The sequence below is a fragment of the Panthera tigris genome, chromosome X (assembly GCF_018350195.1).
Source record: "Panthera tigris isolate Pti1 chromosome X, P.tigris_Pti1_mat1.1, whole genome shotgun sequence".
Lineage (NCBI taxonomy): Eukaryota > Metazoa > Chordata > Mammalia > Carnivora > Felidae > Panthera > Panthera tigris.
In genome coordinates, this window is record NC_056677.1 from 116113505 (window position 1) to 116257683 (window position 144179).

Sequence of the window (144179 nt, forward strand, 5' to 3'; positions counted from 1 at the left end):
TTCTTTTCCCTTCATTCTTTAGACACTGTAGTTCCCGAGTCCCTTTTCCCTCTCCACTTTTATTACTGCCACCATTTTACCAACTTCAACATGTAACATCTATGTGGATATTCATCCAACATTTTTGGCCTTGCAAATCTTTCATGCCCTCATGTCCAGTGACATTTTGCTTCCATCATACTTAAGCCACTCACTTTAATGCTTATGCTCTAGACATTGCCATTCTCAAAAGTTGTGTCAATTCTGAAACCTTGATTTTGTTTTATTTATTTTATTTTTATTTCATTGAGAGAGAAAAAGAGAGACAGTGCATGCAAATGTGTGAGGGGGGAGGGACAGAAGGAGAGACAGAACCTCAAACAGGCTCCATGCTCAGCGTGGACCCTGATGTGGGGCTCCATCTCAGGACCATGAGATCATGACCTGAGCCAAAATCAAGAGTCAGTCACTTAACCAACCGAGCCACTCAGGCACCCCCTGAAATCTTGATTGTAAAATGTACATCTCTTGAGCTACAACTGGTTGTTCTTTCTGCCAAAATTACCTCCTTCATGTGCCTGTATGTACACACACACACACAAACATACATGCACACACACACGCAACTCCAGAAGTTCTTCAACTTTGAACTTCAATCTGTGAACTCTACTGCTTTTCACCATCAACCACCCTTCTCATTCCTCGTTTCCTCGTCCTTTACCAATACAGAGTTCACATTCCATCGTTATTATCACTTATGTCCATCAACTTTCATGTTCATGCCTCCTGTACTACTCTATACATTCCTGGAAAAACCACAACCCTTATTAAATCTAGCTATCTACCTACTCTCTTCCCGTACACAAGTGATGCATGTTCCTGTACAAATTTGCAAGACTGAACTGACTCATATCACCTTAAATTCTTGTCCACCTATCTCAAATCAGCAACCCTTCCATATTATGTGCCCATTTCCGTTATTCAAGATGAATATCCAATACCTTGTCCTCTCCTCAATTCCTGAAACCCCCACACTAACTCCTGTCATTTTATGTCCTTACCTCACCCTTCACTGAGGAAACTGAAGAGTCAAGAGGGAATTCCCTTAAATCTTTCCCACCAACTCTACCATCTCACCTGCATTGGTAACCATACCATCATCATTTCCATCTTTTCTAGCTAGTGTGTAAACATCACCTGTTCTCATGTAAAGCCAACCCTTCTACCATGGATTCCGTGTAGTAGTGCTCTGAATACTCCACTTGCTTTCTCAACATTTTTTTCTGCAGTTATCCCTTTGATGTTTTATATTATCGATTTTATTGAGTCATTCACACCAGGATACAGATGCACTCCAAAATTTATCCTTTTAAAATTATATTCTCACGGTACCAAATCCCCCTCTAACTAGAGTGCCATTTTCTCTCCTTGGCACAAAACCTTGCAAAAGAAACTGCCCATCTGCCACCCACTTCCTCACCTCACATTATCTCCTCAATACACCCTATTGGGGTTAATATTAAATATTTTCCACTCCTTTAATCTCCTTTTTAAAAGGTTACCGATTACCTCCATAATACTAAGTTCAATAGTGATTTGTCTGTCCCTATCTTACCAATGAAAAATATTTAATAGAGTTGACCATTTTTCCTTCTTGAAACATGATCTTCCCTTTGCTTTCATAATGCTCAATTTACCTGTTCCCCCCTCACGTTGTTAATTCTTTAGGTTATGTATCCAAGAGTGGAATTCCTGGGTGATGTGGTAAATCTATGTTTAACTTGTTGAGGAATTGCCAAACTATTTTCCAGAGGCTACACCATTTTATTTTCCCACCATAAATGTATGATTTCTTCACCTCCTTGTCAATACTTGTTATTTTCTGTTTATTTATTTTTTTATTGAGGTATAATTGACATACATCATTATATTAGTTTTAGATATACAATACACTGATTCAACATTTGTACACATTGCAGAATGGTCAATATAATAAGTCTAGTTACCATCTGTCACCTTAAAAAGTCAACACAGTATTATTAACTATATTCTCCACACCATTCATTACATCCCCATGACTTATTTATAACTGAAAGTTTGCACTTCTTAACCCATTTTTCCTCCCCCCGCAACTCCCCTCCCTTCTCTTGCAACAAACCAATCTGTTCTCTGTATCTATGAGTCTAGGTTTTGTTTTGGTTTGTTTGTTTTGTTTTTCGATTCCACATATAAGTGAAAATATTTGGTGTTTGTCATTCTCTATATGACTTATTTCACTTAGCATAATACCCTCAATGTTGATCCATGTTGTTGCAACTAGTAAGACTTTTTTATGGCCAAGTAGTATTCCATTGTGCGTGTGTGTGTGTGTGTGTGTGTGTGTGTGTGTGTGGTGTATATACACCATGTCTTTCCTTATCCATTCATCTCTCAGTGGATATTTATGTTGTTTCCATATCTTGGCTATTGTAAATAATGCTGCACTGGACATAAGGATGCATATATCTTTTCAAATTCATGTTTTTGTATTCCTTGGGTAGATAAATAGTAGGGGAATTACTGGATCATATAATACTTCTATTTTTAATTTTTTGAGGAAACTCCATTCTGTTTTCATTTGTGGCTGCACCAGTTTACATTTGCACCAACAACACACAAAAGTTCTTTTTTTCTCCACATCCTCACCAACACTTATTGTTTCTTGTCTTTTTCATAATGGCCATTCTAACAGACATAAGGTGATATCTCATTGTGATTTTGATTTGCATTTCCCTCATGATTGGTGATGTTGAGCATCTTTTCATGTGCCTGTTGGCCATCTGGATGTCTTCTTTAGAAAAATGTCTATTCAGATCCTCTGCCATTTTTTAATGTGATTGTTTGTTTTTATGTTATTGAGTTGTTTGAGTTAATTATATATTTTTGGATATTAACCCCTTGTTGGATGTATGATTTGCAAATATCTTCTGCAATTCAGTAAGTTGCCTTTTTGTTTAGTTGATGGTTTCCTTTGCTGTGCCTTAGAAGCAGTAGTAGTCCCACTTGTTTATTTTTGCTTTTCTTTCCCTTGCCTTTGGAGTCAGATCCAAGAAAACATGGCTAAGACTGATGCCAAGTAGCTTACCTTCTATGTTTTCTTCTAGGGGTTTTATGGTTTGGGGTCTTACATTCAAGTCTTTATTCCGTTTTGTATTAATTTTTATAAATGCTGTAAGATAGTGGTCCAGTCTTATTCTTTTGCATATAGCTGTCCAGTTTTTCCAACATCATTTATTGAAGTGACTTTTTCCATTGTATATTCTTGCCTCCTTGTTATAAATTAGTTGACCATACATGCATAGGTTTATTTTTAAGCTCTTTATTCTGTTCCATTGATCAATATGTATGTTTTTGTCAATATTGTATGGTTTCAATTACTATAGCTTTGTAGTGTATTTGAAATCAGGGAGCATACCTCTGACTTTGTTCTTTCTCAAGATTGTCTTGGCTATTTGGGGTCTTCTGTGTTCCATACAGATTTTAGAGTTATTTGCCCTAGTTCTATAAAAATAATACCACTGGAATTTTGATTGGGATTGCATGGAGTCTGTAGATTGCTTTTATTTTTCCTTTGATTTTTTCTACGACCCAGTAGTTGTTCAGTAACATGGTGTTTAATATCTATATATTTGTACTTTTTCAGTTTCCTTCTTGTAATTTATTTCTAGCTTTTTACCATTGTGGTAGGAAAAGATTTCAATCTTTTTGACATGATTTCAATCTTCTTGAATTCACTGAGATTGTTTTGTTGCCTAGCATGCGGTCTATCCTGGAGAATGTTCCATGTGCACTTGAGAAGAATGGGTATCCTATTGCTTTTGGACAGAATGTTTTGTATATATATCTATTAAATCTTTCTGGTCTAATGTGTTGTTTAAGGCTGATGTTTTCTTGATTTTCTGTCTGGATGATCTATCCACTGATGTAAGTGGGATGTAAAATCGACTACCATTATTGTATTGCTATCCATTTCTCCTTTAAGTCTGTTAATATTTACTTTATATATTTTGGTTGAGTACATATATATTTACAAATGTTACGTCTTCTGGTTGGATTGACCCCTTTATTGTTATGTTAGTGCCCCTTTGTCTTCTTTAGACAATTTTTGTTTTAAAGTCTCTTCTGCCTGGTATAAGTATAGCTGCACCATCTTTCTTTTCATTCCCATTCCCATTGAACATATTTTTCCATCCCTTCACTGTCAGTCAGCATGTGTCCTTACTTCTGAAATGAGATTTTTTGTAGGTAGTATATAGATGTGTCTTATTTTTCTTTTAATCCATTCAGTCACTCTTTGTCTTTTGACTGGAGAATTCAGCTCCAGGCTAAGTAAATAGGCCTTTTTCATAGGAGACTGCGATTATTTTTCAGTCTGCTGTCTGTGCAGTGCCCTGGGTGTGGCGGCCTGCCAAGAGCTATCTCTCCAATTATTACAGTCTCATCTAGCTCTGGATCACCAGTTCTCTTGGCCACAGGGCCAAACAATCAAGGGGTTTCCTCTGTGTGGATCGTGTGCACATGCTAGCTTGAGCATGGCAGCTGTAGAATGTTTGGGGTAGGGAATGCTCACCGGCTGCAGGTAGTGGGAAAATGTCTTGATTCTACTTGCCCACAGGCTTCAGCAGTGCACTGGGAGAGTGCCTTGTCTATGCACATGCACTGGGAGAGTGCCTTGTCTATGCACATGTACCAGCTTTAGGCTGGGAGCAGGAGAATGCCATGACCACTCATGCTTGCTAGTCCCAGCTAGGGAGTGGGGGAGTGTCACAACAACCTATTCTCAGACTTTAGCTAGGGAGTGGGAGAACTCCATGACTGTTTGTGCTACCCTGTCCCAGTGAAAGAGTAGGGAAACATTGCAATCACCCACACTTTCCAGCCTCCACAAGTGCTGTGACTTGTCGCCCCTCCCAGTCTCAACAAAATGACGGGAGGGTACCATGTTCAAGCTTACCTGCCTTTGCTAGCAGGCTGTGTGGAGGGTGTGACAATGGCATCTACCATCACCCTGCCTCCAGGGAGCATCTTACCTGTCCTCTGTCCCTCCAGCAGATGCCCCCAGATCAGCAAATGAATCTCCCTCACATATAGTCTTAGAAATTTTCAAACTGCTGTTTTTTGGTTTTTGTTTTTTTGCTGGGTCTCAGAGTAAGTGAAACTGCATGTGAGCCTTCCAAGAGGAGAATCAATTTCCTATAGCACTTTGGCCCCCTGGTGTCAACCCCATTGGTTTTTCAAGCCAGATATTCTGGAAACTCATGTCTCTGGTGAAGATCCCAGGAACCAGGGTTCCCTATGTGGGACATTAGCCCTTCATTCCTTCAGGAGAAGCACCTGTCTGATGGGATCTTTCCCTATTCTGTGTCACCATACAGGGGCAGGTGGGATGTGTGTGTGTGTGTGTGTGTGTGTGTGTGTGACTGTGTCTCTGCCTCTCCTACCTGTCTCAATGTGGTCCTTTTATCCTTCATTGTGGAGAGCAGTTCATCTAGTTTTCATATCTTTTTAGAGGGAAATTATCCATATGTAGCTATAAATTCGGTGTGTCCATGGATGGAGGTAAGTTCATGATTGTCTTATACTGCCATCTTGGACCTCCCTCCCAATTTTTAAATATTATAACCTTCCTAATGTGTGTGAAATGGTATCTCATCGTGGTTTTGATTTGCATTTCCCTAATTACTAATGATGTGTTTATTAGCTATTTGTATGTCTTTATTGGCAAAATGTCTATTCAAGTTCTTTATCTAATTTTTAATTGGGTTATTTGTATTTTTGTTGTAAGAGTTCTTTCTATGTTCTGATACCAGACCTTTATCAAATATATGATTTTCAAATATTTTTCTCTTTTCCTCTGGTGTGCCTTTTCACCTTCTTAATAGTATTTTTTTTTTGCAGTAGAAAACATTTCTAAAATTTTTATATAGTCCAATTTACTCTTTCTTTGTTGCTTGTGCTTTTGGTGTCATATCTAAGAAACCACTGCTTAACCGACTTCTATATGGTTCTAATCTCCATAACTGACCAAAAGAGCTCAAACACATTCATTCAACAGACATATACGTGACCACTTACTATGTGCTAGGCCCTAGTCTAAATACTGGAGATTGTGAGGAACAGGATAGTGGAGACAGATTGCTAGCTGATCTCCAGCATTCAAGTTCTCCTCTTCTTTTTGCTGTTAGGTGTGGCTATGTGAATTGTTGCCAATGAAATGTGAATAGGAGTAATGCATGCTCCTTTCTGAGCCTGGCCCATGTGCCTTCCTCCATGTTCTTTTCTGCCTCTGCAGTTGGAATGGAGATGGCCTCAGGAGTCCCAGCAGAGCTGGCAATAAGTGCTATTTTGCCACTTACCTCAATGGGGTTGTGACAAGTTTTAAATATGGATATGAATATTTAGCGTAATTCCTACATAGAGCTAATGGTCAATAAATGTTAGTTTCTATAATTATTACAGGCTTTGGATGCTACAGTAATCAGCTGGGCTGGGGAAAATATAAGAAACCCTACATAATTCAGCAGATAGTGCAATTAGGTCTGCTCTCCTATCGACTGTCAGGCTTGCTGACGCTAGCGGTCTTTTCTCTTACACAGTTGTTCTGTTGATGAACCGGGATAATTCTAAGCTACCTTAAACAATATTTAAAGAACCATAATTTGGGAAATACTAATCTAGTGAAAAGCAGCTTAAACTAAAAACAACACGAGAAGCTTGGTTATAATGGTTATGAGAATTCTAAATTGTGCTTAGAACATCTTGCATATACACAGGATGATTTTCTAAGATAGCCCCACCACTTCTCTTCCCTTACGTACCTGTATCTGATAAGAAAGCCCTGGTACTCTCTTCTATGGGACCAGTAGCAAGTTCAGACCACGTAAGCCCTGACCTCTGTGCGAGAACACTCACTCCAGCTTCATTCCCTTGCCACCACAAAAACCAAGTCAGCCTCCTTTCTCATGCTGTCTCAAACCATTCTTGAACCTGTTTGAGAGGCTGCCCTGCTCTCGCCAAAAGGCCTCATTATGTGAGTAACAAGCTTTCTCATACTCTCATACTCTCTTGGTCAATGTGTCATTAGTCTTGACATCCAAATCAAATTTTGGGTGAAGGATTCATTCTGTCCCTGTGGAGTGATCACAGTAATTGGCCCTTGGAGCAAGACATCAAGGTACTTTCCATTGCTACCAAGGGTCTTTTCTTCTCTTGTTTTGACTTCTTAACTGGCTCCACTGCATGCTGGTGATCATGCACTTTGAGCTACTGCCCACTGGCTAGCTTGTACTTTGAACAGTGATCCTTTGTGCTACATTTGTGAATTCTATGGAGAGTCTGCTAAAGATTTGACCGACATAAGTCAGTTTAGCAAATTGGCATAAGGGACAAGACTATTGGATTGGAGCCCTCCTTAAAGCAGTCATGGATCATGTGTCTAATCCTGGACCTATCTGTGAGTCTCAGATTAAATCACGTGTCTCAATTGCAAAGTACTACGTGACTGACACTAAGCTCAAGAGAATAACTCTTGCCTTGTAAATATTGGTTGTATTTCAACCAGGTGTTGGCTCCCTTTCTGTATAGAGCTAAGAGGAAAGGCTGATAGTCTGTTTAATGTATAGGCTCATTGGGCGGTCACTCATGTGGAGAAAGAACAGTTACTATGCGGAATGCTGAAGTCACACTTCTAAAAACAGAGGACTCACTGGGACCTTACACAATGTTTCTGCTGCTGTTTATATCTCTCTCTCTCTTTCTCTCTGTCTGTCTGTCTCTCTCTCTCTCTCTCTCTCTCACACACACACACACACACACACACACATACACATACACACACATACACACACAGATACACTCAAGACATACTAATCCTCAGGGTTTTAGAGAGAAATATCGATGGCACTCCTGTGACAAAAGCCAAAGGATTAATTCAACCATTGCCATGGGAAGTCCATAGCCCTGGTGGTACTGACTTGATTAGGGGTCCTCAGGAAGAAGAAACTTCTAAGTACGAGCAGGGCAGAGAAGAACCTCACTGAAGTATATCCAGTAACCACACACACACACACACACACACACACACACACACACACACACACGGGAAAGTTGCCTGGTAGAACCAAGTGTTGGAGAGAAGTGTGATAATTCACGTTTCTAATGATACTTAAATTTGAGCACAGTAGCTCAGAGGGATTTTAGGTAAGACATCCGAAATATTAGGCAATGTGTTACATTATCCACAGAAGCCAGCTGTATACATATGTATACAATGGAGTATTATTCAGCCACGAGAAAGAAGGAAATCCTGCTTTTTGCGACAACATGGATGGGCCTTGAGGCAGTATTATGTTAAGTGAAATAAACCAGACAAAGGACAAATACTTCATGGCATCACTTATTTGTGGAATCTAAAAAGAAAAGAAATAAAATCAAACTCATAGAAACAGAGAATGGAAAAAGATTGCCAGGGGCTGAAGAGTGAAGGAAATAGGGAAAGGTTGGGAAAAAAAGGTACAAACTTTCAGCTATAAGATTAATAATATCTGGGGATCTAATGTAAAAAACAAAACCCAAAAACCAAATAAAATACCCCCAAATTGTCAAGGTCCTCAAAAACAAATCATCTAAAAACTGTCACAGCCAAGAGGAGCCTAAAGAGGCATGACATGTTGACTAAATTTAATGTGGTATCCTAGATGGTAGAATAAGGACATTAGGTAAAAACTAAGGAAATCTGAATAAGGTACAGACTTTAGTTGATAATAGTTTCGTTGTTGGGGCACGTGGCTGGCTCAGTCGATTAAGTGTCTGACTGGCTCCAGCATGATCTCATGGTTGGTGAGTCTGAGCCCTGCATTGGGCTCTCTGCTGTCAGAGAAGAGCCCACCTGGGTTCCTCTGTCCCCCTTTCTCTGCCCCTCTCCCACTCACACCCACACGCCTGCGCTCGCTCTCTCTCTCTCTCTCTCTCTCTCTCTCAAAAATAAACAAACATGAAAAATTTTTTTTAAAAATAATAGTTTCACTGTTGGTTCACTAAGTGTAACAAATGTATCATACTAATGTAAGACATTAATAATAAGGAAAATTGGGCATGGGGTATGTGGCTTTTCTGTTATTTTCACACTTACTCTGTATATTTTAAACTGTTCTAAAATTAAGTTTATTAAGAAGACACAAAATACCAGGTAGTGAGTTCTGGGAGACGACAGAGTGGAACACTGAATGGGAGTGGCCATGAGGAATGACTTGGAGGGATCACCTTCTCCCTGCCACGTGTTCCATAAGAATTAAACCAGAGGATATGAGAAAGAATAACAGATCAGTTTGAGAGGGCTCTTTAGGGGTTGTTGAGAAAGCTCCCCCTTTCTCTAACCAGAGCATCTAGACTCTGCTTTCTTCCCCTCCTCCCATGGATTTGTCAGCGCTCTGTGGTGCTTTGTGATGGCATGTCACTCCAGCGCTACCATTGGCTGGAGTAATTTCCTGCTGACCAATCAAAGCCAAAGGGTGTGGCTCCTTATTGTCCTCAAAGGCTATATAGAGAGAGGTCAGGAGCCCTGGAGTGGGCCACTGTTGCTACAACATGGCAGAGATTACTGAGGCTCTGGAGGAGTCTAACTCATATCCCGAAGCAGAAACTTCAGACCCAAAAGAACAAACTCTGAGCATCAAAGGGAGGGAGAAGACCCCATGTCAACTCAAGGACAAAGAGATGGAGAAGGTCAGATTACCCTACTCTTGTACCTCCTCTTCTTCCCCATCGATTCCCCACCCAAGACCCCTATCCTGCCCTTGTCTGGCACAAACCCTCCCCTCAGTATGCACCCATTCTTTTAAAGCCTCCCTTCCCATGTATTTTCCATTCTCTTCCCCCAAACCAATGTCTTTATGTGCTCACTTTGTTTTCCTACCAGATAAGGAAGATACTCAGGAAGGTTAAATTAGCCCGGCAACTGAGTATGGAAAGACGAAATAAAGGGAGAAAGTTGATAATACTAGTCTGTTACCACAGACATGGTAAAAAGAATGAAAATCAGCCAAAGAAGGATTAAGAAAGCCTGTCTCGGGGCGCCTGGGTGGCGCAGTCGGTTAAGCGTCCGACTTCAGCCAGGTCACGATCTCGCAGTCCGTGAGTTCGAGCCCCGCGTCAGGCTCTGGGCTGATGGCTCGGAGCCTGGAGCCTGTTTCCGATTCTGTGTCTCCCTCTCTCTCTGCCCCTCCCCTGTTCATGCTCTGTCTCTCTCTGTCCCAAAAATAAAAATAAAAAAAAAAACGTTGGGAAAAAAAAAAAAAAAAAAGAAAGCCTGTCTCCCACTTCCCTGTGCGTACCAGGAGTCAGAGATCTTGAAGCATCTGTTCTCTCTCCATAAAAATCTCTGGGATCAAAATTTTGTGTTAACGGTTGTCTGTGAGAGGACCAAATAAAGTATGCTGATGTTGCTGATTAAAACACCAAGTTGCACAACGGACATGTGTGTGTATTTCCGTGTGTTCTCTGATGATGAGCGGGGAGGAAAGAAATGCAGCAGCAAGTGATTGATAAGGGAGGAGGCAAATGTATGAGAAGGGAGGGAGGTGGAATCCTGCAAGTTTGGGGCCCAGAAGAGCCAGTCCATAGTTAGCTGGACATTGGGAATAAGAACTAGATGAGGACTGGGGACTGAAGACAAATTTCCTCTATAACACTTTATCCCACTGGAGAATAAGAAAGGACTTGCTACAACATCGGTGGGCCCAGATGGGGAGAGGGGTGATGTATGGGGGGTGGCAGTGTGTAATAATGAATCTGATCCCATTTGTGATGTTTTACTCTTGACAGCTTTTAAGCCTTATTCCTTCCTCTTTACCTTCTGGTCCACAACTGGGCAAGCTGATAAAAGCAGCCAGGAAGTTAACTGAGCATAAAATAAAAACAAATAGATATGAGTGGACTTAACCATCAGAACTGTTGTGTTGCCCAAATTGTCCATCACAAAAGCATTCATTGCCCTAAAACATCCTCTAGTGCACATGGACAGTCTGACCCAATGAGTAATAAGACGAAGACCCTGACACTTACCAATTTGAAAAATATACGACCCTATGGACCTTCCTCCCTAGTTAAAAATAACACCTTTACCCCATGTTTTTCTTTAAAAAGGTCCAATCTAATTGAAAACAGGGACTTCAAGGATTGAAACCCATTATATAAGACCTATTTAGACAAGGTGTGATTATTCCTACTGCTTTTACATTTAACAGTCAAATTTGACTGTGTTATTGAACTTGGAGTACATGAATGGAATCTCAGTGTGAATTTTTATGCCTTTAATGTCATGGTCCCACCCATTAGCATTCCATATGCAATATTATTGAAATTATTGATTCCATCAGTCATAAATACTTTGCCATCATAGCAAGGTATTTGGCTAATACATTTTATTCAATGCCTATTTCAGCAGTCTCTCAGCTGTAGTTAACCTTCACCTTTAAAATTTTTTTAATGTTTATTTATTTTTGAGAGACAGAGCATGAGCAGGGGAGGGGCAGGGAAAGAGGGAGACACAGAATCCCAAGCAGGCTCCAGGCTCTGAGCTGTCAGCCCAGAGCCTGATGCACGGCTCGAATTCACGTGCCGTGTGATCATAACCTGAGCTGAAGTCAGATGCTTAACTGACTGAGCCACCCAGGCATCCCTAACCTTCACTTTTAAGGGGACACAATACACCTTTCCCTGGGTACTCAGTGGGGTACCTCTTCCACTCCTGTCATCTCACATAATCTTTGCAGGCAATATCTTAACCACATCTAGCTTTTCCCAGATGTACAGATATGACGATGACACAACGATGACATCCTTCGAAGAGATTTGACATCACACTGGTGACATCCTTTGGGGAGATTCATATGGCACACTTGTTCAGGACACAAAATATCCACAAAGGAACTCACGAGCAAGGACGCCCCATTACCTCCACATATAGTACAAGGCTCTACCACCTCAGTTAAATTCTTGACAATTGTTTGGTAAGCCAAGGGCTGTTCCAGTCCTGACAGTGTCGAGAAACAATTGGTAGCCTTCTTAGTACCCTCATTGTTAAAAGGAGTCTAAAATCTTTTAGACAATTTTTTTGGATTGTGGAGGCAACATTCCTCATAATAAAAATTGTATCGAAGTCCCTTTGTTCTGTTACTTGAAAATAGGCTCACCTTTTTTAAAATATGAAATGTATTGTCAAATTGGTTTCCATACAACACCCAGTGCTCATCCCAACAGGTGCCCTCCTCCATGCCCATCACCCACCCTCCCCTCCCTCCCACCCCCCATCAACCCTCAGTTTATTCTCAGTTTTTCAGAGTCTTTTATGGTTTGGCTCCCTCCCTCTCTAATTTTTTTTCCTTCCCCTCCCCCATGGGTTTCTGGTAAGTTTCTCAGGATCCACACAAGAGTGAAAACATATGGTATCTGTCTTTCTCTGTATGACTTATTTCACTTAGCATAACACTCTCCGGTTCCATCCACGTTGCTACAAAAGCCATATTTCATTCTTTCTCATTGCCAAGTAGTATTCCATTGTGTATATAAACCACAATTTCTTTATCCATTCGTCAGTTGATGGACATTTAGGCTCTTTCCATAATTTGGCTATTGTTGAAAGTGCTGCTATAAACATTGGGGTACAAGTGCCTCTAGGCATCAGTACTCCTGTATCCCTTGGGTAAATTCCTAGCAGTGCTATTGCTGGGTCATAGGGTAGATCTATTTTTAATTTATTGAGGAACTTCCACACTGTTTTCCGGAATGGCTGCACCAGTTTGCATTCCCACCAACAGTGCAAGAGGGTTCCCGTTTCTCCACATCTTCGCCAGCATCTATACTCTCCTGATTTGTTCATTTTAGCCATTCTGACTGGCGTGAGGTGGTATCTGAGTGTGGTTTTGATTTGTATTTCCCTGATGAGGAGCGACGTTGAGCATCTTTTCATGTGCCTGTTGGCCATCCGGATGTCTTCTTTAGAGAAGTGGCTATTCATGTTTTCTGCCCATCTCTTCACTGGATTATTTGTTTTTCGGGTGTGGAGTTTGGTGAGTTCTTTATAGATTTTGGATACTAGCCCTTTATCTGATATGTCATTTGCAAATATCTTCTCCCATTCCGTCGGTTGCCTTTTAGTTTTGTTGATTTTTTCCTTTGCAGTGCAGAAGCCTTTGATCTTGATGAGATCCCAATAGTTCATTTTTGCTTTTAATTCCCTTGCCTTTGGAGATGTGTCAAGTAAGAAATTGCTGCGGCTGAGGTCAGAGAGGTTTTTTCCTACTTTCTCCTCTAGGGTTTTGATGGTTTCCTGTCTCATATTCAGGTCCTTTATCCATTTTGGGTTTATTTTTGTGAATTGTGTAAGAAAATAGGCTCACCTTGAATGAGATGCCCTGCAACAAAAGGCTCTAGAATCTGTCTAAATTCATATAGAACACGTACTCCTATTAGGCCCCCTAGAGATTCTTTTACTACAGAAGCTTTAACAACCTTCTCTCACACTTCTTGGAGTCCCTTTATGGAACATCCATAATGACCATTAGTTGCCCATGCACTTCTGATACAAGGAATTGCCCTCCTTGGCCCAATGCTGTATGCCATTAGTATGGCATATAATTTCCTGGAAAAATAGACATTCTCAGGTCCTGAACCTATGACTCTCCATTTCTAGCTGTCCATGATGCCTTTGATCATGAGATCAGCACTCTGCAAGCTCGACATGGCTAGTAACATCCCCTTGTGACAGGATGGAGCCAAAACTGGGCTTTCTGCATAACCCACCTATAGGAGAGGGTTAACTTCCCCTGTCCTCAATCCTTTGCCAGATGCCATAGTGCTAGAAGAGATTATCTCTCTCTTAAAAACTTTGAATACCCGGGAGCCCCTTAAGATCAACAGAGTGAATACCAAAGGGAGTTCATTCACTTAACCAATGATATTATCACTGTCACACCTAATGGAGCTTGCTTGAGAGCTGCTGCTTTTCATCCCTCAATCAGGATGTTCCTGACAAAGGACAGGACCCAAGGGTTAGTTAAATTGGCCTAACTTTAGGCAGTCCTCTTAGCACTGGATGTCTTGGCCAACAATTGGTGTCATCTGCACAGATCTTTGGATCAGTGCCAATGGTCTGACCATCTGGTCTGGCCAACGCAAACAATTTCTTATCTAAAGTTGTCTCATTTGGGGTAAAGAACCCTTAGAATCTCTTGCTTCACAAATAGCTAAAATACAAATTAAGGTCACACATTTCTATGCACATATTAAAGACACAATACAAAGTCTCACCATGGCACTGCTTATCATCTTTGGAGTTCCACACATTGATAATGACCAAGGCATTCATTTCAGTCTTCAGAATATACAATGCTGGGCTCATGAACAAAATATTCAGTGGAATATAACCTCTCTTACTGATCTCAGGCTGCAGGTTCCACAATGGCTTACATAAACAAGTCCAAATTACGTTAAATATACCATGAGATATTTTAGTTATCAGGCAAACATCAGGGATGAATTGTAGTAGAGTCTGACTCCATTTTTTTCAGGTTTACTGAAGTAAAACAGACAAATACTGTATGCATTTAAGGTGTTCAATTTAAAGTTTTGATATACATACATATAGTGAATTAACGACAACCACCTAATTATTCATCACTTCACATAGTTACTATTATTTGTTTGACTCTATTTTTGATGCATAACCCATTGTGTGAATCATAATCCTTTTTGTACCCTCTTGGTCTATGTGTGGCATCATTAGTCTTGAAATTCAAACCAAATTTTGATTGGGGGAGTATACATCCCACTTCTGCAAGCTCACATACTCCACATAAAATCAATGTTATAGATAGATAGATGATAGATAGATATAGGTAGATACAAAGATGATGAGATAGATGATATGTAGATGATATATAGATTTGATATAGATAGAGAGAGAGAGGTAGATAGATAGATAGAGAAATAGAGAAATTAGATAGATAGATAGATAGATAGATAGATAGATAGATAGATAGATATTAGGCATGTGGGTATGGCACTTTAAGAAGGATACCGGTATTTCAGAAAACAAATATGTCTTGAGTGCCTACTCTGTATCAGACATTGTTCTAGGTCCTGAGCTTACAGTGAAGAACATAAAGTCTGATTCCCTGCCATCAAGTAATTACATTTTTATGGGAGAAGAGGTAGTTAAGAGTGTTGGTGTGGGGCAGAGGACAGCTGCTTTAGGTAGGGGGTGTGGGGAAACCTTTCCTGAGGAGTTAATATTTGAACTGAGAACTGAATAATGAGATAGTTGAGATAATTGAATAATGCGATAATTGAGAACTGAATAATGAGAACAATGCAATGGTGAAGACTTTAAAGGAGAACATTTTCGGTAGAAAAAAAAAGCAAGTAGCAATGCTATGAGGTAAGAACAAAAACAATGTGCTGAGGAATAGAAAAGGGCGAGTATAACTGGAGTACGGAGACAGGGGCAGAGTAGAGATAATGACTGAAACCAGAGAGGCTATAGCAGAGACGAGGCTGCACAGGCAACAGGAGCTTAACAGGGTGAGAACTTGCATTTTATTTTGTGTGCAGTGGAGAGCCCCTGGATGGTTTGATACGGGAAAGTGATGTAGTCTGAATTACGTTTTGAAAGTTCACGGATGTTACGGGCTGTGTAGTACTAGAGAGGTGACAGCCTGTTACAACAATACAAGGTTGAGATGATGGTGGCCGGGACTGGGACTGTGGCAGAGGGAATACAACTGAGTGTCGAACAGAGCAGTTTGGAGCATATGATTTGAAGTCCGATCTGCATTTACAGCTTCACCGCCTAAACCTCTTCACTTCTCGAAGATTTAGTGTCCTCATCTGTGAAATGGAAATGATATGTGTCTGTGCCTTAGAGTCACTTTGGGATTGAGTGAGGTAATTTATATGAAACACCTGACCCTATATGAGACCCATAAGAAGCATTTGATTAAACGGTGTCTGTTACTATCATCAATACTATAAATAAATAAATAAATAAATAAATAAATAAATAAATAAGAGTGCTTCTTCTTCCTTCTTTCTCCTCCACTCCCCAAGACCTAATGTGGCTTGTGTGAGCTGCTGTTAACCCATGAATACTGAGCCCTTGTTTGGTTTTCTTGAAGACACAAGTATTTGGGGGCACTTTCCCTCAAAGGTGAGGCATTCCATTACCTTCAGATACTTCACAGTAGATGTCTGTGCCTGGCTTATGATTAATTTATATAATGAAGTGGCAGTGATGGCTGATCTCTAACATTCTCTCTTTCTACCTGATGACTCATTGCTTGAATATCTTTTTTTCTCCGACCTCCTTCCACAAGGCCCTAAATGAACAGCAACCTATACTCTTTCCTAACTGCAAACATAACCTGCTGAGCATAGTCAGATTGCTTTGATAATTGCTTCTTTCCATGAAATGCGTCTCTGAGTTTTTCTTCCTTCAGAAAAATTGGCTTGCATTTTTCAAAGAAAGTTCTCATTTTATTACTTCCTGATGAGAAGAACTCTTCCAAAGTCCCTTATTCCCATGATGGTTTTATTTTCTCTCTTTGGTCTCTGATATTTGTCCATCTTTGTGCATTATCCTCATTTAAGACTAAAATTCATAAGCTGTTTACTGCTTCCTCGACATCCTTGATGGCAAATGAAATGGAATGAGATGTTGTTTCCTTCTTTGAAGGGATTGTTTTCCCCTCTCCACCTTTGTCTCGTAAGTGATTAGAGCTTACTCATTCTTCAAGGCTAAACTCAAAAGGTGATTCCTCTGAAGCCTCTTTACCACCAATTCCAGCAGAGTCAGTTGCTCTTATTGTCCTACAAAGACTTTAAAGCAATTGTCACACTGCGTGAGAATTATTCATTTACATATTTATCCCCCCTCCCAAAATACAGTATTCAACAGCAAGGAGCATGTTTCATCCATCTTTGCAACCCCAACCACCCTGACACACCTAACACAATATCATGGTGGCTGTCCAGTGCGTTGATGAACGACTGGAAGGAGCGGACAATCAAGTCATTGTATTACATACTGGATCATTTCCTTAATCTTCTCTATAATATTTGCTTTAGAAAATGTTAAAACCATTTATAAGTCTTCTTGTTAAAAATTCAAAATATCAGGAAGAAAGATAAAACACCCATAAACCCTAAAACCTAAAACACCCTGCAATATGCACAATTTTGGCAACTATCTTTCTGTACATGGCTCTACGCTGACATAAACACTTAAATGTACATTTACACAATTAAAGTGATTTTATATGTATTTTTAATGTTGAGAAAACCTTTAACTCTACAGAGTTTTTGCATTTCGTTTCCCCCTAGAAACTGGTTAAAAGCTTGGTGTGAACCTTTCTGTCTCTTTCTCTATATTCATACAATAATGTAACATATATACATATGCATACAAACATATAGGAGCACTATTTTACTCTATACCACATCTGGTTTTTCTCACTTAGAAACACTTCACAGAAATTTTTCCACATCATCTGGTATGGACCTGACACACTTTTTAAAGTAGATATGTAAAATGTGATGGTTTGAATGAAAGACAACTTGTTAAACCATTCTTTTACTGAGGACATTCAAGTTGATTCCAGTTTTTTGGCCACTACAAACAATGTTACAATTAATCTGAATGTGTGTGTGTGTGTGTGTGTGTGTGTGTGTGTGTGTGTAATTTATTTTGTTTATATTCATCATTATATATTTGCGCTTCTATTTCTATGGAATAGGGCATGAGAAGTGGAATTGATTAATTAAATTTTGTGTGAACTCTTAATTTTAGCAGATGCTACCAGACTGAATTCCAAATGCCTTTACTATTTCACATATCCCTCAGCAAATGTATGAGATAACATATTACCCTCTACCACCCCCCACCAATATGTGATAACATTTAGTGGTCCTAAAGTGACATTCCTTTGTTATTTTAATTTCAGTATCCCTGTTGGTGAGGTTAGTGAGTGACTGCACTTGTTCATTGGCAAAGTGAATTTCTTCCTCTGTGAACCTTTCTTATACTTTTGAACCATTTTCAAGTCAGGTGTTTGGGTTTTTTTATTAATGTATAGGAAATTTTTGTTTTACATTAATAACATACATATGTTAGAGATGAACCTTTTATCTGTAATAGGTACTACAAAGACATTTTTCTCTATTATTTATCTTCTGATTTTTACCTTTACTTAGGCCATATGATTTTATTTTAAGTACTCAATTATGCCAATCCTTCCTCTATAGTGTCTAGGTTTCCAGTTTGAATAGAAAGTTTTCTTGACTCTTAGATGATACATAAGTTTTCAAAATATCTATATTAATTTTATTTTAACATCTTCATCTTTAAACCATGCAGAATATTATTTATTTGTGTGTGATAGAGGAGTACGAACTTATTTTATCCTTTCTTTTTCTTATTTTTTATTAAAATTCCAGTTAATTGACATACAGTATAATATTAATTTCAGGTGTACAATATAGTGATCCATCACTTCCGTAAATCACCTGGTGCTCATCACAAGTGCCCTCCTTAATCCCCATCACCTATTTCAAGCATCCTCAACCCGCCTCCCTTCTGATAACCATCACTTTGCTCTCTATAGTTAGTGTTTGTGTCTTGGTTTGCCTCTTTTTTTTTTCTCTTTGATCATTTGTTACGTTTGATAAATAAATTCCACATATGAGTAAAGTTATATGGTATTTGTCTTTCTTTTACTGACTTATTTCGCTTAGCAAAATACTTTTACTGACTTATTTTGCTTGGCAAAATACATTTACTGACTTATTTTGCTTAGCAAAATACATTCTGGCTCCATCTATGTCATTGCAAATGGCAAGATTTTATTCTTTTTGATGGCTGAGTATATTCCATCATATATGAATCTATATACATATATATATGTAATCTTCTTTATCCATTCATCAGCTGATTGACACTTGGGCTGTTTCCATAATTTGACTATTGTAGACAATGATGCTATAAACATTGAGGCACATGTATCCCTTTTTTAATTTTTTAATTGTTAATTTTTATTTTTTTTAAGTCTATTTATTTTGAGAGAGAGAAAAAGGCCATGAATGGAGGAGGGGCAGGGAGAGAGAGAAGAGAGAATCCAAGCTCCAACCTGTCAGAGTAGAGTCTGACGTGGGGTTCAATCTCACCACCCTGGGATCATGAACTAAGCTGAAATTAAGAGTTGGACGCTTAATGAGCTGAGCCACCCAGGTGCCCCAATTTTTAAAATTATTTATTTATTTTGATTTTTGAGAGAAAGAGCATGAGCAGGGGAGGGGGAAGAGGGAGAGAGAAAATCTCAAGCAGGCTCCATGCACAACACGGAGCCCAATGTAGGGCTCAATTCCACTAGGATCATGACCCGAGCCAAAATCAAGAGTTGGATGCTCAACTGACTGGCGCCCCTGCATGTATCCCTTTAGGAATTAGTCTTTTTGTATTCTGTGGGTAAGTACCTAGTAGTACGATTGCTGGATCGTAGGGTATTTCTACTTTTAACTATTTGAGGAAACTCCATACTGTTTTCCACAGTGGCGGCACCAGTTTGCACTCCCACCAATAGTGCAAGGGGGTTCCCCTTTCTCTGCATCCTCACCAACACCTGTTGTTCCTTATGTTATTGATTTTAGCCATTCTGACAGGTGCGAGGTGGTATCTCATGGTTTTGATTTGTATTTCCCTGATGATGAGCGATGTTGAGCATCTTTTCGTGTGTCTGTTGGCCATCCAGATGTCTTTGTTGAAAAAGTGTCTATTCATGTGTTCTGCCCATTTTTTATTTGGATGGTTTGTGTTTTGGGTGTTGAGTTGTATAAATTCATTATATATTTTGGATACTAACCTTTTATAAGATACGTCAGATATCTTTTCCCATTCCATGGGTTGCCTTTTAGTTTTGTTGATTGCTTCCTTTGCTGTGCAGAAGACTTTTATTTTGAGGTAGTCCCAATAGTTTATTTTTGCTTTTGTGTCCCTTTCCTCAGGAGAAATATCTACAAAGAAGTTCCTATGGCTGATGTCAAAGAAGTTACTGTCTGTGTTCTTTTCTAGAATTTTTATGGTTTCAGGTCTCATATTTAGGTTTTTGATCCATTTTTATAACTTTAAATTTTTTTAACGTTTATTCACTTTTGAGATACAGAGAGAGACAGCACGAACTGTCTCCAGCGGCAGAGAGAAAGAGAGACACTGAATCCGAAGCAGTCTCTGGGCTTCGATCTGTCAGCACAGAGCCTGTATGATCATGACCTAAGCCGAAGTCAGACACTTAACTGACTGAGCCACCCAGGCACCCCAGTTTTAATCCGTTTTGAATTTATTTTTGTGTATGGTGTAACAAAGTGGTCCGTTTTCATTCTTTTTCATGTTGCTGTCCAGTTTTCCCAACATCATTTGTTGAGAAGAAGTTCTTTTTCCTATTTAATATTCTTTCCCGATTTGTCAAAGATAAATTGACCATATAATTATGGGTTCATTTCTGGCTTTTTATTCTGTTCCATTGATCTATGTGTCTATTTTTCTGCCACTACCATACAGTTTTGATTAGTACAGCTTTGTAATATAACTTGAAGTCCAGAATTGTGATGCCTCCAGCTTTGTTTTTAATTTCCAAGGTTTCTTTGGCTATTTGGGGTCTTTTGTGGTTCCATCCGTATTTTAGGATTATTTGTTCTAGCTCGGTGAAAACTGTTGTCTATATTTTGATAGGGATTGCATTAAATGTGTAGATTACTTTAGGTAGAGTAGACATTTTAATAATATTTCTCCTTCCAGTCCATGAGCATGGGATGCCTTTCCATTTCTTTGTCTCATCTTCAATCTCTTTCATCAGTGTATTATAGTTTTCATAGTACAGGTCTTTCACCTCTTTTATCTTTGGTTAGGTTTATTCCTAGGTATCTTATGGGTTTTGGTGTAATTATAAATTTAATTGTTTCCTTAATTTCTCTTTCTGCTGCTTCATTATTGATATACAAAAATACAACAGATTTCTGTACATTGATTTTTTTATCTTATGATTTTACTGAATTTGTTTATTCTTTCTAGCAGTTTTTTGATGAATTCTTTTGGATTTTCTACATAAAGTATCATGCCACCTGCAAATAGTGTAAGTTTGACTTCTTCCTTGACAATTTGGATGCCCTTTATTTCTTTTTCTTTTCTGAATGCTGTGGCTATGCTTTCCAGTACTATGTTGAGTAACAGTGATGAGAGTGGACATCCCTGTCTTGGTTCTGACCAAAGAGGAAAAGCTCTCACTTTCTCCCCATTTAGGATGATATGAGCTGTGGTTTTTTCATATATGACTTTTATTATGTTGAGGTATGTTCCCCCTCGAATCTGCTTTGTTGAGGGATTTATCATGAAATGGATGTTGTGATTTGTCAATGGTCAGATGGCTCCTATCCTTTCTCTTATTGATGTGATGTATCATGTTGATTGATTTGCAAATATTGAACCATTCCTGCAACCCAGGAGTAAGTTGCACTTGATAGTGATGAATGATTTTTTTAATGTATTGTTGGATTTGGTTTGCTAGTATTTTATTGAGAATGTTTGCATCCATGTTCATCAGAGATATTGGCCTGTCATCCTCTTTTTTAGTGGTGTCTTTACCTGGTTTTGCTATCAGGGTAATTCTGGGCTCATAGAAGAATTTGGAAGTTTTCCTTCCTTTTCTATTTTTTGGAATAGTTTGAGAAGAATAGGTATTAACTCTTCTTTAAATGTTTGGTAGAGTTTGCCTGTGAACCCATCTGGCCCTGGACTTTTATTTGGTGGATGTTGATTCAATCTCCTTGCTGGTTATCAGTCTATTGAAACTTTCTGTTTGTTCCTATTTCTGTTTTGGTACTTTATATGTTTCTAGGAATTTATCCATGTCTTCAAGGTTGTTCAATTTGTTGGCATATTGCTTTTCACAATATTCTCTTATAATCCTTTGTATTTCTGTGGTGTTGGTTGTTATTTCTCCTCTCTCTTTTGTGATTTTATTTATTTGAGTCCTTTCTCTTTTCTTTTTATTATGTCTGGCTAGAGGTTTAACAATTTTACTAATTTTTTTGAAATAACAAGCTGCTGGTATGTTGATCTATTCTATTGGTTTTTTCATTTCTATATCATTTATTTCTGCTCTAATATTATTTTCCTTCTGCTGGCTTTAGGCTTCAATTGTTGTTCTTTTTCTAGCTCCTTTAGCTCTAAGGCTAAGATGTTTATTTGACATTTTTCTTGCTTCTTCAGGTCGTCCTGTGTTGCTACCTATTCCCTCTTAGGACTGCTTTTTCTGTATCCCAAAGTTGTTGGACTATCGTGTTTTCATTTTCATTTGTCTCCATGTATTTTTTTTAGTTCTTTTTTGATTTTCTGGTTGACCCAGTCATTGTTTAGTAGCATGTCATTTAACCTACATATATTTATGGTCTTCCAGATTTTTTTCTTGTGGTTGAATTCTAGTTTCATAGTGTTGTGGTCAGAAAAGGTGCATGCTATGACTTAAATCTTTTTATATTCATTTTGTGACACAATATGTGATCTATTCTGGAGAATGTTTCATGTTCACTTGAAAAGAATGTGTATTCTGCTGTTTTAGGATGGAATATTATGAATATATCTGTTAAGTCCACCTGGTCCAGTGTATCATTCAAAGCCATTGTTTCCTGGAGCACCTGGGTGGCTCAGTTGGTTAAGTGTCTGACTCTTGATCTTGGCTCAGGTCATGATCTCATGTTCATAAGATCGAGACCCAAGTTGGGCTCAGCACTGGGTATGGAGCCTGCTTAAGATTCTCTCTCTCCTTCTCCCTTTTCCCCTCCCCAGCAAGTGCTCTCTCTCTCTCTCTTTCTCTCTCTCTCTCTCAAAAAAGGAAATAAACAATCCAAACTCAACAAGCCCATTGTTTCCTTATTTATTTTCTTTTTAGATGATTTGTTTATTGTTGTAAGTGGAGTGTTAAAGTCTCCCACTATTATTGTATTATTGTCATTGAGCTCCTTTATGTTTATTAATTATTTAAAATTTTAAAAAATATTTATTTATTTTTGAGAGACAGAGACAGAACATGAGTGGGGAGGGGCAGAGAGAAGGAAACACTGAATCTGAAGTAGGCTCCAGGCTCTGAGCTGTCAGCACAGAGACTGACACAGGGCTCAAACCCAGGAACCATGAGATTATGACCTGAGCCAAAGCTGGACACTTAACTGACTGAGCCACCCAGGTGCCCTTATTATTAATTATTTATATATTCGGGGTGCTATCTTATTGGGTACATACATATTTACAGTTGTTGTATCTTTCTGTTGGATTGTCCCCTTTATTATTATATAGTGCCCTTCTTTGCCTCTTGTTACAGTGTTTGTTTTAACGTCTAGTTTGTCCAATAGAAGTATTGCTACTCAGGCTTTCTTTTGATATCCATTTGCATGATAAATGTTTCTCCGTTCTCCTCACTTTCAATTTGCAGGTGTCTTTAGGTCTAAAATGAGTCTCTGATAGGCAGTATATAGATGGGTCCTGTTTTTTTATACATTCTGACACCCTATGTCTTTTGATGAGAGCATTAAGTCTTTTTACATTGAAAGTAATTATTGATAGATAGGTATTTATTGCCAACTTATTACTTGTTTTGTGGTTGTTTCTGGAGATTTTCTCTGATCCTTTCTTGTCTTTCTTTTATGCTTTCCTATTTTCTTTAGTGCTATATTTGGAATTCCTTCTCTTTATTTGCATATTTATCAGTGGTTTTCTATATATGGTTACCTTTTGGTTTATATGTAACCTCTTCTGCAAATAGCAGTCTATATTAAGTTGATGATTGTTCAAGTTTGAACTCATTCTTTTCTCCTCTCTTCCTCACTTTTTAGATATATGTTATTACATTTTATATCCTGTTTTGTGAGTTCCTTGACTGATTTTTACAGAAATATTTATTTTTTTACTGCTTTTTTGTTTCCTGCCTTTACACTATCAGTTTTGGTTTCTCCTTCTCACTCAAAGAGCCCCTTTAATATTTCTTGCAGGGCTGGTTTAGTGGTCATGAATTCCTTGAGGTTTTCTTGGTCTGGACAACTCTTTATTTCTTCTTCTATTCTGATTTATAGCTCTACTGGATAGAGTATTCTTGGCTTCAGATTTTTCTCATTCAGCACTTTGAATATATCATGCTACTCCCTTCTGGCTTGCCAAGTTTCTGTGGAGAGATCTGTAGCTAGCCTTATGGGTTTTCCTTTGTAAATTAATGACTTAGTTTATCTTTCTGCTTTTAAAATTTTGTTCTTTATCATTATATTTTACACATTTAATTACAGTATGTCTTGCTGTTGGTCTGCTTTTGTTGATTTTGACAGGAGTTCTCTGTGCCTCCTGGATCTGGATGTCTGTTTCCTTCCCCAGATTATGGAAGTTTTCAGCTGTTATTTCTTCAAATAAATTTTCTGCCCTCTTTTCTCTCTCTCCTTCTTCTATGACTCCTATAATACAACTGTTATTATATTAGATGGAGTCACTGAGTTCCCTAAGTCTAATCTGGTTTTGCATAATTCTTCTATCTCTATTTTGTTCAGCTTCATCACTTTCCATTACTTTGTCTTCTAGGCATTAATTCATTCCTCTGCTTCTTCCAACCTACCATTTATTGTATCAAGTGTGTTTCTAGTCCCATTTATTGCACTCTTCGTTTCTGATAGTTTCTTTTTTTTAACTCTTTTATCTCTCTGGTAAGGGTCTCACTGATAGCGTCTATGGTTTTCTCAAGCCTTGTGATCATTGGTTTAAATTCTCCATCAGGCATGTTACTTCTATCTGTTTCACTTAGATCTCTGCCATGGCCTTACCCTGTTCTTTCACTTGGGATAAATTCTTCTGTTTTAGCATTTTGTCTAAGTCTCTGCCTTCTTCTTTGTGTTAGGAAAGCCACTTATGTCTCCTGCTCTTGAAAGTAAGGGCCTTATGAAGAAAAGGTCATGTAGTGCCCAGGGCCTGGAGCTTCAGGAAGTGTCTCAGGTGTGTGCTGCATGCCCTTTGCTATTGTGTCCTGGCCAGTCATATGCAGAGGCTCTCCTTGCTTGCTGTAGGCAGTGTTTGGTCACTGACCTGAATGTAGCAAGTTTTAATTAGGTGTGCTCTGGTCTGCTTGTGAAATGAAACTTGTCCCCACCTCCACTAGAACTGAGGCACTGCAAAATTCTGGCTGGGAGAGGTGTTGTGGGCAGGAGTTTGCACTGGTCTTCTGGGAGAGGGGCCTGCTGTGCTGGGACTGAGGCAAGTGTGACTGAGAAGGGCAGTTCTTCCAGAGCACAGGGAGTGGTGCTTTGGTGTTAGTAAGTTAGGATGCCAGTGTCAATGCCGTGCTGCTTCCGACAGGTGGCTCTGTGTTTATGCTGAGAGGTGGGGGAGGGAAATGATGCTGGCCAGCTCCTCTGTTCTCAAAGAGGTGCTCCATGAATGTTTCAGAGGCACACTCTGAAAATAGTGAGTAATCTCCCCATTGAGTGCCCCAGGCACTCTACAGATGGTGTCTCCACACTGTATGCACCTTGCTTCTTTGACTGCCTTCTCTCCAGGAGCAGATCAGTCCTCTCTGGGCTCTATCTAAGCCATGCCCACTGATGTATAAAACTCCAAGCTTTAAGCCCTGCTGGTTGCAAGAACTCATAAAATTCAGCCCCCTTGTTTTCCAAGCCAGTGGCTTTAGGGAAATGTCTTCCTAGTGCATTCTCCTGTGTGCTCCTCTCTCTTTTCCTTCTCCATGACCATGGCTCCCTCACTCCATAGCAACTGGGATCCGTTTCTCCCCTAAACCATGTCTCCAGACTTCCTACCTTCTTTATAGTGGTTCCTGCTCTTCCTTTAGTTGTGGAGTTTGTTCTGTTGGTCTTCAGATCTATTTCTGGGGTATTTAGGATGATTTGATAGTCATCTGTTGTGTTTGTGGGACAAGGTGAGCCTAGGGTCCTCCTACTCCATTGCAATCTTCCTCTATTTTATCCTTTCTAATAAATGTAATTAGTAAATGTATACTATATTACTAAGAAAATAAAAAAGAGAGTAAACCGCCCCTTTATTTTGGGTTCAAATCCAGCTCTGAAACTTACTAGCTGTTGCCTTGAGAAAGCCACTTAATTTATATGAACTTCTCTTTCCACCTTTATAAAAAAGAGATAATAATGTCAGCATCACAAGAGTTTTGTTAGAATTAAGTAAGATAATGTGTATCGAACACATGGACCAGCATATAGTCAGAGGTCAACAAATGATAGCGATGATGGCTATTATTTATGTTTCTCTGAAATGCTTTTGCCTTGAGCACATTTAGGAATGCTGATAAGCCCAACCATGTTGTGCATCATGGCTCACTTTGATCTTGTATCTTTAGCAGTCTTTTTACTCTACAATGCTCCTAAAGTTAAAGAAAAATACTATTTTAGGAATTTGACCTCAAAGATATTATCAAGTAGATAGAATGATACTGAGGTGAACATCAGAGGACAGACTAAAGTGGCCTAGATCCACTTCTTACAGAAATACTGCCTTTTGTAGAGCAAGATCTGCTAGAAGTTCCTGCTTGTGGAAAATATGACAAAGATATTAATAAATGTGAAGACTTGGGGAGCAAACGTGTTCGAGACTCTGAATCTCCAGAGTATTTGAGGGAAATGCTTTGCTGTATATGGCCTAGAGGAATTAACCCAAAGGATGCCAACTTGGGTTCCACTCATGCTCCAAATTCCATCACTGACAGAATTGGGATTTGTAGTCAATGCCAAGTGCCCTGAGAGATCATTTCTTATTTCTCAGGAAGGAGAAATAACTTTCCAAAGCAGTTACTTTAGATGACCAACATTTACCACTGATCACAATCTATGCCAGTAACTTTGCCTAAGGGATTTCCATATATCAATTTGTTTAATCTACACTATAGCTTGAGACAAAAGTATTATTAATACTATTTGATAGATGAGGAAATTAAGGTGCCAAGAAGTTAAATAACTTTTCCACAGTTGTACAGCTGATAAATGGCAGATCTGGAATTTGAACCTAGGCAATATGGCTCCAGAGTCCATGTTCTTAATTACTACTCTATGGTGGTTATTGTATAATACTCTCTTGGAAACTAAGCAGCCACCATAATTACCTTCTGTAGGCTAAATAGATGAAGGCAGTATTTTAACTGTTTCCTTACTTGTTAATTTAGACCAGGAGTTTTAATAGTTTTTAAATTCTTTGAATATTTAAAAATAACCACTGAAAAATTGATAAAATAAAATAAATATAAAATAATAAAATAAAGTGAATGAAATATATATCAGACTAGGATATGCTAAGACATTTGAATGGGATTGTGTTCTACCCACTTGTAGCAGTAAAAGATGATTTACTACTAGAGAAGATAGATCTATCTGATATACCTAAGAATTCAGATAGACTTTAGTATGTTTATTTTATATTAAAGTCAAATTTTCAAATCCGGGGTTGAAACAATGATCTGTTTAGTAAACTGTGGTGGTATAATTGGTTTTCTATATGATGGTAAACATCTGATAATAATCTCACAACATGTAGAAAACATTCCAGGTGGATTAAATATCAAAACGTGAAAATTCAAAACCATGAAAGTACTGGAAGAAGATCTAGGATATGAGCATTATAACTTTTGACATCCCTGAGAATGACAAACAACTCAGGAGTCATAAAGAAAAGGTCTGATAGGTTTATCTTCATAAAGCACGCACGTGCACACACACACACACACGCACACCTGTAGATTGCCAACTACCATAAATAAAGTTTGATAAACAAAGATAGGTTATACATTTAGTACAAATAAAAATTATTTTCAATAATATTCAATGGAATATATTCAATGAATATATTCATCTGCTTGGGCTGCCATAACACAATACCACAGACCAGATGCCTTAAGCAACATAATTCATTTTCTCACAATTCTGGAGCCTGGAAGTCTGAGATCAGGGTTCCAGCATGGTTGAACTCTGGTGAGAGCTTTCTTCCTAACTTGTAGATGGCCACTTTCTCACTGTGGCCTCATATGGCAGAGAGAGGGTAAGCTCTCCGGTGTCTCTTCTTATAACAACACCAATCCTAATGGATCGTGGTCCTACCCTTATAACCACATTTAACCTTAATTACTTCTTTAAAGACCCTATCTCCAAACACAGCCACACTTGGAGTTAGGGCTACAACATATGAATTTGGGAGGGAAACAAACATTCAGTGAATATCAAAACACATATGTATATTTCTACAAATCACTATGAAACCAGAAACAAGCTAATGAATAATCAGGCAGAGGTTGTAAAGGGATAATTCATGGAAAAAAACATGCAAATGCCTAGTAAACACATAAAAAAGTCACTTAATCTCATTTATATTCTAGAAAATGCAAATTCTTCTCATTCATATTGACAAATATATAAGTTATTCTTACACACACTCACAAAATGATATTAATGGTAAGTGATTCCCTTGGTTTGCTTGGTGCCAGATGCTATGCTAAGCACTTTACCAGAATTTTTTTTATGTCATCCTCAAACATGAAGATATGCATCCAACCTGTGGATGGGGAACCTAAGACCCAGTGAGGTGAGGTCAGATACTTTGTTCAAGGTCACAATTTTACTAACGGTAAAACTGGGCCAGAACCTAGATCTAGATCCCTCATTTCTGTGTCACCTCATCAATGACAGTAACAGCAAACACTCTTACTAGGTAGCATGTATTTAATTTTATAGTATCTTAATGTAGCTATTATATGATTATTATCTCCACTTTTCAGATGAGAAAATAGAGGCAGAGAGAGTAAATGACTAACAATCAGTGGAGTCAGAATTCAAACCCTGAAGGCTGACTCTGACACCCTCGCCCTAGACTCTAGGCTCTAATGCTAAAAAGCTAACACACTGCTTAGGAAGGTTTAGAGTCTGAAATAGAAATTTGCCTTTGACCTTGTAATGGTTTTATGTTTATTTATTTTTGAGAGAGAGAAAGGGCACGAGTGGGGGAGGGGCAGAGGGCAGAGAGAGGGCCACACAGAATCGGAGGCAGGCTCCAGGCTCTGAGCTGTCAGCACAGAGCGTGACGTGGGACTCGAACCTAAGAACTGCAAGATCATGATGTGAGTCAAAGTCGGATGCTTAACCGACTGAGCCACCCAGGCGCCCCTGCCTTTGACCCTTTTAACAAACTATATTTCTTTCAGACGTATCCACAGTCAGCCATGTTAGTTTGCACTGTCACACCTTAGGATGCGTTATCATTGGAGGAAAAACAATGGTTCTCATTGACAGGATTAAAACTATAGGGAAATGTCAAAAGTTGTTAATAACGGGAAACTGATTTTCTTTTCCAATGGGTAAAGGAGGGGAAAGTGAAATTTCATAATTTTCATTTAGACTGCAGTGCATTCTCAATGACCTCCCTGCAACTTTCTGCATTAGCTCAGTGTTAGTAAATACTATGCCAGCGATTGAACAGCATACGTAGATGGTTTTTATATGGAGAGCGACAAATATTTCTCACCTACATATGACACAGAGGTGGCAAAAATACCCCTGTAGTCTTTGTGCTCTCTAATCAGTTCCGAACAAAGTTAATTTGAGACATTTTGGAATGAGAGGCTGGGGTTTTGCCAAATAGCAATCATAACAAGCATTACCCTTTTGCTGCTGACAGGAAGGTTTAAAAATCCCATCATGTCCCAGTTTCTCAGCAGTTGATAAAGGTTAATAAAACAGGATTTGGGGAAAGCAGTGTTTCTACATTTGTTACGTTCTTAAAGGACAATTCTTGTTAGTGCCCCATGGCTCAGTCCCTGAACTTTTCTCACATTCCAACTGGAGCCTGTCCCTTTTCTCTGCTTTACATGGGCCATTAAACCATGGACAGAGCTCTCTGATAGCCAAGGAGAAGGAACTGCCCTATAAAAAACAAAACAAAACAAAACAAAACAACCCCTGATCTGGTGACAGTAAATAGGAGGAGGAGAAAAGATTTGAACCAAAGTCTCATAGGAAGTCTCATCTGGTTTCACAAATGCCAAGGAATTTCCTCTAGGATGGGACGGCACCGTGTCTCCTTTAACAGGGTCAATATGGGGGTGCCAGGGTGGCTCAGTTGGTTAAGCCTCCAACTTTGGCTCAGGTTATGATCTCACAGCTTGTGAGTTCAAGCCCTGCGTCGAGCTCTGCGCGGACAGCTCGGAGCCTGGAACCTGCTTCGGATTCTGTGTCTCCCTCTCTCTCTGCCCCTCCCCCACTTGCACTCTATCTCTCTCTCAAAAAATAAAAGTGTTAAAAAATTAAAAAAAAAACAGGGTCAATATGTTTCATGCTCCTATTCCTTAGCAATTGATACTTAAATGTAAATAACACTGTTATCTTAAAAAGTATTATTTCAATTTTCAAATTAGCTTGAGAATATGCTTTCAGATAATTTCAGAGTAATTATCATTTCTTCTGACTTACTTTCTCTGAAATTCAGTTTTTCCGTCTTCAAAATATATAAAAAATGCTTATCTTTCAGATTTGGTGGACAATTAAAAGAAATATTGCATATAAAATTCTTAGCATACTGCATCGCATATAATAAGTAATAAATGTAAGCTGTTATTATTACTTTTATTATATTTGCTATTATTATAAGATAGTTTAATAGCCTCTTCTATGAGATTCATGCAGCAAACAAAATACATATGAATCTCAACAACTCATTTGGAGAAGATTCCTCATTCTATCTTTGTAGACAATATGAGGAAATATAAACATGACCAGGTTTCTCGCTGGCTGAATATACTTGATTAGATTGTAGTTCTGCTGGAGAGAGGTTTCTAATGGTATGTCACAGGACTCTAGCCTGAGCCCTGTCCTGATTATCATTATCATCAGTGATTTAGATAAAGAAGTTGAGTATGTAGTCATCAAATCAACAGATAATACAAAGTTGTAAGGGGCAACAAGCAGTTTAGATCAGTGAATCAGAATCGAAAAACAGATTGAAAGACTGGGATGGTCGACTCGATATATCAAAATTAAGTTTAATAAAAACTGATGTAAATCTATGCCCTTGGGATCAAAACCCAGCGCACACATCCATGTTGGGAGGCACAATTTTATAGAGGCACTTGTAGAAGACATCTGGTTTTAATGTCAGTGGGAAACTCAGTATGAGTCACAGTGTAATTCATGTCATTTTCCCAAAGAGCAAATGCCATCTTAGGCTGCATAACGAAGCGTATTTTGTCTAAAATGAGAGCGATAGTAACTTCACTCTGCTCAACAGTAATTAGCAATCTACTCATTTTGGAGGGGGGGGGCGCAAATGTTTAAGAAGAATAATGAAAAATGAAGATTAGTCAGCGTGGAATTATTTTCAGAAATGGTCAAGGGAAAGTGGCGCCTGTCCTTCTGAAGCTTTGTAATGTGCAAGATTGCTAGAAGTTTACAATTAAGAGTATAGTCCTGCCTTTCTGTTACTTTCCACTTACGAGAAACACATAAAAAGGAAGACATAATTTTTAAAATTCCTAAGTGTGAGTGCTATGAAGAGCAAATCCAAAAAGGCTAGATAACGATAATAGTATGTAAGTTGGATCCTACTTTATTTTATGTTGCCAGGGAAGGCCTTCTGATGAGGTGGGTTTTGAGCTAAAAACTGAAGGATGAGTGAGTGGGGTAAAGCTATTCTAGGAAGGAAGAACCACAAGACTAACGAAAACAGTGGTACTGCTTTGTTCAAGGAATAAAATGTAGACCCATGTGGATATGCACGCGTGCGTGCGCACACACACACAACACACACGCATACACACACACAAAATGTAGAAAATACATAGTGTTTTCTGTGGGTTTTTTATTTAAAAATATAATTTAAAATATATATTATATATTTTGAATAACAAACCATGCTAGTATATATAACTTCATTTTTTAACAACTTCTGAATATTTTTCCATATTATGGATATACCTCACTTTATTTGTTTATCCCTCTATTCAAATTTCTATTCCTCTGTTCAAATTTTCTGTCCATTTGAGTCCTCCCACCCAAGCTTTAATGAGGTATAACTGAAAACTAAAATTGTAAGATATTTAAAGAGAACAACATGGGGGTGCCTGGGTGGCTCAGTCGGTTAAGTGTCTGACTTTGGATCAGGTCATGATCTCACGGTGTGTGGGTTCAAGCCCCAAATGGAATTCTGTGCTGACAGCTCAGAGCCTGGAGCCTGCTTCGGATTCTGTGTCTCCCTGTCTCTCTGCCCCTCCCCCACTTGCACTCTGTCTCTCTCGCTCTCAAAAATAAACATTAAAAATATTTTAAAAAGTAAAAAATGATGAGGACAACATGACAACTTGATATATGTATACATTATGAATAGATAGCCCCCATCCAGTTAATTCACACATTCATTACCTCACATATTTACCTTGTGTGTGTGTGTGTGTGTGTGTGTGTGTGTGTGCGCATGTGTGTGAAAACGTTTAGTTCTGTTCTCTTGGGAAGTTTCAGTTACACAATGTGATGTTATCAAATACAGTCACCATGCTAGACATTAGATCTTTAGAACTTCATCTTATAACTGAAAGTTTGTACCCTTTTACCAACCTCTCCTGATTTCCTCCACCCCTTCTTCATGAGAATAGTCACTTAATCTAGATGAGTCAATGTTCCATTACCACTGTCTGTAATAGTGCTAGAAACATAGTAGGTGCCCAGTTAACATTTACTGAATGAATGAATTGGTCGATAGAAGAAATACATTAGAGAGACAGTATATTTAAATGGTTAGGTGAATATAAGTGAAATTTTAACTTCTTCCAAGTGAACTTGAACAAGTTACTTTATCTTTCTGCGCCTCGGTCTTCTCATTTGTAAAATAGAAATGGTAACAATAGCTATCCTCCAAGAGTCACTGTGCAGATTAGAGAATGTTTGCAAAAGTTCAAACACATTAATTAGCATGGTAAGTGATTAAAGAAGGCAATTGTTATCATTATGGATACCACATAAAGTGGCAGGACCAGAACGTAGTAATCTTGCTAGCTATGGCAAAAATGCATTTTCCTATCAATCAAATTATGTGGATCCGCCAATGCAGTGATCGTGCAAATTATTATTGCCACAGATTGAGCCCTTTGACGTAGAAATATTAGGATATTGTATTTAACAAATATTCATCGAGGGCCTACTCTGTGTCAGACACTGTTGAGCAAATTTATGTCAATGATTTTCTGTAAACATTTTTTTGCAACCTCTTTGGATGTTTCCAAACAAAGGTGAACCAGCCTGGCGGGGGAGGAATCCTGAAGTGTTGGGCATTTGAGGACAGAATGAGGATGAACACATGTGCAGTTTGGTGAAGTTTCTATAGTACTCTTTGTTCAGCTTATACTTTAAAAGCATGATGGATGGAACTGGAGAGTGTTATGCTAAGTGAAATAAGCCATACACAGAAAGATAGATACCATATGTTTTCCCTCTTAGGTGGATCCTGAGAAACTTAACAGAAACCCATGGGGGAGAGGGAGGAAAAAGAAAAAGAGGTTAGAGTGGGAGAGAGCCAAAGCATAAGAGACTCTTAAAAACTGAGAACAAACTGAGGGTTGATGGGGGGTGGGAGGGAGGGGGGGGTGGGTGATGGGTATTGAGGAGGGCACCTGTTGGGATGAGCACTGGGTGTTGTATGGAAACCAATTTGACAATAAACTTCATATATTGAAAAAAAATAAAAAATAAAAGCATGATGGACTTTCAGCTTAGTGTCATATTCCATGGGTAGAGTGACTAACTGTCCCAATTTTCCCAGGAATAAAGAAGTTTCTGGGACATGGAACCTCCAATTTTAAAACCAGGGCAGTCCCAGAAAATTGGGTAAAATTGGTCATGCTATCCATGAGGGTGTGTATGTGTACATGTATTTACATATATATGCATATTTCAATCTAGGTGCCTTATTTAGATTGAGATTCAGGTGTGTTAGATCCTATGATAGGCATAAATGTTTATATCCCCAAGTCTCCGTAAATAACATTTCAGAAAACTTTCTAGAAAACAAAAGTAATCATGGGGTGCTATTTTAATTTCTTTTGAACCATATCGTGTCATCATATTTTTAGGAGCTCGTTTCTCAAGGCCAACTACCAAAAAATCTTAAGCAGCCAAAATTTTAATGACATTCATGGGGCTCATAGAAAGTGTTCATTTTCCTTACCCTCTATCCCTGTCCCTGAATAACTGAGCCGGAATTTGCTGAAGAATAGAAACGATTCTTTATTTATGCCATCTGACAGATAATGGGAAAGCTTGCATATACATGGTCACTTTGGAGGCTGGGCACTTTTCCTCATTTTCATTATTCGCATATCTGTAACAGGCTGGTGCAAAAACGTGAGACCACTTCATCATTTTCATTAATCAATGCCGTTACCTTTACTTAAAGACTTGGTCCATTAACTTAAGCTCATTGTGATGAAATCTGGAGTCTCCCCAGAAGAATGAATCTGTGTTCTGTTATGTGAAAAACAGCCCTATCTCCAGGTCTACCAAGACATATTTGTGTATTTTCTTCCATTACATCTAGATGACAAGGTGTGGGAATTAGATCGAGGGATTTTATAGATGGAGTGATTTTATATTTGGTAATTAAAAAGGTACGTATCACAGTGCATGGAGATAAGCAGAGGTGTAATAATTTTAGTAAGAAATATTACTGTTTGTTGTCGTTACCTCTTTGTATATTTTGGTTACACTCTGCTGCCGCCCTGACCTTGATGTCAGCAATGTCACTTGAGTACTGCAGACTTCTTGCAGATAGACAGATAACTTGTTTGTGATTATATCCTCAGCACTTACCATGGTGCTTGGCGAAACGTGGTATTCATGACATGTTTTTTTTTAAGTATTTTTTTCGTTTTTGTTTTAATTACAGTTAGTTAATATACAATGTAATATTAGTTTCAGGCATACACTCTAGGAATTCAGCACTCCCATACAACACCCAGTGCTCATCACAAGTGCATCCCTTAACTCTCATCACCTATTTAAGCCAACCCCCCATCTGCCTCCCCTCTGGTAACCATCAGTTTGTTCTCTATAGTTAAGAGTCTGTTTCTTGGTTTGCCTCTCTCTCGCTCTCTTTTTTTCCCCTTTCCTCACTTGCTTTGTTTCTTAAATTTCACATGAGTGAAACATAACATGTTAAATAAATAAATAAATAAATATTGGAATGATTTGCCAAGAATGACAAGCAATAATGCAGAAACATGCAAATTCAACATAGCTATCTATACACAGTTACATACACAAAGCATTGAATGCCCCCAGTGATCTCATTAAATCTCAGGATTTCACCAGGGCCAATTCTAGGGGTTCTGTTTCTGGTTTTCTTATCAGGTGACTATAGAGAAATACTACTGATAAGAATAAGAATAAGAATGATAATAATAATATCTTTGTCTTCTGACATTAATTCATTCAACACATGTTGACAAAATACCTACTATGTGCCCATCTTTTTTTGGTGCCGTGATACAATAGTCAGTATGATAAAGATCTTGCTCTTAAGAAGATTCAAGTCTTTATCTTCCTTTTGAGCTCCACCTCCATCATTTTAAGTGGAAAATAAGTATCTGAGCCTAAATGTGCTACTGTAAGCCCAAACTCAAAATGTTTAAAACTGAGTTCACCTCAGGGCCCCTGGGTGGCTCAGTTGGTTAAGTGTCCAACTCTTGATTTCAGCTCAGGTCATGATCTCATGGACCTGAGATCGAGCCCAGCATGGAGCCTGCTTAGGATTCCTTCTCCCTCTCTCTATCTCTCTGTCTCTGTCTCTGTCTCTCTGTCTCTCAAAATAAATAAACATTTAAAAAACTGAGTTCATCTCTTCCCACCAAACCAAACCCTCTTGCGGTATTTCTTTTAATAGAAATTCTATGATGGCGTTGATCACGCCTATCTTGTTTTCTGTGTATAAACTAGTGCTTAGTACAGAATCTAGCCCTTAAAAGGTTTTCAATAAATGTGTCATTCAAGGTCATGCCTTATAGGTCATCAGAGTCAAGATGTGTGGCTTCTAAGTTCCCATAATCTCCTCTCCATATCTTCTATAACAGCCTTCACAGACACGTTGTATCACGTTGTTTACGCATGTGTTAGATTGTAAGTTCTTTGGGAATAGAGATCATCTACGATCTACGTCATTTGTGTTTACCATAGATCCCAGCATTTGTAAACCCACAGTAAATGCTTATTAAATTCAGTAGCGTTCAAAATATCTTAGTTTATTATGGCTCAACAATTTCTTAAGTAATTCTAGTGGCCCTGTTTTTGGTAATTCTGTAGAGTCACTCTAGATAAGTAATAACAGTAATAGTGATTATGACACATGCTAAGTGCCAGGCATAGTGCTAAGTGCTTTTCTTGGTTACCTTATAAAATCCTCCCCAAACCTTTCATCGCATCCATCTTAAAGATGAGAAAACTGAGACACAGATAGGTTAAGTGACTTACTTAAAAGTGCATACAGTTAGGAATCAAATCATTATTAATTCCCTGGTTACATAGCTCCATGATATGTATTCATATGTAATTCTTCACTGAAGAGACACGTTTGTTCCCACATAGATTGGCTTAACATAAGAGGAGTCCATTTGGATTCCGAGACACTCTTACTAACCATTCAGAGCCCAGAAGTTTTGCCAGATTCGGTACTGATAGACACTTGCTATGGTCTTGCAGGTGAACCAGAAATTCTCCTGATGCTGGTTTGAATTTCACTTTACATGTAAACCACTAGAAATGAGCCATCCTCTTGCTTGTGAAGTCAGAGTGTGAGCCACTGATGCCCTAAGGCTATGCAGCAGGCAGTAAGCACCACCTTATCAACTGTAACGCCTTTTGTAGGAAGAATTGGGGCTAGAGGATTATTCGCAAATGCACTAAAAAAGGAGAAATTTGCTATGCTTCTGTGATTTCCTTGGACATGGACATTTGAGGGACTGAAAGATCATGTTGATTTAAAAGAAAAATAAACATCTGAGCAGCACACAACTAAGCAAGCTTTTTCACTACGGCATCTATGCTCAGCTCTGTGTAGTGAGAGGAAACTTGTACTTTGACTGAAAGGCGTTAGAGCATAAATACTTCTAACTATGCTCGGAGCTCTTTAAAATGCCCTCATTTAGGGTCAATAAAGCACAACTTTTATCTCTTTTACTGTGAGAATATATTTCGGTTGGAAATCTCTAAGCTCTTGCCGGAAATCTGGGTGTTTCGTGCCTAAACAGCACAAGGACCTGGCATTTTAAATAATTACTTTGATAAAGAATGTACTTGCTCAGTGCACAATGCCAGGTGGACACGGAAGGCCACTGGAATGTACCTAATGACGACTGAAGATAAATGGCTCTAAGTCCATTGTCTGGAAAGTGTGTTGTGCTTTACTTTGATTAATGAACTTCCTCTGTGTTTTCTCCCTCCAAGCACTCACCAGACCCTAGCCCGAAGACTAGCACACTTCAGTGCCCTGCCCCTGTTTACCGCCTTGCACAATTCTTCATTCCCTGGACAGTTTCCTGCCTCTTTGCTTTTGTTTTCCGAGGGTTGCAAACCTTGCCCCTCCTGATAAACACTTACACATTCATCAAGGCTTCATTCAAATGTCACCTCTTTGGGGAAGCCTCTAACGGACAACCTCCGATTGCAAAATGAGCTAATCCCCTTCTCTGAGCTTCATGGTACACACCTTGGTTACAATGGCGTAAATCACGTTGGGTTGATTGTTTATGGTGTGGCTTCCCTGCAACAGAAAGGGCTAGTTTGTATGTGTGTGCACGTACATACAAGCTAAATAATCCCCTTATTTATTTATATTACAACTTATTTAGGCAAGGATTTAAGACAACTAAAAGGTTGTACAAAAGGAAAACCAAAGAAGAAATAGGTGAGAGAAAAGTAGGAAATAATTGAATCAGGACACAAAACAGAGCTATGAGTGAGCCAGATGAGGTCTGGGATTATATTTTATCCATAATTATATTTCAATAACCCTACAAAGTGACTAGCATTTAGAAAACAACTCGCATGCAAAATTTAAATGCATTGAAAAATTATTTATTGATTACTATTGCCCTTGAATGCGCTAAACAATAATTTAGTACAGCATTAAAGCTTTTCCTATTTATGAACTGACCATTCAGTCACCAACACCATGACATGACCTGTCAAGCACTGGAATTTATCACATTCATTTCTCCCAACAGTTCTCTTCATTTATGGACGTAGAACCAAAGGTCTGGAGAGACTAAGTCATTTGATCACACGGCTTACACGTTGGTGAAATCACCTCAGGACCTTACCCACAGAATGAAAAAAGGGAACGAGAACTCGGCATTCACTCAGCCCAATCTTTCACATCATATTATTCTAAAGTAACTGTGAATGCAATATAGTCAAAGTCATATCTCATTTTAACTCATTCTAATTCTCTGGCGTTCTTTTCTTTTCAGGCTGTTCATAAACGGTCCAATTTCTATGGAATATTTATGAATTATTGAATGATTTGATTTATCTTGCTTCTCATATTTGTGAAAGACTCTGTGTCTTCTGTGTCCCTTACTTGCAGATCACTCAATTTGTCTCTCGCCTGCACAGTTGTAGCAAGAGGTGAGCCACCTAAGTGGAGCATGTGGGTGTGGCCTTCATTGTGTGGCCTGTTACCAGAGCATGTGGTAGGACCGCGTGTCCTCCTGTCCCTCATTTCACTTCAGAGCGTGATCACTTCATCTACACCTGGAACACTGCTAATTTCCTTCCAATATCCACGGGATTTTGATCCACCTGAGAAAAGAGGCAGTAGCTGGAGGAGAGGGCAGGGAGAAGAGGAAAAGACAAATGGATCGCAGTAGTACCAGGGAAAAGACCACCGAAAAACTGCAAAGGCAAAACAGAGGCATTTGTTTAGGCATCATTTTCAAATTAGTTACCAAAAACAAAAACCCGAAGTTGCCTGGAGATGAGCTTCCACGTGCCGCACAGTTCATCACGTAGGGTGTGAAAAGGTAAGAGAAGACATGAAAATAAATTCTCATGAGGCGATGACCGATTTCCTTGTTAATAGTTTCTTTGGGGGAACTAATCAGGACTGTTTAGGAATGTGGTCTCAGGATATTCTGACCCAGTCATCATTGTCATCAGCGAACTATCTTCAGGGGAATCTTCTTTCTACCAAAGAGCTGTTCCTTGAGCTTTTGAGAGAGTTTGATTTGCAAAGCTTCTATATAGAGAAGTGATTTTTAACCAGCCTCGGCATGAATCTTACAAGAAGATATCTTTCCTAGTCTACAATGATAATTCTCAGCCAGCTTATTGTTCGGTCAGTGGACTCTGAAAAGTAATGCTATATGTAGTACAACTTGTATTTTAAATAATGGAGCAAAATCATTTTGCTAAGTGAAATTACCCAGTTGCAGAGGGCACGTACTGCATGATTCCACTTATATGGGGTATTTAAAATAATCAGAGTGATGGGACAGCGACGTGGTTCGGTTGATTGAGTGTTCGACTCTTGATTTCAGCTCAGGCCATGATCCCAGGGTCATGGGATGGAGCCCCTCATTGGGCTCCGTGCTGAGCATGAAGCCTGCTTGAGATTCTCTGTCTTTCCCCGTGCCCCTCTCTTGTGCACATGCTCTCTCTCTCTCTCACACACACAAAAAATAAAATAAAATAAAAAATAAAATATTCAAACTCAGAAGCAGAGAATATACTTCTCTGGTGGTTGCCAGGTGCTGGGGGGATGGAGGGAAAAATGAGAAGGTTGCCATTCAACAGGTATAAAGTTTCAGTTATACAGATGAATGAGTTCTAGAAATCTGTACGACACCGTGCCTAGAGTTGACAATTGTGTATTATACACTTAAAATTTTGTTAAGATGCAAGGCCTCACGTTAAGTGTTCTTACCACAATAAAAAACATCCTTCTGTGAATTAAGAGCAGACTTCTCTGAATTGATCTAGTAGAATGTTTTCAAGTGAATGACATGTGTTAAAGCTCTTGGATATTTAATATTTCTAAACAGGATGCTTGTAGGTAGAGTGATTGGAAGAGTGGTTTAAAATTAGTAATCAGGGATCGTGTAATTAAAACAGAAAGAAGTTTCAACTCATTACCCTGGTTAATTGATGGTAAATTCTAGTCAAAAAAGGTACATGAATTTTGAATAATAACCCATAAGACAGAAAATAAAAGATGAAGCATGCTGTCTTTTCTACACAGCTGGATTTTTTTGTGGTTATAATTTTTTTGAACATTTTTATTTGTTTTTGAGAGACAGAGAGAGACAGAGCACAAGCGGGGGAGAGGTAGAGAGAGAGGGACACACAGAATCCGAAGCAGGCTCCAGGCTCCAAGCTGTCAGCACAGAGCCCGACGTGGGGCTCTAACCCACGAACTGTGAGATCATGACCTGAGCTGAAGTCGGACGCTTAAGTGACTGAGCCACCCAGGCACCCCTGTGGTTATAATTTTTTTTTTTTAAAGAAAACTAATAGCTCTTGTGGGAGAAAAGTCTGAAGACTACACTTTACAGCTGTGATAAAGCATTCAAGATAATGAAAATAAGCAAGATTATTAGGAGAATAATAGATAGCCTAAATAAAAACCAGCTTTCTCTATATAATACATTGAATCTCTGCATACCTAATTATGTGGTCACCTTAATTAAGGCAAAATTGTTTCTGAAAAAAGGCAAATATACATAATTTTTTAATGGTAAAGGGAAAAAACACATTTGTTTCCTTTTATAACATATTGTTTCTGTGATTGGTTGGAAATCGTTCATCTGATTTAGCAATACCGGGAGCACTCCATAGTTTTAGAATACTTTGAGAATCATCTTTTATTTTATAAGAAATTAATATTTTAAAAAATTATAGCAGCGAGTGAACAACTAAGATGTACTTATTAAAAAGTGCACAGTTTGTCCCAATCACCATGTCAGTAATTAAAATTCCTGCCTGGCCTTTTACTGAACATGTAATGAGAGACTTTTAAAATTGCTGATAGTTTACCTACAGGATTTTGATTTTTCCCACATGATCCATTTAAATTTTATAATGTAAATCTAAATTTTAGGTCATTTTAAGTATTAAATGTGTGTTTGAAGGCCTCTAGCAGTATCTTAGGAGCTATTAGCACTATCATACAAATATGTATTAGAAACCTTTAAAAACTGTTTTTTCTTGCCATGTTAATATGCTACAACATAGTCTAATTAGGTCCAGCCCATTTCCTTGGCTAAGAGAGAGCTATTTAGAAGAACAGTAACCATTTTGCTGTGCTAGGGTAACAGTTTTATAAGGCTTCATAAAGGTTCTCTTGGCAAAATCCCCAGCTGTAGTGTCAACGTGACCATCCCGTATTCATTAAACCTGCTTCTAGATTCGTTTTGCTGAAAGGCGAATGTGAGGCTGGGTGCTCACCAGTAGTGGCTTTCCATGTTTTTCCCGTGATTTTTAGAGTTTGAGTACAGAGCCAGTGCTGCCAAAACCGGATCAATGGGAGGTTTCTTAGAGGGACTCCTTTGATTCAATCTGTTCTCCTTTAGCAGTCCCTTTCTGCGTGTCAAATACGGAGGAGCTCTCTCAGACAGAGATGCGGGGAAGAATCAGCCGCAGGCTCTGCTCTGAGGGAGAAGGGCCACAAAGGCAGGCTGTCTACGTCAACTCTCAGGGGTGCCGGGCACTGGATCTAGTCAGGTCACCTGGACACAGTAGACCCACTAAGTCAATTCATTGACTAAGCAAGGCACATTTCCCGAATGGAGGAACAAATGTATTCCATAATGTAGGAGCGTGCAAATAAATGCTCTGAGAGGTCACAGACATGAGAGCTTTCTTCCAGCTAAGAGAGACTGTGGCTTGAATTTTGAGGAAGGCTTATCTGTTTTAGTGTAATACTGAAACGACATTTTTAAGATTTTCATATGACTCGAGTCATTAAAAACAACAGTGTGAAGTAGAAGTCTTTTATATCTTAGACTTTGACAGTTATATTGAAAAAACACTTGTTCTTTGTTGTGGATATTTGATGGTATGTCAGCAGTTATTGAAAAGTTAAAGGAAATGTAGGAAATATAATAAGAGCGTAAGATCATAAAAAGACTGTCTTCCTGCCTGGGTCAGACCCATGGGGAACTAAGAGAATGATATCTAAGAGTATCGCAGTTTTCCTAATACCGATGTCAAAGGTAGAATGTCATCCCAAACATGGCAGTTTCTATTAATAACTCATTGTAGTTACTATTCATGGAGTTAGCCAAGCCCTTTTTCAGGCCCCATCACCTCTTAAGTTAATGAAATTTCATAAGATGGTCAATTTCCTCTTTCTTCCATATTCCCATCTTTAAGGTTAATTTATGTGAAACACTGTTCAAAACGTATGAATACATAAAGGATATACCATGAATTATGCTCTTTTCTAAGTAGCTGAAACGCCTTTCATCATTTTTATAGAAGTTATCATATTCATTTATTCATTTCTTTCTATTCCAATTTATAACGTACTTACTATGTGCCAGGTACTAGAGCTACATATTGGGACCCAAAAGACAAACAAGACAGATATAATATCTTTCCCAATGGAACTTACGGTCCAGTTAGAAATAGATGGACTTGGGGCGCCTGGGTGGCTCAGTCGGTTACACTTACTTATGACTTCGGCTCAGGTCATGATCTCGCAGTTTGTGAGTTTGAGCCCCGCGTCGGGCTCTGTGCTGACAGCTCGGAGCCTGGAGTTGCTTCCGATTCTGTGTCTCCCTCTCTCTCTGCCCCTTCCCTGCTTGCTCTCTGTCTCTGTCTCTGTCTCTCTCTCTCTCTAAAATAATAAACAATAAAACATTTAAAAAAAACAACAAATAGATGGACTTTATTAAGAGTGATGAAAGAAGGAAACATAGTACTGTGACAGAGGCCGACAGGGGCGGACTAGTTTAGATTAGTGGACAGAGAAGTGCTCTTTGAAGAGATGACATTTAAGCTGAGCTCAGAAAGATGAGGGGCTAGCCTCTCAAAAAGCAAAAGGAAGAATAGTCCCATCAGAGGAAACAATGTATGCAAATATCCCAAGGTGGTAAAGAGATTGATATAAGAACAGAGAGAAAAGGCCAATGTTCAAAAAAATGGGAAAGTAACAGAGATGAGACGGGACAGAAGGGCAAGAGCCCAGATCATGCAGGTCCCTATAGGCCAGCATGTAGAGGTGGGATGATATTGAAGTCTTTTATGCAGAAGTGTATCCTGATATGATTTAATTCTTAAAATTGTTCTGGATGTTATAAGGAGAATAGATTAGAGGGAGGAAAGAGTTGAAGCAAAGAATGGGACGTGGCTTAGACCAGAATACTCGCTATGGAAGTAGAAATGAATGGATTAAGGGTGGTATCATTATATGTTTACTTGTCTTTTCTCCTCTTACAGCCTCAGGCCCTTTAAAGGGAGGGACTATGTCTTGTTCCTGTCTGTATTTCCCCTCCCAGCTGGTAATATCTAATGAAAAGAATTTTTTTTTTCATAACCTGGGGTATCTGGGGCATGACAGACACTCAGCAAATCTTCAAGTAGATGAATAGTTTTGCCATCTGCTATCTATAGTAGAATTCCTCCTTCGTTGCCCTAAAATTAATTTTTTTCATGCTTCAAGAGAACCCAACTGATTTTGATATACTACCATGTGATGAACATGACCACATCCCCCTTCTCTGCCCCTCTTCAAGATCTTATAGACTTCAATGATATGCTTGCAGTATTTTTATCTTTCAGATTGAAGCGAGAGACTCTTTTGATTCTTTTCTCATATGGCACTTCCTCCTTTTCACTGATCATTTCTGTTGCCTCCCTCTGGATTTTCTTCAGTTCTTTTATGTCTTATTTGAGATGTGATAACACAATGCTCCTGGTGTGAAGCACCACAGTCCTGTATGTCAGTTGAATGCTGGATTTTGTTTTATTCCAATATATTTTTTAATAAAGCCTAATACTTCCTAGACATAGTTTGGTTCTAGGGAACAGGGCTCAAAGACCCACAAGTCTTCTTATAGTGATAATATAACTCCATAGCTTGAAATAAAGTAGTGTATTTTTCCCCTGCCCTTATCTCTACTTTTCTCCCCTTTTATACAGCCTCACGTAATTTTCTTGCATTTTGTCCCTTCCAGTTCGGCTTCTCACTATTTCCAGAAGAGTTAGTGTCCATTGCATTTTTTTCCTTCAAATCACTTATAAAAATTGTTGGATTAGGCTGACCTCTGGGGGGGTATCTCCATTTGTAGTTTTTGTCCAGAGCAATTTTCCCGTTCTCTTCGTTTCGTTATCTATATTCATGACAAAAATAGTCTTCCACCAACTTTATGGTAACTCTGGTTGGAGATCATGTAATGCACTCTCAAAATGAATATACCATATGTGCTTGTTCTATTTTGTTCATATTAGTTACCGACAAATAATTCAAACCGATTAGCCGAACGTGATTCCCTTTATAGAAACCACATTTGCTTTAATGAATGTATCTTCTAGAGTAACTCAGTTATTTTATGTATTATCTATCTATCTATCTATCATCTATCTATCTTCCATTAATTTGTCTGATATGCAGGTGAAATTTGTCAGTCTTTAGCTGTAAGAATCCCCACTAAAACTCTTTTTACGGGTACCAAATGTCATCCTTTCAAAATTGTTACTGACTCTTTACAGTTTTGGCTAATAGCTCCACAGTTTTACCCTTGGATTCTTTTAAAACTTTTGATGCGTTTAAACCAATTTATCAATTAAATCTATAATATCCTGTAATTTTATTATTTGCTCAAATTCTTTTGCGACACTGTATTTTTTCAACTGCAAGATATCTTCTTTGATCTTGTAAGAATTATCCATGCATTCATTTAGTGAATATTTATTGAATGCCTATGTGTCAAACACTGGGGACATACCAGTAAACAGGTAGGCAAAAATTGCTCTTCATGGAGATTATATTCTTTCAGGATTGAAAGACAATTGGGGCGCCTGGGTGGCTCAGTTGGATATGTGTCCGACTTTGGCTCAGGTCATAATCTCACAGTTCGTGGGTTTGCTTCTTGGGTTTGAGTCCTACGTCAAGTTCTGGGCTGACAGCACGGATCCCTCTTGGGATTCTCTCTCGCTCTCGCTCTCTGCCCCTACCCTACTCATGCTTTCTCTCCTCAAAAGAAATAAATAAATAAACTAAAAAATACTTAAAAAATAAACCAAAGACGCTAAGCAAACAAATAAGTAAATAATATGTCAGGTGGTTTTAAATGCTACGAAGTCAATTAAAGCAGTTAAGGGGAGAGAAGGTGAGGAGGGGTGCTATTTAGTATGGAGGAATTAAGAAAAATCTCTCTGAAAGTATAACATTGGCGCAGGATCAGGAACAAAGCATGTGATTACTTGGGGGAAGAGAATTCTAGGCATATGGAACAGTAAGTACTTGGACCCTGAAATAGGCATGTGCTTAGCTTGTTCAATGAATAGCAAGGAGCCCAGTGCTATAGGGACAGAGTGAGGGAGGGAAGTGGTGGAAAATGAGGAGTAGAGGTTTAACCAAGGACCAGATCATACAAGCCTTTACAGATCAGACTGAGGACTTTGAATTTTATTCTCAGTAAGATAAGAAGTCAGTTGATCATTTGATGGTTTTTGAGCATGAGGAGAACCTAATGTCACTTTTTAAAAAATAAAATAAATAAAACTCTGGTTTTAGTGTCAGCAAGAAGAAAATTGGAAGACTATTACAGTCAGTAATCAGGTAAGAAATGATGAAGACTTGAATATGGGTGGTGGTGGTGGAAGTCATCAGATTTATTCTTATAAAGTTTATAAATTTTATTTATCAGACATTATATTTGCCAGGAAACAGAATTGCTGCTTACATAAAATGCATTTCTTTCCTGTTAATTAAAACAAAATTAGAGGTGCCTGGGTGGCTAATTTGGTTGAGTGTCTGACTCTTGATTTCAGCTCAGGTCATGATTCCAGGGTCATGGGATGGAACCTTGTGTCAGGCTCTGCATTGAGCATGGAGTCTGCTTAAGATATTCGGAGCCTGCTTAAGATATTCTCTCTCTCTCTCTCTCTCTCTCTCTCTCTCTCTCTCTCTCTCTCCCTCTCTCTGTCTCTCTCTCTCTCTCTATGCCCCTCTCTCACCCTCAAAAAATTCTTTCAATAAAGGTAAGACCATCTGATTAAAATTGTCTAACATCCATTTGTCTTCATCAGAGAATGATTAGTGTAAACTCGATCCTTGTAACTGTTACTGTCTGTACAATATAGGCACGTAATTTTATTTAAAGATAGAAACAAAATAATTAAAAATCACAAAATGTTTTTACTAGTTATTTTGTTTAACCAGCTTTATAACTAATCTGAATTTCCAAGAACTGCCATTTAACGCTCAATGTTTTATTCCATAAATTAGAGCCTGTGGATTTCCTTTAGTGATCAGAGGTGTTCAAGGTTTGCTAACTAGGTAAACTTGGTATGCTTGAAAGAATAACCATACTGTTGCACATTAGAATTTTAAGAGCACGATGGTAGTTGCTTAATGCTGTTTCCACATGTCCCATGTAAACAAACAGTAGAATGCTGGCAAGTTTTGGAAATCAAGGCCAATGTTTAATAAAAGCAGGAAGGAATTTTAAAAATAGAGATATTATTGCTAGATTTCAATTTTGTCTTACTCTGTCCAAATTCTTACTGCTAAAACAATCTAAAAATATATTTAAGATCTCACCTGGGCTACCATACTTTTTTTTAGTGTTTTTTTTTTTAATTTTTTTTTTAATTTACATCCAAATTAGCATATAGTGCAACAATGATTTCAGGAGTAGATTCCTTAGTGCCCCTTACCCATTTAGCCCATCCCCCCTCCCACAACCCCTCCAGTAACCCTCAGTTTGTTCTCCATATTTATGAGTCTCTTCTGTTTTTATATTATTTTTGTTTCCCTTCCCTTATGTTCATCTGTTTTGTCTCTTAAAGTCCTCATATGAGTGAAGTCATATGACTTTTTTCTTTCTCTGACTAATTTCACTTAGCATAATACCCTCCAATTTCATCAACATAGTTACAAGTGGCAAGATTTCATTCTTTTTGATTGCCGAGTAATACTCCATTGAATATATATACCACTTCTTCTTTATGCATTCATCCTTCAATGGACATTTGGGCTCTTCCCATACTTTGGCTATTGTTGACAGTGCTGCTATAAACATGGGGGTGCATGTGTCCCTTCGAAACAGCACACCTGTATCCCTTGGATAAATGCCTAGTAGTGTAATTGCTGGGTCGTAGGGTAGTTCCATTTTTAGTTTTTGAGGAACCTCCATCCTGTTTTCCAGAGTGGCTGCACCAGCTTGCATTCCCACCAGCAGTGCAAAAGAGATCCTCTTTCTTCGCATATCCTTTTCCTCGCCAATATCTGTTGTTGCCTGAGTTGAGAATGTTAGCCATTCTGACAGGTGTGAGGTGGTATCTCACTGTGGTTTTGATTTGTATTTCCCTGATGATGAGTGATGTGGAGCAGTTTTTCATGTCTCGGTTGGCCATCTGGATGTCTTCTTTGGAGAAGTGTCTATTCATGTCTTTTGCCCATTTCTTCACTGGGTTATTTGTTTTTTGGGTGTTGAGTTTGATAAGTTCTTTGTAGATTTTGGATACTAGCCCTTTATCTGATATGTCATTTGCAAATATCTTCTCACCTTCTGTCAGTTGCCTTTAGTTTTGCTGATTGTTTCCTTCACTGTGCAGAATCTTTTTATTTTGATGAAGTCCCAGTAGTTCATTTTTGCTTTTGTTGCCCTTGCCTCCGGAGACGTGTTGAGTAAGAAATTACTGCGGGCAAGATCAAATCGGTTTTTGCCTGCTTTCTCCTCAAGGATTTTGATGGCTTCCCGTCTTACATTGAGATCTTTCATCCACTTGGAGTTTATTTTTGTGTCTGGTGTAAGAAAGTGGTCCATGTTCATTCTTCTGCATGTCGCTGTCCAGTTTTCCCATCACAACTTGCTGAAGAGACTGTCTTTATTTCATTGGATATTCTTTCCTGCTTTGTCAAAGATTAGCTGCCCGTACGATTAGTTGTGGGTCCGTTTCTGGGTTCTCTATTCTGTTCCATTGATCTGAGCGTCTGTTCTTGTGCCAGTACCATACTGTCTTGATGATTACAGCTTTGTAGTGTAGCTTGAAGTCTGGGATTGTGATGCCTCTGACTTTGGTTTTCTTTTTCAAGATTGCTTTGGCTATTCAGGGTCTTTTCTGGTTCCATACAAATTTTAGGATTGTTTGTTCTAGCTCTGTGAAGAATGCTGGTGTTACTTTGATAGGGATCGCGTTGAATATGTAGATTGCTTTGGGTAATATCGACATTTTAACAATATTTGTTCTTCCTATCCAGGAGCATGGAATCTTTTTCCATTTCTTTGTGTCTTCTTCAATTTCTTTCATAAGCTTTCTATAATTTCCAGTGTATAGATTTTTCACCTCTTTGGTTAGATTTATTCCTAGGTATTTTATGGTTTTTTGTGCAATGGTAAATGGGATCAATTCCTTGATTTCTCTCTCTGTTGCTTCATTGTTGGTGTATAGGAATGCAACCGATTTCTGTGCATTGATTGTATATCCTGCAACTTTGCTGAATTCATGAATCAGTTCTAGCAGTTTTTTGGTGGAATCTTTTGTGTTTTCCATATACCGTATCATGTCATCTGCGAAGAGTGAAAGTTTGACCTCCTCCTGGCCGATTTGGATGCCTTTTGTTTCTTTGTGTTGTCTGATTGCAGAGGCTAAGACTTCCAATACTATGTTGAATAACAGTGGCGAGAGTGGACATCCCTGTCTTGTTCCTGACCTTAGGGGGAAGCTCTCAGTTTTTCCCCATTGAGGATGATATTAGTGTTGGGTCGCTCATATATGGTTTCTATCATCTTGAGGTATCCTCCTTCTAACCCTACTTTCTTGAGGGTTTTTATCCAGAAAGGATGCTATATTTTGTCAAATGCTTTCTCTGCCTCTATTGAGAGGATCATATGCTTCTTGTCCTTTCTTTTATTGATGTGATGAATCACGTTAATTGTTTTGCAGATATTGAACCAGCCCTGCATCCCAGGTATATATCCCACTTGGTCGTGGTGAATAATTTTTTTAATGTATTGCTGGATCCGGTTGGCTAGTATCTTGTTGAGGATTTTTGCACCCATGTTCATCAGGGAAATTGGTCTAGAGTTCTCCTTTTTAGTGGGGTCTCTGGTTTTGGAATCAAGGTAATGATTCATAGAACGAGTTCTGGAAGTTTTCATAGAAAGCTTCATAGAGCTTTCATAGAAAGAGTTTGGAGGTTTTCCTTCCATTTCAATTTTTGGAACACATTCAAGAGAATAGGTGTTAACTCTTCCTTAAATGTTTGGTAGAATTCCCCTGGAAAGCCATCTGGCCCTGGACTCTTGTTTATTTGGGAGATTTTTGATGACTAATTAGATTTCCTTACTGGTTATGGGTCTGTTCAAATTTTCTATTTCTTCCTGTGTCAGTTTTGGTAGTGTATATGTTTCTAGGAATTTGTCCCTTTCTTCCAGATTGCCCATTTTATTGGCATATAATTGCTCATAATATTATCTTTTTATTGTTTTTATTTCTGCTGTGTTGGTTGTGATCTTTCCTCTTTAATTCTTGATTTATTTGGGTCCTTTCCTTTTTCTTTTTGATCAAAGTGGCTAGTGGTTTATCAATTTTGTTAATTGTTTCAAAGAACCAGCTTCTGGTTTCATTGATCTGTCTACTGTTTTTTTTTTTTGGTTTTGATAGAATTAATTTCTGCTCTGATCTGTATTATTTCCTGTCTTCTGCTGGTTTGGGGTTTTATTTGCTATTCTTTTTCCAGCTCCTTAAGGCGTAAGGTTAGGTTGTGTATCTGAGATCTTTCTTCCTTCTTACCTTTACAAATTTTTTCTTGTGGTTGATTTCGAGTTTCATAGTGTTGTGGTCTGAAAATATGTACGGTATGATCTCAATCTTTTTGTACATACTTAGGGCTGATTTGTGTCCCAGTATATGGTCTATTCTGGAGAATGTTCCATGTGCACTGGAGAAGAATGTATATTCTGCTGCTTTGGGATGAAATGTTCTGAATATATCTGTTAAGTCCATCTGGTCCAGTGTGTCATTCAAAGCCATTGTTTCCTTGTTGATTTTTTGATTAGATGATCTGTCCATTGCTGTGAGTGGGGTGTTGAAGTCTCCTACTATCATGGTATTACTATCGATGGGTTTCTTTATGTTTGTGATTACTTGATTTATATATTTGGGTGCTTTCACATTTGGTGCATAAATGTTTACAATTGTTAGGTCTTCTTGGTGGATAGATCCCTTGATTATGATATAATGCCCTTCTGCATCTCTTGATATAGTCTTTATTTTAAAGTCCAGATTGTCCGATATAAGTATGGCTACTCCGGCTTTCTTTTGTTGACCATTAGCATTAAAGATCGTTCTCCATCCCCTTATTTTCAATCTGAAGGTGTCTTTAGTGCTAAAGTGGGTCTCTTGTAAAAAGCATATAGATGGATCTTGTTTTCTTATCCATTCTGTTACCCTATGTTTTTTTATTGGAGAATTGAGTCCATTGACATTCAGAGTGAGTACTGAAAGATATGAATTTATTGCCATTATGATGCTTGTAGAGTTGGAGGTTCTGGTGGTATTCTCTGGTCCTTTCTAATCTTTGTTGCTTTTGATACACACACACACACACACACACACACACACATACACGCACACACACACATTTTCATCTTTTCTCCCATCAGAGAGTCCCCCTTAAAATTTCTTGCAGGGCTGGTTTAGTGGTCACCAACTCCTTTAGTTTTTGTTTGTCTGGGAAACTTTTTATCTCTCCTTCTATTTTGAATGACAGCCTTGCTGGATAAAGAATTCTTGGCTGCATATTTTTCTGATTCAGCAACTGAATATATCCTGCCACTCCTTTCTGGCCTGCCAAGTTTCTGTGGATAGGTCTGCTGCAAACCTGATCTGTCTTCCCTTGTAGGTTAGGGACTTTTTTCCCCTTGCTGCTTTCATGATTCTCCCCTTTCCTGAGTATTTTGTGAATTTGACTATGATATGCCTTGTTGGTGGTCAGTTTTTGTTGACTCTAATGGGAGTCCTCTGTGCTTCCTGGATTTTGATGTCTGTGTCTTTCCCCAGGTTAGGAAAGTTTTCCGCTATGATTTGCTCACATAACCCTTCTACCCCTATTTCTCTGTCTTCCTCTTCTGGGACCCCTATGATTCTCATGTTGTTCCTTTTTAATGAGTCACTGATTTCTCTAATTCTTAAATCATGCTCTTTTGCCTTCATCTCCCTCTTTTTTTCTGCTTCATTATTCTCTGTAAGTTTGTCCTCTATATCGCTGATTCTCTGTTCTGCCTCATCCGCCCTTGCCGCCATGGCATCCATCCGTGATTGCAGCTCAGTTATAGCATTTTTAATTTCATTCTGGCTATTTTTTACTTCTTTTATCTCTGCATAAAGGGATTCTAATCTATTTTCGACTCCAGCTAGTATTCTTATTATCGTGATTCTAAATTCTGGTTCAGACATCTTGCTTGTATCTGTGTTGGTTAAATCCCTGGCTGTCGTTTCTTCGTGCTCTTCCTTTTGGGGTGAATTCCTTCATTTTGTCATTTTGAAGGCAGAAAAGGATTTAATGAGGTAGAAAAATTAAAACTAAAAAAGAACTAAATTAAAAAAAATATTAAAATTAAAAAATTAAACACACACACACACAAATCGAATAAGTGATGCTAAATCCTAGGTGTGTTTTGGTCTGGGTGTTGAAAGTGGTTTGACAGATTAGAGAAAAAAGGTGGGGGAAGGAAATCGTTTGAGAATTTGAAAAAATGAATACACTGAAGTAGACTAAAATGAGATGATGGGAGTAAGATAGAATTTGAAACAATTTACAGAAAAGTAAAGAATATAGTAGAAAAAAATAAAGAAGAATATTTTTAATAAAAATTAAAAATAAAAATGAATTTTTTTCTTTCTGTATTCAAGAAAAAGAGAAGAAACAAAAAAGAGAAAAAAGAGGAAAAAAGAAATCGTTTGAAAATTTGAAAACGTAAATACACTGTGGTAGACTAAAATAAAATGATGGAAGTAAAATAGAATTTGAAAAAGATTACATAAAAGCAAAAACTATAGTAAAAAGATTAAAGAAAAATATTTTTAATATAAATTGAAAGTAAAAATGAAGTGTTTCTCTTTCTGCATTCAAGAAAAAGAAAAAGGAAAAAGAAAAATGAAAAGGAAAAAAGGAATCGTTTGAAAATTTGAAAAGATGAATACACTGAAGTAGACTAAAATAAAATGATGGAAGTAAAATAGAATTTGAAAAAAATTTACACAAGTAAAAAATGTAGTAAAAAAAATTCTTAATGAAAATTGAGAATAAAAACGAATTTTTTCTCTTTCTGTATTTAAGAAAAAGAAAAGTGCAAAAGAGAAAAAAAAAAAAAAGAAAATTGAATAGATGGACCTGCTAACAGATGGACATAGGACGGAAATTATTTCGTTTTTTCCTAGAAGTCAGGCTATGTAGCGCTTTATAGTCCAGAAACTAAGTAGGTGGTGAGACTTGTTCTTGAGGAGTGAGGTTGTCCCAGTTGAGCGGGCCCAGTGTAACGGTTCCGTTCTCCACTAGATGGCGCTGCTAGCCTACTGGAGTGGGGTGTTGCAGCGCTTGTAGATGCGTATACGCATGCTCAGGAAAGGTGAAAAGGGCGTCACCCACCTACCCAGTCTCTAGTATCAGAACTCTGTTCTGTCCGATCAGCAGTCGCACACCCGTCCTCTGTCTTCAGCTTTCCTCCACTCTCCACTTTTTCATTATCTGTGACCAAGCCCCAGGCAGTACCTCCCTCCTGAGTTTTGTCTCAGATGCGCCTGTTTTCCCCGCCCCTTACTTCCCCGCCCCGCCTCTCTGCGGGAGGGTCCCACCGAGCAATGGCCGAATGCCGGCTGCACCCAGGAACGTCTGCGGGACCCCGCCGCTGCTGGAGCCCCGAGACTGCGGCCAGGTGCCAGCCCGCCCCAGAAAAAGTCCGCGAGACGGCGTAGCAGCGGCGTCTGGGGGATGATGGAAAATCCCAACGCACACCTGGCACCAGGCTTCCCCCTCAACGACCCTGTTCCAGCACCAGCGAATGTGGCCGTTTTCCGGGGTCTGCCGGGACCGGGTGGCCTCAACAGTCTCTACCAAATGTCCTTCCGGCAGTGGAGCCGCTTTTCTCTGTGTGGCCCAAGAACCTCCCAGACCCCACTCTGCTCCTGGGGAGCCCTTCCCACCAGCACCACCAGGTATGGATCTGCGGACTTTGCGCTCCCCTCGTTTACAGTCTTAATGGAATTTAAGCCCTCTCCTTTCTCCTTTCTCCCGTTTTAGTTTAGTCCCTGCGGCTGTTTCCAATTTGCCACATTCTCTCCAGCTGCTTTTGGGGAGGGGTGCTTTTCCCGTATTCTCCCCCCACCCAGTCTCTGTCCTCTCTCCTCTCGCAAAAGCACCTCCCTTCCCGTGGCTTCTCGCCCCCCAAGTTCAGCTCTTCATGTCACGTACCTGCTGAATTCTGTGGTTCAGGTTGTGCAGATTGTTGTGTTAATCCTCCGATCAGTTTTCTAGGTGTGTAGGATTAAGTGTTGGCCTGGCTGTATTTCATGGACACAAGACACACAAAAAGATTCCCTGCTGTTCTGCCATCTTGGCTCCTCCCTTCTAGAAGAAGAGCGGTTTTCCTGGTGTGGTCATCTTCCTGAGCAAACCCCTCTATGAAACCTACCATCCTGCTTTTAAAACATGCTACTTGAATTGGCTTATTTCTGACAGCAGCCTCCTTTGGAATTAATCAAGAAACCTAAGAATATAGCAACTGTTTGGCCTTACACACTTCTATTTCATTTCCCTTTCTTTTTGGCCTAGCACCTCTCTTTTTCTGGAGAAATTTGTCCCCCCCCCCCCCCACGTGAAGATCATGAGCAGCCACTCTTGGTTGGTTAAGATGGGAAAATATGAGACATTACCACAGACCGTTTGGATTTACAATGGAAGAAACAGTTTCTATGTAACTGGTGGCTGGAGCTGCATTGATTTAATAATAAAAAACAAAAAGTCAGTATAGAGTGAGTCTTAGGTCTCTGTATATTTCACAGGGACCCCAGGTGATTCTCTAGCAGAATGTCCAAGGAGCAAATGTCAAAGTACTTCAGTATAGATAACAGTCGCTCCAATTTCCTTGTCGCTCAGAATACTCTGGGGTGATTGATAAATATATAGCTTTCCAGCCCTTAGCTGTAGATTCTGATTTAGTCAATTATAGGCCTAGCAATCTGAATCTTAATAAGTACCTCCGCCAAGCGATTTTATTCAGAAAACCTTAGGTAACTGAATAGGATGCTCACTTTGACCAGTACCTGTGCCTGCAATTCAAGTAATTAGCACTTGATGGCAGTACACCCTTTCGGCAAAAGCATTGGTAGGCTCTGCACTATTTTCTAGTGTCCCTGCCAACCATGAGGTGTCAATTCAAAAGAGATAAACCCTTGGTCATGGCTTTTTTACTTTTTAATTAGTCTATTTATTCATTCAGCAAACACAAGAAGCTTACAGGTTAATGGGGGAAGAGGGCATATATTAAGTGAATAATCACGTGAAAACATTACACCCTGATTGATGATATGAAGCAATCTCTGCAATGAGAGATTACAAGGGACCTGATTGTGTGGAGCAATTATTCAGGAAAGATTTCTCTTGGAAAGTGATTTTTAAGCTAATTGGATCGTGCAACTTGCTTCTGATCCTAGCACATTGAATTACTCGTATAGATTTGTTTCAGATATTCTAACCCTGGGCTCAGTTGTGAATGAATTGATAAGTCCAGATTTATTGAGCTCTTTTCCATGAAAATATCATGTTGTTGTTTTTTGTTTTGTTTTGTGTTTTGTTTTGTTTTGACCTGTAGCTTCTCACAGAGCTTAGTTTTCTTCCTTCTGGGTTAAGTAAAACATAGTGGCCTACAAATTCTAGACTATGGTTAATTAGAACTCCCTTCTCTGCCCCATTGCATTGATCCCTTCATGGGCATGCTGGGTTCTGCCACTGACCTTTCTCATTTCCCTGTCGTTCAGTCAGCAACAGGGTTATCCACCTGAGCACCTCCTTGCCTGCTCAATACTTCAGCTCTTCCCTCACCTTCTCTTGGCACTCAAGGACAGAACTTTCACCTAGTGATTCTCCAACTATAAATTTAACCACCCCCCTCCTGAATTTAGAGGGACCCGAACATTAATAAAATAATACCGACAATTAATTTTAACACTTTTGTAAATATTACCACTTAAAGAAGGGGGAAAAAAAACTGCTAACAGCAATGAGAGGAAATAAATGGACCGAAAACCTAAGGATTGAGTATTTTCATTAGCGTGTGAACATACTTTACAATTTTTAAAGGGTTTCACCACACATTTTCATTTGTGCCTGACGATAATCCAATATAGGAGAGGTTTTATTATCATGTTACTGAGAATGAAACCAAAGCCCAGAGATAGAAATATGTAGCCTGAGGTCAAAACTCCACCTAGCTCAATCTGTTTCTATTTCTGATTCTAATGACAAGGTAGCTCACTCAATTCTGTGGCTTACCTTATCGTGCCTTTTCTCTCTTGGTCCCTGGGAGCCTGCTTATTTGCAGTGTGACAAGGCTCCTGCAATTCCAATTTGCTTTTTGGTTTGCTTTCTCCGGCTGTTCCTGCTGTTTGCGGACCAGGGCATCAAAGCTTAGCTTGAATCCTGCCACTTCAGCCATGGAAACCTCTATCATCTTAACCACTCTCCTTGGAGCCTTAACTACCCTGAAGCCCCGCTTGTTCTCAGTGGAGAAGATGCTGGAGCAAGAACTCCATGTGGTTTCAGTGGTTTCACCGAAGATAGTTTACACCCCCAAAGGATGTGGTGTCTTTGTGGGAGAACCTTCCTGGCCAACTAGCATATGCTGCACCCCAGCTTCTTAAACATCCCTACCCTGCCCTGTCATCTGTAGCTGTGATTGCTGTCACAGTTCCTTTGCACAGAATTTTCTAGATAATTCATAAAACCAAACGATTCTTTCAGCTTTTTGACCCAGGTTATCATTAGGGATTTTTTTTTTTTTTATGACCATTTTTAAAAGAACAGTGTAAGAACAGGGTAACGTGCTTTTCAAACGTACAGAACCAGGTTTTCCTTACAACTCATAGTCTGTACACTCTGAAAGCCAGGGAGCAGGGACCTTCCTAATGTCCACCTCAATGAATCCGGCCTCACTACAGGCTAGTTTTCATCTTCAGTCTACCCTTTGCTCTGTATTCTTCAATAGTTTCCTCCGGTTCTCAAGTTGGAATCAAAAAGACTGAAATTTCTCAGGAGCTCTTCACAAGTGATTTCTCCAGTCCATTTCGGACCCAGATGTAAGGTATTCATTTTCCTACGTGGACGTGTCTCTGCTTTTTGCCCTGGGGGTGATCTTGTTATATTTGAAAATGTCTTTTCTTAAAGCACTGGCCTTTGTAGGTTAGTCCTCATTTCAACACTCTATCCCATCTATCACCTTCTGACCTCCTCTATCACATACACATCGGTCATTAAAATAGAAGTATTTCAGCTTCTCCTTTCATCTGTTTTAAGAGCCCAATAATTTTCAGAGTCAAAATATATGGATCGGAGCCCTGGTTCCACTGCTTATGAGCTGTGCGATCATGGGCAAGTTGCAAACCCCTCTGGATCTTAGCTTTTTTCCTCTGTAAAGTGGGATTATTAAAAGCACCTACCTCTCTGGTTGCCTTGAGAAGGAAAAATGAAAAGGCATGCAAAATGCTCAGAATAGTGTCTAGCAGGTAATAAGAATGTAATAAACATGAGCTATATTATTAGGACTCCGCTATAAATTTCTGTTAGATGAACTTCAGCATATTGACCTCACAAAGCTATCGTGAAAATTAGATTGTATCTGCGGAAGACCTAGTACAGGGCCTGGCAAAATACAGGCACTCAAAAGATTATAGTCCCGTTACCACCAACTCACCCTCCCACCCCATTCCATACTTCCTTGTTCCATTCGAAGACTGCTTTTCTTCATGTACTCTTGCTTTTGTGAGTGAACAACCATACTATAATTTTAAAACTAACTTGAAAGTGGTGATTTTGAATGAAGTCCAAAAAAATCAAAGAAAAATAAAGAGGAAAATTATCAAATAGCAGCTGTGCTCTGAGGCAAAAAAAAAACCAAAAAAAAAAAAAGTTAGAGCAGTGACTCATTTTGTAAAAATTTAACTCCACAGTGAAGTGGACATTGTAATAGCCCTTACCTTCTGGCCATTAGACACCTGAGAGCTGCCAGAGAGACTGAAAAAGTCACTGCTCCACTCAAAGTCATTCTTCTTAATTGCATGAGGTCAAGGGTGAAGTGTAATCACTTCACTTCTATTCAATTGGTGCCGCTTTTCATTTTGTTCCTTTTCAGCGTCTCATAGATTTCCAGGCCCAGTAGGGGCCCACATATGCCATCTTCCTCAACTCCAGCTTTAGTGTTTGAACTCCTGCGTTACCCCCACCAACTGGTCATCTAGCTTTTGATACCCTCTGGGGAAAAGGCACCCAAAATATCCACAAGGCTTCCTAGACCAGCTTGAGACAGACATACCTGTGAGAAAACTCTCCCTTTGGTGAGCCAAAATCTGCTTCCATATGTTCTCTTAATGTCCTAGCTTTGCCTCTTGAGACCTCCTAGAACTAAGATCCTCCTTCCTGTGCAGTCAATCTATTATTGGAAGGAAGTTGTCACACTACTTATATATTTTCCATTCCTCACCCAGCTAAAATTCTAAGTTAATACAAGAAAAAAAGGTAAAATAACATAAAATTGTGAGTATGCAGGTAATGGAGACCCAGTGATTATATTAGTTTTTGCTATCCAGTGTGTCCTTAAAGAACTTTCAGATTTGGACACCGAATGCAGGCCTCCAGATTCTGTTCCATATTTTATTATTTCAGAAGCTAACCGCTGGTATTAGAAAAGCGTGGTCTCTGTATACAGCCGTTTATTCATTCAGTCATCCATTCATTCCTTCACTCCAGATTGTAAATATTTGACATAGTTTTATATGCCATAACAAGTATGTCTTTTAGCACAATATTACACAATATTCTCATATCAGCCCCCCCCCCCATCAACTGTAAACTTCAATAATCCATGTTTGGAAAATGGGATAGAGGAGAACATAATTAAGAAGGATGAAAATAATGATTTTGTCGTTGCAGTCGTCTGCCTCTGTCTTTTGAACCACACATGCCTCCCCCTCCCCGTCCCAGCTCCACCCATTTTCCTAGAATTTCCCATATGCATTGAAGGATCCCGGCTTACAAGACAGTTTAGTGCTTGAGTCCCTGATTTATATCCAGCATCAGTATGGCAACTGGTTCATATCTTGGCTTACAGATTTACATATGAAGTGCAGGAAAGTTGAAAAATCCTCCTAAGACAGTGGCAAAGGTTGTCGTCACTAATTTGTTGCACTTGCTAGATGAGGAAACACAATCTGCAAGGCAGGAGAGTTCAGCATCACTTTGTGTAGAGCAGCATGGGGCTGGCATTTTGCCTATATCTGGAATAGCCATGACTTTAGACCTCTAGTGTTTAAATAGGAAGCTCAGAATATTCATTCAATGACTATTTTTTATGCACTTATTATCAATACCCTCCAGTCAAAAGCCACCAGAAACATACCTTAGTTGAGCCACATAGGTTTATTACTTATTGCAGCGAGGAAGAGAAATGCATACCATAAGGCATCTCAGTGAGTGTCTGAAAGGACTTTTGATAGGATTTGGGCTTGGGTGATTTGGGGAATGTTTTAAGGAAGCTGGGCTTTGCTCTGGGTTGGATGCTGTCAGAAAGCAGGGTTGCTTTTTTTTTTTTTATCATTATTAAGTCTGTCAGTAAGTCTCAGAGAAGGAAGGAAAACTAAAGCAAGGGAAAAGCTGTAATTGGTGAAGAAGCAGCAATCACACATACCAGCCAGGATAGGGGGGTGTCTGGTTATTTTTGTGATTTGGACAATGTTCATGTTCTGTCTGTGTTCAGACACGATTACAGAGTGTTCTTGTTTTTGTCTTGATCCGTCGTGGCCCCAGAGTGGCCTTGTTGGATGTTGACATTCTGTGAAATGGCGTTCCACAGATACCAAGTCCTTGCTGTGACTGTGAGGCCAGTTCCTGGATGTCAGGAACTGCTTTTCTCTTTCTCATGACTAGACATTTGTGATGCATCAATGAACAAACACATCAGTGAACAAAGCAGATGACAGTATATTTGCCCTCATTGGGAGAGGGGCACAGGAAACAAACAAACTTAGTAAGTAAATTACAGAGTATATTAAAATGTGATAAATGCTATGGAGAGAAAAGGGATAAGGAGTGGTGTAGGTAGTATAGAGGGAAGTTGTAGTTTTAAGTAGGATGGTCACGGTAGGCCTCATTGAGAAGGTGACACTTGAACGAAGGCTTGCTATGGAGGTGAAGAAGTGAGTCACGTGAATAGCCGAGGGAATTATGGTCCATTGCCAGAGGAGTCATCGTAATAGTAAGCTTGGATTCCTGCAACTTTTGACTTACTCCATAGGCAATTGAGCTCATGCCCTCTTTCCCGTCTTCTTTGCTGTTTTCCTCTTGACCTTCCTGAGGCTTTTCTACCTCGACCAAGGAGAAAAGGATTGGCTAGGAGGGACTGGGTAAACTTGGATGTGTATGATGATGCCTTTTCCCTCTGTACTACTCTATGACCTTAAGGCAGTGACTAATCTCTTTTCTCCTCTCCCTCCACAAAGCTGCTTAGCCTTCTGATTTGTCCTCAGTGGAAGGCAGCTGCCCAGCTGACTATTCCTGTCATAAGACCTTGTTACTGTCTCATCTTTACTCTACCCAAGATTCTTCGTTCCCTTTTTTCCTGAAAACTGAGAGTTGTCTGTGTTCTGGCCCTGTCCATTAGAACCACGGCAGTTAGACCCAGGATTCTGGGCAGGATGGATCTATCTGCTGTGGAATTCCTACAATTGCTTTCATTTCTTCAAAGCATATTCATGGCTATTATAGTTATTTTTCTTCTAATGATATCTCTATGTGTTCTATTCATTATCCATGATCCCCAGTTTTCCAATGTAAAACTGTATAGATTGATACTTTATTTGCACTTTGATCAAGATCACAGTTTTTAAGTAATATAACTCAGTGAACTCAGGCTTGAGATTTTGAGATTTCCTTTACAGTGTTCTTCCTTCTAAACTCCAGAATATTCTATCCTGGTACCTGCAACTATCCTGAGAAAATTGTGCAATAAATATTTTAAAAGTGAAAATAATTGACACCGATAGGCATAGTGTAGCACCCTTTAGTGACATTGAATAAAACTAATTAAATGTGTATGCATCACTAAAATGTGATAGAATGGGAGTCCCCTCTTAATAAACAGCATGGCACTAGGAGGGAAAATATATGAATTTCTGATTTTTGACACTGAAACTCTAGCTGTATAGTTAAGACATCCAAACACTGATAAATGTTATTATTAAAATATATTATCATCTCTTATTATTAATATTATTAAGAGATAACTCTTGATATGTTCAATGATCTGATTGTGGGGCCCATTTTTATTATTAAATTATAATCATAACAACTTAAATTTACATGGTTATGCTTCTTTATGTTTATTTTTGAGAGAGAGAGAGAGAGAGAGGAGCACCAGTAGGGAAGGGGCAGAGAGAGAGACAGACAGACAGACAATCTCAAGCAGGCTCCACGCTATCAGTGCAGAGCCTGACATGGGACTCAAACTCACAAACTGTGAGATGGTGACCTGAGCTGAAATCAAGTAGGGCGCCTAACCAACTGAGCCACCTAGGCGCCCCTGAGGTGTCATGCTTTTACATCCACTTTCCCATTTGAGCCTCATAACATCTCTGGAATGTATTGAGTTATTATCGTCATTTTACTGTGAAGAAAGTAGTACTCAGAGAAATGAAGTGACTTGCAAAATAAGAGCTGGATTCAGGAATGGAATTCAGTTTTCTTAAATATGAATATAGCTTTCAAATAAAGGGCAATCAGATGTTATTTCAATTTTCCATCTGTCACTACCTATGTAGCCTTAGACAAGTCATTTAATTTCTCTGAGTTTCCATTTTTTTGAGGCTAACAATAAAGCCTACGTGAATGAATTAGGTGATGACTATATATGTACATATACTACATATATATATATATATATATATATATATACTATATATATACTACATATACTATATATATACCATATATATAATAAATGTATATATATATACTATATAGTATATGTATATATATACTATATGCGTAGTATAAGTGTATACTTATAAGTCTTATAAGTCTTATAGTGTGTGTGTATATATATATATATATATATATACACTATATGTATATATAGTATACATAGTATATAAGTGTATACTTATAAGTCTTATAAGTCTTATAGTATATATATATACTATATATAATATATAGTATATATAATTATAATATAATATATAATATATAATATATAATATATAATATATAATATATAATATATAATATATAATATATATATAATAAGTGAAGTGTCCTGAGATCTAATCCCCAATGTGTGTGGAGGGTCCTCACACCAACAAGCGATTCTGTGGGACACCAGTTGTGTCCTACAGTTTGACTCAATTCTGACACCGTCTACCTGGATATAACATCAGGTTCCACAGGTTAAAGTTACAGTCCCCCAAGACTATGCTCTGTCCACTTCAAATGCCAGCTGCAAACCCAGGTTGTTATCTGTGCTTCTGAATGATCAGCTACAGATTGGAGGTTTCTACAACGTCCTCCTTGGATTTGATGAATTTGTTAGAGCAGCTCGAAGAACTCAGAAATAGTTTTACTTAACTAGTTAACTGGTTTATTATGAAAGGGTATGATCCAGAAACAGCCATATGGAAGAGATTCATGGGACAAGGTATGTGGGAAAGGTACAGGGCTTCCGTGTCTTCTACTGATGCGCCACCCTCCCAGAATCTCCATGTGCTCGCCAACCCAGAAGCTCTCCAAACCTTGTCCTTGTGAATTTTTATGGAGGCTTCATTACATAAGCCTGATTGATTAGGTAATTAATCATTGGTGATTGATTCAACCGCCAGACCCTCTCTCCTCTCCAGAATCAGAGGGTGGGACTGAAAGTTCCAACCTTCTATTCATTGTTTGTTCTCTGGCAACCAGCCACCCATCCTTAGGTGCTTCTCAAAAGTCATCTCATTAACATAAACCCAGTTATGGTGGAAAGGGGCTTGTTGTGAACAACAAGACATCCATTTCACCTTTATGGCTCTGACACAATTTCAGGAACTGAGAAGAGACCAAATATTATAACAAAAGATGGTCCCATTTCTCTTATAGCTCTGGAAATTCCGAGAGTTTGGGGATCTGTGAGCCAGAAGCCATGTATAAAGCCCAAATATATACAAGAAATATATATTTTGGTCATCTGAACGACCAATGTGTATTTCTTATAAGTCACGATTTTGTACGTATAGATACAGATGCTAGCTAGCTAGCTAATCTCCTAGAAAATCATTCCTAGAAAACACTACAGCCAAATAAGTTGATAGCTACTATCATAAGTAGCAACAGCACTCAGAAAATCATCTGTTCATCTTTAAAACAAGAACACTAGAACTTGACTCAGGGTCATCATTAGTTATAATGAGATATTAAAAGCAAAGTATTTAGCATAGTGTGTGTTACGTAGGCAGACGTGCAATGATACTTGATGTTATAACTATTTTCATTTGTATGTTAAAGACAGTTTTCTGAAAGTGAAATATCTCAAATTTAAGCAAGTATGGGGACTTACTGGCTCAACTAACTAAACAAGGGGTATATCTCACTTCTGGTGTGCCTAGGTACAGAAAATTAAATGATGTCTTCAGATTCTCTCCTACCAATCTACCCCATTCTTCTGTGTTGCCTCTATTATCAGGTAATTTCACGCTAGCTTCCAGCGGCATCCTGGCCAGAGGAATATGATGTGTCGCTTTACCTAGTCCTGAGTGACATCCAAATGTCCAATACATCATTAGCAGTCTGTATACATTTGCTCTCCAAGGAGATAGCTCTACATTGCCTTATGTAATTAGGCCGTTCCAGTGTGGTCCCCATAGCCACTGTTCACCATCATCTACACAATCTCTCGTTTTCCTGCTTCATAACACAGCAGAGTGGGATTTAGCACAACTGCGTCGCACGGAACTACTAATTAACATACTCACCAGATCACACTCTTCATTGTAATTAAACATTTATGTGATGGCTCCCTACACTGTGTGATAATGGCCTGAACTGGGAACTGTCAAGGAAATTTAAAAAGTCGCTGCTTTAAAGAGGTCCTAGACTCATGAGGTGACAAAGGAGACAGCTCTTTGTAACACATGGGTGAAGGGGGGCAGGAAGATAGCAGACGTATCCCAAAGGGCTCTGGAAATTCACAGGGTGATTTTCGCCTGAATGGGCCAGGACTGAACCACGGACACATGAGAGAGATGTGGATAGAAATTGGGTGGCAAGTCGAGGCAACCTGCATGTAGGGTAAGGAAGTTATTCCGGAGTGAGAGAGCGTACAATTTGCACGTTGATCAGTGCATTCTTTCCTTTTTTCTGAAACACTCTTTTCTTTTTCCTGCCTTTTGATTCCATCAGAGAATTACGTCGATAGATTTTCAGAGGTGATTCTTCACTCGCCCCTCCCCGCCAAATCCCCAGGACCTACTCTTAGGATGAAAATGGATGAAGTGACAGCGTTCATTTATTCAGTCTATTAGTCAGTGACTTCCTCGGAGGTGTCTGCTGTGTGCCAGCCACGTTAAGGGATAAAAAGAGGCTAAGATCTGTTTCTTGCCTGAAACGTAAGGTGTATACATTTTGTTCGGGGAGGCAGACTCTAAAAAGTACAACGTGAGAAATGAAGTACTAGAAACCTTCAGGACATTTTTGAGAAACACTGGAAGGAAGAACGAGAGAGGCACCAAGAAACCACATGGAGAGTGCCTAAGAATCAGGCAGTGACCTGATATGCCTGGAGCGTATGTAGTTTCAAGGGAGAAAGTGGCAAGAGATAAGGTCAGAATGTGCAGGCAGCAAGTCTGGAAAGATCTTGGAGACTTGATTTTATCTCCTAGATGATGGTGATGCAGGGGCTCACGGGTGAGGCAGAGGCACAGGCATGGAAGAAATTCAACCAGGGCAGTGAGATAATTGCTAAACATAATTATCAAGCATAATTACTAAGTTAGAGAACAGAAAACCATGTGTAATATTCTATAGAAACCCTGTTCAAGAAAAACCTAATAAACCCAATGCAAACTAAAATTAAATACATAAACAGATTAATAATGCTTCACTTTAAGGAAAGATAGGTCCTTGAAATTGAGACCTTCCCTGGTGCAATGTAATATGTGTTCCGTTTATAATAAATCATCATAACCTTTTTTCAGAAGTACCTCCATTATCTGAACCAAGGACTACTTGCTTATTTGGGCCAACTGTGTAAATTTGACACAAATTGTGTAGCTGAAATGCATTGCTGGCCATGTCTAATATTTGAAGAAAAATAAAGCTGACACAGAATCTCACTTTAGCAGGGACCTTGGGATCATTGCTGATCATCAGACAGGTGGAAGAAAGCAGCAACTAAAAGGCCTTGTGATGCTTGAACAACTAAATCTTCTTAGATGAAATCCAAAAGCCCATCATATTGTGACTTCTATGCCATGACAGAGTATTAACAAATACCAGGTTTATATTCAAATTATGATGACCTTGTGCTTTTTATTTAGAAAGTTTACAGAGATTAGTACTCGAAAGGAGTTTAGAGACTTGCATTTCTGAAGCGATTGCAAAGACTTATAGAATGCCATAAAAATCTTTTACGTTTTCTTATTGGCTTTACAGTTGTAACTTGTGTTTACTCCTAATACACCCTTACTCTTCTTCCTTTTAAGCTTTTGTAGCTGAAGGCAAAATTTCTGTTAATCACCAATGAAATTCTGGAAAGCCGTACAAAAGGAAAGGTATGCAGTGACTTTCAAAACCATCCTTTGAAACAAAACATGGGTCAATGTTCATCCATTTGAATATAGATATCAAGAAAGGTATGAAACTCTGATTGTTTACCCTTTTTTTTCTTACTATATGTTCGTGAAAAATGCTTCTATCATCATTCTTCAGATCGACCTAAAAAAAAAAAGGCATAAAAAAGGGAGTTACTAGACTCACTTCTTCCTTCTCAGATTGCGTCAGAATATGCTCTCCGAACTCAATTATTTCTCTTTAATGTGGAAGGCAGTCCAAGAACCTACTTTTCTTCTACTTTGTACAGCACAGAAACGCTTTCTCCTCCTACAGTGATGACATGAAATATATTTTTGGTCTCTGTTAGTTGACATGCAAATGTACCCACTGTATCACAAGCAAAAACTCATTAAAAGCTGCTGGAATGCAATTGTGTTATCTCCCAGGAACGCAGAAAATAACATTAGTCATCACTCCAGTGCATTTCCATTTGCTAACAGTGAAATCACCCACCCCACCTCTGTTCCCCCGAGGTTTCCATAGAAAATTTTCATATTTTATTCTAGTTCTATCAGACAAAAGCTCTACGTGTCTATTTATCACTAGGACACTTTTTTTTTTAATTTAAAATGCAAAATGCTGCCACGTGATCTCATATACAACCCCGGGAACTTTTGTTCCCTAATATTTCCTAATATGTAGGTCTAACTTTGTAGATATTGCTAAAAGTTCCCTACCAAGTGTATAGAATTGTTGCTTAGATAACGAATATTTGGCAAAATTCGACAGAAGAGACAGGCTGATGTATAACAAAAGTGACATATAGCATCTAAAAATATACCCTTTCCCTAATATTGTACTCATTTTAGGAAAGTGCTTTCCTTACAAAGAGATTCCCAATGGTTTTGGTTGTGTGGGTACTCTGCTAAGGTGCCATATAAGAGACATTTGGTAAGTCTTACCACATGTTCCCTAGGTTTCATGTTTCTACTTACTATCACCACCAACTCCTGAAGCTGGAAGCAATCTTATCTACTCCAGGGAAACTTTAGAGGGCAAAAAATGAACAACTAAATGTGGGAGATAAGCTAATATATTAATGTTTGCCTTAAAGGAAATTAAGTAGGATTTTGTGGGGAGAGATGCTTAAATTGAGATTTTGATGATGGAATGATTCAATGCAAAGATGATATTTAATGTTTTGCCAGCTTGATTGAGGTATGATTGACCAAAAATATATATATAATAAAACCTTGGTTTGCAAGTAATTTGTTCTGTGAGTGTTCTGCAAGACGAGCAAACATTTCTAATGAAGTTTAACTTGATAAACGAGCGATGTCTTGCAATACGACTAGTACGTGATGCCGAACGCCAAATGATCACAACTGAGCCAGTGGTTCCCCCCACCCTCCGCTCTCTCGCTGTGGGATTATGGGTGATCGTCTTCCATGCTCAGATGCTAGGTCTCAGGTCACAGTGTTTGGCAGAGATCAGTGATTTTTCAGAATGTTGGAAGGTGCCTACAACTGGTGCTGATGTATTTTTTGTCACTTCACAGCACCTATGGACACATAGTCCTTTGCTTTTCCAGACAAGAGTAAGCTTAGAGATGCTTTGCTTCATTCTAGGTCAGGCTGCCTGCAGATAGAGACCCTTTCCTCTGCTGCCTTATCAACAGTTACATTAAATACAGCATATGACCAGAGTTTATTAATACTGTACTGTTGTCGACATCCATTCGTGATAGGGAAGTCGTCCTACACAATAGCCCTCTTCTCTCTTGTCTCCCTCACACCAGCCATGAAGGTTTTCAAAGGTAAGTGCAGGTCAATTTATTTTTATTTTATATCTTGTATTTTCTTTATTATTTTATTATTTAGTATTGTAATCATTTTTATATGAATATTTTGGGGTCATGGAACAAATCATCTGAGTTTCCATCATTTCTCCTGGGGAAGTTTCACTTTGATATACAAGTGCTTTGGATTACAAGCATGTTTCTCAAACGGATTATGCTCGCAAGCCAAGGTCTTACTATATATTTAAGTTTTACAATGTGATTTTCTAAAGTTTGCAACATGATTTAATATACAGACACAGTTACCTGTTGTGTGTGTGTGGTAAGAACCTTTAAGATTAACTTTCTTAGCAAATTTCAAGTATGCAGTAGTTTTATTAACTAGTCACTCTACTGTACATTAGAACCCTAGAACTTATTCATCTTATAATTGGAAGTTCACACCCTTTGACCAATATCTCCACATTCTCTCCCCACCCAACCCCTGGGAACCACCAATCTCCTTTCTATTACTATGAGTTTGACTTTTTTAGATTCCACATATAAGTGAGATCTGTCTTTCTCTGTCTGACTTATTTCACAAAGCATAATGTCCTTCAGGTTCACCCGTGTCGTCGCAAATAACACAATTTCCTTCTTTTTCATGGCTGAATAATCTTTCATCGTCTTCAGCCATTTATCTGTCGATGGACTCAGCTTGTTTCTGTATCTTGGCTATTGTGGAATAATGGTGCAATGAACATGACAGTGCAGGTATCTCCTCAAGATTTTGATTCCATTTCCTTTGAAAATACACCCGGAAGTGAGATTATTGGGTCATAGTTGATCTTGAGAAAGATGCAGCCACGTGAAGATCTGGGGGGAAAGCATCCCAGAGAGAAGAAACAGCAGGTGTGAACACTAAGGTGCTCAACAACCATTTAATAAGTGAGGAATTGTCTTTAATAACATCATCATTTTAAACTATTTTCATATTGATGATCTGTCCATGTGTTCTTTTTTTTTTTTTTTTTTTGCAAGTTGTCTATGAAGGTCATCATACTTCATTAGAAAAGGTATTGTATACATTGAGAATATTAACCCTTTGCTGCTGGTATGGCAAAAGCTCTCCCGTTTTGTTATTTGTCTCTTGACTCATTTTACTTTTTTTTCTTACAGAGTTTGTATTTTATATTTAGCTCTGTTAACATTTTTAATGTTTTCTTTTCCTTTCATTATATGTTTAGAAATATCCTCTCTACCTAAAGATAGGTAGTGCTTAAGTCAGCAATGTTTATTTGCACTTCATCTTTGGTTTAAGGTTTTAGATTAAAGCATTCGATGCATTTTGCATTTATTTGACTTAGGAAACCATTTTTAAATTTTTTTTTCAAAATGGCTAAACAGTAGTCACAATGCATTTAATTGAATAATTAACATTTTTTCTGTTGATTTTAAATGTGACCTTATCACATATGTAATTACGTATTCTTGAGGTTGAATCCACTCTGTGATGTGTTCCTTTTAGCTATTCCTCTATGCCAGTACAAAACTGTTTTCTTTTTTCAATCTTTATAATGCCATTATTATATGTTAAGGCTAGTGTTCCTCACTATCCTTTATCAAATTATCTTAGTTAATTGTCACCTATTGTTCCAAGAATATCTTTGAACCAATTTGCCAGTTTATTTTCAGATGGCATTTTGATGGAGACAAATTGAAAATTCTACATTACACTCGTAGGACATATACATTTTAACTGAGGTTATTCCTAAGTACATTCTGTTATTTAGTACTGTAAATGTGCTCTCTCTTTTTCCCATACTGAATCTCTAATTATTTCTAAAAAAAATATACGGTGAACTTGCTAGCTTTTTCTAGGTATACAAAAATGGAGTCTATAAAATAATTATTTCTATCTCTTTATCATCATCATCATCTATCCATGTAACACATATATGTATGTATTTATTTTGTTTACTGGAACCAGAGTGCCTGCATTTGAATGTGGCTTCCCTTACATGCTGTGCTTCGCTAGACTAGTTACTTTACCTCTCTTTCTCTCCGCCCCTGTAAAATTGAGATCCAGTTACCTACCTGGTAAAGTGGTTTTGAAGGTTGAATGAGTTAGTTTATACAAGATGCTTAGAACAGTGCCTGGCACACAGTAAGCAGTATAAAGGGTTTGCGGTTGTCATTGCCATTCTTAGTATTTTATTTGCTACAACTTCCAAAGGAAAGCTCAATAATGGTAGTGCAAGTTACCATCTTTATTTTCTTTCTTACATCAGGGATAATGCCCCCTAGAGACTTTTTCCATATTTGATTCCTCTATATTTTTATATTATAAAGTATTTTAAGGAACATTGTAGACATTTTAGCATTTTATACTTTTTTGTATACGTTAAGTAATTGTTTAATTTTTATTTATTTTTGAGAGACAGAGACATAGTGCAAGTGGAGGAGGGGCAGAGAGAGAGGGAGACACAGAATGGAAGCAGGCTTCAGGCTCTGAGCTGTCAGCACAGAGCCCAATGTGAGGCTCGAACTCACGAACCGTGAGATCATGACCTGAGCCGAAACCAAGAGTCGGATGCTCAACTGACTGAGCCACCCAGGTGCCCCTATACTTTAACTTTTTGATATCTATCTCTAAAAAGTAAGAGCTTTCTATATACCACAATATTATTAAGACAGCTAACAAGTAATAGTCATTCCTTAATGTCTTCTAATATCCAGTTCACGTTTAAATTTATCTGAAATCTTTTTTACAGCTGGTTTGTTGAAAAATACATCTCTTCAAGGACAACACATTGCATTTGATTCTTACGTCTCTCCAGACTGAATCTGGAGTGCTTCTATCTTTCTTTTCACGGCATTGGAAAAAATGTCCCACCTTCTGGATTTGCCTGATCATTTACTCATGGTGTCATTTACCATGTTCCTATATGTTCTATAAACTGGTAGTTCAATCTAAAGCTTTGATGAAATTCCAGTTATAAATAGTTTGAGGAAGAGGACTCTCCATTGCATAATGAATTATTTATGGTCCTCTGGGAAGTGGATGTTAAGGGAGAATTAGAAGTGCAAAAGATTTATGGAGGAAAGATAGAGGGGAGAGAGGCCTCCCTTATCCTATCTCTGTCACTCACCCTAACTTTCTAGATCTTGTGTTTCTCATCTGTGAATTAGTAATAAGATTGTTTATCTCATAGTGTCGCTTCAAAAATTAAATTAGATAATGGATACATATTCAATAAAAGTTACCATCTCTAAAAATCAAATTTCATATATTTTCTCTACTTAAAATTATTATTTACCCCTCCCGTACACATATCCCCTGCTCGAGATGCACTAATAGAACTGCTGCTAATCTATTAGCTCATATTTATTTACTATGTTTAAGGCACAATTCAAGTGATTTTATGCATTGTTTATTTACTCCGCAAATCATTGTTGAGCACCTATTTTGGGCCAGGCGCTGTTCTGGACATTAGGGATACAACCGACTAAACTCTCTCTGCCATCATGTAGCTTACATTCTACTAAGGAGAGGCCAGCAATAAGCAAAAATAAAAATAAACAAGCTAAATATATACTACGGATGTAATGGCATAGGAATAAATACAACGAAAGAGATAATGCAGAAAGTTGGGGGTTGAGGAGAGCTGAAGGGATGCTGTTCTAAATAAGAAGTCAAGACCTTACTGAAAAAGTGATATTTGAGGAAACAAAACTAGAAAGGTGAGGGAAAAAATCACGTGGACGTTCGAGGCAATACATGAATAAACAAGTGCAGAGGTCTTGAGGCAGGACTGTGCTCGCTGTACGGAAAGAACTATGAGGGGGTTACATGGACTTAGAGAAGAGCACAAAAGAGACACAAGAGTAGAGTAGGAGACACAGCAGTAGAGGTAGTAGAGTGCAGATCATATAGAAAGTGCTTTGAGTAATCTAGAAAGCCCTTGCTGGTTTGGAGTGAAGGAATGATGTATTTCATTGTATTTTTTAAGTTTATTTATTTTGAGAGAGAGCGAGAGAGAGCAGGGGAAGGGCAGACAGAGAAGGAGAGAGAGAATCCCAAGCAGGCCCCATGCTGTCCACACAGAGTCCGACGCAAGACTCGATCTCACAAACCATGAGATCAGGACCTGAGCTGAAATCAAGAGTTGAATGCTTCACCAACGGAGCCACCCAGGCACCCCTAGGAGTATTTTTAAAAGATCATTCTGAAGCCTGTGGGCAGGATAAACTGTAGACAGGTAGGAGTGGTGGCAAATTCGTCGATTAGGAGTCTACTCCAATAACCCAAGTGAGAGATGATGATGGTTTGGGCTAGAGGTTGTACTAGTAAAGATGGCGGGAAGTAGCCGAGTTCTGAAAGTATTTTGAAGGAGAGCCTGAAGAATGTGCTGATTAATTGGATTTGGGGTATGATAAAAGGAAATGAGTCAAGCATAATAATAATAATGATAATAGTAATAGATAATGCATGTTGTACTTATTCTGCATGCAACACTACTGAAGTTTTTTGTAGATATTAACTCATTTAGTTCTCAGCAAAGATGAGGAAACAGTTTCTGGCACATGTAGTACTCAGTATTTACTGACTGGGGCATAGAGAGGACAAGTAACTTGCCAATGCTCTGCAGCTAGTAAGTAGTAGACCCAGAACTCAAACACAGACAGTGTGGCTGCAAGGACCATGATTTTAACGACTGCGCCATGGCCGCATGGTTCCAAAGCATTTGTTTGGACTAACTGGAAGGGGGGAAGACAGGAAATACAAATGTGGGAGCCAATAATGTACTGGGGCAGAAGGAAATCCCCTAAAGACTGAGTATACATGGGGAAGATAAGAGGCCTAAGACTGAACAGCAGGAGCCTCCACCATTGGCAGTTCTGGAAGATAAGGAGGAACCAACAAGAGACTACTGAGGAACATCCCAAGAGGTAGGAGAAAAACCAAGAGAGTGTGTCCCGAAAGGCAAGTGAAGAATATACTTCAAAGACACATGGGTGATCAACTAGGTCAAATGATGCTGGTACATCAAGGAAGCTGAGATCTGTGAATTGAACAGTAGATTTAGCAACCTTGAAAAGAGCAGTTTCCATCGAGTGGGAAGTGAGTTCTAAAAGAGAAATGGAAGATAAGAATTGGGGACAGTGAGTATAGAAAGCTCTTTCCAGGAACCCTTCGGTTAGAGATGCAAGAGAAAAGGTACAGTGGTTTCAATAGAGGGTTTTTTGGCTGTTTGTTTTTCCCTTTAAGATAGAAGAAATGCATCTTTGCTGATGGGAATGATCCATTAAAGCAGAATAAAGTTGATGGTGTAGTAGACGATGAGGATAATTTTTAGTCTCAAGTCCCTGGATATATCGGAGGGGCTGGGATCTAATGTATGCAAGCACAGAGAACTTGCTTAGAACTGTGGTTCTCATAAGTAGCCGTACTTCTCCATGCTTCCATTTTGGAAACGTTATGATGTCATGTTTTACTTTCTAGATGGTCATGCCTTAACATTTACATATTGAAATACATTTTTAAAATAAATTCCATTTAAAAAGATCTCCTTTATTTTATGTTGAATGCATTATATTGAGTTTTTTGAAATTATGTATATAAGTAGTTTATGAATTTTATTTCAGAGTAATAAGGAGAGCCACCCTAGGTCAATTAAATCAGGCTCTCTGGGCCTGAGGCAATAGCATAGGTATTTTTTTAATGGTCCCAAGGTAGATTCTAATATGCAGCCAAGATCCTGTAACTCACAGCAAACATCAGAGACAGATAATATTGTTGTTGTTGTCGTGGTGGTGGTGGGGGTGGTGGTGGTGATGATGATGATACCTATAGGAAAACCAGAGTTCGAAGTGGTTAGGTAGCTTGTCCAAGGTACAACTGGTAAATGATAGAGGCTGGGAGTGAGTCCGGGCAGTCTGACTCCAGAACCCAGTATTATACTCCATGTCACTGATTTTGCTGTTCCCAGAACTCAAAAAGTACTTTTATGCCTCTGTGCCCTTGCACATGCCCTTTCATTTGCTGGGATTCCCTTACATTTCTTTTTTTCTGTACCTGTCCAGGTCCTTTTATTTTTAACATTTAGAATTGTATTATGTTGATATGTATTTCTCCATGTCAACATATTCTGTATCTGTCTATTTCTCGGGCTGTAGAGTCAGGGATATTTGGGTTTGAATCCCGACTCTGTCACTTCCTAGCTATGTGACCTTGGGAGGTGACTTAGCCTTTCTAAACTTCAGTTTGTTCAGCTTTGAAGTGGGGACAACAATAATATTTAATATACTCTAGAGTTGAGAAATTTGGAGCCAGAGAACTGATAGGCTATCAAGTAAAGTCTCAGTTTGAATGTAGCAATGGCTTTTGTTTATGCCTCAGAAAGAGCTTACATCCAAGCATGAGCCATTCAAGATCCCTTGGAAAACAAGAAGAGCCAAGATTGAGTGAAACTTTAGTCCCTCTAAACCATGGTATATGACTCTACCACCACCCAAACCCCAATTAATCTCAAGGAAGAAAATTAGGAGGGATGTTTACAAGGCTCTAAGGTCAATTGCTATTCACTGGGATAGTAGTCATGCTATCTAAAATCCTGAGAAAAAAACCGCAGGAGCTAATCCAAGCCAAAGGGACTGAACCGAGTGCTCAGTCTTTCTATCCTTCCAGTATATGATTATATTTAGAAGCCATGTATTTCCTTATTTTCCTCCTACTGGCTCAGGATTGATTGATTCATTGATTGTAGTGTTAAGTTTTTATTTAAATTCCAGTTGGTTGGGGCGCCTGGGTGGCTTGGTCGGTTAGGCGTCCGACTTCGGCTCAGGTCATGATCTCACGGTCCGTGAGTTCGAGCCCCGCGTCGGGCTCTGTGCTGACAGCTCAGAGCCTGGAGCCTGCTTCAGATTCTGTGTCTCCCTCTCTCTCTGCCCCTCCCCTGTTCATGCTCTGTCTCTCTCTGTCTCAAAAATAAATAAACGTTAAAAAAAATAAATTCCAGTTGGTTAACATACAGTATAACGTTAGTTTCAGGAGTAGAATTGAGTGATTCATCACTTACATGCAATACCCAGTGCTCATCCCAACAAGTGCCCTCCTTAATCCTCCACCCATTTAGCCCATCCCCCACCCACTTCCCTTCCAGCAACCCCCAGTTTGTTGTCTAAAGTTAAGAGCCACTTTTATGGTTCGCCTCTGTCTTTTTTCATTTGTTTTGCTCATTTGTTTTGTTTCTTGAATTCCATATATGAGCGAAATACTATTTTCCTTTCTTTGTTTTTTCAAGTGGGCCAGCAAGTGACTTAAGATGACCAGACCAAACTTGACCTTGGTAGAAAACATATTGGACTGGGCTCCCATGCTGCATCTGCCACTAACCGTGTGATCTCAAAGATAGTATTTGCCTTTTATGAGTTTCATTTGTCTCCTTTGTAAAATGAAGAGATTTCATTAGATGATCTCTCAATTACCATATTTTATAATTTTACAATGGCCTAAAATGCTAAGTTTTCATGTGACTGGTAAGATCATAGCACCTTGGGGTTAAACCAGAACCCCTCCTGTATTTAAAGGTACTCACGGAAAGGGCAAGCCCTCTCTCAGGAATGCATTTTATTTCTGTACACCCCTCACAACAGTCAGAATGCCTCAGAATAATAATACCTGCAAATCGCTCAGTGCTTTGCCACGTACAAGAATTCATTTGCTATTTATGGAAACCCTGTGAGAAAGATAGTGCAGGTATAATCATACACATTTTGTGGAGGAGCACAGTAAAGCTCAGAGAGGAGCAAGACCCTTGTTCAAGGTAACAGAGTTGGAAAAAAAAAAAAAAAAAGAAAGAAACGAAAGACAAATCCAGGTTTTGTAATGATCGGTCTTCCCTGAAGAAATCCCCCTAGGTCAGCCCTGGACCCCTTTGTTTCTTTAAAAATAATTGCAATGCCGGATGCTTTGAAGGGATGCTAGACCATGGTCTGGGATCCAGGAGAAAAAAGGATGATGGTATTTGCATAAGCTCAGCAGTCTGCGTTGCCTGTGGCCACTGAGAAAGCAGAAGTGATGCTGAGAGGCACTAAGGAAAGCTCTGCTCCAACTCATTTGCTCTTTCCCCTCTGCAGGGTGTCAGAAGACCCAAAAGTTCCCACCTGGGGAAGATTTTGCCCCTGGGGACACTGTCAGTATCTGGAGACATTTTTGTGTTGTTATAACTGGGGGGGGGGGTGCTGATATTAACAGACAGAGGCCTGGGTTGTTGCTAACTCTGTTACATCGCACGCTTTAACCCCCGACAACTAAGAATTATCTGGCCCTAAATGTCAGTGGTGCTGAGAATGGAAACCCTGGTGGAGGCTGAACCTTCCCGGACTTACCTTACGCTGCAGTACGGTGGTAGGACAGATGGCCTTGGGGCTTATGGGACACACAGAAATCTGAGTGGGGAAACTGAGGACACTGGTCTGAGGTTAAAGGCCAAGAGAGTCAGAAGGCAACCTGCCTAAGGAGCATTAAGCAGAATCCTCTCTCTTACATTTCTGCCAGGGAAAGAGAGCGTGCCAAAACCTGTTACAATAGTGGCCGATAAGAAGCTGCTGCTAGGGGAAAAAATGTAACATATATAATAAGGGGCATACCTTAAAAACAAAAGGAAGCCCCAGAAATAGAGCTGTTACCAAGTTCTCTCCTCTTGTGGCATCTTCAAGCTCTCTAAGCTCTTCCTCCCCAGAGAAAACGTAATGGCATCCGCCTTAGAGTTACCTGTCCCTTCTCTCTTTAACTCTTGCCTGTTTGTTTCTTCCTCCCCCTCTAAGAACATGGAATTGGTGCTAGCCACGTTAGGCCTCCAAAGTGAAGTGAGTGTTAATGCCCCTCATCACTTATCTACCCTCATGGCTCCTGGAAGCTGAGGGACCAGCCATGTTCTTGTGGTGGTGGGCAAGTGCCATGGCCGACCTAGAATGAAGCAGGAAGCCAACTGGGAAGTCTGCCCACTAGACCCTGGCCTGAGCTGGAGGATACAGTCACACTAACTCTAGGATCAAACTCACTTGGCTACATGGGAAAACTGGTGTCAAATCTTAACTATTGGTGAAGAAATCAGAGTCCTCCATGATGTACAAAATGTATTCTACATGGATGATTACCTAAAAGAGGCAGGGTTAGTCATCTGCTAAATGATTCCCCAAAAATAACACTGAGACTTAGACATAAATACTTTTTTTGGTAAATCCTTGGGAAGGCTAATACATTAAACCCTGCCAGTCATTTATACATTAAACCCTGCCAGTCATTTATATACCTACATATGACTGGTTTTATCGGCTCAACAGGAAAGCACATTGGATTTGCTTTTTGTCACTAAAGTCATGTTTTGATAGAATTGATTTAAGAGCTGTTGGTGCCAAGGAAAGATAACTAGTGGTCATATGACTTAGAGGTCCAAGACTGTAATTATGGTAGCAAAATGGAATTGTCGGACAAGCTAGGCTTCTGGCTTCTGGTGAATCAGGAAGTCAAAAGGCAGATGGCCTGCTGGGCCGTGTGCCTACTGTCTCTGCTGGCCTGACCCAGGTGGAACAATCAGTCTGGCCATAGGATAATTGACTATTCCAGGAAAAAAGCAAAAATAATGTGACTAAAATAAATAATGTTATAGTCCTGAGGTCATCTCCATTCCTCCCTTATAGAAATGGCAACCAAGGACCATTTTGAAGACAATGAGACAATTTATCTGCTAAAATAAAAATTCCAACCCCACCTTCACTCCAGAAACAGAGAAACAAAAAAATAAAGGGCCTAACAAACTAAGCAATACATAACAAACAAGAAAGAGCTTTTGCAGGCTAACGTATTCAGCTCTTTGTGCCATTCAGATAGTTCCAAATGACTGATTTTGGCACATTTCCCCCATTACACTGATTCTGCTTTTTGTCAGAACGGCCACTTGTTTTAAGAAAATGAGGGTACTGGGCACACAGGGTGTGCTAGACCAAAGCATAAAGGCTGCAAAGATTGGTGATAATGACAAATCAAATGTGGTTCATGTTACCTTTACATGGGTTTACTATGGAGTCTGTTAAGGGGCAAAGCATAAGACTTACAAAACGCCAGGCCTGCAAGTCAGTGGCCTAGGAACTCTGGTGAATTCCTGTATCTCACAAGAGCATACTTGAGCGTGGTGGTCATGGCAGCCATGATGTGAGGAATCAGACAGAGTTTGATTCTTCATTTCTTACAGGCCGCCAAGACCACCATGCCATCTAGACTGTCACGTCAACTGCTTTTTATAGTGATTAAGCTTTTGGCTGGCAGGCATAGAGAGAGGAACACTTCAGCATTCGGGGGGTCTATGCAATTAACTATGTATGGAAGTTCTTATTGAGTCCATTACAGACTCATTTGTTTTGTTACTTTCGGTGCCAGAAGGCCTACTCAACAGTTCAGCGTGCCTGCCCTGGTCGTAGCCGACTGCAGTGAATAACAGAAGAAAGCTCACAGGCACCACCTCTTGAATAATTCAACAATAGCCAGAGTTTCCTGAGCACTGCCTATGAGCCAGGCACTGTGCTCATCGCTTTAAATGTATGAGCGCATTTAATCCTCACTCTACCCAAAGTCCAACTCTCTTAGTGCCTGGGTCTGCCTGGAGTTGGGGCATGTGCCAGCAGAATGGTCAGTTAATAATTCTGTCTGACTAGGCATGAACTTGTCTTGAAATTGGGACAGTTCATTAGAGAGCCATGAGGTAAAGACGGCAGCACCAAAGGGTCACCTGCAGTGTAGCCCTTACTTTCTACCCTCCCATCAGGTGGTCCTTCAAGGGCCAAACCTTGGAAATTATAAAACCATTTAGGAAAGAAGGTGGACTTCTCAGAGGAGCACAATAAATATTTGCTGAATATTGGAATAGATAGTACACTTGCCTTCATCTTATCTGGAACACTTTCCCTCTCCAACTATCCTTCATTGAGAGTTGCCTGGGTGTATGCAGAGAAAGCTCATAATTTCATGAATCACCTCCCCTGACTGTTTTCATTGCCTAACGTTAGGAATCCTTGCTCTAAAGACGTGGTTATCAACTGAGGACAAATTTGCCGCCCCCAGGACATTTTTGATCGCAGCACTGGGCAGGGGAAGGGACTTTGCCACTGGTACCTAATGAACAGAAGCCATGAATGATGCCGAACTTCTTATAATGCAGAGGATAGCTCCCCACAACAAAGAATTATTAGGCCAGAATGTCAGTAGTGCCAAGGTTGAGAAACTCTGCTGTAGACTTTGAACAGCTTCTCAATCATGGAGAGTCCTTCGTCTCACTTATACAGCGTTATAGTTTCACGGTTCAGAACTATGGATGTTTACCTGGCGTGCCTAGTGATTCTGATGCAGGGTTCCCTGAAACAAACTTTGGGAAACACTGCGCTAGGTTTCTAGTTTTCATGTTTGCTCGCCTAGGATACATATGTGGGTTCCCCTGCTTAGAGAGCTCTGATCTATCCTGTAATGATCTAGCCTGTAACTGCCCAACTCATTTTATTGCATATTGTAAAGCTCATCAGAAAGAGATGAAATCTCCCACATTTTCAAAAAAATTTGTATTACCTATTAATGTAATGAATAGGATATTGCGAACAAGCTGTGCTGTCTTCCTAAGACGATGGGTGTGTTTTTACCGGTGACAATATAGTGTTTGAATACACTAGGCTGATACTGTTTCCCAGCGTTAGATAGGCAAGCATCGTTTCGCACTTAGGAGACCATATGTCAAAGACAGATCGTTAGCTATCATGACAAAATGGAAATGGTGTGTTATCTGTTGAGCATTAAAAGTGATGAGCACTACAGGGGGTTTCTGATGAAATGAGGAGTCCTTGAATAATTTTGAACATTGTTCACTCATTGTTTCTTCTCTCTCCCTCCCTCCCTCCCTCCTTGTCTTTTCCCACATCTAGCTGAAAAACCTATGCTTTCATTTTCCATTAAATTCAGGCTGCTTAAGAAGTTCACACTGCATTCTCAGTACTAATGAATATATAATTGTGGTGCAAGGAAGACAAGGGGTAAACAGGCCTTACGGCGATTTGTCCTTTCTTACTGCTAAGAGTTCTCTGGGCTATTCCCAGGCTGAATTAAAATCAGATGCTGCCATGGGAATCAAAAGGAAGTGAAACAAAAACACAGTTTCCTGACATACCTACCAGTACGCATCACAGTAGAAAGAGACTGCTTTGAAATCAGACAAACCTAGGGGCCCCTGAGTGGCTCACAGTCAGTTGAGCGTCCGACTTGGGCTCGGTTCATGATCTCACATGATCTCTCTCCTTCCCTCTTTCTCTGCCCCTCCCGCCACTCATGCACACGCTCTCTTGCTCGCTCTCTCTCAAAAATAAATAAACGTTAAAAACAATAAAAACAGGGGCGCCTGATTGGCTTAGTCGGTTAAGCATCCGACTTTAGCTCAGGTCATGATCTCACGGTTCGTGGGTTCAAGCCCCGCATCCGACTCTGTGCTGACAGCTCAGAGCCTGGAGCCTGCTTCGCATTCTGTGTCTCCCTCTGTCTCTGCCCCTACCTCACTCATGCTCTGTCTCTCTCTGTCTCTCTCTCAAAAATAAATAAAGTGTAAAAAAGAAAAAAGAAATCAGACAAACTTTGGTTACAATACTGGACCTCCATTAATTATCTGAGAAGTCTGGAGCAGAAAACCTCAGAGAGCCCCAGTTTTCATATCTGTACTACCATAACAATCTACTTCCTAGGCTTATTGTAAAGGTTAGATAATGCACCATATGTGAAATCCCTAGCACATAATAAGTGCATGCACATTGTAGCTACAAAATAAAATTTATTAATTTATTCTCAACCAAATTATCTTCACTTAGACTCTAATCCATAAGTTTAAAATATATTTCCATAGACTGTCCTTTTCTTCCTTAAGACTTCATGACTTACTTAGTATTACTATTATTATTTCACTATCATTTTTATTATTTTAATTTATCAGCTCATAATTCTCTGGAGAAGTGTTGACCAGAAACTACACAATCCTGACATTTCAGAAAGAATAGCTGTGGGGTGAGCTACTCATTTACAAAGGTCATTGCATCACACAAGAAGAGTAAATTGCTATATTCAACTGGAATTTTTCTTTTTTGGGTATTGGAACATAAATAAAACACCGAATTTAAATTGTTGAGCAAAAGAAGTCAAACACAAAAGCATACCTTCTGTATGATTCCATTCGTGTAAAATGTAAAAACAGGCAAAATGAATATAAGCTGTTAGAAGTCAGGAAAATGGTAACCCTGGGTGGAGGGTGAGGGGAGGTTAATGAGTGATATTCAATTCTTGATTATGGTGCCGGTAACACAGGGTGCAATCAGTTTGTGAAAATTAATCAAGATAATGCTCATCGTGTGTTAACTTTTCTGTATGTATGTTATATTGAATATCAGGTTAAAAACCTGATTATGGCAAGAAAGTAATATGCGTTCTTTTTAGAAGCATTTGAAAAAATATAGACAAAGAACTAAAAATCACCTATAGCTCTACCACCCAAATATAGCCAGTGCTAACATTTTATTTTATTTTATTATTTTGTTATCTTGTTTTTAAACAAAACGACAGTCATGGTGGAACTTTGGAACTACTTTGTTCCATATGTGGAACTTTGTATCTACTTTGGGCAATTTACATTATTTTTTGATAACTTCCCCATGCCATGAAATATTCTTTGAAAATATGGTTTATAATAACTGCATAGAATTCGATTATATGAATATGACTTATCTTATTTGACCAGTCTCATCCGCATGGCATTTAGATTGTTGCCATGTTTTGGGGCTTATAGATAATGCTATTATTAGCAATATCATGCATAAATCTTTGTGCATAGCTGATTATCTCCTTATAATAAGTTACCATAAGTGAAATTACTAAATCAAGCTCTTGAAAAATATTACCAGTTGCTATCTAAAAAGATTCTGTGAACCTATACTCTCAATGGCAGTAGTCAAAAGTACCACTGTCTCTGCATCATTACCATCGCAAGCTAATAGAGTTGATATTAACACTTTACTGTGAGCCAGTCACTATACATGTTTTTTTCTCATTTATTACTCACAATAAGTCTATGAGGCAGGGACTCTTGTCCTTATTTACGGATGTGGAGGCTGAAGGCTCAGCAAAAAACTTTCTCAGCAAGCAGTTAACAGACCTTCAGCCTTTTTCATTACAGAGCGCAAGATTTTCACTCCCACACCCCTACATTCACTTTGTGTTGGTGTTTTAAAAATTGTCATTTTGGTGGACAAAATATGGCAATATGTTTTTATTTGTACCTTTGACTATTAGTAGGCTTTCTTTTTTCTTTCAATGGTCAGTGATTCTTTTCACTTCCTCTCTTGTCAATAGCCTCGTCGTGAGCTTTAATTTCTAGTGGCTTGTCAATCTTTTTTCAGTGATTTTTAAAAATGTATAAGAACGACATATGCATATGGTAAAAATGGCAAACAGTACGAAATTAGTCTCTATCCCCAAACAGAACTCTATCCTCACCGTGAAATGAAATGGGGTCACGAATGTCAAGGGGTTTTAAGATGGAGCCAGGAGGCCATTAAGGAGATGGCCTTATTCGCATCCTACCGGTGGGACCATGAACTTTTGAACTGGTCCAAAGCGCAAATCTTCCGAGGTCTCAGCCCAAACACCTGCAACTTGCTACAGTAAGAGACTGTGCTTAGTGACAGCCTTAGCAACCAATTATATTCGGGCCAGATTAGCTTTTTGCCTCCAACACCAATCAAAAATTCTTTGTAAACAACATATACAAGCATTCCCTTTTTGCCTGAAAAACCCCTGACTTTTGCTCCCTAGTGGGACGCTATTTGGGTTTCTATCCAAATCTTTGTACCCCACATTGCAGTCCTTTGATCCCAAATAAATGCTCTTGCTTAGTTATTGCCTCCTGGCGATTTTAGGTTGACATGGACCATCTAAATTTTACAATTACCAACAGTTTACTGTGTACCCTTGCAGAAACTTTCCATGCTCATACATCACACACACACACACACACACACACACACACACACACACACTTTTTTTTTTATACCTCTATTAGTTTTCTAGGGCTGTCATAACAAAATACTACAGAGTGAGTGGCATAAAATATAAACCTTTATTTTCTCACATTTCTGGGAGCTAGAAGTTCAGCTCAAAGTGCTAACTGGGTTGGTTTCTTCTGAGGCCTCACTCCTTGGCATGTAGATTACCACCTTCTGACTATAAGTTCCCATGCCCTTCTCTCTGTGTGCTGTCTGTAACCTAATCTCTTGTTATAAAGACAATAATCATATTTGATTAGGACCCACCCAAATGACCTCATTTTACTTTAATTGCCCCTTTAAAGATACTGTCTCCAAATACAGTCATATTCTCAGGTACTGGGGGGTTAGAACTTCAACATATGAACTTTGAGGGGACACAATTTAGCCCATACCAAAGGGAAAATACTATGTACAGTATAGCATCTTGATTCTTAAACTTAATTCAGTTTGAGATCAACCCATCTTAGCACACGAAGATCTACTGTATTAATTTAAATGGAGGCATTTTACTTCATCTTGCAGGTATAATGGAAATCAGTTAGCCAATTTGCCATAGGTGGATGTTTGGGTGATATCTGTGTATTTGAGGTCATAAATAATGCCACTGTGAACATCACTATAGGTATATCTTTCTGTACATCTGTGAATATATCTGAGTATAACTTTAAAGCAGAATAATTTTTGGGGTGCCTGGGTGGCTCAGTTGGTTAGGCATCCGACTCTTGGCTTAGGCTCAGGTCACGATCTCACGGTTCATGGGTTTGAGCCCTATGTCGGGCTCTGCACTGATGGCATGGAACCTGCTTGGGATTCTGTCTCCCTCTCCCTCTGCTCCTCTCCCACTTGATCTCTCTCTGAAAATAAAAATTTGAACATTTAAAACAAATAAAAGTAGAACCATTTGATAAAAGATTATATTCACTTAAAGTTTGGATGGAACTTGCCAAATTATCTATTATACCAAAAATGAAACAGAAGTCCTAATTTCTCACACCCTTGACAACACTGGATGTTTGAAACTTTTATATTTGATATTTGATAGGTAGAATATGACATCTTATTAGATTGAAATTAATTTCATACGTTTATAACTATTAGAATCTCTTTATTAAATGTTTTGTATGTCATCCTAAGATATTTTCTATTATGGTCTTTTCATTTGCTTATTTTATTTTTAAGAGCTCTTTATATATATTAAGGAAATTGGCCATTTGTCATATGTGTTGCATGGGTGTTTTGTAGTTTGTCTTTTATTTTTTTATTGCATATTTTTGTGAACAGAAATTTAAATACACAATGTGTAGTGTGTATGTATCTGTGTATGCACAATGCGTAGTGTGTGTGTCTGTATATACACATACATACTTTTTATTTATTTATTTATTTATTTTTAATATGAAATTTATTGTCAAATTGGTTTCCTCACAACACCCAGTGCTCATCCCAACAGGTGCCCTCCTCGATACCCATCACCAACCCTCCCTGCCCTCCCACCCCCCCCATAAACCCTCAGTTTGTTCTCAGTTTTTCAGAGTCTCTTATGTTTTGGCTCCCTGCCTCTCTAACCTTTTTTTTTTCCTTCCCCTCTCCCATGGTCTTCTGTTAAGTTTCTCAGGATCCACACAAGAGTGAAAACATATGGTATCTTTCTCTGTATGACTTACTTCACTTTGCATAACACTCTCCAGTTCCATCCATATTGCTACAAAAGGCCATATTTCATTCTTTCTCATTGCCACATCGTATTCCATTGTGTATATAAACCACAATTTCTTTATCCATTCATCAGTTGATGGACATTTAGGCTCTTTCCATAATTTGGCTATTTTTGAAAGCGCTGCTATAAAGTTTGGGGTGCAAGTGCCCCTATGCATCAGCAGTCCTGTATCCCCTGGGTAAATTCCTAGCAGTGCTTTTGCTGGGTCATAGGGTAGATCTATTTTTAATCTTTTGAGGAACCTCCACACTGTTTTCCAGAGCGGCTGCACCAGTCTGCATTCCCACCAACAGTGCAAGAGGGTTCCCGTTTCTCCACATCCTCACCAGGATCTGTTTTTTCCTGATTTGTTCATTTTAGCCACTCTGACTGGCGTGAGGTGGTATCTGAGTGTGGTTTTGATTTCATACATACTTTTTATATAGAACTAGTTGCTCGCACTGCCAGCACACCACTGCCCAAGAACCTTTGGGCCATTGCAGTGTGGATTTTATCCATTGTGAGGCGGGAGGGCACTGAGGGGATTTTCAGAAGAGGAAACAACAGGACATAACTTGTGATTTAGTGGAATCTAACAGGGTCACTGCAGCTTTCGTACTGAGAAGAGACTATAGGATGGAGGTATACAGGCCAGTTAGGAGGCTCCCGGCAATGATTCAAGAAATAGATGCTGATGGTTAGGACCAGGGTGGTAGGAGGGAAGATAGTGAGAAATTGTCAGATTCTGGATATGTGTTGAAGTTAGAATCCACAGGGCTGCTGGATTAAATGTATATTTTGAAATTAGGAGTGAATTCAGGGGTGACTCTAAGGTTTGGGGCCTGAGCAACAAAATAAGGGGTGTTGCCATTTGCTGAGACAGGGTGGACTATGGGAGGAAGTTTGGAGGAGATTTCAGAAGCTGTTTTGCATCCCTGTATTTTAAGATCACCACCTCCAAGTGCTGATGTGAGGTATTTGGATATAAAAGTGTGCAGCTCAATTCACATTTTTGGATATAAATCTGTGAGGCATCAGCATATAGATATCTAAAATCATGTGACTGGAGGGGCGCCTGGGTGGGTTAGTCAGTTAAGCGTCTGACTCTGGCTCAGGTCATGATCTCACTGTTCGTGAGTTCGAGCTCCACATTGGGCTCTGTGTTGACAGCTCAGAGCCTGGAGCCTGCTTCTGATTCTGTGTCTCCCTCTCTCTCTGCCCCTCCCCCACTCATACTCTGTCTCTACCTCTCTCAAAAATAAATAAACATTAAAAAATTTTTTTTCATTAAAAAAATAAGATCATGTCACCATATGAGTGAAAGTAGACAGACTAGCAAAATCCTAGAAGGACTGGAATCTGGTATATTCCAATATTTAGAGGTCAAAATATGAGGAAAAACAAGCAAAGGAGAATGGCGAAAATTGGCTAAACATATAGAGAAAACAAAATGAGTGTGATTTCCTAGAAGTCAAATAAGGACAGTACTTCAGAATCAGAAGTGATCAGCTGTGTCAAATCCTGCTGATGGGTCAAAGAAGACGAAGTCAGAAGCGATCCCTGGATTTAGCGATGTGAACGTCATTTGGCAATCTAGGGTAAGAGCAGCTTCAGTGGAGTGCTGGGGTAAAAAGCTTATATGAATAGTTCCAGAAAAAAGAAGAGGAGATAAATTTCAGATAAGGAATGTAGAGAGCCGTTTCAAGGAGCTTTGCTATGAAGGGAAAGATAAAATGGGGCAGTAGTTGAAGAGTAAAATGGGGTAAAGAGAGCTTTTTTTATACTGTGAGCAATATTGAAATGTTTATATGCTGAAGGCAATGGTCTACGAGGTGGAGAGGGCTTGAAGATGCAGAGGAGAGAGGGGAAATTGCTCCAGTGGGCAAAAAAAGTTGGAACCTAGTGCACAAGTGGGGGAGGATTGGGACTTAAGACCATGAACGGTCAACCATAGCAACAAGAAAGAAAGTGAGATACATGACCGCGGGTACAGGTAGGTGTGTAGATGAACAAGTGGGAGCTTTGGGAAATTCTAATTGCTTATATATTTTGCAGAGTGTGAGCAAAAGCTAGGAGGTGTTACAAGTTTGAGGGAAGAAGGGAAAGTATGAAATGGTCCTTTAGGAGAGTGGGAAAGAACAAACTAGGGGGATAAATATGGATGCTAATTTCCAGTGGTGAATTCTGAATTCCAAGGGTGAATGCCCAGGCTACTGTGACAAAATCCCATAGACTAGGTGGCCTAACCAACATTTTTTTAAATATAATTTATTGTCAGATTGGTTTCCATACAACATCCAGTGCTCATCCCAACAAGTGCCCTCTGGCTTAACCAACATTTATTTCTCACAGTTTTGGAGGCTGGGAAGTCTGAGATCAGGGTGCCAGCACAGTTATGTTCTGTTGACAGCTCTTTCCCTGGCTTGCAGATGTCACCTTTTTGCTGGATCTTCACGTGGCAGAGAAAGAGAGAGCTAGCTCTCCAGTCTCTTCTTATAAAGACACTCATCCAGGGCACCGGGTGGCTCAGTTGGTTAAGCGTCTGACTTTGGCTCAGGTCATGATCTCACAGTTTGTGGGTTAGAGTCCCGCATCGGGCTCTGTTCTGACAGCTCAGAGCCTGAAGTCTGCTTCGGATTCTGTGTCTCCCTCTCTCTGCCCCTCCCCAGCTCATGTGCGTGCGTGCACGTGTGCTCTCTCTCTCTCTCTCTCTCTCTCTCTCTCTCTCTCTCTCAAAATAAATAAACATTGAAAAAAAATTTTAAAGACACTCATCGGTCATGAAAACCCCACCTTCAGGTCCCTATCGAAACCTAATAACTTTCTAAGGTCCTACCCCCCCAAATACCAACACATTGAAAGTCGGGACTTCAACATATGAATGGGGGGGGGGCACATTCAGTCTATAACAGATGTTTTTCAAGCAACTCCTATCAATATGTCCCAAATTAAAATACAACTACCCTTCACCTGTATTTCTATTCCTTACTAAGTGGTAACTAACATTTACTGAACCAGGCACTGTGCTAAACCCTTTATCATCATCATCTTATTCAGTCTTCACCGTAACCCTATTTGTTGGCTATAACTGCTTTCCACGTTTTGCAGATGAGGAAACTGAGGATAGGAGATATATTTTTTTATGAGTTTACAAAACTATTAAATGGCAAAACCATTATTCAAATCCAACTCTGTCTATCTCCAGGGCCATAGTTTTTAACTACATGGAGAGCCTTATGGGACATTGTAAGGACTGTGGATTTTCCTTAGCATGAGATGTATATTTTAAACCACAATACATCTCAGTAGTTCAAGGAAGGATTCAAGAAGTGGCAGGTAGAATAATGACCCCCTGCAGATGCCTAGGTCTTAATCCCTGTAATCCATCAATATGTTACATTACAAGGCAAAGAGGGATTGAGGTTCATATAGAATGAAGATTGCTAATCAGCAGATCGGGAGATTATCTGGGTCAGCCCAATGTAATCAAAAGGATCCTTAAAAGTGAAAAAACTGAGGAAGAATAAAAGAGATGCAGAGAGGTACTAGTGTGAGAGGCCTTGATCCAAAATTGCTGGCATTGAAAATGGAGAAATGGGGCCATAGGACAAAGGAATGTGGGTGGCCTTTAGAAGGTGGAAAAGCCAAAGAAATGGATTCTGTCCTTGAGCCTCCAAAAGGAATGCAGCCTTGTATACCTTGATTTTAGACATCCATTTAGGACTTCTGAACTTCAGAATTTTAAGATACTAAATTTCTGTTATTTTAAGACACTCAGTTTGTGGTAATTTGTTACAGCAGCAATAGGAAACTGATACAATTCTAGAAAGGATTTAAGCTTCTCACTCAGTTAATATCTTCAGACAGGGTATTGTTTTCTATCTTCATTTTTATTTAATTCAGCACATCATTATTTTTCAACTGGATATTTGCAGTATTATCTTTGACGGTTTTCTTGCCTTTCTCATACAAGCCATCATCCACATTTGTGCAACATAACTCATCATTCTAAAATGCCCAAAATTACACTGTGAAGCATATTCAATTAGAAGGGATCGAGCCTTGGATCGAGCCATGGAAATGGAGGAAGAAATCATTTCTTTCTTATTTCTGTGTATGATTCGTTTTGTTTGTCTTGTTTAAGCCATTTGTTTCTCTTGAACTTCCCCTCATTATTGTTTCCAGACGGATAGTTTATTTTGTTTAGAAACACAGCGGTACAGAGCACAGGAAGGTGGATGGTCATCCCATTTGGCAGTCATGTGGGTACCTCTCTAGCTCTTGTTCTCTCTTGACACAAGGCCGTGGCAGCGCAAGTGGGAGATTAGTTTTCATACTCCCCGTTAAGAAACTATTAATAAGCAGCTGCTGGTGCCTACTTGGAAGTAAAACTGCATTTGATACCCTTTGGAAGCTTTTTACTCTAGTTGGGAAAGTGCAATGAAGGAACAATGATTATTCTCTTGTTATTTCAAAACACAAGCAGAGGCAAAGAAACATTTACCCCAACTGATTCCTAGGTTCTAGTGTTCTATATTTGAATTGTTCATTTGTCATTATAGAATGAAGACTAGAATTCTAAATTCAAAGGGTGAATTCTATCTTTAATCCTCATTGCAGGTATGGCCTCAAAACAAGCTACTATACCCAGCAGATTTTAGTTTGCTCATGTAGAAAAATGAAAGTAGAAAGGCAATTAATTTGAGTCAGGTGCTGGCTACACACATACATACACTCTCTCATCTAATCTCCAGGAAAAAGCAAAGGCATTTTAGCCCACAGATTTGCCTTTTCACTCTTCTATCTAAAAGCCAAAAGCATCGTGATATCTTATAGGCTGAAATATAAACTCTGGGTAACTGTGGACCTTAGTTATAATTCTTGGAGGCAGTATCCATTTCTCCCAAAGGACATCAAAAAACCTGGTTTCTAGTAACTAGTGTGCTACTTATAAGCTGTGTGACTCTGGGCAAACCATGTACTCCCTCTAGGCCTCAGTTTTTTCCCCTCCATAAAATAAGAAGATTGGATTATTTCTACAATCCTTTCCCTTTGCTAATCTATGCCAGGAGTTGGCAATCATTTTCTGCAAAGGGCCAGATAGCAACTAGGTTTTGCAGGGCACGATTTCCCTGTCACAACTATTCAACTCTGCCTTTACAACACAAAAACAGCTGTAGACAATATGTAAATGAACAGGCATGACTGCATTCCAATAAAACTCTTTTTACAGAACAGATGATGGCTTGGTTTTGGCCCAGGGGACTTAGTCTGCTGACCCCTGGTCTATGCAGCAATAAAGGATTTTGTGTCAGCTCTTCCCTTTCCTGTTTGAACCAATATATCAAGAACTATATTTGACACATGCCTAAAGATGTGTCTCTAGTGAGGCAGTTTATTTATGTGCTTCAGTTTTTCTAAAATCTGGATAAAGCTGAGAATTTAGAGAAACATGGGCCAGGTTTTGGTTGCAGTTTATTAAGAACAGCACTGACTTACATCAACATGATAGAAACAGCGAGAATCTTAAATGAATTAAAGTTATATAACAATTAATATAGGTATGAAATGTTATTCTTGTCTCTTTGTTCCACTTTTAATGTATCTTATATGAATTAATTGTATATGCACTCATACCAATGCAGCTAATTTATTGACATGCATCAAAATGTACTCTGGATTACTTTTTAAGTTATCTGAAACATTGCTTTATGAGGGCGCCTGGGTGGCTCAGTTGGTGAAGCGTCAGAGTCTTGATCTTGGCTTAAGTCATGATCTCATGGTCCATGAGATCAAGCCTCACCTCGGGCTCTGCACTGGCCCTGTGAAACCTGCTTAGGATTCTTTGTCTTCCTCTCTGTCCGCCCTTCCCTTGCACGCACGCTCTCTCTCTCTCTCAAAATAAATAAATAAACATTAAAAAAACATTGCTTTTTTGAAATGCACAATGAGACTAATTGCCTACAAGACAATATTTTGCCAACTATGGCAGGGAGAGGGGTATGAAAGGTTCTCATGAATTTCTGCAGAGAGTAGATGGCCAGACAGCCTGTTAGATATATTTGATTAGATTCCACAACTGAAAAGTAGAGGAAGTGAAAACTGGAAGGTGTCCTGGAAATCACTGTCAAGCTCAGCATTGGAACTAAGAGTTAACATTGTGTCTGTGTACTGTTAGCTTTCCATATGGATGACCTGGCCAGCTCTGCCAATGGACCTTTCTTTCTTTTTTGGGGGTGGGGGTGTTGTTTAATTCTTAGTGCCTAAGATGGGTCTGATACCAGTGTGTTACCAAAGCTATTCATCACAGTAAGAAGTTCTTCTGAAAGCAAGAGGAAGTTCTTTGGGCACACTGATAAATTTCCCCAAAGCAAGTTTGCAGTGTGGGCTTCTAAATCAGCAAGTTTGATGTTTGTGTGTTCTCTTTATTTTATATTCTCATTATTTCTTTCTGCTCAGCAATGCCTTCAACTTCACTTGTTCAGGGATTTCAGTCATAGAAAATATTCAGAGGGCATGGGCAGATGGTGAATTCACCGGGGAGTTTCTGCAATTCTCTGATTCATTCCATCAGTCTAGAATTATACGGAAACAATCCCAGGATAAGCTTAAGCATATTCTGCCTCGAAGAAAGACAGAAACAACAAAATGATTAAAAAATAAATTTGAGTAGCCCTCCGTTTTCCTGGTAGAATACTTCTAATTAGATTTTGGCTGAACTCTGCCAGTTCCTCACCCCTGATAGCATTTTTCAATTCTATATTGCATTTTTATCAGTGTCATTTTGGTTGTAATGACATTTCTCATGATTCTTTTGATCTGATCAGCCTTTCATGAATTTTAGAAATAAATGTGTATTTATTGTATAAGCTTTAGCTTTTTCACGTGCTTACTTTTGACCTGATCCACTTCTGTTATTTTGCAAATTAGAAACAAAATTTATCATGATACAAAAAGATGTACACATAGGTGTAAATATATGTGTGTGTGTGTGTGTGTGTGTTTATATCTGTATTCAGTCTTCTGTTTCCGTAGATCTGTGTCAATTCCTGTGGTTTTCAGTGAAGTGCGGTTTTGGTCCCTATGGCGCAATTGGCAACGTCTGAACATTTTTTTGATTGTCGCAATCTGGGGGATGAGGGAATGGGTAGGGAGAGTGGAAAGTCCTCCTGGCCTTTAATGGCTAGAAGCCAGAAATGCTACAACAATTCTGCAGTGCACAGGTCAGCTTTCCCACCTGCACCCAGGAAAGGGAATCACCGCGCCCAATTTGTCAATAATGCCAAGGTTGAGAAATTCTGGTCTTATTTAAAAGCATGTAGAGATGTCTGCATGCAATTCAAGCAATTCTATATGAAGTCACAGATCTTTGACATACCATGGATCTTTATGGTGCATATAGGAAGGGCTCACGGGAAAGCTCTAGAAACTTTTTTCTAATGATATAGAATGAATTCTTGTACTAAGAACATTATGAAATGGGAAATCTTGCAATGCACACAAATTAACCTATTTATCTTGGAAAATGACCCAGAAGCTTTGGTTAAGAATATGTATTTATCTTTGTAGTTACCTTTATAGTTTTATCTGCCTGGGGCCCTTTTTTCTATGAATTTCCCTCCCCTCCCCTATCCCTTTATCTCCTCTATCCGAGTAATAGAGGAGCTGCCATTTTAATTCAGGGTGAGCCTGGTCCCCGAAAATTTGGGGAGAGCATCTACACACACTCTTTGTCTCTTTGTCTCCCTCTCTGGCTGTGGCCATTAAACTGGTAACATGCACCAGAGATTTCTATAGCTGTACTTCCGATGATAGGAGTTGAAAAAGCATTGGAGGCCTAGAGGGAGACAGACAAAGAGAAGGAGAGAGTGCTGAATGAATTTTGCCATGCATTATGAATATATTCTCTACCCTGGCACTTTTCAAGAATAGGAAATAAAGAGTAAAGTTGCTTTTTGAATATTTCAGATGATAGACTGTTGGTGTTTTTGAATGAGACATCCTGTGGAAATAGTCTTTAATGAGGCCAAGACTTCTTAAGTCATACATTTATGTATGTGCCCGTGTAAGCACACACAGCTGCACACACTTTTACACAGATAAGGTCATACCATGTGTCCTATTTTGTTTCTTACTCTTCCACTCATCAATGTATTGTGGATCCCTTTTCATGCCCATCCCATGAATGGGATTCATTCATGCCCATGTTCAACGTTGGTCAACGTTTAGGTTGATTCTTACCAAATGGCCCCTATTAAAAACAGTGCTGCAGGAATCATGCTTGTGCAATACACCTTAATGCATTTTCTTTTTTGCTGTCATGTTAGAAGGTATTAATCGAAGATCTACAGAGCTGAAGAATATTTAATTTAAAAAAATTTTAGGCACATAACTAATTATACTTCCAAAAAGGCAGGAATAAATTGCTCTCTCACCGTCACTGCCCCTGATACGCCCACATCCTTTCCTGACTGTGGGTTTCCTTGTGTTCTCTCATCTTTGTTAATATTTTTCTTCATGATCAACCTAAAGAAGGGAAATATTTTAATTTATATTTTGGATAACTAGTGAAGGTGAGCATCTTGTCATTTTTAATAATCATTTTTTGTTCTTATTTTTCAGTTGACTTTTCATGTTCCTTGCCTATTTTTAAATAATGTTGCTCATCTTTTCAGTTTTGATTTATACAAGCTCTGTGAATATTAAGGAAATTAGTCTGTTAAATGTATTACAAATACTTCCTCCCAGATTGTCTTTTAACTTTCATTATGGTATTTTTAGCTAAAAAGCTATACATTTTTATATGATCATACTTACCAAATTTTTGTGGCTTCTACGTACCAGTGAGGCTTAGAAAGTTGTCTCCCACATCAAGATCACAAAAAGCATTTATAAATATCTTTTTTCTACAGTGGTTTGATTTTTAACATTTAAATATTGGATCTATCTGGAATTTATCTGAGGGCTTTGGAGTGAGGTAGTAATCAAGCTTAGCAGCTAGTGCTTAGGGTCTATGATAAGAAAGACTTGTATCTGGGACACCTGGGTGGCTCAGTGGATTAAGCGTCTGACTTCAGCTCAGGTCATGATCTCCCGGTTGGGTTCGTGGCTCATGGGTTCGAGCCCCACATCAGGCTCTGTGCTGACAGTTCAGAGCCTGAAGCTTGCCTCAGATTCTATGTCTTCCTCTCTCTCTGCCCCTCCCCTGCTCGCTCTCTCTCTCTCTCTCTCTCTCTCTTACTCTCAAAAATAAATAAACATTAAAAAAATTAAAAATAGAAAAAAAAGACTTATATCTGGCCTCTACAACCTAATAGCCAAGTAACCTTCAGAAAATCACTTAACCTCTTAAAGTCTGTTTCTTCCTCTGTAAAAAGGGAGGGAACATACTCCCTGACTCATAAGCGTGTGGTGAAAATGAAAGAATCCATTCAAAGAATTCAGAACAAAACTTGGTACATAGTAAGTACATAATTAATATTAGCTGGACTTAGTCTAATTACTATTGCTATTCTCGGGAGATAATCCATTTCCCCCAAATGATTTATTGATTAGTCCATCTTTTCCCCAAAGATTTAAAATGCTGCTTGTATTATATTCCTAATTATGGTATATGATTATATACATATATATATGTGTGTATATATATATATATATATATATGTATGTATATATGTCTAAGTGCTCTATTTTACTGCATCGTTCTGTCTATATATTTCCATTGCATAAGCACCTCATACTTTCAAAATAATTTTATAATAGTAAGCATTCTGCTCCTGTTCCTGGCATTAATTTTGACATTTTAAATTTTTTATGATTAAACATGGAGCTTTTAATTTGACTCATATATTTAATTTGTTAAGAGAGCACAATGAATGCTAAATGCCTTCCAAAAAGCCAGAACAACTTGTGCTTGCAATATTATTCATGAATGTGCCCACTCCTACACCCTTCCTAACAGCAAGTCTCTTCATAGTCTTCCCTCTTTGGTAATACGTTTTTGTTGTTGTTAGGCATCTGAAGGGTGAAAAATATCTTATTTTAATCAGCATTTTATGATACAGGGAGAACTGATATCTTTAAATTACTGCCTTTTCTATGTTTCTCTACTTTTATTCGGGTCTTTTCCTTTTCATTTCCCCCAGTAAAGTCTTCTATGGTAGCTTTACTCATTTAGTCCTTTTGCATTGCTTGTTAAATGTATTCCTTGATATTTTATTTTCATTTTATTTTTGACTACTTATGTAAATGGGTCTTTCCCATTACATTTTAATTTGGTTTTGGTTGGTATAAATAGAAGATATAATCAGTGTATATTAATTTTGCATTTATCTTCATGTCAAATATGTGAAATTTGACTTTTTTCTCTTATCTAAATGCATAATCTAGCACTTTTAAAACAACTTTATATAATAGTGGTGAAACCAGCATCTTAATTTTGTTCCTGGAATTAAATTTAGTCTCCCTCAATTTTTTGTACAATAAAATACAAGGCTTTTAATTTGGGTCATACATTATACTTTTATGGAAGCATTCATGTTTTAATGAAGGTTTAATTTTATGCATTCCTTTATTGGCATCTACAGGATATCCATATTTTTTCCTCTTTTTGACTTATTAATATGATAAATCATATTTATACAATTCCTATGAGATTCCTGTTACTGAACTCTGCATTCCTAGAATGCCTCCCACTTCATCATTATGTATTATTCTGTTGATCTGCTGTTGGATTATATTAGCAAATATTTCATTTGAGATGTTTGCATCAATACTTGTAAATGGATATTTTTCATTAGTTCTCTTCTCATTTGCTATCTTCATCAGGTTCATGTTGGGTATTAGTATTAAACAGACACATAAAAAGAGGCTCAACATTACTCATCACCAGGGAAATACAAATCAAAACCACAATGAGATACCACCTCACACCTGTCAGAATGTCTAAAATTAACAACACAAGAAACAACAGGTGTTGGGGAGGATGTGGAGAATGGGGAACTCTCTTACACTGTCGGTGGGAATGCAGACTGTTTCAACCACTCTGGAAAATGGTATGGAGGTTCCTCAAAAAATTAAACATAGAACTACCCTATGACCCAGCAATTGCACTACTAGGTATTTACTGAAAGGATAAAAAAATGGTGATTCAAAGGGGCATGTGCACCCCAATGTTTATAGCAAAGCCATCAACAATAGCCAAAGTATGGAAAGAGCCCAAATGTCCATCGACCGATGAATGGATGAAGAAGGTGTGGTATATGTATACAATGGAATATTACTCAGCTATCAAAAAGAATGAAATCTTGCCATTTGCAATGACATGGATGGAGCTAGAATGTATTATGATACGTGAAATAAGTCAGTCAGAGAAAGACAAATACCATATGATTTCACTCATATGTGGAGTTTAAGAAATAAAACATGAACATATGGGAAGGGGAGGGGAAAGAGAAGAGAGGGAAACAAACCGCCCGAGACTTAATGATAGAGAACAAACTATGGGTTGATGGAGGGAGATGGGTAGGTGGGTGATGGGTATTAAGGAGGACACTTGTTGTGATGAGCACTGGGTGTTGGATTTAAATGATAAATCATTGAATTCTACTCCTGAAACAATATTAACCTGTATGCTAACTAACTAGAATTTAAATAAAAATTTGAAGGAAAAAAATGTTGTCATGAGTCTGTTATATACACTTGACAATAAGGAAAAAAACAAACAAACAAAACAAGATAATTAAAAAGTTAAACAATAGGTGGGAAATGGGGCTAAATAAAATAACTAAGGTACACAGAGGGTAACATGTTATTTCCTTCCTCTCTAGATAGATAGATAGATAGATAGATAGATGCATAATATAGATGCATATATATAAAATGCATAGATGTTATAGGGTGTTAAAAATCGAAATTCAACAAAGTAAATTTGAAGATCTAATTGGTTTTATGAAGCAATGAATCGGGCAGCACCCCATCTAACAAGTAGAAAATGGGAGATTCTTACAGAAAGGTGGAGCAAGAAAGTTATTAGCAAAAGAGAAGTATTGTTTCAGGCGAGGTTGCTTTCCTTTAGGGGGAAGAGCAGGGGGTCTCACCATGAAGATTACGTCATCGTCCTTTGGGGGATGAAGAGGACCAAGGCGGCAGAATCGTTGGTGCCCATCAGAAAATTCCTGACTACAGGGACTACATTTCTGAGGAAGGCTGAAACTGCAATTAGATTCTTTAGTAAGCCCTGGTGTGGGGACGTCGACTAAGCAATGCCATTTTGGGCCTGCGGTTTTCTTTTCAAGAAGGGATACGCATTCTAAAAGAGTGATCTCTGTCGCCAGAGAGAGAAATGGATTTAAAATCTGGCCCTGCTACTTTTTCTTTGTTTTGCCATTTATAAGATGGGCCTAATAATACGATTAATCAAACAAGCCTCTTCAGAAGACATCATAAAATAATAAAGGCAAAACAGCACATGCCTTCCAAAGGCACTGAATAGATGAAAGTGGTATTTTCAACTTTTCAAAATATGGAAAATATTACCTGTGAAACCATCTGGCTCTGACCATTTGAGGAAGAAGGAAATGTAGTTCTTTGATATCTTTACCAATTTCTCTCAGAAATGGATTAATGATCATTAGTTCATTTCTACTTCTTGTCTGTTAGAATCATTTAGAGAATTTACATGTTTCGAGAAAATATCCATTCCAATCAGGTTTCAGAAAACATTAGAACTGTACAGTATATCCTCTTACAATTATTTTAATGATGTCCGTACCAGAAGTTAGTTTAGCGTTTTCTTTCCTAATATTTTCTCTCTTTTCTTCTTAAATGTGACAACTAGCTGTTAATTGATTTTTTCTTCTCATATCTTCAATCTTTTTAAAAATTTTTTAAAGTGTATTTATTTTGAGAGAGAGAGAGAGAGCACGAGTGGGGCAGGGGGAGAGAAAGAATCGCAAGCAGGCTCCGCACCCCCAGCACAGAGACAGACATGGGGCCCGAACCCATGAACCAGGAAATCATGACCTGAGCGGAAATCAAGAGTCGGACATGCAACTGACTGAGCCACCGAGACACCTCTCATATCTTCAATCTTATTTAGTAACTCCATCATCTAGTTAATTACATAAAATGATAAAGTGAACACTCATGTACCTACGTACTTATGTACCATTCACCTCTGAAAAATCTATATTTGAAAACAACTATATTTCACTCAGGCTTCCCTTTACTTTTTCAAAAAATGAAACATTAAAGATGGAATGAATCTCTCTGTACCTGTCCTTTATTTGCTTCTTGTTCCACACTGCCTAGTAGGGTCCTGAGTTTGGCGTCTTCACATCCCACACTTGGTAGTTAATTCTATTCACCAAACATCTGCAGCCCTTAGGACTCTGAGCAAATAACAGGATGACGCTTCCCAGCCCCCTTGTGGTTGGATGGGGCCATGTGATTACTTCTAGCCAATAAACTATGATTTGAGCTGCCGGGTTATTTTGAGGCCACATCATTTAATTGTTCCTCTGAGACTCTCAGACACTCCTTATCTTTCATGGCAAACTACAGTTTGCCAGATTGTGGGTGTTTTATCTCCCTGAGCCCCAGAATAATGATGATGTGGAGGAGAGCCCTTTGGCAACCCTCAACTGATATGCAGCAAGAGTGAGAAATAACCCTTTGGTGCTTGAAACTTCTGAGATTATTTTGTTGTCTTTGCTGTTTTTACCAAACACCGCTCAGCCCATCCTAATACATCCATAAGCAACACACAGTATATTTTCTATGGTTTAAACCTCCACATCTATGCTGTTAAACTTTTTATGCCCTCTCACTACTTGCCTTTTTCTTTTTTTTTAAACAGTAGGTTTTTTAAAGTGTATTTATTTTGAGGGGGGATGGGGCAGAGAGAGAGAGAGAGAGAGAGAGAGAATGAGAATTCCAAGCAGGCTCCACGCCATCAGCACAGAGACCGATGTGGGGCTTGAACTCACAAGCCATGAGATCATGACCTGAGCCAAAACCAAGAGGTGGATGCTCAACTGACTGAGCCACCCAGGAGCCCCAATTGCCTTTTACATCTAATGTTATGTTCTTGAGATTAATGCAAGTGATATGTACACCTATAGTTCTTTCAACATAATTACTGTTCCACTGTCTGAGGGAACCACCATGTATTTAACCATTCTTCTATTAATAGAAATGTGTGTTCTCCCCAGTTTTACATTGTTAATAAATAACAATACCAGATTATTGCACATCTCATTCAATACTATGAAAATTTTAAATGAATGTGATTATTAGATTATTGGGTGCTATGAAAATTTTAAAGGAATGTGATTATTATGTTATTGGGTGCATGCATCTTTAACATTATTAGATCTTGTCCAAAACCTCTCCTCTACTATTATAGACATTTATACTCCTGCCAGCACTACATGAGAATTCCCGTTTCTACATCCTGCCAACACTTGGTATCATCAGACTCTCATTTTTGTTAGTCTTATTTATAGTATTAATTTGCATGTGCCTGATTTCTAGTGTAATAAAGCACCATTATGTATGCTTAGCTTTCATACACAAGTGACATTTACCTATACATCTACTTTGTCCTTTTTCCCTTGGGTTGTTTTAACTGAAATTTGGGAGTACCTTTGTTAGTCATATGCACTGTAAGTACCTTCTCTGAGTCTGTTGCTTGTCCTTTCACTTTGTTTATAATTTGTTTTGTTCTACACAACTTTTTAAAAAGTATTTTTAAAGGGAGAGAGAGACAGCAAACCCTGGAGGGTTAGAGAGAGAGGGAGACACAGAATCTGAAGCAGACTCCAGGCTCTGAGCTATCAGCACAAAGCCTGACATGGGGCTCGAACTAAGGAATGGTGAGATCATGGCCTGAGCTGAAAGATGCTTAACCGACTGAGCCACCAGGGCACCCCTATTCTATGCAACTTTTTTCAACTTCACTGCTTTCGAGCACTGTGTCTCAACCTATTCATTTACCATTTGACCTTATATTTCACAGCTTTAAGATATAATTCACATGACATACAATTCACCCATTCAATGTGTAAAATTCAGTGGTTTCCAGTATATTCACACTTATGTGCCACCATCACTACAGCCAATTTTGGAACGTTTTCATTGCCTTGAAAAGTATATGTCATATATATGGAAAAGTTGATTAGTAATTGCTCATGGCTGGTGAGATGAGGATTTGGATGATCAGCCATAAGCAATTACTAATCAACTTTCTGTCACTATAGATTTCCCTGTTCTGGACATCACATATGAAGGAAATCATATATGTCATATTTTGTGACTGGTTTCCTCCAGTGTGCATATTTTCAAGGTCCATCCATGTTGTAGCATGGTTTGACTTCTGTATGCCTTTTTAAAGAGACCCTTCCCCAATAAACACATAATGCCCGTCACTTTTGTTTACTTCATCCAATTATATAATTTGATTTTTACATGTAGGTCTTTAATCTGTTCGGACTTGATATTTGTGTATGATTTGAGGTAGGGTATTCTTTCTTTCCATGTGAACAGCCCATTGTACTGGCACCATTTAAAATGCCCCATCATTTCCCCTTGGATTTATAGTACAACATCTATTACATATCAAGGTTCCATACATTTTGAGTTTGTTTCTAGTATCCATACTGTGATACTTTGGTCTATTTGTCTGTAGTTCCGTGTAACGTACTGTCAGGTGCTATACCTTCAGTTTCATAATAATTCTTGCTAATACAGAAAGCCCTTTACGATATTTTTTAAAATTGTCTTACTTATTCTGGGCACTTTGCAGTTGCATTTTTCCATTTAATTTTTAAGATAAGCTTCTCAAATTCCATGAAAAATTTCTTATTGTAATTTTGATTAGGATTGCATTGAATTTAGACATTAATGGAGAACTTGAATATTTATTATGAGTCTTTCCAGCCATATGCATGGTATATATTTCTTTTTTTTTAATTTACTTTATTATTTCAAGTAACATTTTATAGGTTTCTCCGCAAAGAACTCGAATACTTTCTATTAATTTTTCCTAGGTATCTTATAGTTAGTTTTAAATCATATGCAAATAGCATTCTTAAAAAAAATATGTTGTCTAATCATTAGTGTTGTGTAAGAATGTGATTTATTTTTTTCTTGTATTTTTCTTGTCTCTAAATTTTTCATTAGAATGTCTCCATTAGGGGACACCTGGGTGGCTTAGTCGGTTGAGCGGCTGACTCTGACTCAAGTCACGATCTCACAGTTCGTGGGTTTGAGCCCCGCGTCAGGCTCTGTGCTGACAGCTCAGAGCCTGGAGCGTGCTTCTGATTCCATCTCTCCCTCTCTCTCTGCCCCTCCCCCGCTTGCAGTCTGCCTCTCTCTCAAAAATAGACATTTTTAAAAAATCAGTTCTTTTTTTAAAGTATTTTTTTTCTTCCAAGATTTTTTTTTAAATTCAAGTTAGTTAACATAGAGTGTGGTCTTGGTTTCAGGAGTAGAACCCAGTGATTCATCTCTTACATATAACACCCAGGGCTCATCCCAACAAGTGCCCTCTTTAAATGCTCCTTGCCCATTTAGCCCATCCCCCCACCCACCTCCCTTCCAGAAACCCTCAGTTTGTTCTCTGTATTTAAGAGTCTCTTATGGTTTGCCTCCCTCTCTGTTTTTATCTTATTTTATTTTTCCTTCCCTTCCCCTGTGTTCATCTGCTTTGTTTCTTAAACTCTACATATGAGTGAAATCATATAATATTTGTCTTTCTCTGACTGACTTATTTTGCTAATATAATACATTCTAGTTCCATCCACATCGTTGCAAATGGCAAGATTTTATTGTTTTTGACGGCTGATATATATATATGTGTGTGTGTATACACATTCATCAGTCAACTTCTTTATCCGTTCATCAGTCAATGGACATTTGGGCTCTTTCCATAATTTGGCTATTGTGGATAATGCTGCTATAAACACTAGGGTGCATGTGCCCCTTCGAATCAATATTTGTGTATCCTTTGGATAAATTTGGGTAAATACCTAGTATTGCAATTGCTGAGTCCTAGGGTAGCTCTAACTTTTTGAGGAACCTCCACACTGTTTTCCAGAGTGGCTGCACCAGCTTGCATTCCCACCAACAGTGCAAAAGGGTTTCCCTTTCTCCGCATCCTCGCCAACATCTGTTGTTTCCCCAGTTCTTAATTTTAGCCATTCTGACAGGCGTGAGGTGGTGTCTCATCCTCCTTAGTTCTAATGGTTTTATAGCATAGGTTTCCTTGGGTTTTTCCTATAAACAATCATAGTATTTGGGAATACTGAACTTCTGTCTGTCTCCCTCTCTTTCTTTCCAGATTCTTACATATTTTGGTTCTTTTTGTCATCTTACAGTTCTGGGTATGACTTCCTGTGCAGTGGTGTATATAAAGTGACAGTACATGCCCTTTCCTTATGCTTGGCTTTAAACATTTCATCATTAAGGATGATGTTTGCTGAAGGTTTTTGGAAGTTATGCTTCATCATATTAAGAAGATTGCCTTCTATTCCTAGTTTTCTCAGTATTTTTAAAAATCTAGAATTGGTGTTGAAATTTACAAAATGTGTTATCTCTCCTTAATCAGATGATTCTGTGATTACTCTCCTTTAACATATTAACATGATGAGTTATGTTAAATAGTTTACTCAATTTAAACCACGGCTACATTCCTGAGTAAGGCCTTCTAATGGTATAATGTAACACACAGACATGCACACAAACTCACATAAAATTTATATGATTATATATACACATTTTTGCATGCACATATATTTTACTGAATTTGATTGGCTTATAATATATTCAGTGTTTTTCTGTCTATAATCAAATGAAATTGACCGAAACTATTTTGGTTGGGTTTTTTTTTGTTTGTTTGTTTGTTTTGTTTTTTTTTGAGAGAGAGAGAGAGAGCACACACATGTATGCGCAAGTTGGGGAGGGACAGAGGGAGAGGAAGAGAGAGAATCTCAAACAGGCTCCACACCCAGCATGAAGCCTGAGGGTGCTCTATCTCATGACCCTGAGATCATGACCTGAGCCGAAATAGAGAGTCAGACACTTAACTGCCTGAACCACCCAAGAGCCTGAAATTGACCTAAAGTTTTAATTTTCTTGTACTGGTTTTATCTTCACCAAGATTCGGTGAACATTCTTTCATATAAGATTCTTTAGACCAGTTTATAAAGGATGGCAAGACAGAGATTATATGATTCTTGAATATTTGGAAATGAATGCTTTTAAAGTTACAAATACTTTGGTTTGGGGGAGGAGATAGTTTTTTTTTTTAACTACTTATTCAATTCCTATTGTCCTGTCCCCTTCAAGGTCCTTCTAGCTGGACTAAGAATTAAATTGATACAAGACAGATTAACAGGAGAAAATAAAATTTAATAGAGTACATATGGGGAACCCACAGGCATGGAAATTCCAAACACAGTTAAACAAAATGAGGAGCATATATCATTCTGAACTAAGGAGAAGGGGTTTGGGGTCTGGGGCTTTAAAGGAAAGGAATGCACTTCACAAGAAGATGAAAAAGAGTAAATTTTTGGTAAACAAATGTTGGCTGAGCCCCTAAGAAACAATGAGCCACAGAGGACTTTGATCAAACAGGTCTTATGGTAGACATATATGTCTACATATGTTTATATCATAATGTACTTATCCATGGTGATAGCTCTCTTTCTGGAGCAGGTTCTCTATATAAATTATTTTGAGGCAACTGAGGGTGGATATAAAGAGCTTTTTCTGAACTTCCTGAGTCTTCATTGCTTTTTAACTCAACATAATCTTCATGCCAAAGTGGCCCATCTTGGGGCAGCTTGCCCTTGGCTCCTATGCCGTCATGAATTTTGGCCTATTCAGATTTTTACATTTTTTTCTACTTTTTAAATTCTGTTTTGAAACTTCTTTATTCCCCCCAAATAATCATTATTAATACAGACACTGTTATTTAAAGCAATTTATTCTTGTACTGGATTACCTATGTATATTTGAATGGCTTTGTTCACAATTCCTTCTAGCCTCTCGTTCCTTCTATCTCAATTAACTTTCTCTCTTTCCGAATTGCATCTTTTATTATTCTTTTTAGTAAATATCTGTTAGTTGTAATGTCTCTTAGGGCTTTATTGACCAAACATCTTTATTTTGCCTCTTCTTTTGAGTGATAATTTACGTAGGTATAGAATTTTAGGTTTACAAGGTTTTTTTCGTCTTGAAATTTGATAATTTTTATTCTATTATATTCTGGCTTTAATCTTGCTGTTAAGTAGTATATTGTAAATTTACTTGCTGTTAAGTAGTCTCTGTAAAATTTTGGGTAACTGTATTTTTTCTTTGTTTTCATTGTCTTTGGTGTTATGAAGTTTCCCTGGGATATGTCTACATATGATTCATGAATAAAATGTTTTCTGGCTACCTTTTCTATTTCCCTGCTATCCAATACTTTAGATTTTATATTCAAGGGGTGCCTGGGTGGCTCAGTCGGTTAAGCATCCAACTTTAGATCAGGTCACTATCTCACCATTCGTGAGTTCAAGCCCTGTATCAGGCTCTGTGCTGACAGCTCAGAGCCTGGAGTCTGACTCAGATTCTGTGTCTCCCTCTCTCTCTGCCCCTTCCCTGCTCACACTCTGTGTCTCTCTCTCTCTCAAAAACAAATAAACATTAAAAAAAATTAGAGTTTATATTCAATAGTGTGTATTAACAATGACTGCCATTTGTAATAGGTATTTTTGAAATTACACATTCTCCCCAACTGTGTACTTCCAGATATTCCAATGGTTCCCCTAGGGGCTCTTAATTGATTTTATTGATGGTGATTGAATCAATTGGAGTGGATGAGTTTGCTCAGAGCAAAATGAGAAGTGGCCATAGGTCAGAAGACAAAGAAATATGAAAAGATTATTGATGAGCTTATGAGAGCAATTTCAAAAGACTGGTAGGGACAGAATGCTAATTACAGTGGAAAGTTGGCTGTTGAGTGATGTGTAGCGAAGACAGATGACAGATATGGGGTAGTGACTGTTGGGATATGGAGGGGAGCAAAGGTTAAGATGGAAATGATTCTGTGTTTAAAAGTACATGCAACAGGCCGATGATGTAAGTGGACATAACACAAAGTGGTTACTTAAAAGTTAATTCCCTTAGAAGATGGAAGGGGAAAGGATTCAAAACACACTCTAGAGCATCAGCTACTACATTATAACCAGAAGAAATGCAGAATTTATCCCTATTTTAGAGAGAAAAGATACAGAAGGATGAGAGGTAGACAACTACCCAAAGTTACATGTTTACTTATCCAGGTTTGGAAGCCAAGCACCATAGCTTTAGAACTCACGGCTTTAACCATCCTGGCTGTGTGTGACCTCCTATGTGATCCACAGCATCAGTGTGAGGGAAGCAGAACTTATTATCTAGATACTCCAGAAGAGGAACCTAAAGTTCAGAGAGGTGAGGGACTTGTGTGAAATAACAGCAAAAATGACAAAGCTGGGAATGAAACTCAGGTCTCCTGAAAAGTTCATTGTTCCTCACATTTAATTACACTGCCTCTGCTATGTCCTCCCTTTTCCTATACCTAAAGATCAGCGCTCTGTTCTAGAAGTTTATGTTCCAAGTGGGGATATTACAGATACATTACACCAGCACTTCCCTCATCCGGAGCTGTGAGTCTTAAATTAGGTAATCACTATAGACGCTGCCCATAATCCTTACACCTAACAAGCACTCCACAAATGGAGTGCAGTTCCTTCACCATTTGTTTACTGGCCACTTATCTTCTTTTCCTGATTCTCGGTCCTTTATGCTGCTTTTCTTTACCCCATAGCAACTAGTGTCTTTTTTGACCTTCATCTGTTTGGCCTCAGCCCTTGATCATGGCTGCTTTCCTTAGCTTTTATATTTCCACTGACTGCTGGGCTCAATCTCCTTCAAGAAGCCCGCCAGGCTTTGGAGAAAAAAAGGTTGGGATAAAACACTGATAGAGAGACAAAGCTTGGAAGCCTGGAGGAAATAGGACATCAGTGCCAGGAAGTATGAGGAAATCTTGCGAGGAACAGTGAGCAGAGTTCAGAGATGAGGGGAATGCTAAGCGGGATAACATTTGTGTGATAAATGGTACAATAAGACTAAAATGATTGTCTTCTCAAAAGTAATACGTTCTACAAAGCACCAACCCAGTAAAGACAGCCAATCCACTTTTCAGGTTTAAGCCTGAAGCTTAGATGGGGCCTATGTCTTTTTAATTTATTTTCAGATAAGTTTATCACTGGGAACTGTAACTGCAGATTGAGTGTGCCAGCCGTGAATATATATAATATCAATTACAAATACATTTACTGCAGGCCTGCTTCGACATACATTATCTCATTTAAACTTCATAACAACCCGGTGAAGCAGCAAAGCTATTCTCATCTCCATTTCAACATAGGGAATAACCAAGGTTCAGAGAGTTCAGAGAATTAGCTCCGGGTCAGACGCAGTTAAGTGGTGGAATAGGATTTGCATTTATGTTCGTCTGACTCCAGATTCCTTCTTTTTCCCTTTTCCCACACTGCCTCGCTAAAGAGAACCCATGAAGGTTTGTTGAGGAGTAACTTAATGAATATTTGCTAACAGGAAAACTCAAGAATGTTTCCTTTCAGTGTTAGTGACTTTTGTTTGGTGTTCTGGTTTGCGTGATGCGAGATTCGGGCTGGGGCTTCCCTAGCGGGTTTTGTCCTGGTACGAAAAGTCAGCTTTCCCCTGCATCTGCACTATGCTCAGCACGGGGACGAGCAAGTTTGTGGTTTGTTGTGCTCTCTCTTTAGAGCAACCTCGCAGATAGATAGGTAGCTTGCGAAAAGCTACCAATGTAAAAGCATTGCTCTGGTTGCCTTTTCAACTTTCTGTACATTGTTCTCTAACCCTTTCAACAAGGATACTTCTAGGGGCACCTGGGTGGCCCCGTGGGTTGAGCATCCAACTCTTGATTTTTGGCTCAGGTCATGATCCCAGGGCCATGGGATTGAGCCCCGTGTCAGGCTCTGCAATGAGAGTGGAGCCTGTTTATGATTCTCTCTCTTTCTCTCTCTCTCTCTCTCCCCCTCTCTCTCTCTGTCTCTCTCTCTCTCTCTCCCTCTGACCCTCTCCCCCAATCCTGTTCTCTGTCTCTCTCGGTCACTGTCTTTGTCTCTGTCTCTCTCTAAAAAACAAAAACAAACAAACAAACAAACAAAAAGAAAACAAGGATACTTCTAAATTTCGAAGTGGGTCTGTTTTTTTTTTTTTTTTTTCTGGCCAACTCTGTCACTTTGCTGGAAACTACACTTTACAGGATCCTCAGGGAGCCAGACAGGAGATTATCTGATTGTACAACTAGAAAGTGTCACTCATTATCCGCTTTCTCTAAAGTAAACAGCAAGGATTTGAATCCGTTCTTTCATACCAAATTGCTTTTTTGATGTGGTCCTTGTTCTCTCAAGATGTACATCTCAAGATGTAGAGACAGAAGCCTGGTAACTCAAAGAAAAATATTTTCTTGGTCTAACAACAGTTTATATCTAGAATAATGGTGGGGTAGGTTACTTTTGACTTGCATGTCTGGTTGTGTGTGCCTGTGGGCACATTTATATGATAGGACCCCTTCACATTTAACCAGAGAGTCCTCTGGTGGAGGGGACCTGGATAAAACCTCAATTTTTTCATTAGAGACACCTACTACCTAGAAACAGGGAGTCAGAGTGCCTGTCAACGGCTTTGCTGGCCTCTCTTCAGGAAGTGTGAGCATCTCAAGGGCGTGGCCTGTGCTGGATGCATCATTGTATTCCTGGCACCCCCAGAGATATTTGACAGAATGAATACTCAATGAGTATATCTAAAATAAATGAATGAATGGGTAAATGTAAAGAGTGAATGGATAGATGGATAAGTGGATGACTAACTTAATGAATTATTTCATTAAGAATACAAGCTGGATGGCTGAGAAAGCAGCGAAGGCTAGATTGGGCTAAGCACATAATTTATAAGAAGTCTAGGAAGTGAAGCCCTTACATGATCTCTCAGAGGACACTCCATCCAATGTGAACATCTTAAAATAAGTTACACTTACTCACATGGTGGATTAAATGCTTACCATCTTTCTCTTCAGAAAACCCTGCTGAAATGATGGTAAAGTAATAAAAATTGCATTAAAATTAAGGACAAAGAAAATAAGGCAAGTTACAGCGGCAAAAAAAAAAAAAAGATTTCAACACTAATTTGACAAATACGTATTGAGTGCCTGCTATGTGCCAGGCATTGTTCCTGGCCCTGGAGACAAATCAGCAGAACAGACAAAAATCCCTGCCATCATGTAGCCCATATTCTAGTGGAGGAAGTGCATTTCAAAGTGGTGACTGACTTAACAAAGTGAAGGAACTTATAATGTAAGAATGCCAACATGGGGCAGACATAAATAGAGGCAAGGTGATTTTCCACACAAAAATCAGAATGGCTCATGTTGAGGCATCAGATACTGCAGAAGACAATGGTGGGGAGCTGGAATTAAAACAGAGGGGACTTGAAAGTCTGTGTTTAGAGCTGTTGGACATCCAGGTCTCCACCCCCGCCCTCCACAGCAATAAGCTCTCTCTGTTCCTCCCAGATAAGAGACCAAAGGTTTTGTTTCTAAAAGCTGAACTTGGGAAGCTCCAGACTTGGGGCCACCTAACACAAAGAAGGCCAGTGGTGAGATCCAGAGTTGAAAAAAAGAAAAAGGATGAAAGTGAAAATGTGCACACTGAGGCTCCCAGCCCTCCCCACTTTCGTCCTCACAGAGGTCATGTCACCAGGGCATAATATTGGTGGATAATTCTCTTGAGAAACTGACTGACCTCATAAAAATAACTTTGAACGGCAGACGTTTAGCGGTTCTTCAGTAAGAAGACCAGGTTAGCACCTGCTCATCATGTACCTCCACCTTTGCAAAGGGAGCTCTCCATCTGTGTGTATTTGGTTTTATTCTTAATTATGAGCAAACAATCCAAAGACCATCAGATGTCTCAGAAATCCAGAGACAGTGTAGGAAACACATTCAAAGAGAAAACATAGAAAATGGTGAGTCAGGAATTATCAAAGGAATAATAATTACAAGAACTGAGTGAGTTAAGAGTCCAGATTTGAAAGGATTCCCCAGAGACTCATCTCTGGAAATTCTGATTTATTGGTAAGGAGTGGAGCCCCTGCATTGGTATTTTTATATAGCACTAAAAATGATTACAGTGCTTACCTAGGACTGAAAATAACTATTCCCACCATTAATATGCATTTTCCTTTTTTTTTTTTTTTGATTTAGGTCATGCAGGCCAGCACACACACTAACATATAAATATTTTTCCTATGAAGTTATAATAGTGTGTCTATCATGGTGTAACATATGAAAAATGAAGGGCAGAGGCATAAGGCTTCTTTCTCCCAGTCTGGGATCTATATAATGCCTTTTTCTCTTTCTCATCATGTGTAAAATACACGAGACACAATAACGTTGTTTGATGATTAGCCTATAAAATAGTTACAAAGCCTCTTTTGTATTAGATTGCAGATTGACTCTTACGAAACCTTTTATTTTTTTTAAAACAATGCCCATGTCTTATGTAGATTACTTTGTAGGATGTTGGACCCCCAAGGCCATGTCCAACTTGATTACAAGTAGGAAGATAGAACCCGAGGGCAAGAAGGATGAGCTTCTAGCTAGATACCCATTCTAAAGAACTATTTATGTAAAATCATAAGGCAGAAGATGTACCAACAGAACCCAAAGAAAGTCATCCCCTGACCGGAAGTATCAATGGTTCTCATCTTGGATTTGAACTGTTCTACCTCATCTCTGCTCAGCTGGGTGGTGTTGGATCTTAGAGACCAACTGGACCAAAACTCTACAGTTGAGGGTACTGCAGTAGAGAGGGAAGGAGAACTTTCTGAATGGTGATGGTGGAAGCAGAATTCAAAACCAGCTCAGTTGTTCCCTAGACATGCAGAAACTGTCTCTCACATCTTTAAGAAGTATATTCCAGGTACAATCAGAATATAGGGAAAGGAGGATGAAATGTCACCAGAGGAGGTGAGGAAAGTTATCCAGAGGAGAGGACGCTTGAGTTGACATATGGAAACAAGCAGGGGGTGGTGAGATAGAGAAAGCAAGATCAGGAAAGGCACTGCAGGTGGAAGGAAGAACATGTGCAAAGTCATGCTGTTAAGTGAGAACCAAAAGTGACCTCAGGGATCACAGAACTCCCTCACTTCATTCTTCGGGAAAAATAGACCCAGACACTGTGCCAGGTGCTAGGAATATAGAGATAATTAAGATACTAATTTTCCTGTCCTCAAGAAGTATACGGTATAGGGGCACCTTGGTGGCTCACCGGGTTAAGCGCCCATCTTCGGCTCAGGTCACGATCTCAAGGTTTGTAAGTCAAGCCCTGCATCAGGCTCTGTGCTGGCAGCTCAGAACCTGGAGCTTGCTTTGGATTCTGTGTCTCCCTCTCTCTCTGCCCCTCCCCTACTCACACTCTGTCTCTCTCTCTCTCTTTCCCCACCAAAATTAATAAACTTAAAAAATATTTCAAAAAGCAATTACGGTAGAGTAAGAAAGTAATAATTTTATCTACTCCCACCAGTAGGTCTGTTTCATTTCTGTTTCGTATGACGCCTAAATGGGCCAGTAAGCATTAACTGCTTCCTGACTAAATGCCGCAGCCCTACGTGGGTATCCATCTTGCCAGTGGTGCTAGGCTGAGAGAATACTTACAGGTTTCCTCCAACTGTAGGATAAACATACATCAAAAAACGTGTACTACTGATGGCAGGATCTGTATCCTCATTTTTATACCTGAAAGATAGTTTTCCAAATACAGTCACTCATCACACTACATTTATATTTTATTGCCAATACTTGAGGTCAGTAATCATCAGCTCAATCTGCTAACCCCCCTCTACTGAGTACCAACTGGTTGCACTAAGCCTGGAGCTAGGTGTCGTGAAGCTGTGAAAATCAACTGCGCGAAGGTTCTAATCCCTTCAGTGGCTGAAGGTTTCATGGGGAAAGATATGTGTACATTACTAAAATAAAGCATAGCAGGGCACACATTCCCTGTAGGGAAAAGAACATTGATTTTTGTAGTAATATGGACTCAAGTCTGCAACTTCGTGGTTTCATGATCCCGGAGAAGTTATTTAACTTCATGTCTCAATTCCCACCTCAGTAGTTGCATATTTGTATGCGCGTATGTATGCGTGCTGAATAAATCAAAAAATATACACATCAATCTGGCGTATCGTATGACTTCAGCATATTTGTACTTAGCCACCCCCCTCAGCCGATCATCCCAGCGCCCTAAATATTTAAAGGTGCCTTGAAGTTCAGAGGAACATGAAATCTTTGGTGGTGTTCTGCTTCTCTCACGAATGATCCAGTGTAAAACAAAGTTACATGGCAACCCATATATAGTTCTCACAAAATTCAAAATAATGCCTTTATGAAGACAATTTGGAGTGGTGACTTACTGTATGGCCTTGGATCCTGATTCAGAGAGATTTAGCGTATATTACCAAGAATACCATTTTATTCAAAAAGCTCATAAAGCTCATCCTCAGCTATTACTGATTTAGGAGTAGCGGATATATGGAAACTTTCACACTCTACTGAACGGGATTATATATTCTTCTCCAACCCACATAACTCATATTTCCAGACTGCCTTCTACGTTCCTCACTTTCTGATTAATGATGTGAATAGCATGACTCTAGGCCGTGTTCTCTTATCTGACCATGCCACAGACTCACTTTCAGTTGACCTTCAGAAAATATTAGGCAGCATTTCTACAAAACTTCCTTCAGTAATGAACACTGGAAAATAAAGTCATGATTTGTGATTCTAAAATTCTATAGAAAGTACAAAACACACACACAGACTCACACAAGGACTCTGGATTGCCAAAATATATATACAGGCGCGCGCTCTCTCTCTCTCTCTCTCTTTTTTTTTTTTTTACTGATTGACATCAGTTTTTTTTTTTTTTTTTTTTTCTGGAGCAAAGTGTCATTAATTACAAAAATAAACTGACTGGCAAAGTTCTCATTAAAGATAAATATGAACTGGGAGGAGCATATGGATAAATCATTCCCTGCTTTCATTCAGATTGAGAAGAAACATTTTGACTCTGGAGGGAACAGTGAGAAATGCATATATTATAAAGTTATATGTTTTAATAACTTCACCTCATTCTATTAAGCCTCCAACCCCACTGGAATCATAAAAGGTTAATATTGAGATGAACCCTAAGAGCATAAATTAGGCATTGGCCATTACATCCCCCCAAATGAGCCTTAAGCTATGTAACACTTGATCAGCAGGAATTTCCTTTTTTATTAAGGAAATGAAGACACACTGCATTGAATGATATTATTGAGAATCCCTAAATTTTCTCATTATCCTACAAGTGCTTAAACTTGCTATTATAGATTTCTGCAGGCCAAAATCCAGGTCCCAATGGACCCTCACTGAGTTTATGGAGTACTAGCAGGGAATGTGTTTCAATCGCCCACAAATACATACTTATATCATCATATTAAGTGTTTGGGGGAGGAAATGAGATATTTTATTTTTATTCTGTCTATAAAGACGGGTTGATCTGAAGTGGTACAAGCCACAAATCAAAACTGGGGCATCACCAAACCTATTCTTCATTTATGAACTTTTTATGGTATTTTTTTTTAATGTTTATTATTTTTGAGAGAGAGAGAGAGACAGAGACAGAGACAGAGAGACAGAGACCAAGCAGGGAAGGGGACAGAGAGAGAGGGAGGCACAGAAGCAGAAGCAGGCTCCAGGCTCTGAGCTGTCAGCACAGAGCCCGACATGGGGCTCGAACTCACAGACTGCGAGATCATGACCTGAGCCGTAGTCGGCCGCCCAACCGACTGAGCCACCCAGGCGCTCCTGAACTCTTTATGGTATTAAAAAAGCACCAAGTTATCCATCGTTTCTCGCTCCGTAGGTGGATTCATTTTTCAACATTAGATATCACTACTTCACATTTGCTATTCATCAACTTTAAGAGTGACATTTGTCCAATAAAAATAGTTGGACATCCTTTGCAAACACATGGCACTTCTGGATGGCCATCTACATCATCAGCTTCTCCTAAGAAGAAATTCCCAGGGTATAAATAAGGCAAGTGTGAATATATCACAGGGAAGACAATTTTATATGAATTTTTTTCGGTATCTTCTCTTCCAAACTAGTTAAATTTAATTCCTAGGTCTCAAAATCCTTTTCAGTATTTGTGATTCAAAATTTGAAAGATATACGTACAAACATTAGCTGTTTTAGTTTGTGGCACAAAGTATTTAGTGATATATATTATTATATATTATAATCATTAATAGTAATCATTAATTAATAACACATTAATATATAATCATTATATATTATATACAGTGTAATATAAATACTTCTGGAATAGTGACATATATCCAACCTAAAATTTATTTTTCTTTCAAAGCTTGTTTTAATATTTCATTAATTATCTTGAAAAGATTCTAATTTAATCATCATACCCAAATCTAGAAACACTGGTCGGTGGTTCTCATGATTCAGATATCCCATCAAAACACTGGGAGAAAAGATAGGCAAGAATTTAATTACTGAAAGGATGTACTTTGTCAAAACAAGTGTATTGAATTTAAATTAATACAATGTTTGGGAAGTTTATAATGTTCTCATTTATAAAATATTCACACTTCCACGCATTTGACCTTCTTAACTCAGAGAGATAGATATGCAGAGCCTCAATGTTTTTTGGCTACAAAATAAGGATAATCTTATTACATAGTACTGCTGTATGGATGAATGATATTTATAAATCATCTATTGAAGATACCGGCAGATAGTAGGGGCTCCACAAATATTTTCGAAATGAATTGAATTTTCCCATTTTATCACGTGAGGAGCTTGCAATTCAATTTGTTTTAGTGACATGCTCAAAGTTACAGATATTAATCATAGTCGTGTTACCAGAATCAATGTCTTACTGATTCAGCTGAGTTATTTCTAAAGATGAAGATTTAAATGTCCAGTATTAGTTCACTTCTTCTGATATTGTTTTAATCAATATGACTTGGACCTATTAATTTCGTGTTAGGAAATAGTTTTGGTAATATATCCTAGAGAACAAATAGATTAGAGCGTGTTTCAAAATTGCTATAACCTAACCATGCAATACCTTCAAATCACAAATTTGACCTACATCACCTAGCACTGTAGCGTGGAGATAGTAGGAAGAAGAGATTATTAATAGCTACAATTTATTCATCACTTATTTTGTACTAGATACATAAGTGTGTTTTACACGGATCATCTCATTTAATCCTCGCAACATCTTAAGAAGTCTACTCTCATTATCATCATTTTTATGAACAGGCAAAAAGAAAGCACAAGAAGAGGTTAAGTAACTTTGTCCAAGGTCAGGAAACTAGGAAGTGGGAGAAGAAACTATTTTAACCCAAGCAGAATGGCTATAGTCTAGAGTCTATACTCTTAACCTCCGGGCTGCACAGCTTCTATGGATGATATGTAAGTGAGAATGGCTCAGTTGAAGTGCAAAGCAATACAGTATAGTAGCCAAGGGCATCACACTCGACTGTTAGAGAGACTTGAAAAAGAGCGAAGTGAGGGTTTGGAAGAGCAAAAACAATGTGAATGGATGGCAGAGCAGGAGTAGGAGTTTTTGCAAAGCAGCTTTAAGTGAGAGTAAAAAGGCAGAGGGAAATGGAATCCTTAGCGTGGAGATTGTACCTATTTCTTATCATTGTAAGGGGCTGAAGTGTGTGGACAGGCTAATGGGACCAGGAAAGAACATTCGGGAATGTTCTGGTGTGCTCTAACACGGATAAAGTCATCATGTGCCACGTTAGGGAAGTTGTGCAGCCGTAATCCCGTAGGCTGGGGAGGGGAACTGAGATCGCATCAGCGTCCAGCTGTGGTGTGGGGAGAACACCGCGACTGCGCGAACAGAGGCCAACGGGCTTTTCAGCTCACGTGTTTCCATTAACTGCATTTCCGAAACCGGATCAATAGGGACTCTTGAGGCCTAAGGTAACAAGGAAGAGTTCATACGAGTGAGAGTTGAAGGAATGGGAAGGCTGCCAAAACATGGTAAAGAAACCAGCTACGTGTGGCAAGGACCTCAAATCCACACGCATACACACATATACACACAGATACACCGTAATGTATAATTTCCACTCTACATTTTCCTTAGGAGTGTTTTTTTTTTAAAGTAGATTCTTATATTTTATTCAAAGTGTAAATTATTGTCTAATATGATGTGTGATTTCTTCCTCTATAAAGGTTAGTCATTTTGACAATACTTGTGAATAGCTAATGTTATATATATATAGTTTGAGGCGAATAATCTTTTGCTCCAAATATTGGATGTCTTAGTCACCTCAGCCTGCTCTCACAAAACCATAAACTGAGGGGCTTACACAACAGGATTTTATTTCTCACGGCGCTGGAGGCTCCAAGATCAAGCGGACAGTAGGTCTGGTTTCCATCCGAGGCCTCTGGTCTTGGCTTGCAGGCAGCTGCCGTTTCTCTTGTGTGCTCATAAGACCTCTTCTTTGGTGACTGAACAGAGAGAGAGAGAGAGAGAGAGAGAGGAAGAGAGAGAGAGTGTGTGAGAAGTATCTTCTGCTGTCTCCTCTTCCAAGGGAACTAATCCCATCATGAGGTGCCCACCCTCATGACCTCATCTAAATCTAGTTACCTCCCAAATGCCCCATTTCCAAATATTATCACTTTGACGATTAGAGCTGCAGCCTATGAATTTGAGGGGACATAATCATGCGGCCCATAACATATGGAAATTATAAACTTTTGCCCTAAATGCTGGTGAACAAGTTTCAAACATTTGCAAAGAATTATGGAACAAGAAATTACTTCTTATGGTTTATTCTAACTTTATATCTATGAAAATAAACAAAAATATCTTCTTCAGATCTCAATTACTTTCCTATACATTGCCATTATTTTTTTTAACTCTACTCCTAAATGTGGGTCAGTCAGATTCTGATCGGTGAAAACTAGATGTTATACTAGCAAGATGTTTAAATTGGAGGTCAGTAATATACTGTGATGAGTGTTACATTTGGCACCTTTCTTAGCCTCACTTTCTTCTCTGGAGGATAAATGTGGTTGAACTCAATGGTATTTCAATGTGTCACTCGAGTGACCAAAGAGCCTCTGGCCTGTGATGTGAGAAGTCCTGATTTTCCATTATTGGTGGGAACAGATGGAGGAAAGCACCCAAAAAACAGGGGCTGAAAGTAACACTGCCTTCGCTGGAAGGTGGACAAAGCATAGACTGTCTGCCTTCTATGAAGTTGCTCTTGCTTTTTTCCCTCTGACTGCTGATGTGGAAACTACGATCCATGCTTCATGGGAATGGATCGTCCATTGTTGCCGCACTCGGTGAGTGTTAGCAGTCTGCTTTGAACTCTGCCTGTAGATTAACTGCTGTGCTTTGTATCAAGATAGTGTTAGTTACGGAACGAATAAGTCATGGAGATGGAAAGGCACAGCATAAGGAATATATTCAGTGGTCTTGCAAGAGCATTGTATGGCGACAGATGGTAACGACGCTTGTGGAGAGCATAGCGCAAGGTATAGACTTGTTGAATCACTATATCGTACACCTGAAACTGATGTAACATTGTGTGTCAACTATACTTCAATAAAAAATAATTTTAAAAAACTCACCCGGAAGAGGAAAAAGCACATATTGTTACACTTTCAGCATTGTGAATAGTGTTCCTATGTTTTCTAAGAGTTCAGATCACGAGGAAAAGGTGATTACAGTACTAACACAGGCGGAACCTGGACATGCCTGAAAACAAAGGCTAAATGACTGCATGATTTAATGTCCGGCCAAAGGACATGCACAACACTATTGGGGAAGTCAATAACTGAAACAGCATACTGTGCAATCTGTGGAAAATAATTTGGAATCGGGCATGGTGGAAAAGGGGGAGTAGAAACATATGGGGAGACTGAATCTCCTAAGTCTGGGGTGAGACAGGCAAATACTTTTAAGTCAATAAAATTTTTGCATCTCCCTAAAGGACACCAGTGCTCAGTCAAAAATTCTGGCCACCAAATTAGTCCAGGGAGTACCACAGGACAGAACACCCATTTTGATACTGTCCCTTGATTGCTCTTTGAATCTGAATGAAGTTTTATTTCCTGATGCAGAGGCTGCAGCCAAAGTGTCTTATGAATGAACAAGAGGGTTGATAAAAGGTGTGTGGGTCGCGCACAGCATAAAACTCATTCTGTTAGTACATCAGTCAATGCCTTAAATCATGGCAATAGGTCCTCTCTAACTCTTAGGTATTTTGATGTGAAATAGGGAGCTTCAAACTGTATTTTTTTTGTTTCGAAGAAGATTTTGATTAACACTACAGGAAACAATGGGGCGCTTGGGTGGCTCAGTCGGTTGAGTGTCAGGACTTCAGCTCAGGTCACGATCTCATGGTCCATGGGTTCAAGCCCCGCGTCGGGCTCTGTGCTGACAGCTCAGAGCCTAGAGCTGCTTCGGATTCTGTGTCTCCCTCTCTGTGCCCCTCCCCTGCTCATGCTCTGTCTGTCTCTCTCTCTTTATCTCTCTCTCTCTCAAAACTAAATCAACATTAAAAAAAATTTTTTTTTTAACTATAGGAAACATAAATCAAATGATACAAATTAGACCCTGTTCATCTCTCTGCATGTTTGGCAGATCCCGCTAAGGTAAATTATGGCAAATTCCTTTTAGTTTATAAACTTTTTACCAAAGAAAATGAAAAGATCTTTTCTGGCCAATTGTTCTGTATGCCTTGTCCACAACCCTGCTAAAAAGTGGCGTGTTTCACTTACCTGAGGCATCGAGGCTTTCATAGTGAATGTGTTCGGATGGTCCATCACACAGAAACACTTGATGAGGTTTTACTTTATAGAAATTGAAGGTCACCTCATTAGAACTGTGCCTACAAGATGGCTATCACTGCTATTGGCCGTAGAAAAGACGTTAAAACATTGGCCTACCATGAAATCACATTTTCAAATTGTGGTGAAAGAAAAATGTTTTTCTCAATGTAAATGAATCGAGGATGAACAGGTGGAAAAAAATGATAGTAATACAATGTATATCCTGCTTCTCCAAAACCGTTTGGTGATCATTAGAGAGGCCATAAGTTACCTAGAAAAGGATAAAATTACTGCACTTGAGTTGTTCAATGTTAGGTGTAGATTTCAACAACCACTCATACAGAAAAAGGAAAAAAAAAAAAGGACTCACTTTTTGGAGGAAAGACTGCTTCCAAACTCAGGGAAAACAGTCCCCATTTAAAATCATGAGAACATTGCCAAACAAATAAATAAAAGAAATATTGTTTGAAAATAGAATTTAAAATTTTTTAACCAGCCATGTTTTGTGTGTTTTGCGCAACGTATAGGATCCCGTTGTAGGGCTATAGCAAGGTTGTTTTGTCCATGAATCTTTGTTTGTTTGCTCGCTTGCTTTTAAAAATTTTTTAAATTTCATTTCAAGTTAGTTAACATACAGTGTAGTATTGGTTTCGGGAGTAGAACCCAGTGATTCGTCACTTGCATGTATACCCAGTGCTCATCCCAACAAACGCCCTCCTTAATGCCCATCGCCCCCACCTCCCATTTAGCCCATTACCCCCACCTCCCCTCCAGCAACTCTCAGGTTGTTCTCTGTATTTAAGAGTCTCTTGAGGTTTGTCTCCCTCTCTGTTTTTATCTTACCCGTCCTTGAATCTTGTGGTTGGTGCCAGCCTTTCACTGGCACAAACAATGCTGTGAGTAATTTTGTACGTATCTCATGGTTAGGACTGCCAGATAACATGCAAAATACCCAGTTCAATTTGAATTTCAGACAAACAACAGATTTTTTTTAGTATAAGTATGTCACCAATAATACATGAGAGATATATACAGATATATGCTATTTTTTTTATTTATCTGAAATTCAAATGTAATTGGATGTGCTGTATTGTTATTTGATAATTCTGGCAATTCTACTTATGGTCCAAATTTCCAAGTTATCTAGGATGTATACCTAAGAGTATGATTGTTATGTTCCAGGAAATAAACATGTTCAACTTATTCCCAAATTGGTTGTGTTTATTTACATATCCACTTGAAGTAGTGTGAGAACCCTCATTACCTCGTATCTTCACTAACATATAATAACATTGCCAGGCTTTTTAACTTCGCCAATTTGGTGAGTGTGAAATATATCACTGTGGTTTTAATTTGAATTTCCCTTATTACTAACGAATTTCAGTGTCATCTTCAAATGACTGGGGACCATTTGTATTTCTTTTTCGGCGAGGTGCCCATTCATGATTTGTGCCTCTTTTTTTTTTTTTTTTTTTTTTAATTTTTCTATTGACTTGTGTGTCATTTTGAAGATTTGGGGGATTTCTTCACATATTCTGGATACTAAACCATTGCCGCTTTTGTATGCCTCTTGCCATTTGAGGCTTATCTTTTCAAATTAAAGTCAGTCTTTGTTGCTCGATTGCCTTCCTGAATCTCTATTTAGTTCCATTGTTCGCATTGTCCATCCCTGAGCCCAGAACACATTCTCGTAACTATGATAGCCGTATAAAAATACTGGACTATCTGGTAAGGCATGTCTCTCAAATTTTTTTTTTTTGAGAATTGATTTAAGGCCTAGTACGTGGTCAGTTTACATTAATGCTCGTATGTGTTTAAGAATTTACGTTCTCCCGTTGCGGAATCCCATGTTCTACACACTTTCGTTAGACCGACCATGCTAGTGATGCTTTTCAAGGCTTCCAGATACTTATTAATATTTTTCTGCTTAATTGACCAACTGTTTAGAGAGGTATGTATGTAAAAAGCTTTCAATATAATGCGGATTTGGTCATCTGTTTTTTCTTATGGTTATGTCACATTTTACATAATAAAGCCGCTTTTAGTGGGTTCTATCAGGCTGAGAATTGCCTTATTTCCAGGATGAAGATTGATTCTTCTATAAATATGAATTGACCTTATTTTTCTATAGTGATGATTTTTGCCTAGCATCTATTTTGTCTGATATTAATGTAGCTAAGCCATATTTTTGTTTACATTTATTTTGTGTAGCTTTCTGCTCTTTTCCTTAAATATGGTTTGTGTCCTTATAGTTGTGTGACTCTTGCAAACAATATACAAAATGGACTTTTTAAGCATCTAAGAATATTCAAATCTTTTAACTGGAAAGCATAGTTTGTATTGATTGCAATTGCTGTTTTATTTTGATTTATTTCTATCAACTTATTTAGCCTTTTCAATTTGAATTTGTCCCCCTGTTGCTAAGATTCCTTTGTTATTTTTTTTAATTCCTTACTTGATCGCTTTGGTTGCAACTGTGATTCTCTTCCCTGGATCCACTTTTCATAACACTGCTTAGAAGTTGTACACTCTCTTTTAATTGGTTTACTAGTTCACCTAGAAAATGTAATATGTATGTGTAATGTAACAAATGCTAAAATTAATCAGCTATCTTTTTCTATTCTCAAACTATGCAAAAACCTTAGAATTAATTTTCTGTGAATGTGTAGGGATTCACATTGATAGAAAATGAAGCGAAATATTGTTGTTAAATATTTTTCCCTCACGCGGGTTTAATTACCACATAATAGTCACTTACTTAGAAAAATCATAATCTAAATCACTTTTGTTGAACATTCAGCTGGTTTCCAAATGTTCACTATTACCAACAGTAGGCTTGGTTGACTGAAAACTGTTTAGAGGTAAACCCAAATAGCGCATAATGACAGTTAACGTTTATTTATCACCTATATAAGGCATTAATTGTGCAAAGTGCTTTCTGTAAATTATTTCATTAGTCTTCACAATGGCTCTGAAGTAGGCCCCATGATTAGTGCCATTTTGGAACTAGGAATTGAAACTCTGAGTTTATGTTAGTTGGTTAAGGTCACACAGCTAGTATATGGTAAAAGTGGGCTTTGGACTCGGGCAATTTACAGTTTGAGATGGACAGCAAAACAGGGACAATTTTTTTTAATACACATCTTTTTTTTTTTTTATGTTTTTGAGAGAGAGCAAGAGTGAGTGGAGGAGAGGGGCAGAGGGAGAGAATCTCAGGCAGCCTCCATGCTCAGCATGCAGCCCGACACGGGGCTCGATCCCACACCCGGGGATCATGACCTGAGCCAAAACTGACAGTCAGACACTCAACTGACTGTGTCACCCAGGCGCCCCTTAAGACGCGTTTTTAGATTCTATTTAAGGAATCAAAAATGGTGTCATACTTCTCCAATACATGCTGAAAATTATCAATTAATGATAAAATGTATGATTAGGAACATCCATTTTTGACATATTGATTGTCTTGACTATCTAGTTATTTTAGCCAAAGTGTAATTTCTGCAGGTACTTTTGGACGCCAAGGAAACGTGAGCCAATGACTGCAGCTCACGCAGCTTAATTTTCATAATTCTTGTGTACAGGGATGTGTGCTGTGACCTTCAGGCTTTCCTAACAAAGAGATTTCCTAAATAACAAGATGGGTGCTCATTACAAAAAGATAGGTACTTTGAAAAAAAATCTGCTTCACTTCCTAGCTTCCACTGAAATAGGATTAAATGAACATGAAGACACTTTATACCACTATTCAGAAACATTCCTCTAATGTGACGATAAGAATAGCTGTAATATAATTTAATTGTAGATGTGAGTCATGGAATAAAGGTGGTTACAATCTTGACTACTTTAATCTAACCCTAAGGCCTAGAATTGATTGATTTAGTGAGTAATTACAGATTTCGATTTAAACTTACTAAGACTGGCATAATCTTATTGATTTTTCTATTTCACGTCATAGACCACTCAGTATGTGAAATCATATTGAATAGCAATTTAAATGTTTGAAAATACAGTGGACAGAACCTGGTACAGAATAGGTACTCGTTAAATGTTTGCCAAATGAGTACACAACTGAATATTTCTTTCTCAGCACTCACCGATGGGTGCATATCAATTGTATGTTATCAGGGCAAAAGGGAGACTCAGAACACCTTGCTCTACAGCAGGAGTAGTCAGTCAGTCCACAGCTGGCCTGGCTGCTCTTAGAACATATCTGTGGCAGGAATTCGAGTTTGAAAAAGTTCCCTCGGTGATTCGGAATCACCCTCATGCTTTCGACCAAGTTCCATCGGTGCACAGTACTTACCATGTTTCTCCCTGGGTAGATTATTCTTTTATCCAGCAGTGACCCTCGACTTGTGAGTGTGGCCTTGCACGTCTAACGGTGTGTTCTCACGGTGAATCATCCTTTGTCCTTTGTTCAATAAAAGATATGTCTGTCTTCTGTATGGTCAGATGTGATAAGGAGTCAGTAGGCAGTTGGATAGGGTTAGCTGGCATGAAGTGAGGTAGCAGACGGAATGTTAACCATGGTGGATACAATTACCAATATCGGAAGAGCCATTTTAAATATTCCATTTGTGTGTTCACTGATTTGCAGATGTTCTGGAAAACATCCTGCGGTTTCATTTTTAGCATCTGAATCAAGAGACCATTCTAATCATTTTAAAAGCTTTTTATTATAAAAAGGTTTAAAGGAAGCTGTGTGTTATTAACGGCTATTGAATACATACATTTTGGAGGAAAATATTTTTGAATGACTTGCGATTCTCATGGAAAACTGGGCAGTATTGTGTATTCCTTCACAAAGAGGAAGTAGATTTTTAAAATTGTTTTTCTAATGTTTATTATTTTTGAGAGAGAGAAACAGACAGGGTGTGAATGGGGGAGGGGCAGAGAGAGAGAGGGAGACACAGAAGCCGAAGCAGGCCCCAGGCTCTGAGCTGTCAGCACAGAGCCGGACACGGGGCTCGAACCCACGAACTGTGAGATCATGACCTGAGCCGAAGTCAGACGCCCAACTGACTGAGCCACCCAGGCGCCCCAAAGAGGAATGTAGATTTAAATTAATATAGGTATGTCCCAATCTACGAAGACTCAATTTATGACACTGAATTTAAAAACTCCATTGGTTTGTTATATTTTCTGTCTAGAGGCAGTGTTCATTCTCAGAAAATCTAGCAGGATCTGTTAGAGAGCACAGAGACAGCAATTTTGAATTCTTACCCTGATATTGCCTTATAAGATAGGATGACTCACTCTGTCACTCTGGTACTCCATTTTCTCATTTGTAAAATAAGAATTCTTAAAAATTCTTCTAAGGTACAAGCCTCTATGGAGTGGTTAACACTTAATCAAATTTTGTTCTAAAACATGGTTTCCAACTGTCCAAAGCCAAGTTGACTACACCTGTATCTGTGTAGAGCTGTTTAAAATTATAGCTATCATGGCCTCACCTCTACATCTTAAATCTGCCGTTTTGTAAAATGTTTTCTTAAGTATGTGAAGTGAATCTCACGTAATCCTCCCCTCAAATCCCAAAGTTTGGAACTCTTTTTTAAGTACCTCCTGAGATCATTTCATCTATCACAGGCATATATTGGTCAGATTTTAAAATATACCTTTGATTACATGTCATTTCCTGGAGCTGATTTAATTATTCTTCTATGTTCCCTTATATAAAACACAGCAAATGGGACCATCTGGGTGGCTCAGTCGGTTGAACGTTGGACTCTTAATTTCCACACAGGTCATGATCTCACGGTTCGCGAGATCAAGCTCCGCGTCGGGCTCTCTGTGCTGACAGCATGAACCTGCTTGGGATTCTCTCTCTCCCTCTCTCTCTCTGCCCCTGCCCTGCTCATGCTCTCTCTCTCTCTCTCTCTCTCTCTCTCTCTCTCTCTCTCAAAACGTAAACAAACAAACAAAACAAACACTGCAGTTGAAATCTATTATGTCAGTTTTCCCCCGTTTTTTTGCCCGCATTTCATATTTCCTAGTTAGGTTCACTTTCAAGAGGTGGAATGACTAGACCACATGCTATGAACCCTGCCATACAGGCCAGTAGAAGTATGAGGATGAGGCAAATGAACCTTGGATAACAAATTTGCGTAATATTTTAATGCAGATCTTGAAAACAACAAAATTATTGCAAAACTCCATGGTGAACAAAATAACGTTTTAAATAAAAACAGGAGGAGATTTTGTTTTGCTTTTGCCTCAGGCTCCAATATGGCTCAGCACGATGCTGCTGTCAGCATCAATTGAATATTACCATTTCTGAAGACATCGACAAATTTGAAAGGTAGAAGATAACACCTTAGTGTCATGATGAATCTCATATGTATTTACTTATACACACCTTTATGACACAATGCCACAATAAAATAAGGAGACTTCCCAGTCATATCTAATTTGGAATAATGATGTAAATTATAAGCAGATGAGAAATGGCAAGAAATGCTACTTTTTCTCTGCGTTTCTTTCTATTGTTTCATATTGTTCAAGCTGTGCTGTTTGGTCCATACCATTCGTGATTGTCGTCTCCTTGGTAGATTATTCCTTTATCAGAGTGGAATCTCTGCCTTTGTTCCCATTAATGTTTTCCACTTTCAATTCTGTCTTGCTGAATATTAATATTGCTTTGATTTTTTTGTTACTAATTTACTTGAAGATTTTATTCTAAACCTGTCTATCATTTTGCCTAGATATGATTCTTGTGAATAGTAAATAGGAATTATTTTTGTTCTGATTTAAATGTCTTTTACGAGGCATGCTTGATTTATTTCCGTTTATTGAGATCATTGGTCTATTTTGTGTATTTACCATGCACCTGCATTCCTTCTTCTGTTCTCCTTTCCTGTTTCCTATTGGATTATTGAGCTTTTTTCTTTTCCTGTTCTATCAGAGCACATTATCACATTCCATTCTTTGGTTGGTTCTCTTTACATTTTTATCATTTAAACAAAAGTCTGAAATTACGGGGATTACTGGATATCTACCTGCAAAAGAATGAAGTTGGACTCCTATCTCAAACCATATACAAAAATTAATTCAAAATCAGTCATAGGCTTAAACATAAGAGTTAAAACTATAAAACTTACAGAAGAAAACATGGGTGTCAACCTTTGCCACCCAAGATTGGGGAATAATTTCTTAAATATGATATCAAAAATAGAAGCAACAAAAAGTAAAGAAATTGGACCTCATCAAAAGTAAAAACATTTATATTTCAAAAGACTCTCAAGAAAGTGAAAAGACAACCTGCAGAATGGTAGAAAGTATTTGCAAATCATATATCTGATAAGGCACTTGTATCCAGAGTATATAAATAATTCTTACAACTCAACAACAAAAAGACTAAGAAGTACAATATGGGTAACGTGCTTGAATATTTCCTCCATTAAGATCCTCAGATGGCCAATATGAAAAGATGCTCAACATTACTAGTCATTAGGGAAATGCCGAGCGAAACCACAATGAAATACCACTTCACCCCTACTAGAATGGCTAGAATAAAAGAGAGACATTCACAAGTGTTGCCAAGGATATGGGAGAACCGGAGCCCTCGTGTATTGCTGGTGTCATTGTAAAACTGTGCAGCCACTTTGGAAAACAGTTGGACAGTTTGTAGAAATGTCAACCACAGAGTTAACACACGATATAGAAATTCCACTCCTTGGCATACACCAAAAACAAATGAAAACAAATCTCCACACAAGCACTTAATGCACACGGGCGCTTGGGTGGCTCAGTCAGTGAAGCTTCTGACTTCAGCTCAGGTCACCATCTCAGGGTTCAGGAGTTCGGTTCTCGAGTCGGGCTCTGTGCTGACAGCTCAGAGCCTGGAGTCGGCTTCGGATTCTCTGTCTCCCTCTCTCTCTGCCCCTCCCCTGCTCGCTCTCTGTCTCCCTGTCTCTCAAAAATAAATAAATGTTAAACAAATTTTTTTAATAAAAAACAAAGAAAAACTTAATACACAAAAATATTCATAACATCATTATTTATAATAGTCCCAAACTGTAAACAAACCAAATATCTATCACTTGATAAATGGATGAACATACCATTCCACCACATAATAATCCACACAGTGGGATATTATTTGTCAATAATAAGAAATAAAGTACTGATGCATGCTACAGCATGAATGATCCTGGAAAAACATTCGAAGTGAAAATCAGACGCATAAAGACACATATTATATGATTCCATTTTACGAAACTACCAGATTTCAGAAATGAAACAGTAAGTAGATTAGTGGTTGTCTAGGCCTAGGGGAATGGAGTAAATGGAGAATGATTGCTAATGGCTATGAGGTTGCCTTTGAGGGTGATGAAAATGTTCTAAAAGTAATGTTGATGGTTGCATAACTCTGTAAATATACTAAGAAACACTGAGTTGTACAATTTAAAAAAAAATTAATGTTAATCCACTTTTGAGAGAGAGAGACAGAGCGTGATAAGGGTAAAGGCAGACAGAGAGGGACACACAGAATCTGAAGCAGGCTCCAGACTCTGAGCTGTCAGCACAGAGCCCGACACGGGGCTCAAACCCATGAACCGTGAGATCATGACCTGAGCTTAAGTCGGATGTTTAACCTACTGAGCCACCCAGGCGCCCCTGAATTGTACAATTTAAAAGGGGAAATGTTATGACATTTTAATGATATTTCAATGAAGCTTTTATTAAAAATCTATAATTAATGAGCGTGTCTATCTTTCTAAGACAACTCGTTCTGATGTCCCTATATTGTTGGGTTAGATTTTCTTATTTGCGTCAAGATTTCCTTTTGTGCTTTATCATTTGTAATGGAGAGGTCTCCCGCCTGGGTGGTTGTTTTAAAGCATACATGTCAGACAGTTTTGGGTTTTAAGATGCCAGAGAGTCTCTGTGAGCAGCTTGGGGCTCTTTATTTAGATGCCACAATTCTAGTCACCATGTCTTCGTGCAACACAGGCTGAATTCTCAATCTCGTGGTGGCATTTCAGCATCTTTTTGTAGCACAGGCCACGTTGGGTGTTACAGTTATATCTGCCCCTGAATATGGGCAGAGAGTTCAACTCCATGTTCTGGCTTCATGACAGAAGGCTGCTTTTGCTATCTAACCACTTGAGGGGTCAAAATTCAGTCATTATGTCAGCACGTTAAAACACTGGTCCCCAGTGTTCATCTCTGATCCTGGCTTCCTGTAATCTTTTAGCTTGAGCCAGTGTTCTGGTGCATGGATAGTTCACTCTCGTATTTAATACAGTTAGGTATTCTTAAAAAAGAAGGAGAAGGAGAAGGAGAAGGAGTAGAAGAAGAAGAAGAAGAAGAAGAAGAAGAAGAAGAAGAGGAAGAGGAGGAGGAGGAGGAGGAGGAGAAGCATTTTTCTATATTTCCAATGAAGGAGGAGGTTTTGGTATGTGTTCAGTCATCTGTCTTGCCTGGGAATCTATCCAAGGGTAGGAACATGGAGCTAGCATTCATCTAATATAAAATAGTTACTATGAAATAATGTGCATGTGGCAATGATGTCGTTTAGGTATGGTTACTGCTAGTGAAACTGGACATTTTCCTGTATCTTTGCTAACATCTTATAGTTCATTTTAATGAATTGACTTTGTATAACCTTTTCCTCATTCATCTGTTTGCAACTTGGTTCTTTCCTCATCAGGTCATATGAGCTGCAAATGTGGTTCACTTTGCTTTTATTTTGCCATTTAATTCTAGTGTTTTGTTTTTACTGTTCAAAGTGATTTAGTTGTTATTTAATGAAATATGTTAGTCTTCTTTGTGATTTCCTCTTGTAATACTGATTCTTTAAAAAAAAAAAAACACACACACAAGAGATTAACAAATGATCCCCATGTGTTTGGAACAGGTCGAGAAGCAAAGAAATTTTCAAGACAGGACCAAGCACTGGGGGGCATTTACAGGTTTAACCACTTGTTCTTTGCTAGAATGAAAACTGATTAATGCTAATAGTCCCCCTTGTGCAGATGTCCTCGTGATCAAATTTGGTGTTTACTATGGTCACAGTGAAATAGGAATATATTTCTTGAGATCTCTTAAAGTTGCCATGGATTCTTGATTTGAATTTGACTGTCAATCATCAAATTTTTTCTCTCATCATATTTCCGTTTTCATACCTCAAAGGAAATACCATGGGTGCACCAAGAATGAAATTTCACTGGCATGTTGCAAAAGTTGGCATCAACACAGACTGCAACTGAGAAACAAAGAAATGGGACTCGAGCGACAGCTGAGATGCATTCTATTAATATTTAAATTGAGTTTCTCCTTGGAGTCGTGTCTAGACTGGTTGAGTTTGTTCTAAAGAAACAGACTATAACTAATTTTACTTCACTGCTGAGCATTTCTTCAGCAAAAGTATATCATTTTCTTTCTCTTTCTTCTGCCAGTTTTTATTTATCTTGCTTCACTCCTCAAAACAGTCAATAGGTCCTTTTTCTATAAAAAGAAGTCAAATTATTTATCAAAGTATTCAATCATTTATAATTTGGCTCAAACCATTTTCCTCATATTGTCTGTCGTTCTAAATAATAATAATGGTGAAAATAATAATGGTAGTTCCTTTTGCTAATATTTGCTTACAATGTGTGGTGAATTCGTTTAAGCCCATTATGTACATCGTCTAACTTAATCTTCACAACAGCCTTCCTGTGAGCTTCCATTAAACATTTTTTTTAACTTCTATTTATTTTTGAGAGACAGAGAGAGACAGAGCATGAATGAGGGAGGAGCAGAGAAAGAGGGAGGCCCAGCATCCGAAGCGGGCTCCGGGCTCCGAGCTGGCAGCCCAGAGCCCCACGCGGAGCCCGAACCCACAGACTGCCAGATCGTGACTGGAGCCAAAGCCGGATGCCCCACCGACTGAGCCATCCAGGCGCCCCTGTGAGCTTCCATTTTTAAGCTGAGGGATTTGAGGCTCAAGAGGGATGGGTAACTTGCTCAAGTTTAGAAAGCCAGTTTGTCTGGTGGCCGGTCTGTCCGATTCCCCAGACGCTGCATTAACTCTCATGTTTTTGGTAACTAGGCCACACTGGCCTACATACCATGACTTAAAGACCTTTACTTCAAGAGTCCATATGTCTGCTTGTATGTGCTAACACTCTCTGCCTACAGATCAAACTCTTCCTCGATTTTTGTAAAATTTTTTGAACGTTTATTTACTTTGAGAGAGAGAGAGAGAGAGAGAGAGAGAGAGAGAGATGCAAGAGATAGATGCAAGTCGGGGATGGGCAGAGAGAGAGGAAGAGGGAAAATCCCAAGCAGGCTCCCTGCCGTCAGTGCAGAGCCCGATCCGGGACTCGAGCCCACCAACCGTGAGAGCATGACCTGAGCTGATAACAAGAGTCAGACACTTAACCGACTGAGCCACCCAGGTGCCCCCTCAATTTTTTTTTTTTTTTTTTTTTTACTTCAGGGCTCTTTTCAGATGCCGAGAACTTCTGTACTCTACCACTCAAGTCCAAATGTTCAGTCTTATAAGTGCCCCTGGACTTTTGCTTGTCTTTACACTCAGCACATTTTCTTTCTGTTTATCATTGCTATTATTACTGCTGCTTGTTTCTAAGTTCATCTCCCTTACTAGTCATTACCTTCTAAGGTTAAAAACTGCTCACATAGGAACATCTCAGAACCACACCGGGTTAGGGTCGAAAGAAGGGATCTTCAAGATCATCTTTTCAACTCCCTTCACTTCACAGATGGAGAAAATGGGCACCGGGGGAACTGACTTGCATTAGATTGTACCTCTTATCCACCACAGCACTAGCAATAGAAGCCAAGTCTCCTGAGCCACAGGACATTGCCCTTTTTTTTCTACATGCCAGGGCAAGTCAATTATTCCCTTAAGACATTATCAAGAGTACACGGCACCTGCATGTGAGCATCAGGAATGCTGCTGAGCGAACAGCACGGCCAAGCCCTGTCGTCTACACCTATACCCACGCGATCCTGACTTGACACGTTCAGACTCCAATTTCAAATTGTTTTCCAATTCATTTGTAGTACCTTTCCATGCCACTTATCATTCGTGTCACTGTTTTTCTCTCAAATCAAATGACAGTGAATCCACAGGCTTGACATAAGATCTGAGTAGGATACAGCCAAGTATTGGTTTCAGAGGGACCAAGTGTTGGACAATGGCTGGTGTTCAGGAATGACAATTTTTTCAGACTCCTCGCTCTAAAGGAATTTGTGCTAAGAATGCTGTAGCTTCTCATTTAATTCCCATGGCCCGTGGCCAATAGATAACTGAAAGTTGTAAGTTAAGCAACATTTTTGTAAGGCATCTGCCAGTCTTGATCATACCCTACCCACATTTGCATTGGTCTTCATAAGGTATGAATTAACCATGTTGTCTGGATTGACTTTTTCCAGACTTCTGAATTGAGCACCTTTCAAACATTTTGACGTATCGGTTTCTTAGGTAAATATTTCTTTATTCAGACACTGCCTCCCACTCTTATAAGTGCTACCGGTTCTAGCCAAGGATGATTTTTCCTTTGTGTAGACAGACTCAAGAGAGAATTATCCAGGTTAGCATAATAAATATCTGTGCCACTTTATACAAACGATTATTAAAATGCTCTGAAGAGGAAAAGAGCAGTTACAATATTTTTGTTAGTACCTACTAAGACCTCTAAAAAGCATTTCTTAGGGATTTGATGCAAATCAAATTTCATAATGAACATAATATTCAGTTTTTCATTTCTTCATTCTTATCTTTGTTGACTTTGAATACCACATATGGGAGAATTTGGAAATAGAGCCAATAGCTTCAACAGTTGTGATTTCTATAAGATAACGTACCATTTACAGATCGAGTCACTCATGAGAAATGTTTCTATACAAATTTGTAAAAATATGGTAACAAGGGGAAAAAAAGCCCTCCAACAAAGTCAAATACAACAGTCATCTTTACCTATGTAGTATCTTTCTATACAAAAGAAGACAGATGTACACACACATACACACAAGATAGAAAATATTTCATGTAAAATCTGCCAAGAAATTCTTGGCCTTTCATTCCCAAAATAAGAGAACAGTCTGTAGGAAAATACTTAGACAATATATGACTGTGTAGAATGAACTTATTGAACATTTCTGTGGATCAGGATTCTATAATTTTATAGCCAGTTATTTTCCCTTAAAGTTAAATGAGTTATGGTAATTTTATGGAATTGGCATATAAAGAAAATCTAAACTTTTTACAATACTTAAGTGACTGAGGTCCTTCATTCCAAAGTAGTTGAAGTGAAGAGGGAACTAAATTAATTTCTGCGACAGGTTTCCATTAGCCAGCTTTTGCCTTCCTGAAAATAAAATTTCCATATTTTTCTTTAATTTCAATTACCTCATAAACGTACATTGCTTAAGGGAATAAGCAAAAAAGGAAATTAACATTCTTTATCACTTCCTTCATCAAAACTTGCATAGAACCAATCTTATACATAGTTCATCAAAATGAACACTTCTGATACAATAAAAGCAGGGTACATTTGATTTTGAATTTGATCATCAGTAACCCAGCAAAATGTTGACATAATAATTTTCAGTTCATTGTAGTTTCCCCATTTGTGGCTAGCAAACCATATTTAGTTGTTCTGTCTTCTGACCAAATTCCTCCAATTTCAATGGCCAGTTAGGCTTCAGGAATTGGTATGTTATTTGATTATTTTCTTGCTTAAAAAATCATATATGTTACACATGAAATGAATGCAAAATAAGCTTTCAGGTAATTATCTTAAGTAATACCATAAAAGCAGAAGATCTGCAATGACTTTATAGGACAAAAAATAAAAATAAAAATAAAGACCAAAGGACAAGAAGTTGTCAGTGATTGGCTAATTCAGCATTTCTCAAAATGATGTTCCTCAGGTTTTGTTTTATGGGAAGCGAAGATGTATTAATATTTTTTTAAAAGATGAGAAAATATGGGGTGCCTGGGTGGCTCAGTCAGTTAAGCATCTGACTTTGGCTCAGGTTATGATCTTGTAGTTCATGGGTTCTAACCCCACATCAGGCTCTGTGCTGACAGCTCAGAGACTGGAGCCTGCCCAGGATTCTGTGTCTCCCTCTCCCTCCGCCTCTCTCTTTCTCTCTCTCTCTCTCTCTCTCTCTCTCTCTCACTCTCAAAAATGAATAAACATTTAAAAAGAGAATTAAAAAAATAAAAAGACAAGAAAATAGAAGAAAAGAAAATTATTTCATGGCAAAATAAGTTTGTGAACAGTGTAGGAGTTTTCCGAGCTGTAATGGTAATATATGTGGAAAAGCTATAAGTAGTAAGTAAAGCATTTGACTACAAGAACCCCATCCCTTTTAAAGCAAATATTATCAGGTACTATCTAAGTACTTGATGAAGTACTTGGAAGTACTATCTAAGCACAGGATGACAAACTTGTAATGTAAAAGGCCAGATACACTTGGCAGGCTTTATGGGTTTTTATTTTCACAACTACTAAACTCATAGCACAAAAGCAGCAAAGACAGTATGTGAGAGAATTGGCATCACTATGTTCCAATAAAACTTTATTTATAGACAATGACATTTGAAACTTATCATTTTCATATGTCACAAAAATATTGTTAATCTTTTGATTTTTTCAGCCATTAAAAAAATTTCTGAGCTTACAAGCCATACAAAAACAGGTGACAGACAGAATTTGACACATGGGCTGTGGTCTAGAGGAAAGAGGAACTGCGTTGTGCAGACCCTGATTCTTTTCCTTAGAAAGATGCATTCTATATTAGAAAAGAGAACTTTCTTAGCTCTCGCCAGATCTGGATGAACTTTTCCATAATGTTACTTAACTGCCTCACCCCTCTTCCTGGCTTCCTTGTCAGGTCAAATTGGAGTGACATTGAGGTAAACTCAGACGTGACCATGTGCTTTCCAGGCAGGGTTTTTTTGTTTTTTATTTTAGTTTATTTAAATCCAAGTTAGTTAACATATAGTGTAATAATGGTTTCAGGAATAGAATTTGGTGATTCATCACTTACATACAACACCCAGTGCTCATCCCAACAAGTGACCTCCTTAATGCCCATCAGCCATTTAGCCCATCCCCCCACCCAACACCTCTCCAGCAGCCCTCAGTTTGTTCTCTGTATTTAAGAGTCTCCTGTGGTTTTCCTCCCTCTCTGTTTTTATCTTATTTTTCCTTCCCTTCCCCTGTGTTCAACTGTTTTGTTTCTTAAATTCCATATATCAATAAAATCATATGATATTTATCTTTCTCTGACTGACTTCACTCAGCAAAATAAATTCTACTTCCATCCATATCGTTGCAAATGGCAAGATTTCATTCTTTTTGATCGCTGAGTAATATTCCAATGTGTATAAATGTGTATACGTTTATCCACTCATCAGTTGGTGGACATTTGGACTCTTTCCATAATTTGGCTATTGTTGATAGTGCTGCTATAAACATCGGGGTGCATGTGCCCCTTCGAATCAGCATTTTTGTATCTTTTGGATAAATACCTGCTAGTGCAATTGCTGGCTTTGTTTTTAATTTTTTAAGGACTCTCCATGCTGTTTTCCAGAGTGCTTGAATTTTTTGTTCTAGGCCCTCACCATGGGAAGGTTCTAGGCTCTCACCATGGGAAGGAACACTGACAACTACTGGGTTCCCTAAGTGGCTCTTACTTTCAAGAAGAGACTGCTGTCACCAGAGTAATTCATGTCCCATTCCTTTCTCAGTTACATTTTTCATTATAATCAAGTTCCTGGCATCCTCCTTCTAGGTAGCTTTCCATATTACATCCTTTATATAAGCTATAGGGAAAGTCTATAGGGAAAAGATGTCTCAACTACAGTGTCCAGTTACCATCACAGTCCAATTTCTCACTGTAAATTAATCATTTGCCTTTCTGATCTTATGAGCCAAGGTATTGTGAATCTACCCCTTAAGTAACAAGTCCACTGTAGATATGCTGACAAATCTCTGGGTCGACAAAGCTGAAGACTAGATCCCAGACCTTGGCATCACTGTAATGATGTATCGCTGTGAGGCAGTCAGCAACCTTTCCCCTGGTGACACAAGTCTTTGTGTTGGCTTCATCCCCATTTGTCTTGTTTGGACATCTGCAGGTACAATTTGCAAGGTCCCACAGATTTAATTATGAGGGAATGCAATCATTTTACTTTACAGATGACAATACTGAGGCAGAGAAGGGAAGAATGTGTCCCAAGATCACAAAGAGATATGGAAACTTCATGATTCATTTCAGGTCTCTTGATGCTCAGTTGAACATTCTTTTCCCTCTTCAGATGATTCCAGATGGATAAAAAAACACTTTCCTATTCTCATTTGGGCTTCATATATATTTAGGGATTATAAAACTCCAGTAATGTCTGAGACCTTACACATCGTGTAGTCTACTGTCTCTTAACAGGGATCTATGGACTGGATGCATTAGAATGACCCTTGAGGGTTTCCATTCTATGGGAGAAGGTTGAGATAAAAGACTGTATTTTCATAAATTTCCCAGGAGACTCTCCTGCACAGAAATACTTGGAAACTTCTGATCTAATGCAACTCACTTTTCCACATGAACTTACCGAGGTCTCCAAAGGAGAAGGAATCTTGTCTTTGTACATAATTTCTTACTTGGAGACTAGAGCCCCATCACACTTGACTTTTCAGCAGTTATTTACAACTCCAGCACCATGTAATATGTGTACAGCTTGGAGCTTTTCAGTGTAAAAGATCTATGTTAAGGAAGTCGAAAAAGCAGCACAGTATCCTAGAGTAAATCCTAGAGCAGATATTCACTCCCAAATAGCATTTGGACAGAAGTGTTTTCTGCTTCTAATTGCCACTGCCTACATAATTTATGCTGTTGGACATAGTCAAAAAGGCAGAAAGCTCCAATTAGAAAAAGACAATAGCAAGCATTGTCATCACTGAATATATAACAGACATAACAGTAGGTGAAGTCATTATGTCAAAATCAGACGTTCTTTGAAAATATAATCAGATTCTGAAGGGCTCCCCTGCAGACTATTCGAGTCTTTGTGGATTATTCTCAGCCACATACCAGGATTAGGAACGTAGATGTATGCTACTATGGACAGTTCTAGGGCCGTAACTTTAACTCACCTCAGAGGTTCATACATGTATTTCAATGGTCTATGCCAGTACATCCTTACTCATGTATCTATACATTATTTTGCTTAATGCTATTGAACACTTGTATATGCCAGGCATAACCATAAAGCATTTCATAGTCAGATAAGGGAATAAAACAACTCACATAGGTCTGAAATAAGATAAAGTTCATTAACTGTTGTATGTGTTTAGAGATAGGAACTATCATACTCAGTTTGCGGGAAGTAATGGGAAAGGTTGATGGCACATGAGGTGGGCCTTGCAAAATGAGCAGTGGAAGGAAGAAGGAGGGGAGAGAGAGAGAGATGGGGACAGAGGGAGGGAGGATGGAGAGAAAGAGAGAGAGAGAGAGAGGATGAATAGAGAATATAAGTATTCATTCCAGGCATAATGCTGAGATTTATACTTTGCATACTTTCTTTGAAAGTGTATTTCTACCTTCTTAGTTCCCTTAAGAAACTTGCAGATCAGGGGCAACTGGGTGCCTCAGTCGGTTAAGCTTCCGACTTTGGCTCACCTTATGATCTCACAGTTCATGAGTTCCAGCCCCGCGTTGGGCTCTGAGCTGATAGAGCCTGAAGCCTGCTTCGAATTCTGTGTCTCCCTCTCTCTCTCTCTCTCCCTCCCCCCTCAACACTCTGTCTTTCTGTCTGTCTCTCTCAAAACTAAATAAACATTAAAAATTTTTTAAAACTTACAAATTAAAATTCGTCTTCTATATATTAATAAAGTGCACTGGCTTTAATACATTGGTGGTAAACAGAAAGGTGTTCATGGACATTGCCTATAGGCCAAATATAGTTATTAATAGAAGCCTAGAACTCTGATAATGGTACTGTGGCATGAAGAGTGGGACGGTAGTATTAAGGATAAAGGAGCAAAGGATTTGGAATCAGAGGGACAGGATTTGAGCCTCTTCCCTGCTATTAATTGATGGTATGATCTTGGGGTTTTTATTCAATGTCTTTTGGACCTCAACTTCTTATAAAGAGTATGAAAATGCCTCTCCTTTCTAGCTCTCCACGTGAGAGCTAGAGCATCAAATAAGATAAGTGAAAAATTAGGTGTCAACATAGAACGTAATTATTACTGGCAGTAATAGTGGTAGTTTAAAATTTTCGTATCATTTAAAGATTTTTATATATATGCCACATGAGGATTTTTTTTTTCATTCTTTTTCAAAGCATTAATCTTGTAATGTCAGAAATAAACTTCTAAGATGAGTCACTGGTATAAAGATGACATTCAGACTTAAAAATCCTTTCTGGATGGCTTAGAGACATTTAACTGTTAATATGGATATGAAAGGCCAGAAGGCTGAATCACGGATGGGAAAGAGAAATCAGTTTTTGTGCATTGATCAGACTGTAGTAGCCAATATCATCTGCCTATAGGAGCTGGACTCAGTGACTCTCCTTGCTTCCTTTGAGCTTATGTGTATTCCTATTACCATTTAACCCCTGAAGCTGACTGATTGTAGAAAGGTGGCTTTTGTTACTCAAGATCACTGCAAACAAATCTCCAGTTCTGAGGCATCCAGCTCAAGGGCTGTCATGAAGCCATCCTATTATTGTATCTGCCACATCTGTTAAAAATATTTTTTCTCAGTAATTTGCTTTTGGTTTTGCTGATGGCATGGTTTTTTAGAGAGAGAAGCTACTGTCCTTAATAAAATAAAGAGTATTCTCAAGCAGCCCACAAAGAAAGAAATGGAACTAGTCAATAAGTCCTTGGAAGCATGTTCACTCTCACTAACAGTCAAAGAAAATGTACATCACCGAGATAGTGTTTCAACCTCTCAAACTGGAAAACATTTAAAAGTAACTGGGAAAAGTAACTGGGCAAACTCATAACACCCTACAATGTGGGGAAACTTAAATGAAATATGGTAGAACTGAAATATGTTCTAAAGAACAGAAGGCAATGAAGAAATAATCGCTACAAATATATGAGAAATATCAAACGTGATCGATGATCCAGAAGGAAATGCGGTGAAAAGTTTATAGCAGTCATTTCTGAATGATTGTATTACAATCTTTTCGTTTCTAAATTTCCTCTTGTGAATATTACTGTGATTATTCATAAAAATTAAAAACACTTAGAAATCTTCTAGAGTTGCTTGTTTCTGTTATATTAAATGTATAATCTGCCTCATATGACAGCCACATTCTTTTTTAAAAAATTTACCTCATTATGGGAATGAACACGTAACATGAAATTTAGCCTCTTAATAAATTTCAAGTGCACAATACATTATTGTTGACGTAGGTGCAACATCGTACAGCAGGTATCTAGACCTTATTCATCTTACTGAACTGAAACTCTATGCCTGTTGATTTATCAACACTCATTTTCCCTTCCTCAGCCCTTTGGTAACCACCATTCCAGTCTTTGATTTTACAAATTTGACTGTTTTAGATACCTCATATAAGTGGAATCACACAGTACTTGTCTTTTTTTTTTTTTTGTCTGGCTTGTTTCTCTTAACATAGTCTCCTCAAACTTTATCCACATCGTGGCATATTGCAGAATGTCCTTGTCCTTTTTTAAATTTTTTTTAAGGTTTATTCATTTTTGAGAGACAGAAAGAGACAGAGTGCTCGCAGAGAGAAAGAAAGGGAGACAGAATCAGAAGCAGGCTCCAGGCTCTGAGCTGTGAGCACAGAGCCCAACGTGGGGCTTGAACCCATGAACTGTGAGATCATGACCTGAGCCAAACGAAGTCTGACTCTTAACTGACTGAGCCACCCAGGTGCCCCAAAATGTCCTTGTATTTTAGGGCTGAATAGTATTCCACTGTATGTTTATACTACATTTTCTTTATCCGTTCATTTATCACTAGATGTTTAGGTTGTTTCTAGAGCTTAGCTGTGTCATAAGCACAAGCATCGTGCTATAATGAACATGGGAATGCTTATATCATTTTAAGATCCTGATTTCAATTCTTTTGAATATATACACAGAAATGGAATTGCTGGATGATATGGTAGCTCCATTTTTAATTTTTTGAAGACTCTTCATATCGTTTTCCATAGTGGTTTTACCATTTTGCTTTCCTACCAACAGAGGCAAGCGTTTCAATTTCTCCACATCCTTGCCAACATGTTATACTTTCTGCTTTGTTTTTTTTAATTTTTTGCTTTGTTTTTTTTTAAATTAATGGCTGTCCTTTCGTGTCTTCTGCCCATTTTTTAACTGGATTATTTATTTTGGGGGTATTGATTTTTATAGGTTTTTTTAATATATTTTGTATACTAACCCTTTATCAGATAGGTCATTTGCAAATATATTCTCCCATTCCATAGGTTGCCTTTTAGTTTTGCTGATTGTTTCCTTCACTGTGCAGAAGTTTTTTATCCTGATGACGTCCCAATCATTATTTTTGCTTTTGTTTCCTTAGCCTCAGGAGACATATCTAGTAAGAAGTTGCTGTGACCAATGCCAAAGAGGTTATTGCCTGTGTTCTCTAGGATTTTGATGATTTCCCGTGTCACATTTGGGTCTTTCATCCATTTTGAATTTATTTTTGTGTATGGTGTAAGAAAGTGGTCCAGTTTCATTCTACATGTTGCTGTTCAGTTTTCCCAACACCATTTGTTGACGATAACTTTTTTCCATTGGATATTCTTTCTTGCTTTGTCAAAGATTAATTGATCATATAGTTGTGAGTCCATTTCTGGGTTTTCTATTGCAAAAAAAGACATCCACATGGCTAACAGACATATGAAAAGATGCTCAACATCAGCCGTCATCAAGGAAATACAGATAAAAACTACAACGCGATATCACTTCACACCAGTCAGATGGCTAAAATTAACAACACAGGAAACAACAGGTGTTGGTGAGGATGTGGAGAAAGGGCAACCCTCTTACGCCATTGGTGGGAATGCAAACTGGTGCAGCCACTCTGGAAAATGGTATGGAGAGTCCTCAAAAAGTTAAAAATAGAACTACCCTAGGACCCAGTAATTGCACTACTAGGTATTTACCCAAAGGATATAAAAATACTGATTCAAAGGGACACATGCACCAAGATATTTATAGCTGCATTATCAACAATAACCAAATTGTGGAAAAAGCCCAAATGTCCATTGACTGATGAATGGATAAAGAAAATGTAAATAAATAAATATATTTATATATATATATATACATACATTTATATATACACACACTATATGTGTATATATATATACCCATATAAATATACACATACACTATATATGTGTATATATATATACACATATATTGCATATATATATATATATATATACACACACACATACACACATACATATAATGGAATATTACTCAGCCATAAAAAGAATGAGATATTGCCATTTGCAATGATGTGGATGGAGCTGGAGAGTATTATGCTAAGCAAAATAAGTCAGAGAATGACAAATAGCATATGATTTCACTCATATGTGGATTTAAGAAACAAATGAACATGGGGGTGGGGGGAAGAGAAGCAAACCAAGAAACAGACTCAAACTGAGGGTTATTGGAGGAGAGGTGGGCAGGGGGATGTGTTAGCTAGGTGATGGGTACTAAGGAGGGCACCTGTGATAAGCTCTAGCTGTCTATGTAAGTGGTGGATCACTAAATTCTACACCTGAAACTAATATTACACCATACGTTAACCAACTGGAATTTAAATAAAAATTTGGAGAAAGATAAATAAATAAATTAATTAATAATGAAATAATAAAGTCAAACAAAATAATAAAATAGTGGCTGTACTAACAAATGTGAGATGATACTTCATTGTGGTTTTGACTTGCTTTCTCTGATGATTAGTGGCAATAAGCATGTTTTAATATAACTGTTGGCCTTTGGCAAGTCTTATTTGGAGGGATGTCCCTCCAAGTTCTTAGGTCATATTGTTTAGATTAAAGTGGCAAGCTTTTTTATTGCATTGTGTGCATTCCTTATATATTTTGGAGATTAACCCCTTATCAGATATATGATCTGCAAATATTTTCTCCCATTCCGTAGGTTGCCTTTTCACTCTGCCGAGTATATCCTTTACTGTGCAGAAGTTTTTAGTTTGATGTCCAATTATTTTGGTTTTTGTTTCTTGTACTTCTGTTGTCATATCCATGAAATCGTTCCCAAGACCATAGTCATGAAACACCATTCTTCAGTGAGCTGCGACTATGCATGTGGTTCTTCTTTCTTTGTTGTAAATCTATTATTTCTAATTTGGTCTTCTGTATTATAGATATTTGATACTATAGATATTGCACATATTTGCAGACCAGATATTTTAAGATACCAATTCTCAAATTTCAGTGGGGATATATGCAAACTGAATTTCTACTACACTCACTTGGGGCATAAACTTACGCAATAAAAAGGCTACTGTGTTTGTTATTTAAATATACAGGGTTTTTTCCTATAGTAGCAAGCAGAAGAAAAGAAGATTCAAACTGACATTTACTCTGTAGTCCTAAAAGTAGAATTTTATCCAAGAAATCATCACTACATGATTATCTAGTGAATAATATTTCTGACAGGCCTGTATTGCATGACTACCCACTGAGTCATGACTAACTACCAAGTAAATATCTCATTTATGAATTTTAATGCAATTTTGGTTTGAATTGAATCAATATCATCTTATAATGTCTTTGGTGGAACACACCTACAAGGCTTGAAGCAAACAGAAATAAGCAGTTTACTTTTACGCCATGTTGCCAAGTGTATGAATAGTAATGTGAGTCAGCAGAGAGAGCAGAGTTCTTCGCCAGAAGATTTGTACTTTAAGCTTTGGAATAACTCTTATTATGTGTTTTGACCTTGGATGGAGTCTTGTTGTCCTCATCTATAAAATGGGACTAATCTCATCTGCCTTGCTTACCTTAGAGATTTATCTACAGACCGGAAAAGCAATAATGCCTTTACTAACACCTTGTGTGCCCAACTTGGCCCCACACTCAGCTATTTGGTTATTAGCCTGGTTAAAGTGAACCAAAGGAGCACAAGTTGCTGATTTGATTTCTAGTTAAAGAAAGTGTGTTCACGCTGTGTCATAGCCTAATTTAGTCCAGTCACTCAATAAATACGTGTGTCTATGGAAGAGATTAGCTGAGGGTAGGTGGTAGTTCAGTGTTGATGTATTTTAGCTGTAGGAAAACAATCCCTATATGTGCCCTATTTGCGTTTATGAGTCCAAGAGCAAGGTTTTGTATAAAGAACAGCATGCTGATGTTTATAAGGTTGAAACATAGGTATAATTCATAAACACTTCAAATATTTCCTGACTGAAAGCTTTCCTTCTCCTCTGGCTTACTCCTAATAGTCAGTTTAACACTGCTCTCCTTCTATGGCAAACTCCATGATGGTAAAATACATGTGAGTTTGTCAGTTTTTCTCACCACTGAGTCTGTTGTATCTATTTACAGTGCTTAATACATGGCAAGTCCTCAGTAATTATTATATTGAGCACAATATATCTTTATTATATATATAGTATGTATGTATACTATATATATATAGTGTATATATATATATACTGTGTGTGTTTATAATATATATAATATATTGAGTACAATATATCTTTATTATATATATAGTATGTATATATACTATATATATATAGTGTATATATATATATGTACTGTGTGTGTGTTTATAATATGTATGTACATAAAACTGTTGACTTATAGACTCATTAATCCCACCATCTACCTCTCAACTCTTACCATAGCATCAGATACTTTTTTTAGGTTCACAGTAAATGGTGACTGTCTATTCTTCATATATTTAGGACGAGACAGTTGGGATGTAGTAACCTATTGTTTTACATTAAACTCAAACGTTAATCCTTTTTCTTAACATTCAAATGCATACCGTATTGTGCCTAAATAGGATACCGTCCTCAATAATTTGCAAATACATACACCAAACTTTATTTTCCATTCACTGAAAGCTCCCAGTGCAGAGATGAATAGGAAGGCAGTGATTAAAGTTTTGGAGGAGCCCCGTCTAACCTAGGAACGGAGGCTCGTTTGAATTCCCTACTTAGCCCTGGTACACGTCTTTCGGCTGGTAATTCTCCCTGAGGCTCCTGGTTATTTTGCCTAATACATGTCCCAGTCTTGTTAATCTAACAAGCCCTCGATGTGAAATATAAAACTAATCATAAAATTGTAGTTGCATTGAATTTATTTTAGTGGAGGTCTGAAGCTACCTTCTGCTAATGTCTAACTTCAGGGAATAATTTGCCTAGGCTTCAGCCATGTGCTGGGCCCACACCTTCTGAGTTACAGTGTATTTACCTATCATACTTAATGGTAAAGGAAAAGATCATGGATCCTCCCCTTTGGAGTAAGAGATCATTAACAATAAATTCTATAATTCAGTCAAGTTTGTGTAAAAAGTATGTGTGTGAACATATATACATACATGTATATGGTATTTACTCACATCTTCTAAATTAGAACATCAACAAGTTATACTTCATCTCTGATTTAACTATTTTGGTAAAAATAATGGGATTATGAAAATTCCCAGTCCACCGACATGAAAAATAGCATACCAATCTATAATGCCTAAAGGCTATACTCTTGAGTAATTTCGAGGTTTTATGCTCATAACTTTATCCCAAATGTTATATGATTGACATTTCATTTGTAATCTCTTTCAGACCTGACAATATAGATTATAAATTGCAAGCCGATATCTCCAAATTTATTTTTGATTTTAAAAACGCTTTTTGTGTGTGCGTGTGTGTGGAAGAAAGAAAAAGAGAGAAATTGAGATCATCCATTGTTTGTCATTATTAAACAAACCTTGTAAAAGGAAAATTATGCTTTACTGGAATGATTTTATTTCCCTCATGATAGTTTTTATTTAGCATTTGACAAAGCAAATTAAACACACCCAGTAGTGTCCCCTTCCTGGTGAGATTCGTGTTTAATGTGTATTAAACAACAATACTTGAACATCTTCTTCTTTATCAACCGCAGAAGTACCCCTGGGCATCAACATCGTTCTGTCCCAAGTTTGGGGGAAAATGAGTAGTAAAATGGAAGTGCTTTGCCAGCACTGTGCTGGCAAATGTTTACCTGTGTGGCAGTCAGCTGGGTCTCACATGCATTACCTTTTACCCCCTCCAGAAGCAGGACAATTGTGGGAATTTTCACTGCAGGCTTCACAACATGCAACACAACTGTCACTCCAGAGTGGGTTTGAAGATCAGCCAAGGGAAAGTTAAATTGCCTGATCTTCAACTTGCTCCTTTAACTGTGGAGAATATGCCCATATTTGTGTTTTGAATCACAAGTCTTTGTCAGCACTCAATCCCGAGGGGGGAGTCATTCCCTGGTCTGCTTTCACTAAGGGCGTGCTCACGTCAGGGCAACCTCACGTCCGAACAATATTTTCATCCCATGTGACTACATGGGAAAATCTTATGTTCAAACGGCAAATTTAACCCGAAAAAAAAAAAAATTCTGAGCTTTTTACCTCCGATAGTTGGATTCACTTCATCCATCATGCATTCACTAATTCCTTTCTTTAAAACAAGTTTGTTAAGCATCAATTATAATCTAGATTCTAAGCAAGACATGGCAGATATGACGAAGAATACAAAATAAATCTTGTCAGTGAGCTCAGAATCCAGGGAAGGAAGTGAAACATAACACACAAAGTTTTAATTATAATGTCATTAAAGAAAACAATTTAAAACAACAAATAGCCGGTGTTAGATCATAAATAGCCAGCGTTAGATAAATAAACTAAGGCCCACCAGGGTTTTAAGTTCCCCCTGGAAACGCAGCCTCAATGGTATGGAAGTTTATACAAAGGAGTGGTTAGTCCTACCTTGAGTGTTGAAGCAGAACCTCAAGAAGCTGGACCTCCTACGAGGCAAAGGTTTTACACAAATGGAAAGGTGGGGAAGGCCTTCTTAGTGAAGAGAAGGATAACAAAGGCATAGAGGTGGGACGATCAGATTTGTTTTAAGTTAAAGGTTATGCTGTAAAACATGATGTGAGTCCTCCCATAAAGCATTACCTGGGTCTCTTTCATAGATAAACAGTATCCTTTCCAGAGTGACTGTCATCTGTATATGCTGAGTCAATATTACCACCCAGATGTGCAGAGCTATTGAGGACAAGCTCCCTGGTTGGGTTAGATATTTTTATGCTGTTCTGGGCTCATGGGCAGTACCAGGAACACTACCCAGGAGCCTCTCCAAATTATCCCTCTGGTCACAGAGGAGCCCATGAAGAGAAGGAATCATCAGACCTCCTGCTACGTAAATCAAATCCCCCAAACACGTGGTCGGTGTGGGCGGAGTGCATTACCATACTTAACATGCAAAGGACATGACACTCGATCCTAGGCTGTGACACAGGCCAATGAATTGGCTGTCCGTAGGTCGGCTTCTTTACATTTAGCCTTCTGTAGTGAAAATAAGGCAGTGGCAGTTCAATTCACCAGGGGATCGTTGTGTAACTGTATTGTCTATTGTCATTAGGATTTGGTTTGCAGATAAATGCACAAGTACGAGCTTGCTTCTCCCCAGCTACTTGTGACAGAGTACAATAAATTTAAATCACTTTCTTCCCTATATTCTTCAGGAGTCATTACTTCTTGTCTAGTCCTCATAGAGTTATGGAATTTTAATCAAGAAGATATTTTAGTACAGCGTTTTTTTCAAAGCGCACTCCGAGAACACCTGTCTCAGATGTCCTCTTTTCACGATCCAGGTTCTGGAATCACAGTCAAGTCCAACTGGGTCAGTCTCTAGGGATGGGGCGCACGCCCCTGCATGTTTAACGAGCTTCCTGGGTGATCTCATGTAAATTAAAGTTTGCCAATTAGTACCTTCAAAGATAGTCTGACTCCATCCTTTCTCAAATCAGTAATCTGCAATTCAGAAAGGGAAAGTGACTTGTCCAGGGTTAACAAAGGAATACCCACACAACTCAGCCTTTCCCAGGCCTCTGAGATCTGAGTTCAAGGTTCTTTATATCACCCTGCAATGTTTATATTCCCTGCCCGCCCATAGGCCTGTTGTGCAAAATTCCGTGAAGGAAGAGTTTTTAGTGATCGGCTAAAGTATCAAT